This window comes from Anoplopoma fimbria, chromosome 1 (genome assembly GCF_027596085.1).
Source record: "Anoplopoma fimbria isolate UVic2021 breed Golden Eagle Sablefish chromosome 1, Afim_UVic_2022, whole genome shotgun sequence".
Lineage (NCBI taxonomy): Eukaryota > Metazoa > Chordata > Actinopteri > Perciformes > Anoplopomatidae > Anoplopoma > Anoplopoma fimbria.
The window spans coordinates 15,304,165-15,448,343 of record NC_072449.1 but is presented as its reverse complement, the minus strand read 5'-3'; the positions used below and the strand labels follow the sequence as shown (position 1 = coordinate 15,448,343).

Sequence of the window (144,179 nt, the reverse complement as noted above, 5' to 3'; positions counted from 1 at the left end):
TCATGGATTAGGTCCACTAATAAACTGGGTCAGGTTTCTAGGTATGAGATCCGCTCCATCCAAAGTGGGATGAATGCCTTAACTCCTAATCAGACCAGGTTTTCCCCAGAAAGTCTGCCAATTGTCTACAAAGCCCACATTGTTTGCTGGACACCACCTCAACAGCCAGCAGCGGAATGATGACATGCGGCTATACATTTCATCATTGATCAGGTTAGGGAGAGGGCCAGAGAAAACTACGGAGTCCGACATTGTCTTTGCGTATGAACACACCAACTCCAAATTAACTTAAGTGACCTCTGAATGGCGTAACCAGGTGTCATTACCGCCAACGTGAATTACAAAATTGCGGTATTTACGCTTAACCTTAGCCAGCAGTTTTAAATGTGATTCCATGTTGCCTGCTCTGGCCCCGGGAATGCATGTGACACCTTTCACTATAATTCCAATGCATTATATATTGCACAACAGAGCTAAATATTTGCTGATGTGATGCTTTTTGTTGGTAGTCTTGAGGTAAAGAAATGATGAAATATGTAGTATTGTGGTGGTTTCACCGTCAACATGTAAAAACATATATGTCTGTAAGTAGTGGAAGTTATTCAAAGGTCGTTGGTTTGAGTCCTGGACAGAGTGAACCTTTAATTTTGAGTCCCACCAGAATTGACATTTTAAGGTTTCCTGTACTGGGTAGGTACAAAGCCACAAAATAAAACATGGTTTCTTTCAAAAGTGACAGCTGTGGTTGCGGGTTTGAGTCCAACCAGAATCGAGCCCTATATGGTTTTAAGTCAATGTTCATATATCACTACTGGAGGTTTCAGAGGGTTTCCAGACATTTCAGTCACTCATCGGAAAATTGTCTGTGGACCCTTGAAGGGAACAATTGATGTATATGAAGATATTAATGGTTAAGTCTCCCTGTACTTTACATATTGTGGTCACTCTATTGCTAGCTGCTGTGTTTTGTAATTAATTACATTTTACTGTTATAAAGGCTAGTTGCTAATGAGCCCATGCAAACAATAAGTGGAGGAGCTCACTGTGGGTCCTCTTGAACCAAAAGGACCCAGCAGTATGTCTGCTGTCTGTTGTTGAGAAAGCCCAGCAGACAGGATTTACACAAGAAAAGGTCACAGTGTGATAACAGACCAAAACCTTTTAAACTGTCTCTGAGCCAATTTTACAATTTTAGGAAATTCAGAGAAAATAAAATGTGATTTTCTAGGGGTGTGTTAAGTAGTTTGCAATTTGCATGTTATGGTTTCTTTTCTTATATGACACTGTATGCATCGATTGCCTTTCTGCCAGTTCGTCACACTGACATTACCACAGAAAACAAATTATTGAATAGACTAGAATAGAATAGATTGGAATAGTTCTTTATTATCATTGTGCTTAGAAAATTTTAATCTATTTAGCGTTTGATTTGGCAGAAGTGTGCAAAATAAAAGTACAAGTAAATTTGTACGGTAAGCCAGTCAAAAAAGCCCCAAAAATGAAGCAGAATATATAACAGACAAGCAATACAGATATAAAGGGACCAGTGCAATGTTAGTTTAGTAGCAGCATATATTGAGGTAAGTGCACTACTGCAATATGTGCAATATGATGAAATGCGTAATGAGTGTGTTTGTGCGCGTAGTGTAGGCCAGCGGGGTATTTGCTCAGAGTTGTCAGGGAGTGAACAGAATATACAGCTCATGGACAGCAGCAGTTTTTCAGTCTGTTTGTGGTGCTTTCGATTGTCCTGTATCGTCTTCAAGAGGGGAAGGGAGCAAACAGACAGCGTCCAGGGGGAGATGGATTGATCATTGGATCAACGCAATGTCAAAGTTGTACTCTGGTTGTTGATTGGTTAGGGATTACGTCCTCCTTTGGGTGTCATTTTATGTCTTTTGGCCAATAACAGATTAGAATGAAAACAAAAACTCAAAATTGATATAAGAGGTCCTGCATCACTTCACACAGACTGCCCTTTTCCTTCTTGCATGTCCTTCAGGTGTTGCAGTTGAAGCGTCAGAATTTCAAAAATGGATATGGATGGAAGAGAAAAATATATATGAGACATTTTCTGTGATTTGTCAATGGTTAATTTCAACCAATATCTTGTTTCTCTGGTCTCTTTCTTGCCTTTCAAAAATAGAGGAGGATTAACCTCTTCATGCCTGTGTGGACCAGCCTAACCGGAATGTGCGCCACTGGTTATTGCATCATCCAGAGATGAGAACTGCAGTCATTATACAATAACACAGAGTGCTGATCAATTTTTGAGTGTTTTCTAAGTAAAATGGATAAAAATATTCAGGCCCACGTAACAAAAACCCCAAATTAGATTTTCAAATATTTTTTATTCAGTATACTTCGCACTCTAATCCTATTTTTACAAAATGCTGCAGAAAACATGTTGCCGTCCCATACCACACAATGGACTGCAGACACACACACACACACACACACACACACACACACACACACACACACACACACACACACACACACACACACACACAAACTGACCTCCTCACCTTTCCGCCTCAATGCCCAAACGGCCTTTTGTTCTGTGAACTGACCAATGACACGGCCATTGTCCGCCTGTCAGCCAATCTCAGCTCCTTTTGTGACGCAAACCAGCCAATCAAAGTGCCTTATGTACACCCAAACGGACCAATCCGCTAGCAGTACGCCTAACCATATTTACACCACACCCACTTCTTTCTTCAACACACAGAAGCACATACACACGCACACACACACACACACAACACAACCTGCATAATTGAACTCAATCTCTCCTCCCTTCACTCTTTCTTTTGTTTAAATGTACACTTGTACGTGTAAGTGTGTGTGTGTGTGTGTGTGTGTGTGTGTGTGTGTGTGTGTGTGTGTGTGTGTGTGTGTGTGTGTGTGTGTGTGTGTGTGTGTGTGTGTGTGTGTGTGTCTGCGTGTCCCTCTGCATTTCCTGACCTTTACTGCAACATCAGTTCTGACCTTTTTACAGTAATGGCAGAGAATGGGAGCATAAGACTGCTTGTATCTGACACCCTAAGGAGAGAAATTATGAAACGGGGTCAAATATTCATTTTTTTTGTTTGTTTGTCTTTGTTGATTACAGGTTACATTTTCAGATGTTTTCCTCTGTTATCTTGAACATGGAACAGGTAACCAAACCTACTGATCCTTCTCAGTTAGTGCAACAGGACAGCAAAATCACCATGGCTGACTGTGAAAGGCTGATATGCTGACAAACATATCTTGTATTATTATATCATGAATTGCTTCTTAATAAAACTATAATTTTCACGAACAACTGTCAAAAATACAGAATTCCTACAGTATTCCCAGAAAAGCTTGGAACCAGCATCTATCTAGTGGTCATAAGAGGAGCGGCATCCCCACAGCTCACTCATAAAGGCTCCCTTGTTATTGTAAACTATTTCTATTTATTTCTACGCTCAGTGTTTTCCACCAAAACACATGTTGTGAAATACTTGCTTTTTAATAGTATGTATGCGTGGACAAGTGACCACAACACAAACATTATTAGTAATGTAAAAGATGTGGCTCTCCAGCACTTTACCACCACCCAGGACGCTGCTCCTACCCTATAGCTTTTGAGCAGGCACGTGCACGGCCTTCAACCACAGGACTGTGTCTATTGAGGCAACCACACCCTGCACAGCCTTTATCCAGCACTACAAGTCTGTTTTGCATCTGGTTAGATACACAACTTGCCTGAAATGGACTAGAGGTGTATATCCAAAGCCCTGTTCAGATGGACAGAAGAGCACATCCCTAGCTGGACTTCAGCAGGGTGGATACACTTTGGTGATGGTTAGACAGATGCCCCTGCAGTCTAGTTATAGTCCAACATTGGGAAATTACTTTTGCCATCCCTGTGTTTGATCTGTGTGTTTCAAACTTTGATTTTGATATTTAAGTAAATGCAATGCTATAATTTACACAACTAAGATCAAACCTCTTATTGGTCATTTCTATATAACAAAGTATTTTATTGTAATGCACGACAGGTTTGCACAACAAAATGCAGATTTAGGTACAATTTTGCTACACAACAAAACTAAATCTTACAACAATATTATATATGGAGCAAGGAAGATGTATTTAGGAATCTCACAGCCTGAGGAAAGAAGCTGTTCTGATGTCTGGTGGTTCTGGTGGTAAAAGGTGCTTTCCGATAGTGTGAGTCAATGCAACCACGAGAGTTCCTTTTGCATGCAGATATAACTAGGCACCCAAAATATTATGCAGTTTGCTGCAGCAGAATGCAAGGTTAGCTGTGGACAGGCAGAGAGGTGCACACTCACTCACTCACTCACTCACTCACTCACTCACTAACACACACTCACGTATGCACACACACAGGCGACCATTCTACTGATTTTCCTGGTGGAGATCATAATAATGATAGTAACACCAGCCATGTACTTGGAAAATGTATAAAAGAGTGTAATAATTTAAAAAGCATTTTGCCCCACCTCTGTAAAAACCTGGGGGTGCGTTTGATTCATCAGAGGGAGGAAACGCGGAAGGATCTATCTAAGGTCTATGCAGGAGGAAAAAATCTGCAGAACTGAGTTAAATCAAGCGTGCCTGAAGAGAGATCACATTATTCAGAGAGAGACTTCTGTACCGCCTCAGGTGACGAGCAGCAAGGCAGGAGGGAGGCTGTGTGTGTGTGTGTGTGTGTGTGTGTGTGTGTGTGTGTGTGTGTGTGTGTGTGTGTGTGTGTGTGTGTGTGTGTGTGTGTGTGTGTGTGTGTGTGTGTGTGTGTGTGTGTGTGTGTGTGTGTGTGTGTGTGTGTGTCTCCTGTGGGCTATGTTGAGCAGTGAAGGTCGGACAGTTGTCTAATGACTGTCTGGAATATGAGTGTGTGACTGTCTGTGTGTGTGTGTGTGGTGTGTGTGTGTGTGTGTGTGTGTGTGTGTGTGTGTGTGTGTGTGTGTGTGTGTGTGTGTGTGTGTGTGTGTGTGTGTGTGTGCATGTGTGTCAGACAAAGAGCCAGTTGCACGTCTTTCCGTTATTTTCTAAATATATGAAATCAAAATATTAGAGAGAGGAAGGAGATGAGTTACAATGAGTTGAGAGAGACTGGAGTAAGAGAGAGGAAGGCTGAATGGAAGATAAGTCGGTGAAAATATAAAAGAGGAGCAGAGGACTGGGAGGACAGAAACATTACATAATGGTTTACCAACCGTCTGTCGGCTCTGCTGTCTGCACTGCCTCCTGCTGGTCAGACAGACCAACTGCAGCTGAACCTCACCGCTGTGAATATTCAATCAGGCTCATTATTATGTAAGTGGGCTGACATAGTGACTCTATGTCTCCTTGTCTCCTTCTGTAGGTAGAGTTTAAAGCATATTATCAGCCACTTTAAGATGAAACTGCCCCTTTATATATAAAACAATTAATTCAATGATATGACAACCATGCCAATACTGTTTAGTTTTATAATTCACTAAACAACAAAATAAGTTAAAACAATTCAGTTGTTCATCAAAATCTGAATAAACTTTACTGGTCAAGTATATCACAAGATACAAGGAATATAGCTCTCAACACAGTGAAGAAGCAAACAAACACAGAAATAAAGCAAAGATTACAATATAAACAAATATAAGCAACCTTAAACATTTAGTTGTTTTACACATGCAAAAACTACTACAGGCTACAGGCTATTTACAACAGTGGTTTCCAACCTTTTCCATCCAAGGGCATGACCCCTAACTGAGTGTCATCATTTATGGATATTTTAAATGATATTCAATGTATAAAAATAACAGTACAGAACAACTTATAAACTGTAATAAACCCATTATTGAATGCAACAACTGCAGGAAGTTTGTTTAATGCGATCGCTCTGGATAAACTTTGAGAAGATTATTTCCTGATAATATTTCTTTCTACAAAAAGGCTTATTTTTTTGACAAATTCAGTGGGATTTTTTCACCCTGACCGTTCTTCCCTAATGCAGGACGTAACTGTGTAGCGGAGAGAAGGCTCTGTGAATATAGCTTGTGCTCAAGTCTTCACCACGCCTCTATCCTTCATATCTTAAATAATAACCCCAACTTTTTTTAATCAGACATTTTTTAAATGCTAATGTTTTTTTGCTATTTTTTTTTTTTCTTTCTACAAAAAGGCTTATTTTTTTGACAAATTCAGTGGGATTTTTTCACCAATATTGATTATGATTTCTGACCGTTGCTCCATTTGGTTGTTTTAACTGCGCACTTCCCTAATGCAGGACGATAACTGTGTAGCGGAGAGAAGGCTCTGTGAATATAGCTTGTGCTCAAGTCTTCACCACGCCTCTATCCTTCATATCTTAAATAATAACCCCAACTTTTAAAAATAACATTTTTATTTGGTGCTGACTTTGTTTCAATCAGAGACAGTTTTTAATCCCCCTGGGGAGGCTGGGAGACTGCCCGAAGGTATTTTTACTATTTTTACCATTCAGTCATTATTTGTATCATTTCTATCATATAAATTGTTGTTGTAATTCTATCATGCTGTTCATTCTGTACACATGACATCTATCACACTTCTGTCCATCCTGAGAGAGAGATACCTCCTCAGTTGCTCTTCCTGAGGTTTCTTTTTTTTCCCTCTGTAAAAGTTTTTTCTTCGGGGAGTTTTTTCCTGTTCAGATGTGAGGGTCCTGAGTGTACAGATTGTAAAGCTCTCTGATAGAAAATTTGTGATTTGTGATTTCTGTTATACAAATCAAGTGAATTGAAATTGAAGAGTGACTTTATCCTCTCAAATTAGGTCAGCTCCCCAAGAGTAAATATTTCCGAAATCCTCGGTTTGTGCCTGCAGGCTTTGAGATGAGTCCTGCACCTAGCAGAAACCCAGAGAGGGTTTTCAGTTGGATCTCGTCAGTCTGAGTTGGATTCATCACAAACTAAACTCCTAATAGTTTCAGAGGGCCAGACCAGCATCATTTCTTCTTCCTCACGGAGATCTGGTTCAGCCGATCTGACTGGTCAACAGAGAGAGAGACGGAGAGAGAGAGAGAAGATGATTCTCCCTTTTTAATCGACTGAGCCACATCAATCATTATCTCTCTTCATATTATTTCCTCTCTCCACCAGTTTCCCTCTCTGTCTCTCTCTCTCTTTATCTTCAGAGAGTTCAGGTCATCGTTGGGTGACAGACATCAGTCTGAATGAGACTCAAAGCCAACTCTTTCTCCTCCCTCTTTCTGTCTTTCTCCTCCTCCTCCTCCTTCATCCTTTATACCTGATCACAACCTAGAACAGTATTGAAACCCACCCAAAAGTTACAACTCGCGCAAATACACAAATGACGCAAATTGGAGTCAATTCACGTCTTTGCATTGACTTTATTTGTAAAATAAAAAAAAGCTTTTGCGATGTGTCACACCATGACACATCATCCTCACTGGATGCGATACGAATGAGAAATCATCAAACAGATTGTTCACGTTTTTCCAAATAAGTCTCTGGTAGAGACATGTCAATCAAAGTAGCCCCGCCCTAAAGCATACTCTGCCTTATGGTCTATTTGACTCTAAATGGACCATCATTTACTAAATGAACATCATGCTGTATTGAAGAAGACTTGAAACTAGAGATTGAGACCATAAACTCATGTTTACAATGTTTACTGAGGGAATAAATCAAGAGAGAAGTAGAGTCATTTTCTCATAGACTTCTATACAACCAGAGGAGTCTCCTCCTGATGGACATTAGTGAGAATGCTGCTTTAAGACACTTTCACATTGGCTTCACTGGGCAGAACCGGAGGCTGCCTCCTAGGTGGAACTGGACGGTAGGTGCTCTTTGACGACCGTCGGTTGGGACGCCGTTATCAGCTGTAACGGCCGTATGAGAGCAGTGCATGGTGGAGGCTGTGAGCTAGATAAGATAAGATAGGATAATCCTTCATTATTCCCACAGCGGGGAAATTAGCCAGTGGGGCTCGTTCGCATGCACTTACTGCAAACATGGCCGGCCCGCATTCTCTATTCATTCATGTAGACATTACTCCACTATATATTTACATAGTAAATAGTTGTTTCAGGAGTAGGAAAAGGCGGAGATCAATGGAATATTTGCTGATATTCAACCTGCATCTACATCTGCATCGACTGCACACGCTGCAGTGAGACCATTGAACATCTTCAAAGTTTCCCTTGAATGAATATGCTCTGTTTACTACTTCAATTGAAGTAGTGTGTATTTGTTTTACCAGTGTGGCTTGTTAGTGGCCCAAATCTCATTTGATTGGATGATTTTTTTGTAAACACCCTGAGTGCAGGATGAGTCATCAAACATATGAAAAGGTTTTACAGAAGAGACAGGGGTTTGATGTCAAATTACTCATGGACACAGAATTTATAACTAATTTCATTAGTTATGAATAAAACATTTTCTCATTTCCAGAGGGAGAGATCACAACAGCGGCAAAAAAAAATCTCATACCCTCTTCATGTTGCATCATCATTGGTAGTATACCAGGGACATTTTTCGCGGTTTTACCACCAGTTTGCTCGCTCACTGTATGCTGTAAGGAAGAGATGTGAGGCCATGGTCACAAATTGTGCGAATTTAGTGGAATCGACCACACACACATCTTTTCTATTGGTTAAAGTCTGCCATTCAAAGTTCACTGAAGTTGAAATCCAAGCGGCTCAAAGATACAAATTTGCTACCTCACTGAAAATGATCTGTTTGTTAGCTCAAGGGCCTTGAGCAAGACTCCAAGGGGGCTTTACAGGAGCCCACTGCTCTGTAATGCTTAGGATGGGTTAAATGAAGAGGTCAAGGGTCATGTATGAACCTGTATGTTTGTGACGATTACCGTATTTTCCGCACTATAAGGCGCACTTAAAAGCCTTTAATTTTCTCAAAAAACGACAGTGCGCCTTATAATCCGGAGCGCCTTATATATGGATCAATTCTGGTTGTGCTTACTGACCTCGAAGCGATTTTGTGTGGTACACGGCGCTTTGTCAAAATGTTTTAGTACGACTTTGGTAAACTACAAAGCCGCACCGCTTGCAGCATTACGGCCACCGTAGTCAGGAGCGTCGCGGAGTAATACATACTGTGCTTCACCATAATATTACAGTGTGTGTGTATAAGGACCCAACATGGCACCTGTCAAGAGACACGCTTACGACGCGGACTTCAAACTCAAGGCTGTCAGTCACGCAATAGAACATGGGAATAGAGCAGCTGCGAAAGAATTCAACATTAATGAATCAATGGTACGGAAGTGGAGGAAGCAAGAAGATGACCAGCGCCAAGTAAAGAAGACCACACAGAGTTTCCGAGGGAACAAAGCGAGATGGCCACAGTTAGAGGACAAAATTGAACAGTGGGTTATTGAACATGATTTAGCGGTTTCATACTGTTTTTTTTATGTGTTACAACTGAACAGGGTTGGGAGTTATTGTGAATACGCTCATTAACGTTTGAACAATGTTGAGAGTTATTGTGAACACGTTTAATAAAGTTTGACTGACTGACTGTTTTGTTTCGCTTAATGCGCCTTATAGTCTGGTGCGCCTTATATATGAAAAAAGATCGAAAATAGACCATTCATTGACAGTGCGCCTTATAATCCAGTGCGCCCTATAGTGCGGAAAATACGGTATAATAAAGTTTATGTTCTAAAATATGAACCCAATGTGGCACCGAGGAAAACGTGCCGCATTTTTTACAAGCTTTTGTTTTTCAGGTTTTTATTTTGGAGTTACCCACCGCTAAAGACTGCCTGCTTAGGTCGGATTCCAAGAGGGGCATAAGACTTCTGCCAATACACACATCCATGCTTTGGCCCCAGTGGTGTAGCTATCAGCTAGCGGTGCATGCTCGCCGTTTCCTCAGACAAGGTCATATTGGCTATGCATGCAGGCCGGTATGAATTTTATTGTCACAAACCTCTCAAAGACCAGCAATACTCAAAGCATCAGATATCATTCTTTTTTTGAAACAACAAGCTTCACAGTCTGAAGATTATCCAAAACAGTGACTGAACAGTAATAAAACTACACCAATGAAAACAGCACTGAGGCCTCAATAAAAGGTACACTGGACAGTGTTGAAACCCAGTCCAAACATGGGTTTTACTTTAGTTCTGTTACGAAACTTACATCGGATATGCCAAAGTTAACCTACGTTGAAATTTTATTTCAAAAGATAAAGTATGTAACTCTGAAACCAGCCAACAAAGTGACTCAATAGTACTGAAACTCAATATTGTTCTCATTCCCTACTCATCAAACACCTGTGCGTGGATTGTGGCCCTCTATGTCTGATACGACGCAGAGGTACCCCTTAGCGTCTGTATGAGACGCACCGGGCTTTCAAACAACCCCAATGTAAACCTTTCAGGAGTTCCGCCCAAGAGAATGCTGTTTATGTCCGGTGAGAAACCCTGTCAACGCCTCATTTTACCTTTGGTTAAGTTACTTAAACCAGTTACATAATTAACTGACTAAGCCTAACCAAATACTTTTGTTGCCTGACACTAGAGTGGTACTTTAAGGGTCATAGTCATAGAACAAGCAGAGTGTTGAGATCAAGCCCAAAAGCCAGTGATGAAAGTATTGAGACCCAGCCAAAAGCCAGTGAAATGGCTGATACGCAATGGAGAGTAGACACAGTATCGCAACCCAGCTGACACACTGAGAGCACATGAAAGGAGACATGAACGGTCGCCAGAAGGCAGAGCAAAAGGACAACTGAAACCCATCCAAAAAGCTCTGCCAGTGAACTCCCGCATTCTTACTAATCAGCCACAGCACAGAGGCAGAGCCAGACAGACAGACAGTGAGCCAGACAGACAGTGAGCCAGACAGACAGACAGTGAGCCAGACAGACAGTGAGCCAGACAGACAGAGAGACAGACAGGGCTGGTTTTATGATGTCTGGGCCTCCAGCAGCGTGGGACCAGAAACGCAGCGAGGTGTAGCTCTGCTCCTGGCTGGAGGAGGAGCACTGCTGCTGGGTGCTGAGCTCCCTTCCTCCAGCTAGAGCTTCCGACTTCAGGTTGAAGGCTGCAGGGAAGACTGATCATGGTCTCTCCATGGTGGGCTGGCTGCTGCTGGAGGCCCCGCTGGAGTCTGAGCTGGAGGACTTTATGGTGAACCTGCATGATTTCATCTGATTTTGTTCAGAATCCGACCAGGTGGCACCGATGAAAAGCATGACCAAAAACTATAAAGAAACAGTCAATCTTCTCGCTGATTATCTCGTTTGCTCAAGTAGGTCACATAGATGTGTCAGTATTAAATTGAGACCATTTCTTAACCAGTTAAAGTCCCTCACAGTAACTTTAAGGATTACTTTTAATTTAAATTAAGACAGTGTTAAAATAATATACTTCCAATTACTTCATTTCAATGAAGTGACAAAGTATTTTAGACAGTGTAGCAGGTCAGCTGAACATGACAAAATGTGAAATCTGAGAATGGGCTTATTACCATAAGTTGCCTTAAAGTACGCAAAATATTAATTATTTGTATATGGAGATTTTAATGGAGATTTTCTTTCAAGGAAATTCCTATTTTCCCCAAAAATGAGTACTGTAGTTCTTTCCAAGAAACTTGCTAAGAACTATTAGGGCCATTTGGACCCATAAAGTATTGTTTTAAATATAATTTATAAACTGACTTCTAACCATCCATGCACAAATTTAAAAACACACAGACACATATATATTTTATTGAAACACAGTCTGACGTTTGAATTCCCACTGAACTCAAAAGGTCCCTCAACTCCTGATAAACTTTTTGATATAATAGTTAGGTGTCTTTTGTTGCTCTTAATGTTTGTATATTGTGCAGTTGAGCACATTTTGATCCTTACTGAATAACATAATTGTAATATTCAAATATCTGAACGTGCTCTTTGATCTTCGATGTGAGGATGTTTGGTAATCTGCTGTTGCTACTTTTTAGTCCTTTCATGACTATTAATGACTGATCAGATCAGAGAGAGTTCAAGGAGAGGAAACTGATTGATCTGCTATTGATCACTGAGAGATCTTCCCTCAGAAGTCAGTTAACATCCTAACACACTCACAGGAAACCAGAGAGGAATGAATATATATATATATATATGTGTGTGTGTGTAAAGAGATTTAATGCCTTCTAACTTAAGACAGTTCCATGTTTTAAATCTGTAATTTATCCCTTAAATACTAGTTGACATTTAAATAATAAAACCTGTTTAAGTTCTCATTTACAAACTGTAAATAAACTGTAACATATTAAAAGTATTAAAATTACAATATATGAGAAAGTATTTTTCTTTTCTTTTTTTACATCCGATCATCCTGATAGCAAAAATTTGTAGATGACAGAAGACTGTGATGACAGAGATTACAAGAAATAACAAGCAGAAAAGAAAGAGAAAACAACATATTTTTCATTTGGTCCAAGTGTAACCTCTACAAACAGATTCTGCACTCATATGCATTAAAAACGGGACAAATTTTAGGAATAGGAAGTGTTCTGGTTTCTGTTTGTATTCCGAGTGGTATCGACCAATCACCCTAGAGCAGACTGTGGTTGAATGCAGGTTAACAGTCTGTGTGGAGCGAAAAAGTGGCGGAAAACACCAAAATGTAGGAAGTTTTGGCCCAGATATCCACTGGGTACACCAGAGACCCTCAAATAGTTCTTGCCCCAAAAGGCTCACCATAGTCAGACCGATGGTTTCTGATATTAGGCTGAGGGTGAAGGTTTCTAACATCTGTGAAAGAAAGTCTCCATTTACACTCGATGTGTTTTATTCTGTCTGCTGTTTACATTATATTAAACCATCCTAAAACAAGTGAAACTGCAGAGGAAAACAAATAAAATCACATTTATTCAGTTATCAGTTGTAATTGTTTCATCTTTCTTAAAACAGCTTTTAAAACACAGAATACAACATATGTATGAAATGTGTGCAATATTATTATTATTATAATAATTATTATTCACTGGGTTTCATTTTCTATCTTGTCATGCACTATTTTATTTTCATATTTTGATTTGTATAATATTTGTATCATATTTTATCAAGTGTGCTGCATTTTCCACCAAACTACATTAATTATTGCATTCTATCCCTGTTTTAATGTTCATCATAAATCTATTTTCCTGTATTGTCAAGAACGTTGTGCTGCATTTCATGTATGAAATGTGCAATACAAATACAATTTAAAAAATAATAAACAGAGCAACATAGAATTAAAATCTGCAACGAAAAAGAATAAAACATTTGTAAACCCTTTTTTGGAACAAAATAAATGTATTTACAAAAAACAACATACACGTGGTGCACTTTGCCATGTTGTTCATGAATCTCGGATCATGATATCGGCAGGAAGTTGTTTGAGGTCAAGTGAAAGTTAACAGCTGATTTGGAGATGAATCGAACGATGTAACTGATTCCAGTTAAATGGACAGTTTCCATATTCAGTCCCATCATCACATCACACTTCAGTTCAAAGAATCAAAGGATTCAAGGGGTCAAATCAAAGTCCAGATTTCCTTTAATGTCTGACTGAACTTAAGCCATCAAACACTCTGATTCAAGGATGGCATTAACATATTAAAGAGCCGTCAGGTGTTTGATGGACTTTCTGTTTCTGTTTAAAACTGGACACTCGAGCCCCTCCACAGCTCAGAGGTCACAGCAGCAGCAGCAGCGACCTGGCACGTGTGATCATGGACAGAAGCAGAGTGTCGGACTTCAGCATCGAGCGCATCCTTTCCCCGCAGCTCGGACTCAAACCGCCGGGGATGGAGTTTTCACCGGACGGACGTCTCCAGGGGATCCCCGCCGGGTTCAGCCTGGACTCCGGGAACTTCAGGCCTCCTGCGCCGGTCCCGGTCCCGGTGCCGGTGCCAGGCTGTCTGCAGTACCGAGGGATGAGCTATGGAGAGGCGTTTTACCCCTACGGAACCGGTTTGCATCAGACAGACTTCACGAGCATTTATCCAAACTCCGGAGTGTATGTGCACTTCAGCAGCCAGGACTCTGCAGGTATTTCCACATGTTACTAAACTTGAAAAGCTTTACTTCAATTTAAATGTATTTATATTTTATATTTTTTTCTAAACAAGTTGTAGCCTAGTTCAGACACTTGACTGACTCATTTTAATATGTATTTTCTTTTTTTACCAGATGCTCAGCAGTGGGCTGGTTACCGTGGTTACCATCGGGTTGGGGTGTCCGCGCACCCGCAGCTGCGTCAGAAGGCCCGGATGAGGACGGTGTTCACAGACGGTCAGACCAAGCGGCTCGAGTTGCTGTTCGAGCTCACCGACTACCCGGCGATGGAAGCGCGCGCTGAGGTGGCGAGGAGCAGCGGGCTGAGCGAGGAGACAGTCAGGGTGAGTCCGATAATGATTCACTGTGAAAAGACAGACAAATGACGTAAAAACTCTCCAGGTTTGCGTCGGTTGCATTTTACGCACCGATTTACCAAGAAGTTGTTTTTTGCTATTATGTGGTAAATTGAGTCTGCATTTTAAGGGAAATTATTATAAACCTTAATAAAGTGATTTTCATTTAATTTGCTCTCCCTAAAAAAATTCAAACTTAATTTGTCAAACTTAATTTGTCTTACACAGAAAAAACGTCACTGCCAATATGAGCTGATTAGCGTTTGTAAAAAAAAAAAAAATTCATATGAGACTCAATGAAATTGTAAATACAATACAAATATATGCTCTTGTGGTTATCTTTCTACTTATGTTGAAACTTTAAATCTGCTGCCAAGAGAACATGCAGTTACAACTCTCTCTCTCTCTCTCTCTCTCTCTCTTTTGCGTTTTCAGGTGTGGTTTAAGAACCGCAGAGCCAGGAGGAAGCGGCAGCGCGGCGGGTCAAAGGTCAAATCTCCCTCTCCTTCCCCAAGCGCTGGAGCAGAGAAGAAGTTCTTCACCTCCTTCCTCTGAACCCGACAGACTTGTCCACCTGCTGCTCAGAGGTCAAACTCATCCTGTGCAGGAAATCTCCCCTTCAGAGGTCAAAGGTCAGCTGACAACATCCTGGTCAGGGGCACTTCAGCAGGGTGGATGCTCGCTATCATTTTGAGACAAAACATCTGCTCTGATAACTTCACTCTGGACTGATTATGGAGGGTTGTTTGGTCGAAGCTGTAGAGACTGTTCGTAAACAGACACTCTGAGCTGGGAGGCACATTCTGGCACAAACCGTAAAATTGGAGCGCTGTTGAAATGTTCCGTTTGGTTATTCAGAGCACCGTACTCTTCTAACTTACCTCTTTGTTAATTCATATAGAAATAGATTGCGCACACCTAGTTACTTTTCTAGTTTTAAATTATTTTGTATCTTTATGTAAATTATTAAAATGACCATGTGAAGGTTTGTAACCTTGAGCAGTTTATTTGAAAAATAAATGGAGTTGAAATTAATTCAATCTTATGTTGTTTATTGATTTTGATCTGAATAGATCAAGGCAGCAATTATGATATATATTTCTTTATCTTTTTTTCTTCACTGTAATTGCACAACTTTCAACCATTCAATATCAGTTATTCATTATAATAACTGACCTTGAGTGCACATGTAAATAAGTAATTACTTGCACACAACACATTGACTATAAATAAATGTGTGTGCTGGTCTGTAAATATTATACTGTAATATATATTTCAAGTGTAAACCATACATCTCAAAGGTGTTTTTTAATTGTTGGTCGGTTCCGATGGAAACTAACGTTCCTTTAAAGTCCACGGGTATGATGTGAACATTTAAAGAGGTTACTAACTTCACCAAACAAAAAAACCCCAAAAAGGAGTGAAGGGTAAATCATTCCTACATGTGCGTTACATGAGAAAAGTTGATCTACAGGACAATAAATATTTGAAAGCAATACAGAATGCATGAGAGCCTTACTGCATTATATTCCATTATATTTCAAAATTTTGATTTGTCACTTGCCGCACAAATTTTGTGTAAAATAAAGACATTTACAACAAAAAATTGTGCATAAAAAATCACCAGACTGCAAGAAATGAATTGTTTGATGCTCAACATTTTATGTCATTAACACCACATGTTTTGAAACATACTTCCTCTTAAATCCTCTCTAGTTCCAGATCCATTTTGATGAAAACTTATTTTTCCCACTTTTTGGGATTATCAAAACTTGATGTGTACTATCACTGCTTTTTGGAGAAGAAGGTGCACTCTGAAAACTGACCACTAATGTATTGATCAGTACAGATCAGTATATACATGTGTTAGAATTAATAATTTCCAAACACAATGTTAAAACACAGCTTATTGGGCTTGGCGCAATGGAGTAAATCAAATTTCACAATATTTCTTTTGTAAAAACCCTTAATAGTGATATTGTCATTATATGGTTGACTTGTATTGGTGCTTTCACAAAATATTTGCACAATTAGATTTTTGATAAATAATAATCAGGGATGTGGATAGAATAGAAACAAGGAAAATAAACAACATTCATTGTCCCCTCTTGCTGTAAACACATGCCATATTTTGACATCCCAAATCTAAGGCATTATCTGCTAACATATCACAGTGTAGATATAAATCAATATATATCTCCCAGCTCTGACTGCTTTGATATTACAGCATCAGTAATAATAATCAAATAATACAATAGTTAACTACTGATAATAAGCACAAAAAAACGCTCTTTCATTAATTTCATTAGTAGTTTGTTGCCCAAACCTAACTTAGTATTTCACCATCTTTTCCTAAACCTTCACTAAGTAGTTAGGTCGCCCAAACCTAAATAAGTATTTCACAATCTTTTCCTAAATGTCACTAAGTAGTTTTTTTGCCTAAACCTATCTAAGTTTTGCACGATCTTTTCCTAAACCTTACCAAGTAGTTGTGTTGCTTAACTCTAACTAAGTTGTTACCTCTGAAGTCGGAAGTATATTTTGACAAGACTGAAACTGACACATGATCTAGACTATCTTAGGAAAACACACAAAAATGTTGTCATAACTTTTTTGTAAGATATCAAACAAACCGTTGTACTAATATACGTTGTTTACTTATACTGGAGTATGTTTACATTCTGTTATTGCTATTTTTCTTATGAATCAAATACTTCCTCCGGCACTGCTTGAAACATGTAATAGGGATGACATTCAGTCTTTCCATAGTGTATTAAATTATCTGCTAATGCAATTTTTATGAAAAACAAAACATTCTTAAACATGTATACATGCCATGTTTATGGTGTACATGCTTTGCAGTATAATTTTGTCCAGGTCAAAAATTGGGATACTTCACCTCTCAAGACTTTCGGTTTTTGTTCAGGTTCACCTGGCAATCCTTACTGTTGAGCCCTGCAGTTTGATCAAATATTTCTAGGACCAGGATGATTTCACAAATAAGCACTAATGAGATCTTTAAAGAAAATATTTATTACATTATTGACTATGGCTTGCACACTCTATCAATATGTTCAGATAAGAATTATGAATTTTAAAAGGTTACTTGCAGGGCCATACCTCAGACTATTATTGTTTATTTTGTATATACAGTGGGTACGGAAAGTATTCAGACCCTTTAAATTTTTCACCCTTTGTTTCATTGCAGCCATTTACTTTCTGTACCCACTGTAAATTGTATTTGTAAGATTTCCAATTTGCAGATGATATAACATTATTTTTCTGAGTTTAGAATTTGAAACTTTGGGCCTCATGCAAGAACCACTCGTAGGAACAGATTCATTCTTAAGAGGGTTGTACCAGTAATTAAGGAGAACCTGCCGCAATCACCAATTATATCGTATTTCAATTTGTCTTTGGTAAAAACCCAATTTACAGGAGGTTGATGAGTTTTCACTAATGGATGTATATTTATTTACTTTGTAGCAATTTCGTCTCAGAAGATCCTACATATATGACACTTCATATCTATTTTGACATTATCCTGTTTCACTCTGCAATTTTAATTATAATTCAAAGTTGGCTATTGTTGCTATTGTTTAACACTATCATTACTAACATCTCAGGCTGCAAAACAACTTAAATTGTGCACTAATTGCAGGTTAATTTGTCTCTGTTTATAATAAGGTCAGTGAAAAGTGAAACCATGGCTGACTTCCTTATTTTGGATGTCTTATAGGGTGTCAGGCCCTTAGAAGAGAGCTGGTCTTTAGACAGCATCCTGATATTGGCAGAGGCAGATTGGATGGTTCTCCATATGCATTTTCACATACAGGTATATGCAAGTCGCTGTCCGGGGGAACATGTCTGACAGTGCAATGAGTGCTGATAATGTCATCATTAACAGCACTCCCATTATGTGGCTTTAGCAGGTCCCTTAATTCCACTGCTAGGAATCATATGTACAATTATGTAAAAGTAAAAACATATTTTAGTATTGTAGTATTATTGTATTGTAAAGGATAGTGCTTTAAATCAGGCTTCATTATACCTGACTGTTTGTATAATTACAGAATTGAACAAAAACAAACTGAATGAGTTTTCTGTGAGTAAAAGCAATGGACATGAGAGGTAGAAAAACAACATCAAATTCTTTATTATGTTCATAGAGTTGTCACTGTTATTATTAGAAGCATTTCCATGCTGCTGAGAATAAGATACATATATTGAAAAAACCCCAACGAGAAAATACTGAGAGAGAAAGTTACAGAGAGAGAATCAGAGAGAGAGAGCATGCAGTGAGTATCTGATAGGATGAAGACGTCCGAAGTTCATTCTCCCCTGTTTCCCGTTTAACGTCAGTAAGCCTTACTCACTTTTAAAACAGGAGTTACTCACACACGGACTGTAACCGAGCACAAAGTAACACATACACACTACAAAAAACAAGAACAAAAAGTCCACTTAGTGAAGTTATCAAAATATAGGCTATATACTGTATACTATTAAGAAGTTTTAATGTTAAAACAACCGGTGCAACATAAAAAAAAAGCACAGTCCTTTAAATGGAGCAAATCTATACAACAGCGTATTAGGGCCAGTTTAAGTGCAAAAATAATAATTACAGAGCGGGGTAATATTTAGAGTAAAAACTACAAGATTGCCGAGATTAACATCAACACTGAATACTTGAGGGGCTGTAAAATACAATGGTTATTTCAAAAACTGACTCAGTAAAACTGCTTGACTTTGTTTTTATGTTGTCACAAATGTTTTCAACTGAAATGTATAAGTCATTGTCAGCATTTTTTATCCAGCAACCCAAAAATAAAGATTAAAGATATTTTCCTAACAATTTAATGGTATTTTCTTTTATAAGGGTCACAGGTAACATGTTTTATACTTCTGATGAATGTTATCAAATTAATCTAATTTCTATTTATATGTTGTATATAACCACAAACACCTTATTTTGAAAAACAGACATAGTCACAACTGTATCCTTTCACTAAATTTTCCTTTTTCATCGCTAGCCCTCCCCGTCAGCACAATGGGCCTTTTGAATACACTTACAAAAAGTTAAACTATAACTTTAGAGTCTGCTTATGCGATGTAAGTCATGACAGGGTGACCTTGTGGTCCCTTGACAACAAAAAACCCCACAATATTACCAGGTATCTTTATCGTAACGTTTTAAGTAAGTATTTTGTAAATTTATCCCCCTCCAGCTAGGGAATTATTATCTTTTTACTTACAATTGCCATGATACACTGTACAACAAATCAAATAGAGACTATGTAATGAGGAAAGCTTGAGTAACATTTTGTAGGTCTTGAAATTATTAACCACAGACTCACAAGTGACACTTAGTGACCAAACCAGAGAAAGCTCCACAATTACAGAGCAGTAAGAACACTATGTTCAACTCAACAGAGGCTTCACTGGGACATATTGACTGTACTGTACGTTTACTGTACAAATAGGAACCTCTCAATCGCTGTGCTCCACTGACGTTTATGTTCACCTGTGATGAAAGAGTTGGCACATTGCAACTTTGTTGAGCTTTAGCATTGAACAGCGTGCTGCAGCAGCGCATTTGTAGAGAAACATTTTTCTGTGTGATATTATAGAGTGCTAAACTACAACATGTGGATTTACTTTAGTTCATCCAGCTCTTTTGTTCAGGTTTGAGTGGGATGGCAGGAAAAAGCAGCCAACAGCAGAAATGTTCGAAGGTAAAGCTGTGAGTCATCTGCATATCGTGTTAACGTGATATCAGGATTCTCATATTTTTAAGAAATTGTTTTGCAGAACATTAAGGACAGTTCCAATAACCAATTGATGCAGGATAATTTAAACAAAAGTCTCAGAAAACAGAGCTTATGTCTGACTTCAGTCAGACAGATGTGGAAAATCTGATATTTTTTCGTTTGATATCAGTTAAAATTAAGTTAATTTTGTGTTTCCAATAACACTTTAAAACAAGTTTAAAATCAGCTTTATACATAATTTCCACTTCACCTCATTCCTGAACACATTTGGAATTTCAGGGACATTGTACAGCAATACATTTTGAGCAACTGTGAAGTCCTAACTAAATTGAAATCGGTGTTTCAGGACAGATTGAAGTTTACGAAACTCCAGTTTTTCCCAAAAATGTGGGAACCCTGAATCTGCTGACTACGCTTGTTCGATTTCTGTTCTTTTCATTCAGTGCTCTTCACCTTAACAGGTTGATAAAACCAGCTGAACTGCAGAATGTCAACACCCTGATATAAGCGATAACAATAATAAAGTGTATGTTCAAAATGCTAAACTGTGCTCTGTTCACTGATCATCACGCCACATAACTCAACGTGTTCGACTCGTGACAAAGTTTAAGAGTTAAGTGAAATGTGACTTGCAACATTTGATCTTTCGCTAGGAATGACTAGGCCAGCCTGACTAGGCTCTGCAGCTTGAATGTAACTACCATCACTAGAATGTTGAAGCTGATTCTGCGGGCACAACAGGAATTTATTTTTGAAGAGCAGTGTGTAGGAGCAACCACAAAGTGTTTCTTTTAGCCGAGGCTGACTGAAAAACTCTAACCCAAACAAAGTTCAGTTTGATGGCCCGGTTTGATGGCTCCAGAGTGAAGAGTGAAGTTTTTCACAGGAGCCGAGTAAGTTTACAGACTTCAGAGGCTGGTTTAAAATTTGTGTCTGTATGAACATTTGTTGTTTGAGTGTCTCATCCCCGGCAGCCCCGGCCATCGGAGTATGTGAGCATGTTCACCTCTCTGTGTAAGGCTGTTTACAGAGTGTAAAGAGACATTAACACAAGAACCATTTCAACACAGAGATAGGTACACTGTTTACATATTGCTGTTTTCAGTAATTCACACTTTGAGAGAGATTTTAACATTAAGCCAACACAACAGTTTAGATTAACTCCTGGTTTGTCTTTTTTTTCACATATGCCCACATTCACAAAAGGAAGCAAAGTCTTATTTGAACAGAGAAAGGGATGAGAGAGGTTGGGGAGAAAAGAATAGAAGAGAACTTACAAATATCATGGCCTCTCTGGACACCTTATCCAGGGTTTGAATCTCTGTGTTAGGATACTAACAAACCTCAAGATGGAGGAGATGGATGTTTGATAAGGGGACACGAGGCTTTACAGCTGACCAAACTGGTTAAATGTTGTTTTAAATCAAGCTTATTTTCAGATGCAAGCACGGCGGCATTAACACAAAAAACATCAATATCACATGTAGCAGGGCAGAAACACTTTTTAGATTTTTAAATTGCATCAAAGAAAGTAATCGTTTTGGGATTGTTAGCACTTTTGGTTAACGACAGAGTATGATTGCGGCTCTCGACAATAATTCCATAATATACTGTATTTTAAGTCTAACTAGATGGCAATATACTGATTAATAATGACAGTTGTTCTAAAGCATTGAGTCACTATAATGTCTAACTACAGTACTTCATCTATCCATGACTACATTAACTGAATCTTTTTTCTTCTTCTAATTGATGAAGCAAAAGGTCTAATCCAGCTCTTTGTTCAGATTTGTTGTGAAAGACAAATCAACTCTGATTTGCTGTGATGAAATGTTGGCATCCACATTAACTACAGAGCAGGAGATATTTCATAGAGACCAAGAACCACGGTTAAATTATGCCTGTCACATACATTTGAAAGATAAAAAAATATGACTGTAACACTATGATAAAAATACAAAAAAGTAAGTAGTTGTATAACCCTGTTTTCGGTTTGACATCTGAGATTAAAGCATGCAGGTGATAACACACACAATCTAGAGTTATAACAGTTTCTAGGGTTGATTTCTTGGTCTCGGGTGAGTCAAGCAGCAGCCAGATCTAGATCCAACATACCAACAACTTGATCCCTGAAGCATTTTGTACACTTTGAGCTATGCAGAACCAAATTTCACTGTCATGGCAGCGAAAGGTCAATGAGTCTCAAGTCTCAGAATAATGCCAATCGTGGAATTCGTTTGGCAAACGTCATTGTTGTTACTGTACAACCACGGGTCAAAGCATCAGCATTAATTCATCATCTTAAGCTACAGCTGGTGCCAACCTCCAAATTTGGTGAGACCCAAATCGCGCAGCAGCAAAAGCAAGACATGCTGCAGCCCAAACTGATGTCATGTAGTTTTTTTCTAAATAAAGACATAACTTGGACAAAGCTGGGACAATGTGATGAGAGCGATGAAATTATTGGACGGGGCAAGAGAATATTTTAGGGTGATTGCTTTAGCTCAGTTTTATGAAAGGAGTGCAGGACATTTTGATCAGATACAAGGCACTATAGATTTGCTATAGAACGGCTAAATTAGAGGGATTCGGGCTGAGAGTAAGAGAGAAAAGGGGTTTCACTACGAGTCTGACGGACAGCGAACGTCTGAAGAGACTGAGGGAGAGGAAAGCCAAAAGGAAAGATGAAGAGAGAGAAGAGCAGAGAGATCGATCCAGTGGAGGAGCAGAGGAGATAGAAGGAGGGCGTGGTTAGGACGGTATCTCAGCACGCAGCATCCACGGAAACCAACAGCAGAACAGTAACCTGGTGGAGAAGAAAAGAAGAGAAGGGAGATAAAGAGAGAAAGAAAGAGGAGCGGGCAGAAGAACAAAGGGAAGAGAGGAGGAGGAGGAGGAGGGTACAGTGGTTTTAGTAGAACTCAAACTGATGCTCTGTTTAGCGCCTAGTCTCACATATGGGACATCAGATACTGCAAAGTCACATTTAAACAGGGAAATGCTGCATTCATGTCATATTGGAGATACAGTTATTTATTTTAAAATGTTCATGTCAACATCTTTGTTATAATAAGAACTGAAAAACAAAAACATTCTGAAAGCTCTGAAATATCTGACATTATGCTGCGTTGAAAATGGCTTTTCAGTAAAACTAAGTACTGGAGTAGAATTATAAAGTGGCATAAAATGGAAAAAAGAATCTACCTCAACTTTGTATTTAAGTAATGTACTAGAGTGAATGTACTTAGTTATTTCCCACCAATCATACAACCATCTTGAGCCGTTTAAGTTGGAGCCGTTCAAGTTGGAACCCCCCCATGATATGAATGCAGCATAAACTCATCAGGAAGATTTCAATATTTTCTGATATTTTAAGGCAAAAGGTCAGAATAGGATATGGACAGTTGTTTTGTGAACGCAGTCGGAGCCGGTGTGTCTGTGTTCTCACCTGGATATGGAGTTCTCAGACGTCAGGTCTTTAGGAGAACGCATTGTGTTGAAGTTACGCTTCGGCTGTGACACTGCAGGACACGAACAAAGAACAAGCAATAGTCCGTTAGTGACATCAATACAAGGAGGACATCACCATTAATGGTTGATTTAAGGGTTAATATAAAGGTCCTTGAGCTGTAGCCCCCATCAGAACACAAACACAACCCAGTGATGCTATCTCCAGGTTTATGAATGTATGCCTCTGGTCCTTGAAACAAAATTATTTATTATTGTTTGTGGTTTCATTGTCCTTTTACAATACAGGGTTGCACAGTGATATTTACGTTAAGTCCCCCCATAAACAAAAATTAAAAAGAAAAAACTTTATAAAAGTAGCACGGAAGAAAGAAAAAAATTGAAAAACTGAATTATACATATTTAGTCTCATTTGGGGTTTTCTTTTAGCAGTTTTGACCATAATTCATATATGGTTCACGTATGGGTCTGCCTCAAAATATATAGCAGAAATGTTGACCCCTTATGAGCCAGCTCGCAGCCTGAGATCCTCTGGCTGTTCCAAAGTCGAGGCTAAAAACTAAAGGTGACCATGCTTTTGCCATCAGGACTCTCTTTTAAATCACTTCTTAAAACCCATTTGTACAGATTGGCTTTTATGTGTTGCTTTAATGATATATTTTAAAATAAAATATATATATATATATATATATATATATATATATATTTCTACTTTATATTTATATATATTAACTTTTACCTCAGTTTATCTTGCTCTGTTGGCCTCATTGTAGAACTTTCTGTTGTTTTATTGTCTTGCTTTTGCTGCTTTGTCTATCAAAGCACTGTGAACTCTGTTTGTAAAGTGCTATATAAATAAAATGATTATTATTATAAAAATTCTCATTCTCATCAGTTATAATAATATTTTATTTTGTAGTTCATTGCAGAGAATGAAAGATTAGTAGACACAGTTTAAAAGCCAATATGCGAGTATCCGCTTACACACTTTTTCATGTTTCTGAAAATATTTGGGTCAAGATATAAGCAATGCAATAAGAGAATATTGATTCATATTTTATCAGCGCTGCCTAGTTTGTCAGTTTGAGCCTTGTGCGTTGCGATAGACGGACAACGTATATAGTTGAGGTCGTGGTTATGCCTTTTCAGATATGGCGCATGGTCAGTCAACGCGTCAAGCTGTATCCATCATGATCTCCTGCTCTTCAAAAAAATGAATAGGATCTGTCGACTTCACATGTTTATCTCCAGACACTTCACTGTCAGTCGGTGTGACGCAACAGAACAATGAAAGGTACTTACTGGTGACTTGGTGGACTTTCTTCACCATGGAGTTGTCATTCTGGGAGCCTTCTTTAGGGCCTCCGATTCTGATATAACAACAATGAACACAGCCAGGTGTTTAGAGACTCTAAGATACTGACAGAAGAAAATTTAACTAACTAACTAAATGTTTCATTATTATTAGGTTTGAAAGTGCTGCAGTATTTTGATTAGAATATATCACCCTGCACTTCTAACATCCTAACACTCTGCCCTTCATGCACCACAACGATATTAGTCATATTGTTTTGACAGAATATAATTAGCAGTGAGAGGCCTTCAGGTTTTGTGGTGACTTACCTCTGGACCCGGGAGGGCGGAGCAAACACTCCATATTTTGGCAGGCAGCTGAAGTAGCGGACTCCAAACACAGAGCCGTCGTGTTTTCCTGTGGCCTGATCCAACTCGATACCGAACCAGTAACCTGCAGGCACAGAGAGCTCAGGTCACAGCCGCTGAATTCATTACTGATGGATGAAACGGTCACCTTCTCAGGACTGAAGTAAAAGGCCCTTTTCTCCACATCCTACTCTTTGTTAGTTTTTAATGTACTTGAAGCACTTTTTTGTATCAAGATTTATTTTTGTTTTGTTCTTCTTTTTTTATCACTTATTTTTCATTGATCTATCGCAAGTGTTCTCTTTTTATTGATTTTTGTTTGTAAGTATTAAATAAATTAATAAAAAAATAGCTTTCTGCGCGGTGGCCAGTTTAGGACCAACTGGACTTTGTCAATGATTTAACTTCTCAATGACCTGTCTAACAGGTACGTGGAAACAGTTGACACAAAACACATGAAAAAAGTGACATATCATGATATGTCAGCAGGTTTTATTTAGTTTATATTGCAGAAGTGCAGCTTAGTTCACATACACAGACAGTTCAGTATTTATTAGGCCAAAGTAAGTGTTATAAAGTATCTATTTACATTCAATCAGTGAGTAAAAATATAGGAATAGTATTATGAACACGAACAAAAACAAAGGCAAAGGAGAATCAATAATCTTAACCTGTTACCTTATTATACCCATTTTTTTGTATATTTTGTCATATTTCATATTTGTATGACACATGATAATATGATGAAATACTTATTTTCTGCAAATTTCAACCAAAAATGATTCAGAACAGCCTAAAATTATTAGTAAAATATCTGGTTATGGACAGAAATAATGTAAAAAAAAAGCTCAGAAGACAGACCTGGGGCGAAGTCGGTCTTGCCGTAGAAGCGGACAATGCCATGTTTCTGTCCGGCCACTAGAACCTGGTCTCCAACTTCCACGTTCAGTCCTTCCGGATCCAGACTGGCTACTGACGCCTTCTTCTTCTGGGCTGAGAAGGCGCAGCAGAAAAACATACTGTATCACACAAATCCAAACCTGACTCGCCAAGAAATCATAGATTAAATGTTGTATTCTAAAACGCAGAAATTTTACATTTGACATTCAAAGACATTCCAAACACAGACAATATGAGAGCTATGTTACCTTTCTCTCTCTGCTTCTCCTTCTTCTCTTTCTCCTTCTTGGTCTTCCCGGTGAGGCGAGAGGCCAGGTCCATACGGGGGGTTCTGGGTGTGGAGGTGACAGATGAAGGTGCCTGATCCACGGCTTTGGAAATCTTTGAGACAGGGGCAAAAATGCCTGCAGGGCAGAAAAAAGACAAACCATCATCCTGCTGGGAGTCTTTGCAAGGGTTCAGTGACTTGCTCCCGGGCACCATGGCAGCAGATGTTACCTAGTTTAGGAGGGCAGATGAAGTAGCGGACGCCGCCAACACTGCCATCGTTCTTTCCCTCTGGCTCGTCGAGCTCCACGCCAACCCACTGGCCGCTGGCGAACTCTGTAGTGCCACAAAACCTCAGAGTGCCGGACTGAGAGAGACACACAGAGATACAGATCTGAAGTTAGAGGTGAAATATCTCCCAGGCTGGAAACAAGACAGCAGAGATCCATTAGGTTAGATTAGGTTGAATGGAGTGTCTGCTGCTGTATTTTATGAGAGGGAAATGGAGGAGACGGGACATCAAAGCTCCAGATGGAGTGACACGTGACAGGAAGAGGGCATGTTGTCAGAGTGGTGTAGTCAGTTCAGTTAGTCTAAGTTTCCGGCCGGCACCCGGTCCAACCAACCTGTCTGAGGTTTGCAGGCGGGCTGTCGTCTCTGCTCTGGTCTCTCTGGAGCTACACAGTGAGAACACACTGTTCAGAGCTCATACATTGTGAGGGTGTGAAGGACAAAAGGCAGCCATCACACAAAACAACCCTGACTTAAATCTGTCCCGAGGAAAGCATTGACTAAGCACAAAGCACAAGAAAAGTTATCTTAACTTTATGTTGAACCGTCTATGTAACTAACAGAAAGTGCTTTTAAGTTGAAATGTACAGTGCATTACAGGCATGCCAAACTAGGTTAGGGGTCATCTAGAATCAATTTGTCCACCAGAAAGCACTGACAAGTTGATTTGATTGGATGATGGGTCAAACAAACACAGGTCTCAGGAGACCGCTGTATGTGTCCTGTGTAAAACCAAGTCAACATTGACTTAATGTACCGTAGTTTTGTTTGGTAACTTTCATACTTTACTAACGCCAGTTATGTTACAAACATACTTATTCTAACCCTAACCACCATATTTTCCTGAACCTAACCAATCAGTTTTGTTGCGTAAGTTAACTTACATTGGAAGTTTATTTTGAAAAGAGACTGTATGACTGTAACGAGCAGAAACTGTAAATTTCCTGTGAACACAGATGTTTATTTTGAGAAGACACCATGCATGTAACAAATTGAGACTGACACACCACCCCTGACATGTCCAAAACTGACATTCGATTTAATTTAATTCTTGTAGGTTGGTTTAGTGATAATCAGGGTCTTGCTTACAGACATTTCAGTCTGACGGATGATCCCCTGCTCACCTCCTGCCTGCCTGCCACCTTATACAGTATAGGTGTCATTTTCTATTATCATAGGCAAATTTATAGTTATAGAACACGTGGCTGTAAAGAAAAAAATAAAATTGGGAAATGAGACAGGGGTGTATGCTCCATGTGTTCATGTCAATATGGTAAAGTGAGTGGAAAACTGAAGCTCAGGTTTAAGTTCAAGCCAACAGGAGCTTGTCCTGTACCTTTAGTGCTGCAAGTTCATTTGACATTATTATACAGACAACATTGTTGGTAGTTCTTCCTCTCTGGCTGCAACCACAACACTACATGTCATCATTTACCCATTCACACCCATTCATACACTGAGGGCAGGGGCTAGCATGCAAGGTGCCACCTGCATCAGGACTCCAACTATCATTCATACCCATTCAAACACTGCAGGCACAGCCTGCAGGAGCACTTTGGGTTAACTGCCCAAGGACACATCCACATGGACTAGTGGACATGGCCGGGGATCGGGACGACTCTGCTCTACCACTGAGCCACAGTCACCCCTAAGGAGATTCCAGTCAAGCTCTACAATCTAGGACAACCAGTAAAACCACCAGTGTAGTACTAATACACAATGGAACTGTCATTCAATATGAGCAGATGGCAAATGTGTCTCCCGTTTTGTCAATTATTACATTCAATTAGTAAACTGTGAGTCTGAAGCACTCGCTGATGGCTTCCATGGGACTGCCAGATTTAGCAGATTTTCCGAATCAAGCTTTTACATCATGTATGTAATCTACTGTTATTTCTGTTTTTCTATTCGGAAAGTAAGTCAGATTCTTATAATGCGTTTCAAACTGAATTTATGTTTCTTTCCTTTCCTCCAGAGACCAACAAAAAATGTTGCAACAAAGATGGAAGGTGACATGGATATTCAAATTTATTCCCATCTCTGAAGTTATTCATTGTCAGAGTTACGATTTTGATTCATCGACAAGCTGAAATAATTCAGACATGGTGGGATTTGTTTTTGAGCAGCTGGGGCCAAGCCCTAACTCATCATATATGTAGATTACATGTATTTAAATATAAATACATGTAATCTTTGTCAGAACAATCTTGATTGCCAATTCCAATTGGTCATACTGTATGTGACTTTGGGTTGTAACAAGGAATCACATTGCAATACAATTGAATAACAAAAAGGAAAAACATCCTTTTACCAATAAACTGCATCTGGAGGTTCTATTTCCTGAACGTTCTCATTACTAACAAACCTCACCGACACTTTCAAGTTGCTCAATGTTAACCATCAGCTGTTTTTAAATACCGGCAACACATTTCCCATTCCCTATTATTTTGAGGACGGACGAATAACATCCCTAATCCTCAGTGAGCCTCTGACCTTCATGTCGTCCAGCATCACACGCTGCCCCAGCTTGAGCCCCAGCGAGGTCAGCATCAGGTTTCCTGGGATGTTGTCGTAGTTGGGAAGCGTGGCTCTGGGAAGGTTGCAGCTCAGAGGGACGGCGTCCAGGAGCAGCTTCTTCAGCTCCTTGGCCGCCATGGCGGCCTCGGCCTTGTCCAGACTCATGTCCATGGGGTCGGGGACCACCTCCCCTGGAACCTGGCCCTTATCGTTCTGCAGAGAGGGAGGGGAGGGGGGTTGGAGTGTGCAAGGACAGAATCATGACCATGATGTGGTAGATTATCCACAGGCCACAAGAGGAGTTGTGTTTGGGGAAAAGAGTGCAAGGTATCTGGAGTATTTTAGTTTGATAGGTTTGTTGGAAATCCAGCTGAATAAACAGAAGAATATAGTGAAAACATAGGATGATCATCAAGCTACAGGTTGACTGACACCATGAATAAATAGTCAGGTGAGGTGTTTTTACCCGGACAATGGGGTTGGCTCCGTGCTCTAGGAGACATTTGACTGCACCCAGACAGAGGTTGGAGGCAGCGATGTGGAGGGCTGTGCCATAGTGGAAATCACTGCAGGTGGAGTTCAACACTGTGGAGACAACAAAAGAAGAACAAGTCTGGACTAACCGCCCCTCCTGAGCTTCGAACTTTGTGTTATGTCTGTGTGTGTGTGTGTGTGTGTGTGTGTGTGTGTGTGTGTGTGTGTGTGTGTGTGTGTGTGTGTGTGTGTGTGTGTGTGTGTGTGTGTTTTGTGGGGGTACCTCTGGGTTTAGTGGCTTTGAGCAGGACTCGGATCAGTTCTGGGACGTCGAAGTAAGCGGCATAGTGCAGAGCGTTCATGTTGGTCCAGCGGCTCCTCAGACTCGGGTCGGCTCCCAGAGCAATCAGCTGGCTGCTGAGACGCAGCGCGGCCGCCGGGTCACCTGCACACACAGTGAGGACCGAGCTAAGAGGAGAAGAAACCGCCCTGACTCCAACCCGTCTCACCACAGATCCTCCGAGATCTCTGACTGGACTGATGCTGGACTTCATCTCTGCTCATTGGAATAACTTCATTAAACCTCTTTCTACAGTACTTCTACTCCGCTACATTTGATTGACAGCTTTAGTTCATTTATTAATTCAGATCTTTGCATGCAAAACATATGAAAATCTACAGGTAGAGCTGCAAAGTATATTAATCAATTGACAGAAAATGTTTGTGAAACAATTTTTTGGGGTTTAGGTAATTTTTCATGTTAAAACAATTGATGGTTCCAGATGTTATAATGTTAATAATGTTAATGTATTAGTAATAATGTTGAGGTTTGGACTGTTGGTTGGACTAAACAAAAATTGAAAGTGTCTCTTTGGTAATGTGACGCCATATTACAAAAATAATTGATTTATGGAGGAAAAACGTTCGTGCTTTGGCTGAACACATTATATTTGTCAGCAGAATCAGTTCATTGGTCTAATTAAAAGATAAAAACAACACCAGCCCGTCCTTAAACTGATTACCTTCCTAGAAATTCTGCAGTGTAGCTGAACAGGGTCGAGTCAGACTGACTGACTGGATCAATAACAAAATAAGTATCTTACCGACTCCATGTGCTCCAGCTTTACAGCTGTAATGAAGCAGTGTCATGTCGGTCAAACCATCGCGGTCGTTCACATGGCAACCACGCTTCAGGATCTGAGACAGGAACACAGAGAGAGACACGATGGAAAATTCAAAGACAGTTCAGTGTAGATTCACACACCTTCAGAGAGGATGACTTACTGCAGGTGTTTATATGTTAGCTACCATTTCAGTCCTGCACCTGTCCCAACATTATCTCAATGGATCTTTAGTTAATTGTCTGTTCCTTGTATGAAAACATCAGTGACAGAAGAAAATGGATAACTCAACGCGGGAGCAGCGGCTTCCAAGCTGCCTGATATTGCATGCTCCTCATTTCATCAATGATTTATCTTAAAAATATAGAAGAAGAGGAAGTAGCCTCCAGGTCTGAAAGTGAAGCCAATGCAGAAGTGTATTAGAGGGACAGTTCTCTCAAAAATGTACTGTACTGTTTTTATCAATCTACATTGTTTGGAGATATCGGCCATAGAGATGTCTGCCTTTTTTCCAATATAATAAGACTTAATGGCACTTTGCTTGTGCTGCTCAAAGCGCCAAAAATACATTTGAAGCTCAACAGCGATGTCTCTTTCCAGTAATCAAGAGCTATAAGTTCTTATAAATAAAACTGCTCACAATGATGTCTGTGGATTATCTTGATTGACCAGGTCCTGATTCTGGAAAGAGACACTGATGTTGAGCTTGTCCTCTTTTTCAACAGCCTATTGTCTCTGTCTAAAGAAAAATATATTTCATTTTCTGGTTATTTTCATTATTGATTTATGTGTTATTTGGAAATCAAGCCTAAATCAGGTATTTTTTTTATTGTTAACATATTTGAATCAGTTTTTAAAAATGGAATCAATGTATAGCTCCTTTTTAATCAGCTGAATTGATTCATAAATATTGGATTTCATTTCTTTGTAACCACCAGTGATGGTGCCAGTTTGCTGACAAATAGTAATTGTTCTTATCACCAAGTCTGAGATATTGAAAATCCTCATAACTCTGTTTTTCCCCTCTGATGCTCATAATTAAAGTGTGAATGATTCAAAGCAGCATTAACCAACAGTGGTTTGGGGCTAATGTGACAAAAGCTACTAAAAAAAGGAAATATGAAATTAACAGCTTTACAGGTTTTCCAATTTTGGGTCAGAATCTGAAGCTCTTCAGCTCTCTATAATATAATTTACAAGCAACCAAACAAAAGTTTAAACAATGTTATGAGGCTTTAAACCTCTTTGTGGAGGAAGTTGTTGAACTAAACATTGTGAAAGGTTAGCGATTGTCTGAATGAGACTTCACTCTGTCATCCTGTCTGTTTCAGAGTCTTGTCATTGTTTAAGTCCTCCAGGCTGACTCAGCTTTCTGCTGAGTCATGGTAGAGCCTAAATAACATTCCCTCTAGTCTCTCTCTCCCTCTGCACCACTTTCTCTCTGCTCTCTGTCTGTTTTGCAGTCCATGCAGCCATTTTAACTGGGTCGGCATCACTCTGTTTGTGTGTGTAGGATTTAGGGTTTTTTATTATCAGTAATTGAATATATTTATAACTATGTTTCATTCATGTTTAATCACCCGAAATAATTATTTTTGTGTTTTTGTTATAGCTTAGTTTTGTTATACCCTTCATATCTACATAGGGAGCTGCTTCTCTACCGTAGCCCAGAAAGGACAAAACAAACAGTGGCTCCGGAGAGGGCCTTTTGTGTTTATACGTTGAAGTGGCAGCTTGAACTTGGAGGCATGAATGCAACTAAAGGCCACTGTGGTTCTCTGACATGCTTGTAGAGGGAGTGGTGAATAGAAGGGTATTCAGTTTTTACCCTTTATGCTATAAACAACCTGTTACATTTTGATCATATGTCATGCCTTAAACCGAATCAGATTAAGTCCAGCCTTCAAGCATTACTCCTTCATCTCTAACAGCAGCTCCACACTGCTCAGTGGGATTTTATTGTTAATTAACTGTGCATGTGTGTGTGTGTGTGTGTGTGTGTGTGTGTGTGTGTGTGTGTGTGTGTGTGTGTGTGTGTGTGTGTGTTTGTGTTTGTGTGTGTCCAGAGTGTTGAATCTGGGTCAATGTGAAAATGGGTGTGGATTTCAGGCTCCATGCCAGAACAACTATAAGGCCGTCGATGCAGACATGCAGTTAAACACAACTGGTTAAAGTTTTAGCCACATGTTTAAGCTAGCCTCTGTGGCATTAATATTAACTGCTTTAGCTTGAGCATTAGCTTCTTCCCTTCTTACCCTGAGCAAACAGGCAAGAAACCACTGTGTCATATTTGACTCAGGATTTAAATCAGCTTTTTGATCATCTAAGAACAGCCTTGAATGTGAATGGTGTGCTTGACTACAGTAATGCGCTCCTGTCTTAAATCTGTTCATATTGATACAGGATTCTGTGTGGGGTGGCTGTGGCGTAGTGGAGAGCAAGGAGAGTGGAGAGCAAGGTAGTTCTCCAATCAGAGGATTGGTGGTTCGATACCCGGCTTCGGCAGTCGATGTGTCCTTGGGCAAGACACTTAACCCCAAGTTGCTCCCGAAGGCTTGCCATCGGTGTGGACTGGATGTTGCATGAATGTTAGTTAGAGTCTGATGGTGGCACCTTGCATGGTAGCCTGTCATCAGTGTGTGAATGGGTGATGTAATATACTACTGATTGTAAGTCGCTTTGGATAAAAGCGTCTGCTAAATGACTGTAATGTAAATGTAATGTGGTTGCCCATCAGTTTTCATATTAATTTTAAAATTATTTTAAAAAAAATGCAGGCTGATGGTTAACCATCTAGTGACTAGATGGTTAAGCATCAGCCTGCTTGTTGATATGCTTTTGATTCATAAACTAGACATACCTGTGATATATTTCATTACTTAACTGTAGTTTTTCTGTTCTATTGTTTTTATCATTTCACTACTGTCATCTGTAAAACACTTTGCACGAACCTGTATTCAGAAGGTGATATACTGTACAATAAAGTTGGATTGAAGTTGGATTAATTGGGCTCAATGCTGAAGAAGCTAAACTGAAACATGTTTTTAACAGGTTAAAAAAAAAAGTTTCTATTTTATAAATAAATTATTAAATGTTTTTGTAAATTGACAAATAAAAAGAGAGATTTAAGAGCAAACTGACAGAAAGCAGGGGTGGTATTGTTTCAGTGTGCTGGTGTTTGTGTGTTCTCACCTCGTTGCCGATGATGTCGATCTTGTGCTGCACCTGGGGAACCCACTGACGCACGATAGCAAACAGCTCCGGGATGGTGGTCAGAGGATCCATGAGGATCTCTAAACAGGCCGGGTCATTGGGGTCGAAGAAGGTGAAGGCTGGAGACGGATGGAGATGAGAAAAGTTAGACATTAACCCAGTATGCTATAACCAAACAATAGAGAGCTGATGCAGCGGTAACACAAGCATAGACTGTATATGTATAAGAAGTGGACATGGTCATCATGACGTCACCCGTTGGTTTGTGGACTGACTTTATGAAGCCTAGAGATCGGGGTTTTGGCTGTCGCAATCTTGGATTACGGCCGTTGCCATCTTTGCTTTCTGTAACCAGTGAACAAAAATGACCATATTTGGACTGTGGAGGAATGACGTAATGACGCTGCATACAGCTCTGGTAGAGACCTGTCAATCACAAGGTAGCCCCGCCCTAAAGCATACTCCGCTCTATGGTCTTTTTTACTCCAAATGGACCATCATTTACTAAATGAACATCATGCTGTATTGAAGAAGAATTGAAACTAGAGATTGAGACCATAAACTCATGTTTACAATGTTTACTGAGGGAATAAATCAAGAGAGAAGTAGAGTCAGTTTCTGATAGACTTCTATACAACCAGAGGAGTCGCCCCCTGATGGTCAGTAGAGAAAATGCAGATTTAAGACACTTCGGCATTGGCTTCTAATTTAAAGGCTTCCCTTTAAAATGACAGCTCAGATGGAAGGATGCCTTATATATTAAATGCCTGTTGCCTCGACCCCTCTCTCCTTGGGTCTCCTTCTTGCCTACTTCCTTGCCTCCTCCTCCTCTAAAAGTCAAGGAGAAACTCTAGCATAGTGAAAATGGCCCCTTATGTATGAAAGATGGTCAGGGCAAGTCCAGCTAACCTGTCGAGCAAGATGGCTTGTTACACAGAACCATCTGAGAAGCTGACATGGGATCTGCACAGACCAGAAGATAACAAAAAAATATTTGGCTAACCCTTGGATCTGTCAATCAAATTCTTACCCAAGCCAGTCATGTGAAAAGCAAAAACATATTTTTCATCTTGAAAAGCCTTTAGTTCTGCTTAAACTGCTGCTATTGCAGCATCTAAGCCATCCTCTTTATTTTAGTGAATGATTGCCTGTTAGAGACAGAAAAGACTCTGGTGCTGTTGAGGAGGCCCGCTCTGTATTCACTGCTGGATAATGGAGAGGACATGCAGAGTGTATAATGGGGCTGGCCTGCTCTCATTTTATCTGATGAATACCAATGAGCCTATCGTCCACACAGAAGTCATTCCAGAGCTTTCCAAAGCTATTAATGGATCAAAACTGTCACTAATACAGACTGTGTGCACTGACACTCCACTGTGGTCTGTGATTCTGATGGTGTCTTTACCTTTTACCACTACATACTTTTACCACTACAGCCGCATGGAGATTCTGCTGAGGTTAACTTACTGTGGTTGTTTTTTCATGTTGTTGTGTTGTGGGAATTAGAGGCTGGACTCTGCATTGAACCCAGTCTGTTTGGCTGTTGACTGTTTATCCATAAAAAGCAATACAATACTCTGGACAACAGCAAAGAGGGTCAATTTGCTTCATATGATTTAAAGAGGATTATTACTGTGTGCCACTTTCTGCAATCTGAAAATGCAAATTTTATCTTTATAAAAATGTCCAGGTGACATAACAATGAAATCTTCTATATAGAGGGCTTATTACTGAATGTAAATACACAGAATGTCTGTTCCAGACAGTACGATTTTAAGGTGGTATGGTATACAGTAGACTTTGGTTAGGGGTATGAGTATGTATTTAAGGTGGTATGCTGTATTGCGGTCCTTGGGCACATAGACTGTACAAAAGAAATGGACGTAGTCAACACCTCGGCCTTTTGGCCGTACCCTGCTTTATCGTCTTACTCTTAGTGGGATCATAATCCACTAAATGAACATCACGCTGTTTTGGAGAATCCTAAAACTATCAATTGGGACCATAAACTCATGTTTACAATGTTTACTGAGGTAATAAATCAAGAGAGAAGTAGAGTCATTTTCTCATAGACTTCTATACAATCAGACTTCTATTTGAGGAGTCACCCCCTGATGGTCATTAGAAAGAATGCAAGTTCAAGGCATTTCCACATTGACTTCACTTCTCAAAACTGGAGGTTGCTGCCTGTTTGGGCAGCAGTGCCTGGGTAGAAAGGAATAAAGTTATGTATTTAAGGTGGTATAACCAACCACAGTATTTAGGTAGAGATACGTCTGCAAAGAGAAATAACAGTATGTATTTAAGGTGGTATGACATACCGTAGTTTTTGGGTAGTGGTGCCTGGATGGAGGGATAAGCCTGAGGGTATTTAAGGTGGTATAACAGTGTATATTGAAGTTGTATGACAGCGTGTATTTAAGGTTGTATGGCAGTGAGTATTCAAGGTGTTAAAACTGTTTGTTTTAAGATGGTATGCCAGTGTGCATACAAGGTGTTACAACAGTATGTATTTCAGGTGGTATGTTAGTACGCATTCAAGGTGTTACAATAGTTTGTATTTCAGCTGGTATGACAGTATCTATTCAAGGTGGTAGAATTTACCATAGTCTAGGGATAGGGATATGACAGTGTGTATTCAAGGTGTTACAACAGTATATATTTAAGGTGGTATGACAGTGTGTAGTATTTAAGCTGGTGTAAAAGTTTTTATTTACAATGTTACAACAGTATGTATTTAAGGTGGTATGACCTACCATAGTCTTTAGGTAAAGAATACCTGGGCAAAGGGATATGGCAGTGTGTAGTATGTCGTGTGGTGTAACAGAATGTGTGTATTGAGGCTGATATTACGTACTGTAGTCTTTGGGGAGCGGTGCCTGGGCGGAGGAGTGCGTCATGGCTCGGCGGCGTGGCTCGTGAACTGGACTCTGATACTCGGACACTGACAGAGGCTCGGGCTCTGGATCGGCATCACACTCCCGACCGGCCAGTGGATCCTCCTCTTCTCCCCGCTCCTCTCTCTCCTCCTGCTCCTCCTCCTCCTGCTCCTCATCCTCCTCCTCCACCTCTGCCTTCTCCTCCCCCTCCTTCTCCTCTTCTAGCTCATATTCCTCCTCTTCTTCCTCCTCCTCTTCCCCCTCCTGCTCCTCCTCAGTCAGTACCTCCTCCTCCTCTTTCTGGACCTTCCCTTCCTCCTGCTCCTCCCGGTCGTGCCTCTCCTTCTCCTGGACCTCCAGGTTCTCCTCTTTAGTCATGGTGAGGGATGCTGCAGCTGGGCCTGTCAGAGTGGAGAGAGTAAACTTTTAATTTTTTAAGCAGGAACACAACGTCCTCCACCAAATCACATCAATATGCAGGATCATGTATATGTAGATTATATGCTGCTTGCCTGTATTGCGTCACAGGTCGCACATTTTCATGAAGAATACAATACTAAGTATATCAGTTTAAACTGATTTAATGACACCTCTTTAAATTTGTTTAAAATGTTGTCCAAACTGCATCCATCATCCAAAAACATACAGAAGCTCAAACAAATATGAAGACACCCAGTACTGGAAGCTTTGAAAAAGCTGTACACTTCAGACATGGATCTAAAAATTCTGACTTGACACCTATTTAAGACCAAGTTTGATCTTGAAATTCCCAGAAAAATAAGAATCTAAAAGTCAGCCTCAGTCAGTACTTGCATGGCTACGTGGCCTAATTACTGAAATGTTAGGTCGGTGCATTGAAATGACTCGGTCTCAGCAATGGAAAAAACATCTTCTAGATGTCAAATATCAATAAAAAATGTACCAAAACATTCTAACCAAAATATTACTCTTCTCCTCTGGACTGCAGCCGCAACTTTCAGGAACGTCTTTTTCACAGGCTGCAGCATGACAGCCCCCCAAACGTGAGGCCAAAACATCTTAATTGATTTCTATGAGCGGATCCTTTTAAATGTAAATATCAGAGTTTATCAAGTTTATTTAATTGTGAGAACCAAAAATCTATATAATTATTATAATCCTCGATGATTTGGTCAGCTCTAACAAAATACTACGCAAAATACTTCAAGACACCTGTAGTACAGGGTGTATTCCTTAAAGTAGAGGTTTCTGATTTGAAACATATGGAAAATAATGAACTTATTCAAATGTAGGCTTACTGTAGCTCTAATGTGTACTGTTGTTGTTTTGTGTTGGAAAGAAAGAAAAAATTTAATATAACAAAAAGATAAAAAATCTGACTCTTTATGGGCAGATACTCAATATGAAAGTGGTAAACAGATGTGATCAGGAGGCCCTACTTGAAATGTTAATAACTGGCACTTCAATCAAAGGTACCCCTGATCCCTTGGACCCTGGGACACAATAATCGGTCCTGCCCTGAAAAGACTTAAAACACTGTCTATCTGCTCACATTTTAATTTCTGCTAACCTTCCCAAAGATTTGATTAAATCATCAAATATAGTTTGTTGTCAGTGAGCTAACAACTCACTGAGGCAGGACTGTGACTCCTTATGAGCAATCCAATCAAAAAGCAACTCAGATGGATCCGGTCTGACTCAGGTCCAGCCCCAATGAACCACCAGGTGAGGATTTATGGTGACTGGGTTCAGGTTAAACAAGACCGGTCTGCTTCGGTTTGGTCCGGTCTTTCACCCATCCTCTTTGTTTCTGTATCAACAGACGACGGCAACGTTTAGCTCTGGAGTCGTATTCATGAGTGTGACAGAGAAAACAAGGAGGAAGGAAGCTAATTGACCTGATAACGGCAGCAGCCAAAATCGCTAACGATCCCACTCCCTGTCCGTCATTGGCTGTTGACAGGCCTCACTGGATTAAATCTACTCTGCTCTCAAACAAGACGCTAAAATCCATCCAGCATCCACACCCTTCCTCATCAAACCTCCATCTTCTCCTCCATCATCACACTGTTCGAGGGAGGAAGGAAGGCAGAACATATCGTTAGACATGTTCTCAAGTGAAAGATTCCCGGCTGATGAATTCTGATGTGGGCAGTGATTCAGAAGTCTGTGAACAAGGTAATGTCCTTCCTGCATTGGCACTGAACATTAGCATTGGATGTATATGAATCTAACTCTGCAGGGGAAAAAATGTCTGCTAGTTTACACAGATCAGAGACCATTAGAGTCACAAAGAAGAAACTGTTAACTGCAGTGTGAATGACACAACAGAAAGAGCAGAAAGAAGCTTGTTAATCAAGTAACTGTCCTTTTTATCTGTCTGCCTATATCTGAGGCTTGGTGCACACACACACACACACACACACACACACACACACACACACACACACACACACAAAGATCATCTGTAGGTAAAATTAGATGTATAAAATGCTCTGCTGTTCCTGCTACTGTCTATCTGCAGCAGCTACATGCTAAGCTAACAGATACCATCAGTTAAAAGGGGTGTAGTCCCAGTTTGACACATAAGAAAATGTCCTACTGATCTCGAAACAGGTATTTTGTGGTCAGTAATGAGTCCTAAGCTTCAGAAATGAGACAGCATTTTTGTACTTCCGGTTCCCTCGTCACACAGCTGATTGTATTTTTGAATGTTTGTGGCTAGATGCCTGAAATAAGGTCTCTGGTTAACACAAGAGATTCTAACATTTTGTTCTATAATATAAAATATCTCAGTGAACATCCAACTTGTGAATATTGAAGGTTTTAAGTCCCTTAAATAAGGCGGTTGCTAACAAGTGGCTAATTAAGACTACTACATGTCATCACGCCGAACACTAGTCCGCCTTAAGCATCTCAATACCTACAACACCTACGAAAAAGGATGCGCCATAATTCGTATATATCCCATCATCTTCGTATGTCATCCCCTACAAAGTCATCACATGAAAACAACATGTCTGTTCAGCTTCCTGTAGGCCTAAGATAACAGTGCTCTGATTAAAAACGTCGTGCTGTGACGGTCAATTTCAGTTTATGTAATGTCAGCTATGTGTGTCTCAGATGGTTGATTCCTCCCTGAGCAGAACAGTGATCACTGTCTGAAACAGGACTCAGCCGAGGCAACGATAAAGGTTACACAAGCCGACCGTATGAGTCAGCACAGACACACACGACAGCGTATCCACAGAAAAGAGGAGCGTATCATTAGCATAATAGATCAACATGATAATAATGTTAATGTTTGACACTGATTTTATCTTCTTTTCACATTTTTGATAAGGTTCCCTTAGATTAGTTTTTTCAACAATTGCACATAACATAAAATATATGGCTGCATAATAAATCAATGAGCTAATATTGGCTGATATACTGATCGGGCTCTTATCGAGACGCAAGAAATTGCGTATTTTTCTTGCTGCTGCCACATGAAATTGATCCATCCATCCATCCATCCATCCATCCATTTCCTTCCGCTTATCCGGGGCAGCAAGCTAAGGAGGGTCCTCCAGACGTCCTTCTCCCCAGCAACACTTTCCAGCTCCTCCTGGGGAACCCCGAGGCGTTCCCAGGCCAGACGAGATATATAATCTCTCCAGCGTCTTCTGGGTCTACCCCGGGGCCTCTTACCAGTTGGACGTGCCTGGAAAACCTCTAAAGAGAGGCGTCCAGGAGGCATCCTGATCAGATGCCCGAACCACCTCAGCTGGCCCCTTTCGACGCGAAGGAGCAGCGGCTCTACTCCGAGCTCCCTCCGGATGTCTGAGCTCCTCACCCTATCTCTAAGGCTGAGCCCAGCCACCCTACGAAGCAAGCTCATTTCGGCTGCTTGTATTCTTTCGGTCACTACCCAAAGCTCATGACCATAGGTGAGGGTTGGAACGTAAATCGAGAGCTTTGCCTTACGGCTCAGCTCCTTCTTCACCAAAACGGTCTGGTACAACGCCCGCATCACTGCTGACGCTGCACCGAACCGCCTGTCCATCTCCCGCTCCATTTTACCCTCACTCGTGAATAAGATCCCGAGATACTTGAACTCCCTCGCTTGGGGCAGTGACTCACTCCCAACCCAGAGGGTGCAATCCACCGTTTTCCGGAAGAGAACCATGGCCTCAGACTTGGAGGTACTGACTCTCATCCCGACCGCTTCACACTCGGCTGTGAACCGCCCCAGTGCGTGCTGAAGGTCACGTTCTGAAGAAGCCAACAGAACCACATCATCTGCAAAAAGCAGGGATGTGATTCTGAGGTCCCCAAACCGGAAACTCTCCTCCCCCCGGCTGTGCCTTGAAATCCTGTCCATGAAAATCACAAACAGGATTGGTGACAATGGGCAGCCCTGGTGGAGGCCAACACGCACTGGGAACAAGCTCGACTTTGTGCCGAGTATCCGGACACAGCTCTCACTTTGGTCATACAAGGACCGAATGGCTCGTAGTAACGAACCAGGTACCCCATATTCCCGCAGTACCCCCCACAGGACACCCCGAGGGACACGGTCAAAGGCAAATGGTAAATGGTAAATGGACTGTACTTGTATAGCGCTTTTCTAGTCTTCCGACCACTCAAAGCGCTTTTACATTACTAATCATTCACCCATTCATACACTGATGACAGGAGCTACCATGCAAGGTGCCACCTGCCCATCAGGACCCTAACTAACATACATACACATACATACACCGCAGGAACAGCCTGCGGGAGCAATTTGGGGTTAAGTGTCTTGCCCAAGGACACATCGACATGGACTGCCGGAGCCAGGGATCGAACCGCCGATCCTCTGATTGGGGGACGACCCTGCTCTCCACTGAGCCACAGCCGCCTTCTCCAAGTCCACAAAACACACGTAGACTGGATGAGCAAACTCCCATGCACCCTCCAACAGACCTGCAAGGGTAAAGAGCTGGTCCGCTGTTCCACACCCAGGACGTAATCCGCATTGCTCCTCTTGAATCTGAGGTTCGACAATCGGACGGAGCCTCCTTTCCAGCACCCTGGAGTAAACTTTCCCGGGGAGGCTGAGCAGTGTGATGCCCCTATAATTGGAGCACACTCTCCGGTCCCCCTTTTTGAAAATGGGAACCACCACCCCGGTCTGCCACTCCACAGGCACTGTACCCAACTTCCACGCGACAGTGAAGAGACGTGTCAACCAAGACGGCCCAACAACGTCCAGAGCCTTTAGCATCTCCGGTCTCATCCACTCCTGGCGCTTTGCCGCTGAAGAGCTTTTTAACTACCTCAACGACCTCCGCCAGGCATATGGACGAGTCTTCCCATGAGTCTTCAGACTCTGCCTCTTCCACAGAGGACGTGTTGGTTGGGTTCAGGAGTTCCTCAAAGTGTTCTTTCCACCGCTCAACAATATCCCCAGTCCGGGTCTGCAGTTCTCCCCCCCTGCTGAGCACAGCCTGAGAAAAGCCCTGTTTCCCCTTTCTGAATCATCTCACGGTTTGCCAGAACTTCCTTGAGGCCATTCGAAAGTCCTTCTCCATGGCCTCGCCGAACTCCTCCCACACCCGGGTTTTTGCCTCAGCAACTGCCGCAGCTGCAGCCCTTCTGGCCAACCGGTATCTGCCTGCTGATTCAGGAGACCCCTGGGCCAACCAAGCCCGAAAGGCCTCCTTCTTCAGTTTGACGGCCTCCTTCACCGCTGGTGAAATTGATTCCACCTGTTCTATTGTTTTCTAATGTATTACCTATTGTGTTTTGTAGACAGTGAGAGTGAGGGACAACAGTGAAGAAGAGGGACTTTGGTAGGTGTTGGGCTGTCGCAGTTGGTTGCACGCAGAACACAGAGTACACAGTATGGAGATTGATGCAGGTGATTTGAAACCGAAGATCACAAGCGCAAGTTCTGCCTGGAAACTTTGACCCGTATACCGTTAGCAACATGTGCTAAGTTTAGCACAACAAGCCGATTGGCGTAAGGGTCAGTCACACATGGCGGAGCTGGAAGACTATCTCTGTGTTCCCGATCAGCTACAACAGCTACAACACGGAGACACAGAGACACGAGGACGGCGTGTCAGCTATGCTGCACTGTAGTAGGGGATGTGAATTGAAACACAAAGATTGAGCACAACAATTCTGCAGACAGCAAAATTAAACATTGAGTAGAAGAAAATAATAGCAAGTGATGCTTATTGAACCAACAGTCAGTCAAAACCAGAGTATAAAGGGAGAAACTACGGGATGAAGAGGGTAAACATTTCAACTAACAGATATTGCCATGAAACTTCTCCAGTTGTTTGCTTACATAGAGGCAAATATATATATTATTATTATTTTATTTTTTTAATACAAGTTTACTAAAATGGTGTGTTTAAGTATGCAAATGATCGGAATGTGAACATTGGATAAAGCCAGGTTCAAATGCTTGTTTCACTGTGTTGACTTATTAGAGTGAAAGATTTTAAAGAGAGGATTATTTGGATATCACTTTGTATGACTCTATTAATCCAAAAATACTGTCTACAACTTTAAAAAAAAAATCTATTCTTGCCATGTGTTTAAGAATAAAATGTTCTGTAAATCAAACCATGAATGATAAATGAACCAACCCCTCTGTAAAAACCTTCATAATATAGACAGGAATTAATTAGAAAGTATGTAAGTGCTACTGAAATGGAGATTTGTGGCTCAGAGTCTTTGAAGAAACTATTTTTGAGGACGGCCTTTACAAAAATATGTAAAATTCCACACATTTTGAAGACACTACTTGTGAATAGGTCAGTTTTCTGAAATGTTATGGTTTAATGTGCAAATGAGGCACTGTCTGATGCTTTTCATGAGCTCGGGTGTCTCCACTTCAAATAAGGATTAACATAATATAGTATTATTATTATTGTGATGTACTATAACAATTCTATTAAATGAATTGTTTATATAATAAATGCCTTTTACTGCATCAATGGAATTATATTGTAATGCCATTAACACAGACAGACAGACAGATAGATAGACAGATAGACAGACTGGGAGATAGATAGACAGACTGGTAGATAGATAGATAGATAGATAGATAGATAGATAGATAGATAGATAGATAGATAGATAGATAGATAGATAGATAGACAGACAGACATAAACCACCTTTATAACCAACAATAAGCTCATCTTAAACACTGAGCTCTGTTGACACACGACACAGACAGTTAAAGGGTCTATTTTTCGGGAGTTCTTCCTCATTCAATGCGAGGGTCAAAGACAGAGGATGTGGTATGCTGTACAGATTGTGAAGCCCTCTGAGGTAAATTTGTGAGAGACGACATTGATTACTCTGAATGTATTTATCCAAAGTCATATCACACTGTTTAGCAAAAGGTGGTTTCATATGAAATGTTATCAATATCGAACTATACAAACTGTGTGCTGCCAATAAGGAGCTACTGTATATTGTAATGGATATTGTAATGGCAGCATTTATATTTACATTTATGTAAAATAAGAACGTAATGTGCATGCGCAAGGCTCTGGCTGCTTTGACTACTTGTCATGTAGCACTGGTCGCATTGGGAGTGAGGTGAGCTAGCTGACACAATAAATGTAACACTTCATGCTAACTACATACTTTGTAAGTACTTGTACTACTGTTTTTCAATAAAGTAATCCAAATTGATCACCATTAGTTTTCGTCTTATGCTGCTTATGATGTGGGCTAGGCTGCTAGCTTGCAGAGTTAGCAAGTTAGCTCTTAGCGTACTGCTGCGTGGACCAACAGTGAACATAAACGTGCTGCCAGTCTGTTTTTACCGCAGGTGTGTGTGTAATGTTGGCTTGCCAATGCAACTGGGCTGTAGCTCATAACGCTTTATTTTTAGGCCATTTCACATTAAAAAAAATGCACAACAGAAACTTAGTTTGGCTGTAAACAGTTGAGATGGGGAGTGAAAACAACAAAATGCAAAAAGAAAAGGGTCAAAACATGTTGTTTGGCATACAGTAACAAACAATGTACAGTATGACATTGTGTAATATAGAGAGGCTACCCTCTTTATTATTTCTTTTTAGTAATTGTTTTTATTAAAAGGTGTCCACTTTGTCATTCCATCTGAAAAAAGCTCCTGGCTTATTTTAAAAACATTTAAAAAAGGAACAAGAGGTTTTGTTATTGTTTGCACTGTCAACAATCATGTTTTTTTTATATTTCTTTATAATTGTATTTAAGAACATTTTTAATGTTATATTCAAATTGCTGGTCAATAAATACAAATTAATTGTTGCCTGTGTCACATGGTGTTCTTTGTCTTTTAAGTGGAAACTGTGGATTTGTTAGTATGACTACGTATGTTCATTATACTACTTTTGGGTGAGCGTTTTTTTTAGGTTTAAAGGGCATTTATCACATTTAGATCATATTTCACCGGGATTTGCAATACTGGCTTTCAACGGAATATGCTATTATAAGCACAATGTCGACAATGAATAAGGCACTATGGCAAATCTACGGTTATATGGTTTATATGTGAACGTTGAATAGAAATACACGATTGAACCAATCTTGAACGTCTGTTCACCGGTTACCTATGTCGTTTTTTAGTCAACGTATTTTCAATAGAAAATCCTTTATTGTGTACCAGCAGTTTGTGAGAGACGGAGGAAGGCCATGGCAGCAGCATCCTCCTCCTCCTCCTCCTCCTCCTCCATCCAGCCTCCATTTTACAACAAACCAAACCGTAGATATTAATTTATTAAAAAACAAAAACACGGACAGGTGAAGCAGACTGCGTGCTCTGCACAACATCAAACCTACCAGCGACGTTAATGATCAGAACAAATGAAAAGCACAAGATACAAACCGATACTCCTCCGTCTTGTGCCAATGTGCGTAGTGAAGGGCGAGATGGGAAGAAAAAAACGCCCCGCTAACAGATGATGAAAACACGCACACGCTAAAAGAAACGTGGACCTTTTCAGAACTAGATATTAAAAACACACGATGCTCTTTTAATTTAAACTGCCAGTAAATATAACAATGCTGGGGTTTTTTTCAGGGCTGTTGTTTTGAACATCGCTCTGACTCAGCATCTCCATCTTCTCAGAAATAGCACGATTCACAGCAGATCTATAATAATCAACCAATCATAAACAGTAAACACGCATTAGGCTATGAAGCATGCAGCTGAAGGTGTTTTTACCTGAAAACAAGCCGCTGGTTGTTCGGTGATGATGAGCCTGTATCTGATCCACGGCTGAAACAACACTAATGCGCTGCTCTCTCTCTCTCCCGATCTGTGTCTGCCTCTCTCTCTCTCTCTCTCTCTCTCTCTCTCTCTCTCTCTTTTTTTTTTTCTCTCTCTCTCTCACTCTCATTTAATTCAGTTCATGTCACTAAAGCTTTACTCGCGTCACGTTCTGATTAAAAATACACACTGAAGCATAAACGGAGCGACAGCGCTTTCTAAAAATGAAATGAATTGATACGTAAAAACTTAATTCATTTTTTTTAAATAAGTGTCCTACTTGTCCAAGAAATTTCCTCACTTTTAAAAACATCCTCACTTTTAAGAATAGTTCTTAATTTCCCACAAAAAAATCTTAACTTTCAAGAAACGTCCTCAATGTCAAATATGTACCACACTTCCAAAATGCCTGAATTTCAAAAAAGTCCCTACTTTCCAAACATGTCCAAACTTTTCCTAAATCACAACAATTCCCAATCACTTTCCAAATCTACCTTTGCTTTCTAAAGTTTCATCATGTTTTTTTAGAGTGTCATCACGTTTCAAAAATGTTCCCAATTTCAAAATATGTCCTCATTTTCAAAAATGTCCCAAATATCCAGAAAGGTTAGCAGGCTTTAAGCATTGTATGCATGCCAATGCAACTATTTAAGGAACAGTGTTTAAGGGGGATTTATAGGAAGAAATGGAAAATCATATTTCATAAGTGTACAATCACATGAAACAGAGAATCATTATGCTTTTGTTACCAGAATTACATGTTTATAACTACATAGGGTCCTCTTCACAGAGTCTGCCATGTTGTCCCGCCATGTTTCTACAGTAGCCCAGAACGGACAAACCAAACACTGGCTCTCCAGAGAGTCTTTCATAATTTTACGTTACCTAAGGGCCACCATAGTTCTCCACTCGCTTGGAAAGGGAGGGGCGAGCGAAGGGGTATTAAGTTGCAATTAGCAAAACCACTAAATCTTACATACTGGTCCTTTAAAAGCATCAAAATGTCAGTTGTTGGATGTTCAGTTGTCAGACTCAAGTTCTAGAGAATACAGACAGGATTAACACTGTCTCACAGCAGGAACAGGTGTTTTGAAGTGAAGTTGTGATTTTCATCCGATTTCATCAGTAACTGTACACCATGGGTTTCTCCAACGAACATATGTTTGTATCTGGCCACTAAAGATTGGGCCACTTGCTAATGTATTCTACCCACTCACTAAAGTTTAGGTTGCATTTGTGATTTGGTGGTTTATGCCCTTGCATAGTTCCACAAGCTATTGCACCCCGCCGTACTTCAATAACCAAAACGAATGCACAAGGCTACGTAGGTCATCACTGTTTACAAACCATAAAAGGGTCTATACTTTATGATCAAATATCTGCAGAATGAATGACTTTCCCATTCATCAGCCTCAGCTGTACTCTGTGTTTAATGCTAACTAGGAAATGTTAGCATACCAAAAAAATAAATAAGATGGTGACGTGGTGAACTGCTAAACAGAGATTGTCCTCACAACAACAACGACAGCATCAGTGTTCTCAGTCTGACAAAGCACCGTTGTGGTCGTAGCTGTGACGAGAGCACAGGAGGAAGTCAGGTGTGTGGGTGTAGAGGGACAAAGTCCACATAGGGAGGAGGCCAGGGTGGGATGGATGGGACATACATTTTCCATTTCCAACCAATAATCAACTTTGTTGTTCAAGCATGAGACCAAAGATCCCCTAACCTTAACAAAGCAGTAATATTAACCCAAATCATGATCTTTCCCTTAATTTAACCAAGTGTGTTTGTGCCTTTACCTAATCTAACCAAACTTATCTATGATTTGTAAGACTGAGACATATGATGTCAGCATCAGTTCAGAAAATGTAGTTCTGGAGGATATGGACAGGGCAACAAAGTATTTTGGTGTTCAATTTGGTGGACTTGTTGGCTAAATATCAGGATGTTAGCAATGCCATTGTGAGCATGTTACCATTCTAAAGTAATGCTGTGCCTACAGGTAAAGCCTTCAACGGCTGCTAGCACTTCTTCTTTAACCATCAGGCTTTGGTACCCTGTTATCAAGGGCTTTATGGAACCACACTGCTTGAGATAGACCTCCTGATTTAAGAGAAACTAAGTCAGGTGTAGAATGGGTGGATCAGGATGTCTGGGGAGTATTTCCACAAAATTCATGGTGGATAGTTCAGCTTGCTGTGGGCCCCGTGAGTTTGTAAGAATCCCAGCAGTGATTGCACCATAAAGAATCACCTGTTTGGTCCGGCTGTTAACTTGAGTTTCTTTATTGATTTCATCCTTGTAAGATATGGCCTCAGCCAATATTTCCCAATCTGAGGAGCAATTTTTGTGTTCAGTCTGTCTGGATGTTTTCACTGAGCCAGTCTCTTCTCCCTGCAACCACAACTACTGCAAGGGCTGCATCACAGGATACTGGTCCTCCAGTTGATTCAGCCAGTGTCCACTGTGCAAGCACACTTTCCACAGAAAATGGTCAATGCAAAGCACGTTATGCATGTTTATGCATAGAAATTAGCCTGTAGATCAATGGTTCCTTACAGTGAATCGCATCAACTAGAGGACAAGGAATATTTCTGGTAAAGAAATGAAGGTGCTTTTGTGGGTGAGGTGGTCCCTGAACACTGGCTTTATTTCCACACTTTACTAATTTACACAATCCATAGGTGGTGAAGACCTGTAGCATACCGCACTCTGATACTTGCATCAGATAGCTATGTTCAGTTTGTCTATGTATACAGTAGGAAAGAGTAGGGTTGGTTGGGACATTTTTGCACAATATCAAATGACCTCCCATTACTCGCAGACTATTTAAAAAGTATTGAAAAATGTGTTTCCTGAACAATTCATCATGTTTTTTAGAGCCAATCCCAAACATCAAAGCCCATTTTTTGGTAAATGTACAAGTAATGCAATTCCCCCCCAAAATTCTGCCTCCTCAGGACAGTTGGGACAGAGGACAGGGTCAGTTGGTACTCCTTGCCCTGGGCCAAAGAAATATAATTCAAAATGAGAAGTAATATGAACACCTTATATTTACAATGTCACTTGTTCACAGATTTCTTTGAGAGAAAGAAGAACTTTGTAAAGTTATTGTAGTTTCATAAATTACTGAGATATGGAATTCGGCAAACAATGGATTCTGAGTGGCTATCACTTGAGTAAACATTCACCTGGTAAGTGATTCAATTAGGAAAAGTCTTTGTCTTGTTTTTGTCTGCTTTTTGTTGATCTGTAAGTAGGAACTGTAAACAACACAGTCCCAACCACACAAATGATGGCAGACATGCTTTGGACTCTTGTGCTAGCTACCAACAAAAGTTCAAGACTGATAGGCTAGAAAATAAGCTTTACAACAATATGTTATTTTTGTTTTTACCTTTATACAGTATGGTAGAAGAAAACTATCAAGAGCGCCAAAAATGTAGATTTCAAAACTGCAAATACAATCTCAGGAATAGTCAGAAGGTCTCCGCTTTAAGGTTGAAAGTGAAGAGGATTAATATGAGCATGGGGAGGGGCATAGCTGCTTTCTGACTTGCTAAAAAGTCACTGTCCAAAAATACCAATTCTGATATATTATTGAAAAGTATTGAAGTTCTGTTATGCAATTCTCTTATTTTATTTGATGTTATCTTGGATTTCTACAGCTGATGTTGTTGATTTCCACGTCTGCGGTGCTCTTCACAGCTGACCCTAGTGTCTGCAGCATAGCATACAGCCAGGCAAGAAGCTGATCAAATATTGAGGGTCATTTATTTGATATTTGAGTGAGCTTATATGACATGGAATAGTAATGGCTCACTAACACAAACAAAGATAACACTGCTGGTTTGAAAGTTTATGATAAAGTGGATTTATTAGTAACGTGTGAAATGAAGGGAAATATAACTTGTAACGATTCCTCTTACATTTCATTTCTACAATCTGGTTTCAATTTACCATCTCACCATCTGGGTCATCAATGTCCCCTATCACCATAAGGTTCTATCAAAGACAGAGGACACCTTTAGACTCTCCAGAGCCGCCCATCTATCTCCTCACCTTTAAAGTGGCCCTATTATGCTTTTCCACTTTTCCCATCTCCTTTAGTGTGTTATATATATTTTTTTACATGTAAAAGGTCCGTAGAGTGTAAAACCTGAAGTACACGCCTAAAAGGAGTTACCCTCCCCCTCAGAAACACTGCTCCTGAGCTGACCAATCAGAGCAGACTTTGCTTTCTGGAGGGAGGAGCAAGCGCTACAACGGAGCGTTTCAGAGAGAGGGTGAGAAGAGGTGCTGCAGGACAGCCAGGATGAGAACAACTAGGCGAATTATAAGCATTAACGCATGTAAACATGTTGTAACTGTAACTTGAGGAAAAAATATGCACCCGGAAAATAGCATAATAGGGCCTGTTTAAGCATATGACTCTGCTTTCCAGAGCCCTAAACTCTCATTCCAGTGGAGACAGTGAGGAGAGCGTTGGCAGGAGATGCTCATTAACAGATGGAGAACGAAGTCAATCTGTTAAAGTGTGACTCTGGACCCCAGCACAGCACAGCCCTCCCTTATCGTCGAGATGAAGGCCCAAAGAGCAGGCCACAAGGTCTCTCCATTTTGTCCTTGGGAATGAGAGGTTTTGGACTGGTAGGTTCTACTAACACTTAGAGGCCAGACAGGAGGAGTAGAAAGTGAGACCATCAGCAGGAAGGGGGTTCATTTTTCCCTCTGCCTTGAAAACGGGTGCTGGACTGTAGGGTTGTATGGGGATGCTTCCAGGCTAACACAAATCCTCCTGTCACTCTGACCTTGTTTACCAAGCTCCAGAAGGTTGGGGTGTTTGTGGATAATGAAGGAGGATTGGTGTCTTTATATGACGGAATACTAGGGCTCTTATCTATGCCTTTACAGGACATGTCTTTGCAGCTAACAATTCTGGTTAATCTCTTTAGCATTCAGGGTTTACTATGCAGCTAAAACCAGGATCTACCCGTTAATTTACGAGCACTGAGAAGGGTGTGCTCCTCAACAGTTCACTACCGTCACATGCACAAAAGCAACGTATTGATCCAGTTTGTTGAACTCAAGTCCATACTCGCACAAGTTTTAGCCGGGTGGTCCTCCTGTGATTTTTAATAGGGGCACAGGTTGTATGTGAATTTGAATCTGCCATGTCTGTAATCAGTAGGGTTAAAAAGTTACCATATTTCCAAAAAAGGACTTGTGATGTATTAGTCCTGTGTATCAGTTAGTTTGTCATGTAAAGGATTAAACAAACAAACCGAAAAACTAAAAAACTAGGTGTCCAAATTCCCTCATGGAACAGGGATAATTAGAATAAAAAGGAAAACTTCACAGATATGGCATATGTCAAAATCTTGACCGTCGTAGTCAGAGTCTGCTGCACAGTAAATAGTTGGTGGTATCCACAGCTGTTGAACAAATAGAGTACTATAATAATAGCGTACCGTAAGTGATGAAGTTAAAGAGGAAATGAAGAGCTCCAGGTCACATTTTCCTGATTGTATATTCAAGAAAATATCAGAATCGGCATCAGAATCAGTATCAGAAACAGTTTATTGCCAAGTACGTTACACATACAATGTATTTGGCTAGGTGATTGGTGCATAACAATAAACGCAGTGCAATAGTCAAAGATATCATTTTTAAATAGAAAAAATGAAAATGTACAATAAAATATGGTAAACAAACAAGCAAATAAGACAATGTATAAAACAAGTATGTTATTAAAGTCTCAAGTGGATATCAATAGAGAAGAGTTGTGCAAGGGTGTGTAAGACTAATATCACAGTCATGTTCATGTCTGCCATTGTCTTGTCTTGTTTCCTGCTTTTATTTAATTATTATAAAACATAATAGTTGCAATAGTTATTACAACTTTAAAAATGTTCACCGCACCTGTTCGTGTTCTGCTCCTATACTTTCTACAGCTGATTTCTATTTGAGTGTTTATATCCATCTAATTGACATAGGAGCCTTCAGAATAAGGCAAATCTGATCGATTAGAGTGTACAGTGCCCTCTTGTGGTCACGGCATATAACTACAATATTATAGTATGTTATTGTGTTTTGTAACACATCATTTTATTCTTACAAGAGGTTCAGGTATTTGTTAAGAAAGATAAATTAAACCTTTATTGATCTCCGGCAGAGAAATATGGTTGTTGCAGCAGTGCAAGAAAAACAATAGTATTGATTAATAGAGAAGTAAAATAAATAAATAATTAGACGCATAAAAAGATTTGTGAGCATAGAAACTAAAATGTATAGAAAACTATGCAAGAGCATCTGGAGACAAAAATGACAAGGTAAAGTGAGAGAAGTGTTATAAAAGCAGCAGAGTAAGCAAGTTAACAGGGTACACCAGATGTAATGATTTAGTGATGCTACTTTAGTGTTTGTCAGTATAAGTACATAATATAACTATAACATAGAAAATGATGCAAGAACTAGCAACATATTCACACAATATAGTATATATGGTATATAAGGTTAAAGGTAGTGTGGAACATATTATAGTATAGTACAACAATGAAACATAACATGTAACATACTGTTAAATAAAAGTTTAGTATGGGTATAATATATAGGTAAGTGTAGTATCATATAATAAAGATAAAGTATAATGTATAACAGAATTTAGCTTTAAATATAATTTATATCTCCCTTATTAAATTTGTTTTGACATTTTTGGTAAAACAGGTGAGGTGATGTAAGTGAGCAGAGTTTGGGCATTTTGCCATCAACCAACATGGCACTTCTGTGTCGCAATCGAAGGTCAGACTCATTCTTGCTCCTGATTGGGCTGTACGCTGTAGAACCCGCCCTCCACCTCTCCATGTGGCCTCTTGCAGAGACGGCTCTGCCCTCCCGCTGCTCTGAGAGCTCCTCCCGCCTGTCACTCAAACCAGCCCCAGCCAATCGAGTACTTTTGTCCTTTTCACGTTACATTCGCCGGGCAGTTAGTGCTACTATCCAACATGTCGGCTGCGCCTGTGTTCCCCATGTGTGTGCGAGCGAGCCGGGGCCTCCTGAGGCTCAGGAGCGGGGTAGTGGGTGCCTCTTCCCCGGCTATGGTGGACATGGTCCGGACTCTCTCGACTGAAAAGCCGCCGACAGGAGCTGGCAGTGCGACGGGCGGACTGGCTCAGGCTATCCTCCAGCAGAGACTCCAGCAGCAGCAGCAGCAGCAGAGTCAGGTGGGACAGTTAGCCTGCTCATGTGCGCTCGATTTGTTCAATGTGTCAGCAATGTTGGCGGGGAGAGCGAATGCACTGCAACTCCAGCACCTAAAACCCCGCCCGGACAAGTTGCCCACATAGCTCAAATCAGACCCACTTTTCTGACATTTCCAGCATAGGGTTTAAGCTAAATGCTGATTTACACCTTAACATGAAGCTGTCAAGCAGAGAGTGGCAGACCGTATGGATTATCCAATACGTGTCACATGACACGATGGATGTCAACTTCGTAAATGTTAGATTTCAGCTCCACTCTGCGTGTTTGCTGAATGAATGAACCTGACATTAGGGAAGCTAACAGGTTAGTTAGCTAATGTTAGCATGCGTTTCACTGCACCGCTCATTGGTGGGTTGATTTGTCTTTTTGCAACGCTTGGGAGGGACACATTGGTTTAACAGGTTCACGCCTGAGCCAAGTGGATACATTTACCAACAAAATAATCATTTACATTAGGTATGTTCTCTGCCTCTGGTGAGCTATGGCGGCTAGCATGTAGATAGCATCGGGCTAGCCTGTGTCTCATCTCTCTGGCTCATTGTAATGTTTAGGCTCCTGCTTTTATCAGCCCTTAACAGACACTCCTCTAAACGTCTTTGTCAAAGCTACATGTTTTATCTGTAGCAGCTGTTAGATACACTGACTGTGTTGACAAGCCAAGGTTTGTTTGGTTTGAAGGTCAGAACAGACCCTCACCCCTCCCCTGTCCTCCCGTCTCCTCCCCGCGTTCAGTTCAACCTTACCGGAAATGCAAATCTGCAGCACACACACACACACACACACACACACACACACACACACACACACACACACACACATCGTGAACATGTGTTACTGACATGTGGCAAAAACAGGGGAATGACACAGGTAAACGTATACAACTGACAGTAATACTGACTGTACACCATTGTTCAAAAGTTTTGAATCAACTGCCTTATTGATGTTTTTTTTGTCCTCCAATAATGGATATTTTAACAGCGATAATAACAAAATACCATATATTTGCAAAGTGGACTTTCTACAAGCTAAAAGCATTAAATACCATTCAGACATTTAGATCTGTCCTCTCTAGCTTTAATGGTAGTGTAGGCCTAGATTTGACAATAATGATAAAAAAGAATAACCCCAAAATGGTACCAGGTTCTGGTGACTTTTAACTTGAAGAGCTCCATTTGGAAAGAATTCTAGTTGAGCAATTAGTTGTGAGACAATTGATTAGTTGGCTGAGAGAAAACTATGAAGTCCATCAGAGTTCACTTCACACGGCCACATTGTGTTAAAGAGTTGTTTACCTTTAAATACTCAAGATGGTTAAATGAGGAATAGTGAGTCCACTGTATTATACGTGTCCACTGTACTCAACTTTATATATGTTCTCAAAGTGAGGAACAGAAAAACCATGAGGAGACATCGCTGCTTAATCATTTGATATCCAGCGACTTAAAATAACAGACATTCTCTTGATACAAGGATTTGTCTTGTATATTTTAACTTGCCTTTTATTTTGCCTGTTGGTATTACAAAAAAAGAAAAATCATACATCTGTTTTTGCTTTGGGAAATTTTGATTGTAACTATTGTGTTTTTACATTTTAAAGATTTAAAAGTTTATTTGTTCATCTCAAAATAACCGAGAGATTACTCTAATCTAATGAAACTAAAAAGAGAAGTTACAGCCCTACCAAAGTGATGATCTGATCTGTAATCAGGTAAAACTCACCCCTCAGTTCAGGCTCCAGAACATGATCTATATCTTTCTATGTCATTAATTCAATTCAGTGCCATTTTTTTGGATAGCCCAATATCACAATTTTGAAAAAACAACAACAACCCTTTAACACCTTATCCGTCTCCCAGGATGGAAAGAAGTGAAAAAGATGTTTTGTAAAGAATGAACAACGAATAGAATTACAACATAGTCAATTTATATGACATGAAGTAAACATATGAAAGAAGCAATAGTAGTAGAAGTACCAATAATAGCAGAATAATAATAGAAACATTCTGACTACTCAGAATGACAGCAGCAGTCGATATAATAGTATAATAATGATCATAAAATCAGTAATAGTAGCAGTAATAATAATGTGACAACCACGGTCCAGGTATCACCACCATCCATGATGGTTAATTATGGCCTTTTTTTCTTTTCTTTTACCAGGGGCAGCCTCCTCCTGAGGGAGGTGAGGGGGAGAAGGAGGGAGAACACACAGAGGACAAGAAGCAGAAGGAGAACACTGCCTACGCTAAGAAGATGGTGCTACGACTCGCGGGGCTCATGGGAGTTGGCGGAGCAGTCGGCATGGTCTACCTATTTGGTGAGTGCTGAAAACTTTTGAGCGTCTACTGTCCTTTTTTTAAAAACCTGCAAAAAGGGTGTGTCGTTTAAAAACAGTCAAAAAAAAGATATACTTATTCCCTCATGCCAATTTCAGGTCTACTGATTATGTCCAGAGACTAATGTGCCGCTTTACCCTAAAACATGCTGATTTTGAGACCTTAAATTCCTGCAAACAAAGGGGTCATTTCAGGTCAATTAAACACTGGACCATCAAGCTTTCAGTTTATCTGTGTGGGCATCCCTGTGAGGCTCCATGCTTTTGGCCTTTGAGTGAATCCAAAGTTTGGGATTATCATGAAGTGAAACTGGTTTTATCTCTCCGCCCACACTAAACGCTAATGTACACAAATTATGTATATTCCTGGTATAAAGAAGTTCTGAAATGATTTGTCAATTAATGCATCAGGCAGCAAACAAAAATCCCTGTCATAGATCGCAATATTTTCTACGTTTTGTTTAAATTAAATTGAGTAGCAATTAATGAAGTCATTTAATATAAATGTATTATCTCTGATAATTGTCCAGTTTTTTTTCTCATATTATTACCCCCCTCATTCGGCTCTCCAATTCATTATTTTTTTACTAACAATGGCCCTCTCAACGGAGAATTTTTTATCAACTAATGCAACTAATACTTATTTTCAGTATTGGCCAATTTGCTTCCTCAATTAGTCGACCAATAATCGGGACAATAAAAGTCACAATTTCCCAGAGCCCCAATAGACATCTCTTTGTTTTTACATCATGATAACCTAAGAATGGTTTGTGTGTTTTTGCTCAGAGGAATCTTTTTCCAATTCATTTTCTGTCAATAGACGATTCAATTCATCCAAACTCTAGGCATTTATAGACCAAAACAATATTATTTAATTGAGAATAATCTAAATAATGAGTAGCTGCAGTCCTACTTGCCAGATAAATCTATATGGCATTGTGGCAGAGCTTAGTTGATCATAAGCCCGCCCGATCCATCAGTGACAGGAAAGATGATGTTGTAAACATCGGGTGTGATTGGTTTATGGCCCTCAGCTTCCTGTTTAGAAGGACAGCCCATAGAGGGGGTGGAGCTAGCAGCTGTCAGTTAGAGGAGAGAGGCTCTTCTTCAGACAACATTCAGATGGTGAACAATAAAGAGGCTTAATTCATCAGTTGGTCAGGCAGGAAATACACAGGTGAAGTTAAGTTTTTAGTCTGCGGCATAAGAAGTGACGTAGAGTGACTCAAAGAGAAGAAGTTTTAGACGTGAACTTGCTGTGAGGCAGTGCAGCCAGTAGCTCAGAGCTTCGGAGTTTGACTTTTAATCGAAGAGGACGTTATGGATTTTTTTTTTTTTACCCAACCATAGTAAGTGACAAGCTTCTATCAAGAGCCCAGAGGGAATGTTGGTCAGCGGTGACAGTCCACCACGCCAGAGAACTGACAAACCCAACAGGGAATGAGTGGGCCAACAGTTTCATCTGGTTCCTCCTTTTCTTTTTTTAGTCTTCAGGCTTTTCGGTGCGCCTGAAGTTTACTTTTTATTCTGACACAAAGCCACGTTTGGATTTTCCGGCTGTTGTCCTCTTTTCTTTGCCGTTTCTGTGAAGTTTACGGGGGCATTATTTGAAGTTGATGTAGCACTCTGCACTCTTATGGTTTACAGCCATCTGCAGAGGAGTGGGCAATGGCATGACGGAGATGGATATACATTTTTATTTTTATAATTTTAAAACGTACTTTGGAAGCTTGGAAGTTAGGGATCCCACATCTACAAACTTCTTTCCTCATCTCATCGGTATCATGGAATAACTCTGACGCACATGTGGAATACTGAATTGGAATATGCTCTTTTTATGATTTGGAATTTCATCACGACCCTGCCATGTGGATTAGCCCTATGAGATGGTCCCAGACTCTGGATTTTAACCTGAAAAAAACAGAAAATGTGCACGTCTGCGTCTTTCTGTGTGGTTTCGCTGCCGATAGGTTTGTAACATACCTTGTTCTTCACGGGGTTTCCAACTGGCGATTCATTCATTACCAATTAATAGATTGGCCACTCTTATTCCGTGAAACTTCAAGATAAAAATGCCCATCGGAGTTACTTAAAATTCTTCAGATGTAATGTTTTATCTGGCAAACAGTCCAAAAAGAGATAAATCTTCACATATTTGACATGTCTGCTTTTTGGGATTTAATCTGGAGCTATGAGATCAAATAATTAGGTAATTTAGTCTGATCAGACATTTGATGACAGTTGTCAGTACTTCAGTTTGTGGAGACATTTTGGCATTGACCTTTATTACCCTTGAGATCTCTGCTATTCAACAAACTCAGTGAAAAATCAATGTATCACCCTCAAGGTTTAGGAGCCATATGACTCTAATAGTCATTCTACAGTTAAATATTAAAGTTTGAACTTTTGTGTAAAACCCTGAAGATCATTTTTGTATCACTCTGAAAAGGCCTTATAACTTGTTGGGTACAGATGTTGTATTTTCCAGCGAAGTACATTTCACAGATGATAATCGTTTGTGTTTCTTGTTTTTTTTAGGCACCAATTCAGTGGATGAACAAGGAAACATGGTGAGTTTCACCGTCACAGACACACACACACACACACACACACACACACTCATATTTCCTCAAAGTGTGATTCTGCACACATCACCCACAGGATCTGTCAGTGCCTGTGTTTGAAGGTAATGGGGATTTAAAGCTTGTGTCCACACAGTGAGACACATGCAGCCGTCTGTTCAGGCTCAAATGGGACATTCACATGGGTCCCGCGTTGACCAGAGCCGAGCTGATGAGGCCGGTCTCGTCGGCACACTTTCAGCACGCCGCTGTAAATTTTAGCCCTTCAGATGTGCGGTGGTGTTTAGTGCACATCACAGGTAGGAGATCCTCTTCCTGTTGTAAAGGACACACTTCACAGGTGGTCGCGACGTGTGTCCCGTCTGTCCAGAGGTGTGGATGTGGACAGGCGCTGTGGGAAAGCAAGGAGCATACTTATCTCACCTTTTGTTCCTTGTTATACTGGGATATAAAGCGCTGCAGCACACTCGACGGGTAACTGTGACATCGCGTTTGTCTGAGCTGTGAGTTTGGGAAAGTCGGGATCATCAAAGAGCCCAATTATCCCACTTCCACACACTAATGACCATTACTTCCAGTCTTCAAGTACCACTGACTATTATCCCGGTGCTACTTCAAGGAACAGTCTAGGATACAAAAGCCGATCAAAGTGTATCAACTGAATAATCATTTTAAAGATGGGAAATCCAAGTCAGAAATCGTCATCATTGTCACCTTAGCTTGCATAAGCAGTGACAGACCTAGAATTATTAAACAGTCCCACTATCATCAGAACACTGGTTGGATCCCAGTCCTCTAAACTGGCCCCTAAAAAAAAAAAAAAAAAAAAAAAAGCAAAATTGTTGAGTTATTGCTGTGGTTTCATTGTGTTATGCAATTATTAATTACTTCATAAATGAGTTAAAGTAGGTGGAACTGGTAAGATGAATATATAACTACATTCATAATGAAACAGTCTGATTTAAAAAATAATAATAATAATAATGAAGTGCGTTGTGTTTTTGAGCATGGAAATGAATTCTTGACAGTCAGTACATATAAGAAAATGATCTAATGTTAGAGGTTCCCTACAAACTTTTGAAGCTTTCATGTCTATCTCAAGGTCTTCATCTTAGTGCTTGTTGACAGATGAAGTTGCTCCAGGAAGAGTGGACCTTTTTGAGATCAGACTCTATTGGAAATATAGATGTTGTAATGTATTATCCGCAATATCTAATACTTCTGCCCCAGTTTAGTGAATATTAAAGATTCCTGTATTCAGAAAACTAGAGTAGAGCTCTCAGGTTTTTTTATGAGCAGCTCCCAGCTCTCAGACAGGATCTGCTGTTGGAGGTGTTGGCCTGGGAAGACGGGCCACTTCAAAGGGCACACTTCTCTCACATTAGGATCCTTTTGTTGGAACCAAAGAGCCAGAAAGTGACAGGATGCTTCCTGCCGAGCTCTCTTTGTCATTGAGACTTTGAAGCCGTCGGCCAGAATTTTTTTTTTTTTATTTCCTTCACTTGACCTCCTACAATCCAGAAGAATTAAACTCAATAGCCATTTTTGTTTGTAGATGAACATAAAACACTCCACCAAGATAAGATCCTTTTAGTTTTCTAATCCAGGTTAAAACAAACATCTAGACATCGGGGAATGATGTCTCTGGGAAATCAACCCTGAACATAAAGAACCAGATTTTTTACATTTAATAGACAGCAGGACAAACCATTGTCATATTCATATGCCCAAATTCATAATTTGTAAACACAAGTTTCAGGGATGGGAATCAGCTTTTGCTCTGAAAAGCATTACAAAGAGTCACCAAAACAATGTGACCCGTCTTTTAATCTTTGTTAGCCTGTTTTATGTGGCCATGTGAACCTGGCTGTGTTATGTGACGAGGTGTGGATGTGGGAAAGATGGACGGTCCTTTTGTCTCGCTTCGTCCACTTCCTTACAGCCGGGTGAGGATGGCTGCCTCTTCAAAGAACACACTTATGTCACCTGGACATCCTGTCAGGAGCATCCAGACGACACACTTCTTCATGTCACACACTTATCTCACCTCCTCATCCTGAGACTCGTTCTCGTCTCGGCTAAATGGGACCGGGACATGTGGCGTCGCTGGCGTGTGCCGGTGCTGTGTGGGAACAGTTTACTTCAAAGACGGCACTTCACAGGACACCGTCAGTGCCGTGGGAGTGGGTGGTCTGGGGACCGTTGTGCAGCATCTGCTTTGGTAATAAAGTTACTAGTGAGCCACTTCATTCTCTGCTCAGTTTACTTCACTATATCTTAACAAAGCTAATAGATGTTTGCTGCTATGCTAATGCTCTGAATGTCGTATAGAGAACCTTTTTATTTAAACAATCTGTTATCTATTAGGCCCTAAATACCAAGCATTCTCTAGTTGCAGTTTTTCAAGTCTGAGGGTTAAAAGACGTTACCTTGATGCAATTTTACTTTTAAAGATAAATTAATTGATAACCAAAATGATCAGCAGTAAGCTTTAACACCTTCTTTTGTGCTCCTTTCATATTTTACTCACCGTGGCCTTGTTTTTCACTGCATATATAAGTCTTATATGTAAACATCAGACTCCTGTCTACTGCACTTGTTACATATTATTCGTTAAAGGATCATCTGAACGTGTAAAATCCAACAATATGTTCTGTTTTTACAGTTTTTGGCTATGATAAATGGTGTGTCTTTGGTGATTTGGTAAAAGATAACCTGCTTTTCAAACCCGCCAGTGAGTTTTTTAACGGAGCAGTAAAAATGTAGTTTTGATTAATACTACTGAGCGCTGATCTTCACAGTATTGTTAATGTTGTTGCCAGATGTTGTGAGAACATATTATTTGCTGTGTTTTTTTAGGGACAGTTGAGTTATAATCCTAGCTTTGGGTCACTGAATGGAAGATTTGCTTAAATCATTACTCGTCTTTGATGAATAATTAATCATTATTACACATGAGAACTTCACTTTCTCATCACAGGACAGACAGAATGAGGAATGTGAAGACATTTTCTTTTAGAACAAATTTAAATTTAGTTAACCCCCCCCCAAAAAAAACTCAGCAAGAGGTGAATCAGTCATGAAAGTTATCTTACATTTCAACTCGACCTACAGGGAGGGTGTCTGCTCACTCAAACCTACTGTGTTACCTAGAGGTCAGAGGTCACCTGCATAACATTAAATCCATTCAGGCCAGGATGAAATGCCTGTCATAAGTTTGCTTTAGAGTTTTGTGAGGATGTGGGAACCAGGACCAGTCCTCTCTTCCATGCTGTATTGTAACGGTCTTGAATTCCCGGCCTCACACATTATAAACCTATCTGGCTGTATCCTGTCTAACCAACAGGCAGACTGGATCACTTCAAAGCCAAGGAGCCCCCCCCGCCCTCTTTATGTGCACATGTCCCAGCTGTCAGAACGGACACTATGAGACGTTCTTCAAAAGAACAGTTCTCATCAGCTTTACATCTTACTGTGTTCAGACGGGGACGTAGGACACACTTCTCTCCTCTCGGCTTCAACTCCATTCTTTCATCATACATTTGACAACTTAAAATTCTTTCTCCAAAAGCCTTCGTTCCTACATGGGAATTAGGGCGATTTCTGGTTTATCTGCCTAGTACATTTTCTGGAAACTGATTTGTAGTTTCTAGTTAGAATAAGCAGTTTGGGTTCTCTTGCTCTGGATTCATCCTTTTTAAAGTAAATATGTGACCAATTCTCGTGCTTCATCACATTAATACCAAAAACTATATCACCGCAAATCAGTTGTAATCATTTAATACGAACATTGTTCAAAATAGTATAATACAACCAGAGATATTAAAGGCACTGATATGTTGTCCATCGGAGTAAACTTTGTCTTCTTTGGTTTTTGATGAAAACCACCCACTACCCGATACGTACATCATGCCTGATCGCACCTCACATGTGCAGCTCGAAACAGAGATGAGTCATTCTTAAACTACTTTCATCATCAGCAGCAGATGGAGGCAGCTAACGAGTGAGACATTTGTCTTTCGCATCTCTGTTGAGGGTTTAGCACATGCACAGTTCCGATGATTGCAGCTGCTAGCGGATAGTGTAACGACTGTGGGGTGACTGCGGATCGGTTGTAGAGCAGGTCTTCCTTCAGTCACGTCGGCGGTTTGATCCCGGCTCTGCTAGTCCATGTCGACGTTTCCTTGGGCAAGACTCCTGCATACAAAATCCCTCCCGTAGGCGGTGCCTTCAGTGTGTGAATGGGTATGCTATGAATGGTTAGCTAGTCCTGATGGGCAGGTGGCACCTTGCATGGTGGCATGTAGTGTTAAAGAGCTTTGAGTGGTGGGTAGACTAGAAAAGAGCTACACAAGTAGCAATTTAGAAATAGTTAACACAGGAATCCATAAATCCATAAAATGTGAATAACTTCACATTGTAAGTAGTTTAGTTTAGTTTTATTTGTCCTCGTCACACTGTGTTGGCTGTGTGAGAACCTGTCGTCCCCCCCCCCCCCCATCTTCCAGGCTGCTGCAGCTCTGCATTGGTACCAAGGTGTCGATGAGGTTTAACGGCCTGTTTCACACCTCCGTCCACGTGGCAGCTGGGCTCTGCCCCTGACATCAATTCACCCCCGTATGTTAGCATCTGGTTCTCTTCTAACCACTTCTGTTCACCGCCAGTTTTCGCGAGAGGACGTTCATACAGCGCTCTCACAGCCTCATCCTGCCCTGTTTTTCACTCCTGATACTTTTACATTTTAAAGTCAAATCAGTGTCATCGGTTCTTTAGAGTTTTTCTTTTATGAGGTACATATCTATACCTACAGCAGATGGAAGTAATCATGCCCCCGGTTTTGAGAAGTAGACAGAGGTTCCAGCACAGAAACAAAGCAATGTACTGCTGTTGGATGGGGGGGCAGCAGCTAAACATATTTTAGACACCTAAAAAAAGTATAATAAGTATGTTTCATTTAGAATATTTCACCCATTCTACCTTGGCATCAGACAGCCCCTTCTTTCTTCAAAGCCATAAGACTCTTTTGAAAAAAAAAAACCCAGTATTTTTTACCTCACAGGACACAGTGGTTGCACAGTATGCCTGTCCACTGCAGGTAATACAGATTAAGGATACATTCCTCATTCAACCCCCACTTCAGAACATCCACTTTTTTTTTTATTTGTGCACATGTTTCACTCAGACAGCAGGAAAGTAGATTGTTGCTTGTATCAGTATATTGAACCTGAGAATTGAAGTTCAGTCAAGTTTACTGACAAAAACATGTAAAATACAGAGTTACAAAAAATAAACTGTGCCGCTTGCCTCTCCATTTTTATAAAGGAGAGCCCAACAGGTGAAAGGATGGAAAGCCAAAGTGTTACCAAGGTGTCAACAGTTTGAGTTTAATGAGTCCACCCATCAAGGACAGAAATTTCTACTAATGAAAATAAAAATGACTGAAAATACAGTCTAGTCTAGTGTCAGTCTGTTGTTTTGATCATTCATCAGGTTTCATGTCAGTCTGTGTAAATATATACATATAAATGCATTTTCTGTCATGGCCACCAGGTGGAGCCGTACACCCTGGCTGTGAGTTTTGTCCCAGGGTCTCCTTCTTTTTCCTCACCTTCCTGCCTTGACTGCTTCTCTTACCTGCTCCTTGTCCTCCTGCTCCTTCTTTTCTACCTTTCGCCTCCTGCTCTTGCTTCTTCTTCTTTTTCTCTTCTTCTTTTTGTCCTTGTCTTCTTCCTCTGTGTCATTCTTGTTCTTTTTCTCCTCCTACTTCTCCCCCATCTTCTCTTTGTCAACTTCCTCCTCGTTCTCTAAATTCTTTTTCCTTCCTGTAAAAATTATTTTGATTATTATAGCCGGGACTAATGATTATTTTCAATTTCCCTTAGTCATAAAATCATTGTCCCAACATTATCTTTCAATTTTGTTGATCAAATATCAGCATACGTGTGTCATTCTAACACACCAGAGAGCCTTGTGTTTTTTTTGTCATCACCACAAACATAAATCCTGAGTCGTCACATCACACACACTGAAGGGATCCAACATGTTTATGTCAAGACAAACATGTTTACTGATTGAGACCAAACATTGATTGATTGATTGATTGATTGATTGATTGATTGATTGATTGATGTGATTATCAGCCAGCTGTTGTGTGTGCATATTTTTAATAACTTTTCTCATCTTTCTGCCTCCCTGACAGATTCCAGATGAGTTTGACAGAGGTGAGTGAGAAAACATTGATATTACTCATGAATGGGATTATTTGGATGTGTTGGTTGACATCATACCTATTTTAGGTTTTATGTTGTCTCTTTCGTTGTCTTTAAGGGTCCACTATAGGCTTCTCCTGTCATCCCATGATTCTTATTGACAAGTTTATCTCTGATTTTATCATTTTTTAAGGTTATTTCTTTTATCTGTATCAAGGTCCGTAAAATGCTGTCTGTCAGTATTGGCCAGGGAGATCTATAAAATATATTTTCTGTCTCAATAACGCCTTTTCTGCCCTAATAAAGTAAATATGTTGGACTTGTATTCTGCTGAAAGAGAAACTATTTTTCTTTTTCCTGTATATTGCTCAAGAAACAGGGCTAAAACTACAAGATAAGGAACTTGTTATCTGTATTTTCTGACATTCCATTGGCTAAATAAGGAATCATGTTTAGAGGAGCCTCTGAAGCACTGCCAACTCTCTCTCTCTCTCTCTGTGTGTGTGTGTGTGTGTGTGTGTGTGTGTGTGTGTGTGTGTGTGTGTGTGTGTGTGTGTGTGTGTGTGTGTCTTGTGGGGAAATAAATCAGTTTACACAGTCAGACTGTGGGGAATGGAATTGCTTTTCTTATGGTGGAAAAATGCACATCCCAATAATGTAAATCAATACATTTTGGTTTGAAGACTTGATGTAGGGTTAGGTTTAGTCTTAGGTTTAGGTTAAGGGTTAGGGTTAGGCTGTTATCAGTGAGGGTAAATTCCCAGGAAATGAATGTTTATTCAGTCCATGTAATCCATCCATCCATCCATTTTCCGTAACCTGCTTATCCAGTTAAGGGTCGCAGGGGTGCTGGAGCCTATCTCAGCTGTCAAAAAACATGAATGTTTGTGTGTGGACGTGTGTGTGCACAAACCATCCATATGCCCCTCTCCCATCTTTTTTTTTTTTTTGCTGGAAAATGGACTGGATGTATTTTGACCAGAAAGCAGTTTTCTAAAGTTCTACTAAAATGCTCATTCTTGGTCTTAACTCAAACAAGGCCATTATGTTAAGAGTTCATGTCAGTTAAAGATTACATTTAAAAGGATAAAGCTGTCTACATCTACACTTTTTTTATTTATCAAGCCTAATATCACAAATCAAAAATTGTATTTACAGCATAGGAAGACATCAATTTAGATAAATCTTTAAAAAGGGGAAAAAAGAAACCGAAGGATGAGCATCTCAGTTGAGCAGAACAGAAAAACGATGCCTTATGTACACACGTCTAAGACTAAAAAAGGCTGACAAAACAAATGCCAGTTTTCTCTGACATTACTCAGAAAAAAAAGTCTTTAATCTTTCTGGGATTTTTGGATGGACATGAGCGCGATTTTCAACAGGAATTCTTGTGATGACAATGAATTCTGATGACGTTAAACTAAACTAAACGCTTTTGATCGATCCGCTGCATTAGGACTCCCCCTCTAAACGAGTTCTGATCATCTGCTGCTACTAATAATCACTTCATCAATAACTCTCGCTCCCAGAGGTCCAGTCTGTGTTTCCTGCCTGCATATATCACTCCTCCTGAATCCTTCCCTCTATCCATCATAAAATACCCCCAGAGGTCCACTTTGTCCTCCTCTCAATACAAAACTCCATTTATTCCTCCCTCCCACTGTGTCTGTAACTTTGACTGTCTCTGCTCTCTCTCCCTGTGTTTTCTTCTTTCTATCTGTCTGTCCATCTGTTTCCATCTCTGTCCTTGTTTCTGGCTCCCTCGAGGTCCTCGGCTCATAAAGCTAATGTGTTGATTGCAGCCGGCGGCTTGTTTGTTGTCACCGAAAATTAAAACAGCTGGAAAAGTGATTGAAGTCTGGACAGGACAGACAGATATACAAGGGATGATGGAATGATGTGTAGATGAATGGATGCACAGAAGGATGAATGGATTGATTCATGAACAGAAGGAGGGATGTGGGCCCCGGTTGGACTGGGCCTCCGGGAACACCAAGGTATTGACGAAGGGATAATTGGTATCGGCAGGCGATCAGAACTCGTTTAACAGCAGAGTTCTGTCTGGGCAGATCCATCCGATTTAAACTCCACAGCTGTTGTTCACGCACAGTATGGATGGTTTAAGGAACCAGTATTCTCAGAATTAAAGTTGCCTCCCGCACTGTTTATTCTGACTCGGACCCACATACACCGCCCTGCTGCCCCAAATACTCACTGGAGCACCAAATGTGGATTAATCCCCCGCTGAAGATAGTCCCCAACAACTTCACTTTTCCCCTTGTTTGTTTGATTTAAAAACTACGCTAACCAGCTGTTTTAGGAAATTACTGATAAAAAATATGTTTTTAAAGATTTACGTCTTCAGTGTTGAGAGACTGACTAACACATTGTTGGTTTTGGTCTTTTCTAGAGCTGAAACAATCGGTCATGTTGATGTACAGAACATTGAACTGGCCAGCTAATTTGCTAATCGATTATGAGTTAAAGTAACAAACGTTTCTTAGTTTCAGCTTGTCAGTTTCGGTTTGCTGCATTTCTTTTGTTTTATGTGACAAAAAAGTGAATGTATTTGGGTAATGGCCAGTTGTTTCAACAAACCAAGACGTGTGCAGATGGCACTTTCAATTAGCTTGTGAATGGCTTATGCTAATCGTAATTACGGGTGTCACGATTATCCAAATCCACAATTCGATTGGATTTTCCATTTTAATGTCCCAGTTCGATTTGATTTTCGATTTAAAACTTTTTTTTTCAGCACTGATGGCTTTGTCATTGTTAGACTATGACATAGCCATATGGTTAAATTAAGTAATTTATTGTCATATGTTATAAAGATATATTTGACCAGCCAATTGGGAAAAAACTTGATGGCAGGAGGGCATTTCCCAACAACATGTTGAAATTCTCAGCGATTACAAGGAACACCTGAATGTACCTTAAAATCCCCGTCGGTCACATAGACAATCTAATTTAAGTGGCGATAGCCGACCACGTATTTTCGAATGTGGGGGTGAAGAGAAAAAAAAGTACTGGGAGAACCCCCCCGATACTGCTTGAAATCAAAAGCTTAGTTCCATAGATTTGTTTATTAAGAATCAAAATCGTGAAACCGCTAATAGCTAGTGCTAATGTTAATCGCTAGCATACATATGTATGCACAGTGTTGCATGTATACTCAAATTCAAAAATGTTTGTAAGAGTTTGTAACGTTACTGTATTATGTCACTAAAACAGACCATTTATAGCACTTACCAAACCATAACCGTGACAATAGTCAGTAAGGTATCTATTAGCATTATCAATTTGCGTTAGCGATTAGCTAATTCAAGGATAACATAGACAAGGGTCAGCAGTTCATGGGGTGCTTTTTATGTTTTGTAACTGTAGCATAAAATCAGCTAGCAAACTAGGAGCTAACTAGTCAGCTCCTAAATGAGTCAAATTTAACAACTTAATGCTTCATCCACACACACTTCGTCAGTCTTGTTACAGCAGAGGAAAGCACATTGCTATTGTTTTATGCATTTTTTGAAAGTGCTGATGGCTTTGATTCAACGCCACAGAAAAGGGAAAAGGCTCGTGCTGTGCGGGGATTATAATGCTACACTGGCTACGCTGATAGATGCCACTGGGCGTGTCTTCGTCCATTTGTACCTCAGGGCCTAATATTCCCTGATGAGTTTAGGGACCAGGGTAAAAGTTCATGATCCCTCAGGGAGCCAAGATGAATAATCTCTGCTCCTTCATCTCCCTCATATTAACCCTCCTCTTCTATCCCTCTCAATCCTCTCCTTTTTTCATCTTCACCTGTGAACTCTCTTCTCCTCCATCCTGTCTCCCTCCTCTCTCATATTCCTCCTCCAGTATCCTCTATGGCATCCTTCCTCCTCTGTCATTCTTTGCTTTCTCCTTCACCCTCCTCTTCCTGTTCCCTCCATCCCTTTCCGTCCTCTCTTCCTTTTCATCTTCACCTATTCATTTTCTTCTCCTCCATCCGGTGTTCCTCCTATCTCAGTCTCCAGTATCCTCTCCGCCCGCCTGTCTTCCCCCCTCTGCTATCCCTTGCTTTCCTCCTCCTCCTCCTCCTCTGGGAGCAGCAGACGGTGGGCAGAGGGATGGATGATGGAGGGATTGATGAATGAATGGGTCTAATGGGACATGTTTGACTACAGACTCTGTTTGCGTGCCAAGTGGCGGCATTCCGCGTGCGTGATGCAAAGGAGCGTCGGATACCATAGCAACCAGGAAAGATAACAGGCAAACAATTATCACAGGAAAATACTGTGTTTTTAAGCATGCTCTATGCATTTACATTACAGTAAACTGTTTACAGTATAACACACAAACAAAAGAAGAAAAAGAAACAAAACAATCAACGTATTTCACACAGAACATGAATATTACGCAAGAAAAAACAAACCACTGGATTGATTTCAGCAATGTGTTTATTCATGTATGTATCAACTTGGCTGCCAGGTGGACGGTGTTCATCTCTTATGAAGAATGTGTTTAGTTTTTTCTTCTACGGTTCTGGGAAGTGCGTGCCTCTGACCACAACTTCCCCTAGCTCGTCTGAAGTGAATCATTTCTTTGAAAGATAAACGATGAAAAGAAAGACGATCTAACTTTTTAGTTTTTTCCTGTTATGCGTAAATCACAGCACACGCTCAGAAATCCAATACTAGAACTACATGATTAAGGTCCATAATTTCATCATTTATTGTCAAGCTCAGTCCTTAATATCTAAATATTTATTATTCATTAAAAAACAAGAATCAATTTATTGAGCCTGTCCTTAAAGTATTTTTGGACATAGTGTGCAACACTGAACAGAAATATAGACCCTAGCTTTGAAAGAAGTGAACTCTTGTGTATGATCGTGAACTGTATGAGTCCAAGTGAGTGTTGATCATAATATAAATGTGGAAACCTGCTCACTGCTGCCGCTCTAACATAAACACACTCATTCCTTCCCTAGAGGCCCGTCTCTCACACACACACACACACACACACACACACACACACACACACAAGCTGGCCCACACATTAAAGAAGCCGGGCCACGCTGCCGTTCCTCACCGGAGAGAAAACAAGCAATTGACGATGGGTGGGGGGAGGGGGGGGGGGGGGGTGTTGTGAAGCAGATGCTGAGCCTGACCACAGCTTTTGTTTGGGAGGGAGGCCCCTCCGTCCGTCTCTCCACACCTCCATCTTTACCTATTCATTTCATCCCTTGTTTCCTCTCTTCTCTTTACCTTTTTTTCTTTCTCCTTTCCTTTTGTCCTGTTATTCCTTCTCTTTCTTTTAATCTTCTGTTTTCTCCTCCCTCTCCTTGTTATAGTTTCTTCTCTCCTTGCACACTTTCATTTAACTTCCTCTTATTGTTTCTCTCTTTTCAATCTACCATTTTCTTCTCCTCTCCATCCTTTACTCCCACATCCTCCTTGCTCGTCCCCTCCTATCCTTCCTTTTCTTTCTCCTCCATTTTTTCCTTCCTTCCTTTTCTACTTTTTTCCTCCTCCTTACTCTTCTGTCATCCATCCGTTTTATCCTGCATTCTCTCTTCTTCTCCTATTTTCTTTTATCACACCTCTCCCTCCTTCTTCTATGCTGCGTTCAGAACAGTTTCTTTCTGTTTATCCTTCCACCCTTTTCTTCTCTTCTGTTATTATGTTGCTCAACCCCTCTCTCCTTCATTCTTTCTCCCTCCCTCCCTAACCGGCCTTTGTCGGCCTTTGTTTATATCCACTCTCTTTTTTCTTCCCTTCTTTACAGCTTTATTTATGCTTTAAAAGGGAATATTTTCCAAGCTGCAACATGTGTAAAAACACCAACTTGAAATAGTTTTTTTCACTTTACAAAAAAGTTCTTCCAAAAAGCTAAAAAATGTGTGTAGCCACTTCCTGTGAAGTTCACCATCTGCTTCTACTTCATTTAGCAATTTTATTTATTCCCCCCGAAAAATGTAAGTCGCTTATTTAAATTCCTTTTAGGTCTCCGGGCTTCGTCTCTCCCAAATCATTTCCGTTTTGTATGATTGTTGATCGAATGAATTGCAGCTGTAAAAGCTCCAACTCTTTGATTCTGTCAAACTCCACCTGTAAGCTGTAAAGATTATTTGTAACCAACAACGTCAGTAAACATGTGGTAGAAATTGTCAAACTTGGAAAAAGCAAAAATAGGCAGAAATAGGACACCATTTAGTTTTAGAGTTTTTTCGGAACATTGTTAGGCATCTATCAGAGCTTTTTAACTCCATTTAGTTGTAATTTATGGTTTAATGGCACATTTTCTGTCTGAATCCGCCTCAGTGCTTCCAGCAGCTGTTACCTGCTCAGCAGCAGATAGCAAACTCAGGTAGGAGACTTGCTTATGAAGAAATAGAAACATCTGGTGTGATATTCACACCCGGTCATAGTTGAAGTCCAGTATTTAACATCCTCTGGGTTAAATCTTCCCCTGCACTGCCATACATAGAAGCTGAATCTGTATGTTAACCTGTGGCAGGATAAATCTAGCTCGACTGGTCTGATCATCACCCAGAGGGATCAGTTTAAGGCCAGGAGGGAAGTTGTTTTGGCCCAGATTAGCCCACCCAGGCCGGCTTTGGAGGAAAACACAAACAGCCCTGATCTTACAGCTCGACGGAGCGAGGCCTCTCGCACAAAGAGCCGACATTGACTATGAAAGGAAGACCGTTAGAGAGGGAGAGAAGATGAAAGGAGAGAAACAAGAGGGGAGACGAGAAAGGAGGTGGTGGCCTCTCCTCAAAACTCCCAGAATATCATCAGGGTGAAACACACCGACTCAGGAATCACACTCATTTTACATCCAACACTGCAGTTCATAAAGGGAATATTTAAAATATGAAACTAAAAATAGAGGTAATTTAATGCATCTCAAAAGTTCTACCGTAGTTTAACCCTGTAGGAGTGTCCATAGGTAGCGACCATAATGGACACAGACTTCATTATTGTAAAAAATGTTCTAATACTTTGGACAACATCGATACAGAAATTGCAGAGTAATGTGATATGAGTTTTCAACAAATCATTCAAGTAGAACATGTTCTTTTTTACATTTCAACCATAAAAGTTAATAAAATATTGTTTCTCTCAGGCCCAAAGACATCAGGAAACTAAAACCATCAAGGTGACATTTTATAGTTGCTTTTTTTGTTCAACCAGCAGTCCAAAAACGAATAATAAGAACGCATACAAAATGCTCATGGTTGTGATGCTTTAAAAACTAATCTGCTGATGATCTAATAAATTAACTTTTTCAGGTCTATATACAAGGCAGCTATGGTACAAGAACCCCTATGTACAGTTACAAATCATTGACAATGTTTCACAAAAATACCTTATTTGAGTCTAAAATCACTGTACCATAATGAGGACACAAGAACCACGAATACCTCTCTCTGAAATCTTGGTTTGGTAATGAGAGTGGCCTCTGAATTTCAATCATCTCCATCTCCCCACCTCTTCCTCTCCATCCTCTTCCTGTCATTTTCTGTTTATCCATCCATCGGCCATCCTGATACATCACTTCCACTCCTCCTTCCTCGCCCGTCACCCCCCCTTCAATTAACAAAATAAAAGCCTGCCTCCCGACACACACACACATACTGACATGGCTGACATCACTCGATCTCCAGGGAGCAGCATGCATCTCCAGCGGCATGGCTCAGCGTCTGATGCAGCTTTTTAATAATACAACCTCCACAGTCCTAATCAGCTGGGGACATTTGAATCTAATGGAAATACATTGGGCCTCATGCAAGAACCACTCGTACGAACAAGATTAGTGGCTTTTAACAGTGGTTTAGGAAAACTTGCTGCTGCATTTATAAAAAAAAAAAAAAAAAAAAAAAAAAAACCTTCTTGTATTTAGAATCTTGTCTTAGGTGTACAATTTACATGTGGTCCAGACCTTTAATATGAGGCATATGCAGTTAGTTTGCTGTTATCCAAGCCTACATTTTTTACCAATGGATTGTATTTTTCATAAACATTTTGCATTAGAAAATCCTATATAAATAATACTTCATCGTTTTGTGGACATAATCCATTTTGACTGCAATAGGAATTATAATATAACTAAAATTAGCTCTTGTTGCTATTTTATAACATAACACTTTATATGAATAAACAACTTAAAGTATGCGCTAATTGCAGGTTAATTTGTCTCTGTTTAGAATAAGGTCAGTGAGAAGTGTAACCATGGCTTGGAAGAGAGCTGGTCTTTAGACATCTTCCTGATATTGGCAGAGGCAGATGGATGGTGCCACATTTACAGACAATGAAATATTTTTTTTTCATTAATTTATTTTCTTGGCCAAGGTGCAATCTAAATAATCAATCTGAAGATATGTAGGTTTTGCTGTCCTGATGTCAATGTTCCACCATTGTGCATCAAGGAAAGCAAACAGTCCTGACTTCGTACAGCGGTAGCCCCCCCCCACCCCTTCATAGTGAGGGAGTATCAGTGTGACTGACGGTAGCAGACCATAGTGGACGGGTGAGATTTAGTGTCTTGAACCGAATTCAATCAGCCGCTAGGAGCCAGTCATTATACACTAATCCACTAACTCTGAAGAGTCTCTTTCAGTTTCAGCTTGGAAAGGATGACTGTGCGACTTGTTAGAAAATATATTGATTACTGCTTTTATTATGTTGTCAAGCAAAGTACCTTATCAACAGCATATAGAAGTTTCTCATTTTCAAACTGAGAAAGTATTTCAATACAGAATAACTGGTTGATTATTCCATGAGCCATTTAGAGTTCAACTCTGTTTTGGTACATTTTCATGTAGGGCTGCACAATTACGGCCAAAATGATAATCACCATTACTTTTTTACTGCTTTCACTACCATGTTGTGCGATATTCCTGCTGATGTACAAATATTTCCTTCAAAATAAGATTGGTTGATATTCACAGTACATCTTCCAGAAGCAAAGTGAAATTGCACTAAAACGTTCTACATTACATTCCTGATGATTAACAAGTCTTTGCATCAAAATAAGACTTAAGCTGAGGTCCTTCTTCATGTGGCTTCAGTGCATTTTTGTTTTGCTGGTAAAATATACAGAATATGACCTGCTTTGCCTAGCTGGTAAACCAGTCTTGCCAGTGTCAGAAAATTTTCAGCTCGCTTGATTCTCCACTTTCTCTTGTCTCTGTTAGCTCATACAATGGAGTCGTACAGTTTCAGAATGAGATCAACTTCTTCCCTCATAATGAACTCTTCCTCATATGTTTGGTTGTGTTTTTGCCTTTGATTTGGGTCGGTTGCTTAAATCACATTCACTTCCTCGTCAGCACAAATTTGAAGTTTATCTCCCTCAGAGCTGCATCGTAATAGTAAATCACTGTGGTCGTATTTCAAATGTATCTTAATTTAAACATTTCCAGCAGAGCACCAGTTTGCTGTAAAAACTAATCAAACTCACTCAGCTATATCTGATTTGAGTTTCACTACATCCGTCTTCTCTGACCTTTGCTCCACCCCTGATCTTTATTTACCTTCCCCATCTGCTAACACACACACACATTCACACAAACACATATTCACACACCCACGCGTGTGAACGCGTCAGCGCGTCATCACAGCAGGACCATGGCAGATGGCTTCTGCTTCATGCTTCAGTACGCTGCTATGAACTCTAGGGTATTGAGTCTCCTGGGACCAGAGTGTGCTGGCTTCAGCATGTGTGTTAAGAGAGAGATGGAAGGCTAGGGTGAAGCGTGCGTGTGTGTATCTTGCTATTGAAGTCCTATTTGCAGTAATGAGCCCCATGGGAAACAAATCTTAATCATTATTAGCCATTAGCTCGTTGACAGCTAAAAATGTAAACGATGTCATGGTCTGTGTTGAGATGTTTTAGGACATCTTTGGAGTAAGAAATCTAATTATGCTTGACATGAAATTGAAGTATTGAAGATGAACTGTACATTTCCAGTGTTATGGAAATGTACAGTGAGCAGTCAAATGAAGTATCATCTGTCAGTCTCATGAACATTGGTATTCAGTATTTTCACCCTCAGCTTGGCTTGGTAGCTTGTCCGGGTCCAGACAGATGTTATCAGCTGTTAGTGATGATGTCTCCTGAGGGAGTTGTAGTTTTTAGGACCCCATTAAGACTACAGCTGTGCTCTCTCTGATTTACCTCCATTCGTAGTAAAGGTTTTAACCCCTTTAGTTTTATTGGTTAACTAATCTTTGTTTATATTTTCTTTCATTTCTCTTTAATCAAACCTGAAAATGCAGAGGGATTATTTAACTTTTAGTATCAGCCACGCTTGGAGAGGATTCTCCAATTCCTGCACTCTCTTGTTTGGATGTGAATGAATGAATGAAATTGAATTATCCATTGTATATTCCAGAGAGCTTTCTAGACATATGTTGACCAGATTTCCCCCTCTGTGTTGTTTCCATTCTTTCTCTCAGATCCTCCCGTCGTCCAACAGTTGAAAAGAACCTTCAAATACTTCCAGGACTACAGACAGGTGAGTCTGACATCCTGTCCTCCAAGTAAGCAGGGGGACAGTCAATTCAATTGAAATGTTGTATAAAGATATTATGAAATATGAGAACTGTAATGAGCACTTCTTTCAACTGGAAATTTTCGGATTAGCCAAGCGCCAACCTCAGGGTCTGAGAAGGGAAGCCAATGCAGAAGTGCCTTAAACTTGCATTCTATCTAGTGGCCAGAGGGGGTGACTCCTCTGCTGGCAAAAATAAGTCTGATTGTAAGAAGGGTCATTTTTTCTATGAGAAAATGACTCTACTTCTCACTTGATTTATTACCTCAGTTAACATTGTAAACATGAGTTTATGGTCTCAAATGCTAATTCAAAGTCTTCCAAAACAACATGATGTTTATTTAGAAAAATGATGGTCTATTTAGAGTCAAATAGACCATAAAGCAGGGTATGCTTTAATGTAAAAAAGATGACATTTTGAAATTTTGGCTGTTTACATTGACTTTTGGATGGTTGAAACTATGCCATGCAGTTGTCATTCCAGTGTTCTACCCCTTCTAAAGCGTTTATATTAACATTTTTAGGAAAAACGAATATACATTGATAAATACAATTACGGTCCATGTTTCAAAGCTATGCAGTGATATAAACTTTATGTCCACTTCTGATATACAGTCAATGGGATTGGACTGTAAAGGCTGAGACAAGTATTCTTAGACTTTCAAATGTGCCCACAATACATTAACAAATACACATTTTCCTCACCAGAATTGATTTTGTTGTGGAAATAACACTTTTTCATTAATTTGCCCATTATTTATTGTATTATAAGATATATGCTTTGTTACAAACACATGGTTTTATATACTCCTATAAACATGATTAACAAATGAACAAAAGCTTGTGTAGTAGAAAGCTTCAAGTTTATACAAGATAAGCAGGATCACGTTTATTATAAATAATGAGGGAAGAAAAAGGCGGAAATCTTTTACAGCATCAACTTTCACCAGAATGAATCGTGATATTTTGAGCAGGACATTACTGTGGAAACTACACACATTAGTCTGAAGGGGATTCATATTGTAGTTTTGGGTTTTCCTGCAGCACCCTCAGAGAAGTTGTGTTGTTAAAAACCTTCATGAATGTAAATTCTCTAGACATATCTTGATATCAGCATGTTTCAGCTTCCTGTTTGGGTTTTTCATAGTGACAATATGAGTTGATTGATGAACAGAAAATATATACGTTCTCTAAGATGGATTTCCTCAGACATGCCCACTTCCTCATCGTACTCTACTCAACTATTGTTGAAATGTTTGTAACCCCCTGCCACCAAAGCTAGATTGTGTCCACTCAGATGTCTGAGAGGACTACTCTGTGTGTTTGAATTGTTTTTCATGATTTTAGATTGTAGGAACTCCTCTTTACAAATAGCCGTTATTTAGTTTTGGTCACAGAGAACAAAATGCTGTACAATAGTTAACTACCAAACAACCATCCAAATCATTAATGTGGAGTCTGAATAATACCGTTTTTATGTCTGTTGAAATAGTTATTATCTAAAGAAGAAGAACATCGATATCAACAGCAGATTACAAACTTTTTAAGCGGTCCTTTATGTTCATGGCTTATGTCTTATTATGAAGTCACAGTGTGACCTGCTGTTTCTGTGTGTGTTGACGTTGTCACGGTCAGATGATCATCGAGCCCACGAGCCCAAAGCTGCTGCCCGACCCTCTCAAGGAACCGTACTACCAGCCTCCCTACACGCTGGTGCTGGAGCTCACCGATGTCCTGCTGCACCCGGAGTGGTCGGTACGTCCCCTCACACACTTTACCTAATGGATATGCAAACTGTTGGACACAAGATGTCTCCTTCTGGAGGCAGCGTTTGTGACCTGGAGGCATCGAGTTTCCACATCACACTTAAGTGTTAGTTTCATATTGGTCTGTGATTGGCCGCAAACTAGCTGTGATGTCATGAATCCTGCAGGTTTAGATTTAAGTTGAGCGCGGAAAAACGGATGAAACTGTGGATACATCATTCTGTACAGTGAAGCGCAAACATCACAGTGACGGAACACGAGTCCAAAAAATGTTTATTGTCAAAATATAAAAGCAATCAATAGAGGAAGTTAAATCATGCACTAGACCAGACCATCAAGGGAGCCATCCCAGAGAACGGGATAGCAGCAGCGTGAGTGTGGAGCCGGAATCCTCCACCTTAGGTGTACAGTAGAGTGTAGTTTTTCCCTTTGCAGTCCGGTAGGGTTACATGTAGGCTGACCCTCAGGAGTCAGCGGTGTTTCCCTTTGTTATGTTTTAGTTGTTCAGGGTTTGGAAAGTTCCAGCTCCTGACACCCCGGGGGTTAATGGTTTTATGGGACAGGTGGAAGATATGAAGTGGCTGTCGGAGGTGTGTCCCACCACCTGTCGACCTGTCTTGTTGTCTGTTGAGACACACACTGTTCTCCTACCTGACAGGTGTGCAGCACCCGTAACTCGACACCTGCCGCCTGTTAAACAGACAAACACTCAAGTAGCTTCACCTGCCCCACCACTTCCACTTTCCTTCTTGTTGTAGAAACACTCACGTTTCCACATTTCTTCCCTCTTTCTTACAGCCCTGCTTATGCAAACGCACTTCATGTCCTCATTCAGGTCTGGTCTCATCCAGCTTTTGTAGCTAAAACTACAAAAAAGAATGTGCCCTAATTCATAGATAAAATGCACAAAATGATTTTGTATGTTATGCTCATAATCATGAAGTATGAAGACCGCAAAAGCACACACAGTGCAGGCAGGGGGTGAAAGGGTCCATCAACCAGCCATCGTTGGCTCACCATGGAGACCGTTGATAGTTCTCCATGTGAAACGAATAAACGTTGATTTATTTGTCATGTAGCTTCCGCAAAATGGTCACGACACAGCCGTGGTTATTTTAACCCAAACGACAATCTTTTCCTGAAATAACTAAGGAGTTTTGTTGCCTAAATATAAATCAGTTGTTTCTTGTAGAGAGGGAAGTTTACTTGACACGTGTTTCTGGCTTTGGGAGGCAAACGCACAAAAAATTACGAGAAACTTTGTGTAAGATGAGAATACAGTGTTTATTTCACCCTTAACCCACATGCACAAAAGCACGCCCACACAGAAACTGCTTCAACTGTCACCCGCACTTTATAGCTCTAATCTCAGCTTCCAGATGATCAGCCAGTACACAGAGTCTGAGCAGAAACGAAAGTAAATGCTTCATGGTAAAAAATGTTGTCCGTTCGCTATCCATTTACTGACATGCACTCGTTGTGTTGATGATGTGTGTGCAGCAAACAGGATGCGTCCTGAGTGGAAAAGGTTACGACCTGTGAATGACTGGCCAGAACTAAACAACAACTGTCCTGCTGCTACAGGCGGACAGTTGTTGATTCCGATCATAAATACAGAGTTAACCCTGTGACTGTTTCTGTGATAACCCTTCAGAATTATAAGATCTAATCTGAGAGTTTTATAAACCTCTATGCTGCATCTTTGCATATTATAAACCTTTACAATCTGTTACAACCCAGTCAGAACGGCTGCTGAAGGAGAAACTGCACTACATGGGTGAAATCACTGATTGATTAGTTATCATTCACAGCCAATCTGAGATCTATCTCTCTGACTCCTTCATCAATCCAACATGCTGAATCACTGGAGTGTAAAACCGCAGCAATTGACTGACTAAGCCTGTTTGATTGGTCACTTCCATCTGCTGTGTCTAAAGCGTCACTCCTTAAACACGTCAGCTCTTTTCCCTCTAGGTTTATATTCTCTCTTTTTTTTCCCAACATCATTTCTGTACTGACCTATCAGGACTATAATTTGCTGGAAAACGAGTATTACACCATAGCTCATAAATAATAGGTTTCTCCATGCTTCACTCCCATTATTTGTGATTTAGTTTTTTTGTGAATTAATACTCAGGGCCTCAGTTACTGCATCAGGTTAAGAAGAAACAGCTTGACGCCTCAAAAAGAATGGATTGTTCCTGCTGTTTGTGTTTCCTCTGAGTCATTGATTGTGTTATTTGTTCCAGTTGTCGACAGGTTGGCGGTTTAAGAAACGTCCGGGCATCGACTACCTGTTCCAGCAGCTCGCACCGCTCTACGAGATTGTCATCTTCACTGCAGAGACTGGCATGGTGAGGCGTGTTAAAACCGATCACAGTCCCACAAACTTTGCTGGTCCAGTTTGATGTTCTCTAACAATAACAAGGAACAGTTTTTTTAAGGAACCTCTCGACCTTTAGGGCCATGCTGATATGATTTCTTGCTTGCGGTTAGATGAGAAGAACAATACCATTCTTGACCAGTTAGCGTAGCTTAGCTTAGCACAAAGACTGGAAACAGGTAGACTCGGCTAGCCTGACTCTGTTCAGTGGTTATAAACTCCACCTACCAGCACCTCTAAAGCACTAAAGATTTTAATTTGTTTAAACCCTTTAAAAAACGAGGAGTAAAAATGTCACATTGAGGTTTTACATGGCATTATGGGTAAGTGTCTCTTACGCAATCCTGCTGCCTGGTTCTTCTGTGTGTCGACTAGTTCACAGTCGTCTGAGGAAACAAACAAATAGACACAGTCTTCTCCTGCACTCCAATTTGAGTGACTTATTTTTTCATTAGTTATTATGAGGGCTGCAGATAATTCTATCTTCAATATCAAATTGACTTCAAAACTTAATTTGTCTAATGACAGTCAGTCAATGATTACAGGTCAGCTAGTTCAATTGAATTGAAGACACAGTTTTCAACGATGATGTTTTGTGTTTGTGTGTCCAGACGGCGTATCCTCTGATCGACAGCATTGATCCTCAGGGTTTCGTTATGTATCGCCTCTTCAGAGATGCAACACACTACATGGAGGGGCATCATGTTAAGGTACTCTATGTGTGTGTGTGTGTGTGTGTGTGTGTGCGTGTGTGTGTGTGCGTGAAGGGAACTCAAAGACTGCCATCCTTTCTCTGCTACATCATCTGCTGTTTAATAGGAACATCGTTTAAATGTCATCATTATTTATAAATGTTGTAAGACATGTCAATATTAACATCAGCATTGATGTGTTTAATCCCAGTAAAGACTATCATTTATATCACTTCTCAAGTGTGTGCATTCCCTCTTTTATGATAATATATAAGATCAACTCATTGCATTAAAACCTGATGATAATAAATACTTTGATAAACTCAACCTGACCTCCACTCCCCTTTCTAACCAACAGTTTATCACTAAAACTTCTTCACCACAAAATCCAGTTTTCTGACTAAAGATTCATTTTCATGTAGCAGTGAAACATGATAAAACACCTGTAAACACCAACATGCTGCATTAACCCCCGTGTCTGCTCTACAAGGCGGCCTTCTGCTGCCGCCATTGATTCTCCTCCTCCTCCTCCTCCTCCTCCTCCTCCTCCTCCTCCTCCTCCCCCGCCTCCTCACCACAATAGACCTCCCTGCTCCCCTCTGTCTCCCTCTAAGGCCTCATTAACCCTTCTGCCTCCTGCCTTCTTTCCCCTCTTCCTCTTATCTCACCTCCCTTTCACCCCTGCCCTCCTTCCTTTCCTTCCATCCACTCTCATCTCCTTTGCTCCATTTATTTTACTCCCCCTTCAGGTCTCCTCCCCCCCCCCAACTGTCATCTCTGGCTTTTTATTGACGAACAGTCTGGAGGCTGCCTTAACCTACTTCCCAGAGGAAGAAGACACACTTATCATCTCATCTCCATAACGCCAAGACAGACCTGAATGCAACAGATGCTAAGAGAGAGTTATTAAGGCTCCATATGCTGAGGGAGAATTAGAGATGCTACATATGTCAACACAAAATTATTAGATATTGTTTTATGGATGTGCATTTTCTGCCATCTACAATTTTAATCCAGAGACTGTCAAATGCCCATCAGTGCTCAGAAAAACTACAACCCATTAAAGCACGCAGACACAAAAACACAATCTGTGTACAAATACATGGTGAGCAGTTTTGTCTTTTGTAAGACTTCAACCCCCAATTGTTGCTAAACCACAATCAGTGCGCTGCTATCTGTGATTCAGAAGAATTATTTTATAGAACAGTCTATCCTGTTGCTAAACCACAATCAGTGCGCTGCTATCTGAGATCTGATCCCAGACGGTATAATGTGATAATTGGTGTGTTCAACCCAAATTGATGCAGAAGAGAACCACAGATGTCATTTACTTGTATTCCACACGTTCTTTTTCCTGGTCCAAACCTGGTGCCAATTGCCCACAATGCAACTCTCCCTCTGGCATGTTGGTGCAGAGATTGTAGAGTGTTATGCTCGTAGCAGCTTATGTATCCTAGAACCTATATCCTGCAGCAGAGGTGAGCAGTGAGCTACTGAGGTCTCACTTCTTTCTAACCCCTAGATTTCTCTTACTCGGGCTCGGGTTAGAGGGATTTTTTTACTTGAGGACCTTTATTCTTCACCGACGCTGACTCAAGTGACTTCCCTTGAGAACATTTATCAGACTTCACACAGCTCCTCCTGAAACTTAAAGTTTCCTACAAATTTGGGAACATGTGGGGCATATGGAGTAGTTTTATTCTCTGCTGTGTTTCTGTGTTCCAGAAATGTTGTAATAACCATGAACAGCTACATAATTCCTCCTGAGCCCCAGTGTTCCGACCCTTCCTCTGCCTCCTATAAACATGCAGCTATTGTTTGCTGCCCTGCATCTGAGGGTCAGACGTCTTATTGTTTGTCGGCTGTTGCCGGGACAGGAAACGCAACACAACAGTTGGATTAACTGTCTTACTGCAAACTTTGTTGTTTGTGTCACTGCGGCCTGCTGTCCATGCGGAGTTCTCTATCAGAGGGTTTAATGCAGACAAAGTGGGTTTCCCCTGTCATCATGTTTACTTTATGAATCTAAAGCTGTACAGTTCAGGAGACAATGACTAAATGATCCTCCTGTTTTTTTTATTCATTAAATTATTGAATTCAATGCTCAACCTACAAAACTGGATAATACTTTATTTTAATAAACAAATACATGTCAAAACACATATTAACATAATTACAACGTTAAAATTAATAATATATTCCCAACCCATCTTAGAAAAGTCAGCAGTTTTAGGTTGCATTGTAGATATGCAGATAAATTGAACTAAAAATAAACCATGAATATAATGAAATACACCAGATGTTAAAAGTGAAATTGTCTTGTACTGTATTTACCCCAAACGCAAGCAAAGTTTCGCCTTACGTATTGCTCAACTCTGTATTTGGGATAATGTGTTTATATTTATATACTTATATGAAATTAGGTTTGTTCATGTTTTGTTCTCCTGTCAAAAACAGATTTGATGAGTAGCATTTTCATTCAAATTCATTCATTCACAAAGACAATTTGTTGTGTGGTGTGTTTTTGTGTGTGTGTTTTTATGTATTTATGTGTAAATGACCAGGCCAACAGGATGAGAGAGTGAACCTCTATCCTGCAATGAAACTTCTGTCAATTTCTAAACATTTATTTTATTCATTTATTTATAACGGAATAAACAAAAGTATCTGAAAAACATTTTAATTGTAAAAGTGAGAATCAACACACTCAACATAAGTGTCCCCAGCAGGCTAACTTGTGGTGTGTTAGTATATTGCATCAGTTCATGGTCATAGCACTGATAGCTGCTCTTCTGGAGCTCTTCTGATGCTTCCTTGTTACTGGAAACGAGGAGTGTTGTAACTAAAGGAACGTCTTCATGGGCTTTATTGAAGAGCACTGCTGATTGTTGTGATCGGCTGAATCTTATCCAAGGATAGTGATGGGTGAGATTGGACCTCGGAGGGAATAAAATGACACCTTGTGAGTGTATTGTTACATTCCATAACGTGTTTTTCATTGGCATGCAAATGAATGGCCTTTGAACGTTGCTTTAAAAAGGGCCTCAACTCTGTTTAGCTCTCTTGAGAATGAAGTGTTGACCTCTTCTAATTCTAATTTAGCACAAAAGAGACAAAACATCCACTGATTTTATAAATATGCAAATACAGTATCTTGTGTATTTGTGTTTGGCCCAGAACCTCTGGACCTTATCTGCCCCAAAAAATGAAATGAAAGGAAAAAAAAAAAGATTTGTGTATCATAATTACTGGACGCCCTCCCCACTCTGATTTGAGATGAAATGGGAGTGACCATCCTTAAATGTTCAACTGTGTACAGCAGACACATCAGTTTAGCTTGACCCAACACACACACACACACACACACACACACACACACACACACACACACACACACACACACACACACACACACACACACACACACACACACTCTGAAGGAAGACGGATGTCTTTCATTCATTGGTTGTGAGGAGGATGGATGAATGTGTCTGCTGGGGTTTACACACACACACACACACACACACACACACACACACACACACACACACACACACACAGTATTTTGTGGGGGCTGGGCACCAGATGAGCGTTGTGATGGAGAGCAACGTCCTCTCCATCTGTCTCTCACACACACACACACACACACACACACACACACACTATTAGTCACCAGCTGGAGCTACCAGAGAAAGTTTTGTAGGCTTTAATTTGAATATTAAGGATCATTAAGGTAATAAAGTTGCGTACTTGATTAGTCCTTAAAAAGCTCAACATGGTCCCACCGGCTTACATTGGTGTGTGTGTGTGGGGGGGGGAACTAAAGACAAAACCTCCATCACCAGTGGTTTTGGAGTCATTTCCATGGTTTTCTGAACATCTGGACCCGTCTCTCTGCGTCTGTTGTCTCTGTAGGACGTGTCCTGTCTGAACCGGGACACCAGTAAGGTGATCGTGGTGGACTGTAAGAGGGAGGCCTTCAGCCTGCAGCCCTTTAACGGCATGGCTCTGAAGAAATGGGACGGAAACTCTGAGGACCGAACGCTCTACGACCTCGCCAACTTCCTCAAGAGTAAGACACCATATGTTCTCTTCTCTCCTTTGCTCTTAGTAGTTATTGCATTGTATGTCTTATTTCTGTACAGATTCAACAAACAACATATGTGTTATTGTTTTGTGAGCTTCAAACATCTCATCTCCCCTCAGAAAGAAGGCACATGCATGTATTTTCCAAATGTTTGAACTATTCTTTTAAGTGAAAGGAGTCTGAGCCTCATCAATGATTAAGAACTGTATCAGCAGTGGTAGAGGAAGTACTTAGATCTTGTACTTATATGACTGGATTCTAATTAATAATGCATTATTTTGATTATTTGATATACTGCTGGTTAGCTTCATCTAAAGTAATACATCATCAGTTATTAGTTGGTCATATTTTGTATAAGTAATCTGAATCTGCATAAGTAACTAAAGTTATCAGATAAATGTAGCCGAGTAAAATGGACAATATTTAGTAGTATTGTCGTGAAGTAGAAAGTATCAGAGAATGGAAATACTCAGGGATACTACTAGTATCAAATTTGTACGTAAAGCAAAATGATTCATGAATTTATATATTTTTGCGATTTGACGTCCCTACAGTTGTATAACGGCTGTACAGTGTAGAGTTATATTTTGACACAAATATGCATAGTTTTATTTTCTGTAACACTGGGGATGAACATTAATATAACAAAAAAAGAATAACGGAAAGCTAAAGTTTTCCTGAAATACAGCCTTTTCAGAACATATACATAGTTTGCTAAGCGTTAGCGACACATCAGTTCTGCACACATCGCATGAATCAAATGTGAAATTATGTAAAATTATCTTTCCGTCACTGACACATTTAAGATTTAAAAAAAAAAAAAAAAAAAAAAAAAAAATGTGAATGAGAGCCTGCTGAGTGTTCTTGTAGTGATCCATATAAATCAAATTGCCTTGTTGGAAATGAAAAAAGTATATTCTGCTGTTTCTCCTCCTCCTCCTCCATGGCAGCTATCGCTCTGAGCGGAGTGGACGACGTACGTTCCGTGTTGGAGAACTACGCTTTGGAGGAAGACCCCATCGAGGCGTTCAAACGCAGACAGGCTCAGCTGGCACAGGTATGAGGAGGAGTCAGGTGACCCGTGGGTTTGATTTCTCTGGGTGTTGTCTGATTTGATCCCGTTGTCTGTCTGTCAGGAGGAGGAGCAGCGTCTGGCCGAGCTCGCCCAGCAGAAGAAGCAGGGACTCTCTCTCGGCTCCATTGCTTCGCGGTTCTGGCGCTCCAAACAGCAGTGAGCCCCGCCCCCTCTCACTTTCCACCAATCGCAGCCCGGCTCGCCATCTGTATCGAGAGGAGGGGCCAGAGGATAAACGGGAAGGGGAGTGGGAGGACCTGCGTACTGTCACTGAGCGGCCCCTACAACCAATCATGTCTCAGTGGGCGGGTCTGCGGAGCTTGAACATTTGCCGTCCTCTGCACCAATGAGAAAGGCACTTCCTGTTTTTATGGAGGCGGGGCGTCGACGGCCCCCTCCCTTTGGTCATCTTGATGTCAAGTGATGCATATCAAGTTGTTGATTGGTTAAAAAAGAAAAAAACAGAGGATCCAGGTCAGGATAAACTCTTGTTGTTGGCGGTTTGGAGGCTGGTCTGAGATCAGCGCTGCTATCACTACTTCAGCTCTGGTCAGCCCCGCCGTCCACAGGATCTGACCTGAGATCAGCAGTGCTCTGTCCCGTACCACACCTTCAGATTGTGTATTTAATTTTATTTTCTATTTCTGTGTGTGTGTTTGTGTCAGATTGTGCTGATGGGCTGCTGGAGACAATGTTAAAATAATGAATATTGTTTATAAGAAATAAAGATAAACAGTAAATGGTGTTCTTTAGAGTTTATTCAATAATTGTATTCAATATATGTTAGACTGTGGTGGGGGCATGGATGGGAAATCAGCTCTGCTTGTGACACAATGAAGACTGGAACAGCAGCTGAGCTTGTGTTGGAGAAAAAAAAAGAATAAAAGCTACAGTAACGTTCCTCCTAATCTTTCATTTGCAAATTAGTTAAAACATCATTCATCCATAATCCAAAACCATTTATTTTTCATGGTCGTGGGAGGAGGGGCTAGTGTCGATCCCAGCTGACATTGGGCAGGGGACACCCTGGACAGGTCTCCAGACTATCACAGAGCGGACACATAGAGACACACACCGTACGGGCATGTAGAGTCCTAAATGAACGTGATCCTCTTTGTGCTTTGGGAGGAACCCGGAGAAAACCCACGCTGAGACCTGCTCAGAAAACATGCTAACTAAACATAGAAAGGAGTCTGCATGTCCAGCCTGGGATCGAACCCCGGCCCCTCTCCATGTGAGGCCATATTTTTCCTTATCGTCTACAAACTGTAATAAAGACAGAAACCAACATTGTTAGTCTGTCGCCCAATACTGTCTGACTTTTTATCTATGGCTGTCAGCTCCAAGATCATTGGTTCCCACTGAAGTCAAAAATCTTTAAACACACAAATGTAAATTTTTGTCATTTTTCTAAAACCGCTGGTCACTGCGGTTTTTAATCAAATAAAAAGGAGGAAAAAGTAAAGGTTGTTTGGGACTATTTTCAGGGGCGGATTTAACCACATTTGGTGCTCTACTTAGTATTTGTGACAGTAGGACGGCGTATGTGGGATTGAGTCAAAGTATACTACAGTATGTGTGTTCATGGTAGGACCTTGTCAGCTAAACTAGAAACCCTTTATAAAGTTCAGCAAACATACAATATTTATGATTCATACATGCTAATTTGATCATGGATCTGCTTGAATGAGCCGAGGAGGCCCCTGCTTTTTTAGGATTTTGGTGTTAAATTTGAAATGAATCCGTTCCTCTCTTCCTCCTCGGAGAGAGAACCAGCGTCCACAGAGAGGTGGTGCTCAGCTGACGTTCTCCTTCATGTGCATGTTGAAACATTCTGTGTCGCTGTGAACTCAAACAAATCCTACTTATTTAATGTCTTTGAACACATTCTGATAAATTCAGCATTCTTGGAGTTTGTTCTTTCTATCAAATTATTAAACAGTGGAATCTTTGCTCAACAGGATTGATCCCAGTTATACAAACATTTTGAATTGTTTTTCTTGCTGTGCCGTTAATTTCCCTCACCATTTACGACCTGTGGATTTCTCTCCAGTTCCCCCGTAAAACGGGATTTCCACTCATTAGGATTGTTTCAAAATATTGTTTCCCTCAAACCATCCAGTTCTCTATGGGACACACCAATGTCAAATAACGCTCAATAAATTAATAATTGACTCTTCTTTCTCTGCGTAATTGAGCACTTGAACTTGCTCGACCAGTAAGATTTAACTACATGCTTTGTAATATGTTACAGTGTAAGTTTAAGCATTATATTATTTCTTGTGTACGGAGCACAAAAGAAGACAAAAGTAAAGACGGTTTAAGTTGTTACGTTTTTCTCCTCATCTTTATTTCTCCAAACCACATACGTTAAAGAATCCGTTTGTGATGAGGTTTGAAGGGTCCACGTGTAGTTATTCTGTATATTTGAAGAAGTTGAATCCCACCAAACCTCAGGAATCCGTCACATTCTTGGGTTTAAAGTAGAAACCCTGTGGTGCCTTGAAACCTGTAAATCTGTTTTCCCTGTCCCCTCTCTGTTGGACTCCTGCTTCATCCATCCATCTGTGAAGGTGTCAGCACAGTTCACACCTCTCTGAAAAGCAGTGAAAGCCCTGCATGGCCTAACCAGTGGTTTGGTATGGAAACCAGTCTGTGTCCAAAGGGAAAGAAGGGAATCCATGTTGGCTCAACATGAGTTTCCCTCATCTCTAGTTCTGCATAAAACATGACTGAAGTTTGCCGAACAAGTTTAAATAATGTCAAAATGATTATAATATACTTGTATGTGAAATTTGGTTGCTTTTTCAAATGACCACTTAATTAAAATATTTAAAAGAAAAAAAATATTGCACATTATATATGATCACATACGAAGATACAACTTTGACTCATTGATTTTTTACTTTGTCAGAGTTTTAACTTTGTCAGAAAGTCAACATTTTTACTTTGCGTCCCATAATTTAGATTTCTTTAAACATATTCTAAGGTGCCCTAGTTTGTACTCTATATCCCGTATGTTTGAGTTATTACAGTGTTTACAAAGTCTGAATTTGTACTTTGTATTTAATCATTTTGACCCAGTCCAGAGTTTTACTTCTTTTGTAACTCGTGTTTTTTATTCAAGATGGGAAGTTTTACATTTTACCTCACAACTTTGATATATTTAGTTCAACTTTCTGCTTTTTATCTCCATAGTTTTGATTTTGGGGATGTGGATTTAGGACCTTGAGGGTCATAATTTGGTGCTTTAAAGGAAAGAGTCTCCAAATTTTGACTCACTTTGAGGAACCTTCTTTTTTTATTTGAATCATTTCCACCTTCATTTTTCCCCCTGTAGTATCAGTGAAGAGAGGGAACATCTCCTTCCGTCCTGACACTGAGGATGTTGAAGGGTATAAGTGCAGTCGTTGAACTTGTGTCCTGCCGGCCTCTGAAGGTCTCATCTACATTCTGTGCAGTGATCAGTGATGTCCACAGGCTGCAGGGGCTCATGAAGAGCATTTTTGCCCCCAGGTCACACCCTGAGGGGCAGTTGACTCATTCAAATGCCCCTCTGGTGTTTAATTAAGGCAAAAGAGTCCCATGAGGACATCCTAAATAAATAATGCATTATAAATATTCACCACCTCCAACTTCAGTAAAAACGGGCAGAATTCATGCTCAACTCTTAATTGGAAATGAAATGACTGATTAGTAAAAAACAACAACATACAACCTCTTAAACTGTATTTTGAAAAGAAAACAGAGAATTGAATGAACTGAACCAGTGACTTAGTGGTTTCTTGACAGAGCTGTGGACTGATGGAGGATCAGTCTGATCCGGTTTGAAGCAAACAGCTTAAAGGCTTCTCACACAGTGAATCTTTTCTGCTTATTTATCCAACGTGTCTGAAAGCCTGCAGGGACGGAGGAGAAGCAGCTCAGAGAGGTTTCCAACTGTGTTCAGAGGAGTTAATGGAGGCTAATCCATTAAGAATAAAATGCTGCTGTTTGCAGAAGTTTCAGTGTTTTCACAGATTAGAAGTCAGAAGACCGCAATCTCACACTCTGGATCAAAGGACTGGGAAGAAGCAGTTCAAAATGTGTTTGGTTAAAGTTGATAAAGTCATGCCAAAGAGTTGAGGTGCACACTACTGGTCGGTGACATGGATGTGTTCAATATTGTGCTTATATTAATATATGTTTTGATCACCACAGCGTTATCTCAGTATACTCATTGTAGTACCTGGAATCTCACGATCAAAATAAATCATGTTCTATTCATTGAACTGCTTTATTAGGTTTACTGTAAAACACCAAATATGTGTAACATTTATTTATGATCTCACATTTAATGTTTGTGAAACTGATTTGTGATGAGATAAATAGTGAGGGTATATCTTCGGTGTGTGATTGTACAACTTTTTGATAAATGCAATAACAGCAAAACATTAGATTTGATTTATCTACAGGTAGAAGAACAACTGGACAACATCTCTGATGAGGGCTGAACCCAGAGAGAAGGATTCACGTTCTTTACTTCAGTAAAAGCAGCTCTACAAAACGACATATTAAAATATTGTTCCAAGTTAAAATCATGCCAACATTTTTGAATATTTTATTATTTTAGTTTTTTGAAGGTGAAGCTTATTTTAAATACTAAATATATACTGGCACCTATCTGATATATTACTACGCCACATTTTATGAACTGGTCCCAGGTTTTCTATGTAAAATCTTAATCTGTCAGATAAATGTGGTGGACTTAAAAGAACAACATTTCCCTCTGAGATGTAGTGGAGTAGAAGTATATAGTATCATTAAATGAGAAAAATCAAGTAAAGAACAAGCATGGTATTATTATAAATCTATTGTATTAATAGATTTGACAAGCAGAATACATGTAGGCATTGTTCAGGGGCTGCCAGTACGGTCCAGATTAGATGTTAAGGTTCTCCTGTTTGTCTATAAATCCCTTAATGGGCTGACACCTTCCTTTACACCAGACCTCCTTACTCCATATTCATCCTCCAGGGGCCTCAGGTCAGCTGACTCAGGGCTCCTGAACCTTTGATCTAAACTCAAGCCTCCAGTACCAGATCTGACCCCCTACATTGACTCTTTTAAGTCTAGGATCCAAACATTCTGTTACTGTGAAGTGTTTGACTTTCCCTAATGTAGCTGTTTTTTTTTTTTACTTGTGCCGATGTGTTGTTGCCTTTTTAGGAGCTCTGTGGATTGATGTTTATGTCAGTGTTTCTTTCATGTGTGGTTTTAGCTACCTGCTCTGGTCTGTTCAGCACTTTACTCAACTCACTCATGGGTGGTGTTTAAATGTGCTGCATTAATGCATTTGATTGATTGTTACTTTTAATAAAGTGTGACTGATGCAGTGTACATAGGACTTCTAGCTATAGCTCATTTGCAGAGCTTGACCCTGCTGCAGGGATGATGTACAATAAGCGTTTCTGATATTACATGTTTGGTTCAGATAAATAATCTTTGCATATGAACACCACTTTTATGATATTTGAAATTACAATCTGCAGATTTCAAAACTAATATTAGGATTATAAACAAACTAAACAGCCCCACACCACACACACACACACACACACACACACACACACACACACACACACACACACACACACACATACATATATTATAATATATATATATAATATATATATAATAATATATATATATGCACTTTTCCATATTATTTAGGCCCTGCTTTCCAGTGTTTCTAAATATGCTGTTTTTCAGAGGACTCCTTCAATGTCATGTTAATGACAGAGTTTGACAGCAGCGCGTGAAATGAACAAGAGGCGGGAGGAGGGGGCGTGGCCTCACACCTACCTGCCAACTGTCCCCCGTCACCCCTCCGCAGGACAGACGTCCACGTGCCAAAATCCTTAATAAAGCCTACGGCAATGTTTGCGTTGCGTGCGTGCGTGCGTGCGTGCGTGTGTGTGTGTGTGTGTGTGTGTGTGTGTCTGTGTGTGTGTGTGTGTGTGTGTAAATGTCAGTTTGGGAATTAACCAGATTTATAAACATTATTATTTTACATCCAAAACGGTTTATTTAATCTGTGTTGGTGTTGAACTGCACATTAACGGTTTCCTCCTCAGAGCACGTGCTCCGGTCCAGCTAGGAGAGGGAGTCAATATGTGCTGAATATTGATATCTACTAATAACACTCCAAAGGTCCAATTCAAGATATCAATAACCAGACAATCAGTGCTGGCATTAATCATAATACTATTAAATGATACACTTTTCAAAAACGCCAGTTTTTTATCATTTAGAGTAAAACACAAACCAACATTTTTTTCTATGTACTGGTAAATTTTTAAAAAAAATGGTTGAAACAAATAATTTGGGTTAAGATTGATTTTTACAATGAACTCATACAAACAAGTTTTGTTTGATTATTAATTGAATGTATTACAAATGGCATATTGGTGGATTTCTTTGGCAGTTTTCAGGTCACAGTTAAATGTCAGTCCCACATCTAATTGCTGCTTCCATTCTGGTCCCACTGAAGGTGTAAACCTGGGAACAGTGATTCGGGTGGAGGTTTATGAGTCAGACCATTTGCCCTCAAGCAGCTAAGGGTTGTTAGCTGTCGGATGCTAACAGACTGCAGGGACTGAAAACTAGCACCTTGTGGATGATGCTGGAGATGAACTGAATCCTTGTCAACAACACATATGTTAGCAGTGATGATATTCATAATAATTCATAATTCAGCCATTGCACGTGTTTCAATCAGAAATATCTATACTCTTAAGGTTTGTTAAGTTGTTTAATAAAGTCTTGGCCTGTTTTAATGTACAACTTTGTCTGTTAAATATGTTTATATTCAATACATGCTTTTTTTATTCAGAAAAAAACGTTGCAAATGTAAAAACTGTCTTTTTAAGAACAGGTTGAAACTTTGTGAAATCAGTATTCATCTTTAAAAAAATAAATTAGGTTTATCTGTCTTTCTGTTAATAAAAGCAGAAAATCATCTTTCACCCTCTCTGTCCTCTCAGGTCGGAGGGGGCGGGACTAACACGGGCTATGATTGACAGGTGAACGGTAGGTTTGTCATATTGCGTGATGTTTATATTTATATATTGGTTACAGTCTGACCGTCATCACCTCCTCCGGCTCGTGACGACCCGTTTGTTTCGACCCGGTCTGCGCATGTCTGCGCAGGTGTCAGACTTGACACCTCGCGCGGAGCTCACTCGCGCACATTTTGCTCACACCTCCGGAAACTTTCCCACGGCTCCGTCTCTCTCACCTCCCTCCTCCTCCCCGGGCACGCGCTGTGGGTTCTCTCACCTCAACAAAAGCTCGTGCCTCCTTTTGGACCATTTGGACACGTGCGGGAGGACAAAGGGTGTTTAGGGTAACGATAGATACCTAAACATTATTTGTTCTTGTGTTTTTTTTCATTTATTATTTTATTCTATGATGACTGATTCTGCATACACTTGTTTTACTTAAAATAAACGTTTACTTCTAACAGACTGGTTCTACTTTGTTGAGTTGCTCATTTACTTCTTCCACCTCTGCCTACAGTTAATCAATGTAGAGGAAATCTATATTATCAGGTATATAATACAAACAATATGAAACACTTACAGTTGTGGATCTGATTATTAACAAAATAAAAAAAATAAAAGTGAATAAGCACATCATGACCTCAGATTCAAATACATCTTGGTCGGTTTTAGTTCATCGTGCACGCGGTTTGACGCCGACGTGCGCGTGACGGAACAAAGTGACAGTTCTTTGTGTAGTAGATAGAAATCTCGGTAATGGGGCACGCCGTGAGGGGGGGGGGGGGCTGCAGCCAGAGAGCAGATCAATAAGCAGATGGCGCGCGATCGAATATGTGCATATTGTCGGCTGATGGCGACGATGCTTCCTGGTGTTGTGTGCACGCGCCCCCCCTTGCTCTCCAGGGAGCGGACGCTGCACGTGCTGAGGTAGATAGCTTCTGTGTGATGGATGGGCGCGTGCGTCACATTAATGCTCATTATTATGAATCAGTGAAAACATTTTCTAGAACACTAAAGGACATTGAATAAAACACAACTTATAGAGCAAAGTGAGGGAATCATATCTGGGATCAGCTGATGGCTGAATGAACAAATGTTGTCGGATACTGCAGGCTAGCCAAGAGCGTTTTCTGACCTCTTTAAATACAACAAATATAATAATCTTTACTAGAATATTGTGGTAGAAGATGCCTTTATTGATCTCCACAGAACTCTAAATTACAATTCAAACAGCACACAGTACAGAACTATTATTGGAAAAAACAATTATAGTGATGAGAAATATAGTATATGTAGAGTTATATGATAACCATAACAGTGTACACCGGAATAATATAAAGTTAAATATAATATAAGGTGAAAGGTACGGATATATCCTCTGTGCCTTTATACATCAACTATATAGTCAGAAGCTTCCATGTGCTTGAATGTAAAATCACATATTATATTACAGCTCACGTGACCTACATCTGTTATTTTATATTGGTGGGAACCCGGTTTATTGAATCTGTTGCGTCCCATCTTCCCCATCACTGTGAAGTCCCATGCGGCAGAGAGGGCAGTGTTGTTGTTTGACACGCGGATGGATGGGCTCCACTACAGCTTTCATTGACTGTGTGAGTCATTGTTTACAGTCCGCGTGCGGGCTTATATCATATTATTCATCAATGCGCTGCTTTTGTTTCAAGCCGCCAGAGACACACACAACACGCGTCTGGATACAAACACGGTGACAATAGAAGGCTTGGTGTGTGTGTGTGTGTGTGTGTGTGTGTGTGTGTGTGTGTGTGTGTGTGTGTGTGAAGCGTGCCTCGTGCCATGGGTGGGGTTAGAATGAGGAGGAGGGGGGGGAGGGTGGACAATGGAGGCACGCGCTGTCCTCATTAGAATCACAATAGAGGGCGAGGTGGGTCGCGAGCGCCAAAAAAGAAAAGAAGAAAGCAACAGTTTGTTAGCACACATAAACACACACACACACACACACACACACACACACACACACACACACACACACACACACACACACACACACACACACACACACACACACCTGTCCCCCTTATCTTACCTGTGTACAGAGAATAGGCAGACATCACAGGATGAAACCATTTTTTTTATTAATAAAGCAACTTCTTTATATATATATTGTTTATTTATTAATAATGGAGAGCTTGGCATATCCAGGGCTCTGTCTCAGAAAGCAGGTTTAACTAACTCTGAGTCTAACCCTGGACTTTTCAGTTTTTCAGTTCCAGATCAGCTGATCAGAGTGTGTTCCATCAACTCTGAGTTTGTTCACTTTGAGTTGAGCTTGTGAGTGGTGAATGAAAAAAGTCTCCATGTTAATCCAGTGGACGTAGAGATATTAATGCATGTGTATTGTATCTTTTTTAGGGGAGTTTTTCCTGTGCCGATGTGAGGGTTCCGGGACAGAGAATGTTGCATGTGCACAGATTGTAAAGCCCTCTGAGGCAAAATTGTAATTTGTGATTCTGGGCTATACAAAATAAACTGAATTGAAATTGAATTGAATTATTGACCGTGCACTTTTATCTTTAGATAAAGAGCCTGGGGAAAGTGCCAATAAATTAACACAATAAGTTAGATTCTGTGTTATCCATGAATCCATTTTCCTTAATGGATGATAAAGAGGTGATATCTGACGGTGTACTAGGCTGTAGCTCACATTACATTACATTTAAGTAGACTGGTTCAGCTTTAATCTGGCTGGGACAAACACAGGGGCCAGCAACTGAAGATGATTTAAAATATATAAATAGATCAAAGACATGACTGTAAACTCACTATGTGATCCAGTAGTAATATGTTTGGTGACATAAAGGTTAAAATACAGTGGATTTTTAATTGTTATGGTATGTAATGGTTAAAGAGCCAGAGTTTAAGTTACCTCTCTTTCTGGAACTGAATATTCAGAGTTTCCCTCATCTCAAGGTTAATGAACTTAAAGTTTTCACTAGACCTAAAAACAGGGATTGGATTAAGTGTTTTTGTTTTGTTCTCACCCATCCCACCCAAGTTGTTTACTCTGATCTAAGAGATCATATCATGGATGGACGGGTCAAACCAACACATAACTTTCAGCCAGAGGGCCAATCTTAATGTCTCTAAAGGCTATGTTGACTGTTTACTTTGACTACTTACCTTACGTATATACCTTAATCCACGTATCATAAGTCCTGATTTTAACCCAGATCACGACCTTTTCCTGAACATAACCAAGTAGTTTTGTTTGAAATCACAGCGTTAACCACGTGTTTAAAACAGCAACCATGCGCCATATGTGGCTTAAAGTACAGTTTCTCTTTGGAATGTAGTGTAAAATAGCTAAATATGGAACTTAAGTAAAGTTAAAGTGCCTCAAAATTGTACATAAATACAGAAGATTTAAATTCCTGTAAAGTTCAGTCACAATAACTTAATAAATGTGTTCACACAAAACAGACACAGTTTGGAAATTAGCTTTATGTTGATGACATCAGAGCAGCGAACACCCAACACGCACACACACACACACACACACACAGAGAAAACACAGTTATACATGTACCTGACGTCTCTAAATGCTCCTGTTAACTGTTTGTTTACGCCTTAACAAAAGCCAGTGTGTTTGTGTGTGTGTGTGTGTGTGTGTGTGTGTGTGTGTGTGTGTGTAGTGTAGGCTTTACACTACAACATTTCACCGATGTTTATAAACAGTAAAGTTACAGTAACATGTCTGCACCGTGTTATTATTTTTATTCATTCTTAATGATTTTAACTGTATAGTTGTATTATTTTCGGACAATGATATGATATCGGTTTTATTATTTGGATAGCATCATGACATAGATTTGGTAAATGGATGTAGATTACAACAGGTTATATTGGGCCAACATCCCCCCCCCTGAAATATTTGCTAAGCCTTAATTAAGCCATCATTTTCTTATTTTTGAGTCAAAAGGTCTAGTAAACCATACTGCTGTGATCTTCTAAAGTGTGTGTGTGTGTGTGTGTGTGTGTGTGTGTGTGTGTGTGTGTGTGTGTGTGTGTGTGTGTGTGTGTGTGTGAACGCTCTCCGGTTGACCGAGGGGAGGCAGTAAAAGGAACATTTGGCCGCTCCGGCTGCTGCAGCTGCCGCCTGACAGTTTGTTCTACTGAATCAAAGCGGGGGCCCCTATAAAACCCCCCCCCCCACCCCCCCCCCATCACCCCCCACCCCACTACCACTCAAGAGTCCTTAGCACTCAACACTGAAAGAAACAGCCCTGCCTCCTGACTTTATTTTTACATCGTTCGCCGTTAAAGGATGAGACGCATTTATATCTTTTTTTTTTTTTTTTTTTTTTTTAAATGCAAAACTCAAAAAATAAAAAAAATGCAGAAACGTTTGAGCAGTTCATGTCTGTGCAGGTCGAAGCCAGGACAGATTCCAGGTCAGACCTGTAGAGTAACATCATGCACGCGTGGCGGGCTTCCCAGTGATGGGAGTCGGTTACACCAACAGGTGTAGCTCTGCCGGTAAACTGCAGTCACTCCGCCCGTTGGACCGGAAGTGTCACTGTTGATTGATTGACGGAGGGACTGAGGGAAAGTTTCGCTTTAATTCAACCGAGTTCAGCCACCTCACCGCGCGCGTGTCAGCAGTGGATGACGACTTGTTCTTCAGGTGGATATTTCTTGCAGTGTGGCCCCCTCCTCCTCCTCCTCCTCCTCCTCCCCCCCCCCCCCTCCTGTTGCTCCTCAGTATAAAGCGGAGGTGCATACCGCAGTTGGCACAGTCCAGAGTTCAGCAGCACAGCGGGTCTTCCTTTTCCATATCTTGGGGTTTTTTTCCCCCCATCAAGTCCGCTGCCACACACTCCCTCATTTTTGTATTTCCTCCCGGAGTGTTTTTTTTTTAAAAACTTGATATTCCTCCCGCTCTGTTCCCTGGACCCGTGTGGATTTAAGGCTTTTATTCTTACCTTGGACCCTCCGGAGCCTTCTACCTGGACGCTCCGTGCCTACACGCCATGGCGCGTTCGTTCCTGCCGTGTCTCCTGCTGTTAGTATCGGTGCAGACGGTGAGTAGCAGTGACAGCACACTCACAGGAATTCAGACTGTGTTTTCCACTTTTAAGAGCCGCTGTGGGTTTTTACAGTTTAACTTCATTTGTGTCGGACCTTAATTACTTACATTTTAATACCACATATTCGTGAATATGCAGCTTGTAAATTGTGCAGTACAGACAGTTTGGAGTCACAAATATAATAGATATCTGCGGAAATAAAACAAGAAGAAAACGACTTTTGCTCATTTGTTTGGAACATGTACATATCATTATTTTTTTTTATTTTTTTTATCATAATTGTCATGTTTTATTTATATCTGTATCTGAACCTTCTCTCCCCCCTCTGTCCCCCCCCTCAGGCCATCTCCTCCGGGGTCTTCGAGCTGAAGATCGACTCCTTCACCAGCGAACGCAGCGTCTGTCGCCTCCAGTCCCAGGACTGCCAGATCTTTTTCCGCGTGTGCCTCAAGCACTCGCAGGATGTTATCAACACGGAGCCGCCGTGCACGTACGGCTCCGCGAACACAGAGATCTTCGGCGCAGACTCCAAATCCATCTCCGAGAGCGCGCCCATCAGGGTGCCTTTTGAGTTCACGTGGCCGGTAGGTGACAAAAATCACACGGGTTTGTCTGAAAAATCCAGAATGTTAACACCTTAAGTTCTCCAGTGATCTACGTGTTTTACAACATCCTTTTTTTTTAGCCACATCTATATTTAGATATCTAACTTTTTACATTCAGAGCCTTGTGTCCACCGTATAAGTAACGTGTCCAGCTTCTTGTGTATTTCAAAATGAAAATTTAGAAGAAAGAAATGAAATATTTGCAATCATTGATTACACCATGGAACTCGCCATTAACCGATCCTCTCTAACTCATTCAGGGGACCTTCTCTCTGATCATTGAAGCCTGGAACGCGGAGTCTTCAGGCCTGGGGTCTACAGGTAACTACTGCTCCTGCTGCTTCCCCACAGGGCGGCGCTGTTTCCCACTAACATAGAAGACGTTAAACATCTGTAAATAGTGTAGACTTGCCATAACATATTTGTAACACTTGAAGTTCGTGTTGCCTGCTGTAAAGTCAATATTAAACTAAAGTTTGGTCACCATTGGAGTAGCCCATGTAAACTCAAGGAAGATTATAGAAAAGGAGAGAGATTTTGTAATATTTAAACTGTCTTAACTTGTGTTCAGGTTGTTATTTATTTTAGAATAAGTCCTCAGTTATCCGACACAGACCATAACATTCTCTCCATCTCTTCCCTCGCTCATCTAGAAAACCAGAACAACCTCATCAGCCGGCTAGCGACCCGCCGCAGGCTGACAGTCGGGGAGGAATGGTCCCGCGACGTGCACTTTGGCAACCAGAGCGAGCTAGGCTACTCCTACCATGTGTTGTGCAACGAGCACTACCACGGCGAGGCCTGCTCCTCCCTCTGCCGGCCCCGCAATGACACCTTCGGCCACTGGACCTGCGACGACCAAGGCAACCGCCGCTGCCTGGAGGGCTGGACTAGCGAGTACTGCTCTGATCGTAAGTGTTCATAATGACCTTTCACTGCTCAATGTAACCAAACTACAAGGTCTCAAATCTCCTGCACTTAAACACATGAGAGAAAAGAAATACACTCAAAGTAAATGGGATTAAACTTGCCACAGAAAGACCAGAATGGTCCTTAAAGGCATCATCACCATGTTGATGTAAAATTGCATTAAGGGTTAAATTTGTGTCTTTGCTACCTAATAGTGAACTCAAAGTGACTTTATGATAAGGAAAGTATTTTATTGGCTATAGTATATATTTGAGACTTCTAAACAGTCCTGTAATATTCCTGTAGGGAAGTTTTTTCAGTAGAGCTCAGCAATGAGTTTAAGAATTTTACTTCTAATTGCAACATTTTTAGAAGGGTTTCAGCTGTGAAGCTTATTTTAAATTTGTTGGAACCAGCGTTGGTTTAATAGAGCACCAAAATTGACCAAAAGTGTTTCTTTAACAGCATTGTGACCGCTCTTCCTACTCTCCTCCCCCTCCTTTTTTTTATCCTAACGTTTCTTCAGATTGGGATAGAGGGGGGTAAAGAATGGGGCCCTTGGCGCTTAATTTTTTTGTCCAATGGCCTTGAAATTGTTAAGTCAAGCAGTTGTCAATGCCATTGCTTCTCCTGGTGGCTGTGGGGGACAAAAAAAGATCCTAGAGATTCTGTTGTTTCCAGTGTGTGTGTGTTGGCTCTGGGGTCTGCTCCTTTTGTTTTTAGCTCAACAGTCGGGCCCCGTTCGGCCCCCGGTCTGCACGTTTTAACAGGGACACGCGCTGGAGCTTAATGTGCGCTGCCTTGCGTGAAAAGAGACGGCATGTGTTGCTTTTGTTGTGTGGGCCAGCTGCTTCGTTCAGTACTTAACAAGCACTTGAAGGGGTGTGTGTGTGTGTGTATGAGGCCCTGAGAGGTGAGGGGGGGTTGTTTTGTGATTTGAACGAAGAACATGAGACACACATGCACTCATAGTAATATTCTCTCCTCTTCCCTCCCCCTTTCTCCCTTTCCCTCTCTTCCTTTGACTTCCCTCCCTCCCTGCGTTCCCTCTCCTTCTCCCATCAGCCATCTGTGCAGCAGGGTGCAGCGAGGAGCACGGCTTCTGCGAGTCTCCCGGGGAGTGTGTGTGCCGGCAGGGCTGGCAGGGCGAGCGCTGCGAGGAGTGCGCCCGACACCCCGGCTGCCTCCACGGGACCTGCCAGCAGCCGTGGCAGTGCAACTGCCAGGAGGGATGGGGAGGCCTGTACTGTGACCAAGGTGAGTGTCTGGTGGCTCACCCCAAAAGCAAACACATGCTTTTGTCAGTTATTGACCAGTTTTAGGACGTATTTTAGCATTCAAGTGTCAAGCGAGAAGTTTGAGGCCCACACATAACCACTGACCAATAAATGATGCCAGTTCACCTGTTAACTAGCCAGCCTTCAACTATCAATATACATCAGACTCCAGATGTTTGCTCATGTTTATGTAGCTGACTCTGCTTATGTTGGTTAATTAACCAAAACTTTCTGTTACTCTAGACCTGAACTACTGCACCAACCACAAGCCTTGCCAGAACGATGCTTCATGCACCAACACCGGCCAGGGCAGCTATACCTGCACCTGCCGCCCCGGGTTCACTGGCAAGAACTGCGAGATTGAGACCAACGAGTGCGACAGCAACCCCTGCAAGAATGGCGGCAGCTGCAAAGTAAGTCAACGCACTGGATCTGATGAAGCTGTAGTTATACACTCATCTTCACTGAGCTCAAGAAGGTTTTGTTCAAACAGTTGACAAAACTTCTAGATTGTCTTTCTTTAAATTTTAGTCATTCAGCATTGAACAACTGCCTAACAATTACAGAAACACTGGGACCATAAATAAAAGCACAATACAAGATAGCAGAGAAGTCCTCACCTCCTCACCCTGTTTTCTCCTCATCTTTCCACCAGGATTTTGAGAATGATTATTCGTGCGAGTGCCCTCAGGGCTTCTATGGGAAGAACTGCGAGATCAGTGCCATGACATGCGCAGACGGGCCGTGTTTTAATGAAGGAACCTGCGTCGAGAACGTGGCTGGCGGGTACAGCTGCCGCTGCCCGACCGGGTATACAGGCTCCAACTGCGAGAAGAGGATCGACAGATGCAGCAGCAACCCCTGTGCCAATGGTATGAACCTTTCCTTCAGAGTTTATTAAACTGTAAAGATAAGTGAACACTCAAAAAACCTTTATAAGCTATAGCAGAAACTAACGTGGGAAACGGCTACTCAACTTGGTCAGGCATACAGAAGTGTACACCACCATGAGTGTACATACTTGGCTTTCCTTGAACCATTCTGTTTTTGTGAAACCACCTGCTGCTTCAACAACCACTCAGTGTGTTGCCTTTTATTGTGTATCATCAGTTGTTATTGTTATATATTTTAACTTAATTTGATTGTTTCTGTTATTTTATAATTACCTCAGACTTCATAACTTATTAATCATAAATTATCAAAATTGCTTACTGAAGCAAGTTTCTTTTTGTGTGAAGTGCACTTACTGTACAAATATTTTACTGTAAGTGGCTATCACAGCTAACAGGCACATCTGTTGTAGCTATATGACATTTAATAACAGTAATGATCATAATAATATAAAAGGGATATTGATTGCTTTGGTTTAAAGGCCACTGGTAATAACAAGGACCAATAAGTTGAACTTGTTGGAGTCAATAACCTTTGAGTCAGTGTGAAAACTCGGCTGTGGCACACAAGGTAGAGCTGCTCGTCCCGTAACCACAAGGTTGGTGGTTTGAACCCCTCTACAGTCAACATGCCGAGGTGTCCTTGAGCGAGACACCTAACCCCCAGTTGCTCCCCGGGCACTTCTTAGCAGCCCACTGCTCCTCCGGGATGGGTTAAATGCATTAATGGCTTCCAATGGCTTCCATTAATTATTTATGTACATAAACTCCACAGTTTTCTAAGTTAGATCTATTGTTGTCTAAACAGGATTTTTAGTAGATTTTCATTGCAGGTTTAACTAGAAACTAGCAACTTTGCAGTATGTTTGTGTTAAACAGATCTGCAAGAATGATTGCACATCTAAAATGATCCAAAACTAAAATCACAATCATTTCATTTCAGAGGGCAGATTAAACTCCCTAGATTGTCACGTAGGAGCCTCTTGTCTATGTCTTATCTTCTTCTGTCTGACAGCTCCAACATGTTCATCCTCATTGTTGCCGTCGTAAACAAGCTTGTTTTTAGCAGTAGTCCTGGAGACTCTCAGAACTCTCAAGTCTCTCTCTACCTGGTTGCACTCAGCTCTGGCAGGAATCCAGCGCTGATACAGCCGTCAGCGCCAGGCTGACTTGAATTTTTTAAATGCTCGCTCCTCTTGTGTGCCAAAAGAGTTTTACAAGATCACTTGGCACTTTGCACCTCACTGTGGCATGCAAACTGTATGCTTACCCTGTGTATGTATTCTTCTTTCGGCATGACGGCTTTAGTTTTCTGACAACAAACCTGATTAATGCTCCTAGTAGTTTAGGATGTTGTTATGTTAAAAACATTTTAAAAATGTTAAAAAACAAAACAACTACATGGAGTTTTAGTAAAGAAAGAAGGATGCAGATGGATTCTCAGACTTTGTTCAGCGACAAACTGACAGATAATCAAGATCAGACGGCTCCACAGACAAAACTGGCACCACAAAATAAAACATTATCACTGAATATTACAATTAACACACAGTTGTAATCTCTGAAGGTCCCAGTTCAGCATTCAGCTGTCCCTCAGGTCCTCATTAGAGTGTAGAAACCGCCGCCTGCTTATCTTAGATCTGTGATCATTCCTGGCTCTCAGTGAGCCTGACAGCGAGAGAAAAAAAGACCATCATAACTGAGTGGTTGTTTATTTGCAGGGTTGCAACACATCAGCTACACAGAGCAACCAAATATGGAGCTGGATTTGTTTTAACGGTGTTTAGTCGCAGTTTGAGCTCACTGTGTGGCCCAAAGTCAACCCAACAGGTCCCATTTAAATGTCTCCAGAAGTTCAGCCGCTGCAAGAGGAGTGTCCTCAGGTCCTTTCCTTTCCTTTTCTCCTTCACTACATGCTAAACAGATGGTGTTGGTTTGCAAGATTTAACAGATTAGTTGCAACAATGAAGAAAGAGTCAGCAAGTCCTAAACATAATTCACAAATCTCTTATAGTAAACCCTACTGACGGTGGAAAACATCTCCTCAGGATGTTTCTAATCACCCCCACATTTCTCTCTTGATGAGCGTCATATGTTGAGATGAAATGTTGTAATACATGTAGTCTCTTCCCGCTCTTCTGTCCAGATGGTCTTTTCCTATGAAATCCTCCTGTTTTGAAGATTGCGAATAATTCAACGTGTTTGCAATCAAGAACCTCTCAACAAACCCTTTTTGTTTGTTTAATATCACGTTTTATTTCTTTTTTTTTAAAAGAAGTATGCTCTACTCCCTAACATGTCAGCAGCACCTTTCTTTAAGCCTTTTCTGTTTTTCATTTGGGTTTTAACGACAACCTTCCTGTGTCTTTCTCTTCCAGGAGCTCAGTGTTTGGACTTCGGTAAGAGCCTCATGTGTCGCTGTCGGGCTGGCTTCACCGGCTCTCGCTGCGAGACCAACATTGACGACTGCGCCAGCAACCCCTGCCGCAACGCAGGCACGTGCGTTGACGGCATCAACGACTTCACATGCACATGCACACTCGGCTTCACCGGTAAGGCCTGCTCCACGCGGACCAGCCCCTGCGACCAGTTCCCCTGCGACAACGGTGGCACCTGTTACACCCACTTCACTGGGCCCGTGTGCCAGTGTCCAACGGGCTTCATGGGCGCACGCTGCGAGTACTCACTCAGCAAGCCAACAACCAAACCGACGGGGAATAGTGATGTTCCTTCTGCTCTGATTGCTGCCGTTGCCCTCGGCCTGGTGACGCTGACCCTGCTGGTTTTTGCCGCCATCCACATTCTGCGTAAGCTCCGCTGGGGCAGAGAGCTAACGGGCATTACTACATCGGTGAAGAACGACCTGGAGACGGTGAACAACCGCAACACAGTGATCTGTGGGGGTGGACCTTATAATGGGGGCTTACCAGGAGCGCCACTGTGTAGCCTGAGAGAAAAGGAGGCCTTCCTCATCCCGGGGGGGCAACTTAAAGTGTCCAATAAGGATGCAGCACTGCTGGAGAACGGCGACAACATGGCCATCTTTAAAAACAAAATGGCAGACTGTAACCTGGTGAAAGACGAGCAGCGCCTGGCAAGGAACAAGTTTGACCTGTAAGAACCCTATGATTCTCTCAGTGTGTCTGTTCATGTTGTTGTCCTTTTTTAAATATTTCCTTCTCAGAAATCTTGACTGTTCTGTAAAGACAAGTCACAGCATGTTTGTCTTTTATCTGATCACTCCAGTATTCATACTCCTTAACAAAGTATTTCTGTGTAAGTCTTTGTTATTGCCGCTGTACCAACCCCTCTCTCTCTTGCTCTCCAACAGTAAGAAGTGTGACTCGTCCATCATCGTTCCTCCTCTGAGTTTTTCAAAGGACAGCCTGTATCACTCAGTGTTCATCATCCCAGAGCAGAGGGAGCAGTGTGTGTTTGCTACTGAGGTGAGGACACATTTACCAACACAACTTCCAACTGCATTTATGTATCTCATATTTGATCAATAAGAGACTCCTGGTTTGACACTTTGAATGGATAAAAAGGATATACAGAATTCACTTGTAGTTTTAATGATCAGCACACTAGGTCAAAAGTTTCATTTTAAATTGAATACATTTATATCTATACAAACTTAGACGATGGTCAAATCAGACAACAGAAATAGTTGTCTTAATGTGCACTGCAAATCAGCATTTAAGAATAAATAAACAATTAGTTTGAAAAGTGATCAGTTTGTAAATCTTATTCCAAATGCATCATCCCGTTTTATAAATGTTAGCATTTATTTATTTTTTTGAACCAGAAGAAGCCTTGCCATAAACTGCTTACTAACTGCTGTAAATCTCTCTCGTTCTCAGGTATAATCTACAGTTTACAGACCGCCGGGGAACGATCACGCTGAAGGCTTGAAAAGTTTTCACCCTGAGGATCTATTCAACACACTTTATTTTATTTAATATTTATTTCTGCTGCTCAACAGAAAGAAACTACAAGAAAGGGCTTGTTTTGTCATTATATATTGACAATGTTCGAATGAAAATGAATCTGTTAAGAAAGAAAGAAAAAGGAGAGAAGAGAGGAAGAGTGAATATCCGGCGTCATTTGCACTATTTATCTTTTTTTATACTTTAAATCTTAATATAATATTTCTGTCCTTATATCTGACTCTTCTTTGGATCAAAAGCTATTGAGAGGACTAAAAGAATCAATCAGAAGACCGGTGCCTTAGCTATGCTCTCTTATCACCATGGCAACCGTTTCCCGTATAATCTCACAGTATCATGTGTCAATCAAATCGTCAGAGGAAACTGCTGACAGGAACGGGAGACGGATCATTTATTTTGCGTCAAACAACCTGAACATTTTCTGTCTAAAAGCTGAACTGGACAATTTGTCGCTCCGTCCTTTTTATTTAATTTTTTGTTGAAGAATCACATGGTGGCCTGTAAGAAGAAACAAACTCTGAAGTGCCTCTTCTTATGGAAAACAACAGGACCCAAGACGCAGAGGGGATTTTTATCTCATGTTCAAATTGTGTCTTTATGATCCCAGAAAACCTTATTGGAGTCCTGTATTTTTAGACCCATCATATCCCTGATTCTAAACCCAGTCTAAATTATTTTTCGGTTTAATCAAGGATACTTTGAACCTCTATCTAGCAACAGCTGTTTCCTACATGCTCACCTCATGATAATCCTAAAAGTGATAATCTACCTTTGACAAGGTATAAAAGATAAGTCAAACATGTTTCAGGCTGGATGAAGGTCCAGCCAAGCTGGATTCATCTTACAAATCAAAACTATTTTACCATTGTCTTCCTGTGATAAATATTTGTTTTTTCCATTATTGTTTAAGTTTATTTTTCTATGGAGCAAAAAGCAAAAAAAAAAAACTAAACTTGCTGCCTTGTCTCTCTCATGCTGCCTTCATCAACCACTGCTGTCACAACAAGTAAACAGGAAAACAATCAAAACACCAGCTGCTGTTGGGCAACATTCCTAAGGCTCAACATGTCAGTCACAGATCAGGGTTTTTGTATTTATATTTGCAGAAAAAATTGAAACTTTTACAACAGTGAAGGACTCCAAAGAGAGTTATTTTTTAATCACTTGTTTTTTTAATCCTTATGATACCAAAAATATGTGTAGTTGTGTCTGTCTACTATCTTCGTTAATTTAAGAAAACAATGCAATGTGTATATATCCTCCAGAAGATAGTTTCCCTATTTAATTGTCTTTTGTAAATAATTTTGTATTTATGAAAGAGAATTGTATATATGTCTATGTTATTACGCCTATTGTCTCAGTCAGAATGAAGAAATATATTTTTTCCTAAATAAATTTGAAAAATAACATTGTGTTTACATTATTACTTGTGTCCTTTGTGTTTAGTGTCTTTCAGCTTTCATAACACCAATGATCTTTTAACACACCACATATGTGACCTGTCCTGATGTAAGAAAGTAATGAATGGGAGGATGAGCACCGCAATGCTTTTATTTTTTATATCAGGACACGTGGAAATCCATTATTTATTTTTTCCTGGAAAAAAATGTGGGCACTGCTTAGGAAATACAACACAAGATGTGATATCACAAGAACAACCACAAACAGCCGGTAGCATTCGACAGTTTAATAGAGCAGAAATAAAACAATGAGAAAAGAGGGTGGAACTAAGTACAACCGAACACTCAACAAGATATTTTTAGACTGCCAAAACTTTACAATAGCTTTCATGAATTGTAAACACACTGCAAAAGGGTTAAAGCTGTAAGACAAAAATGCTGTGAGGTAATAAGTCAAGTTAGAGGAAGAGTCATTTTCTCATAGACTTCTATACAAATGGACTTTTTTTTTCAAACCAGGGGACTTACACGCTGACGGTCTTTAGATTGAATGCAAGGCCCTTAGGCATTGGCTTCTATTTTCAGACCTGGAGGTTGCCAACTGTTCTGTTATCAGTGACATTGGCTCTGTTTTCTTTTACTTTTACTTTCGCCATTCGGAGTTTCAGGGTTTTGTAATTGATACAGAGTCTCCTGGTTAATAAGTAGCTGCTGCCACATGTCACACAGTTAAACAAACACACACACTGACAGCAGTAAAGTGGAGAGAACTTCAGACTCTGACTCACCTGCTGTTCACCTCTACGGCTTTGTCTTTGAAACACACACACACACACGCCTATCCTCAGGTTGAACTGTTTCACCTGGTGGAAATGGAAACCAACGGACTCCCAGCAAGCTGAGTAAAAGCTCAAAGATCACACTCTGCTAACAGGCAGCCTGATATTGAAGCCCTGCTGCTGAACAGGCTGAGCAGTGCACCGACATTGCCGGGGTTGGGGTTTAAATCGCTGCAGTAGTGCACATAATAATAAGAATACAATTAAACCTCATGTTTCAGACTCAGATGTCCAACCCGTGTGTAAAGTCTCTTCCTAGTGCGATACGTTGCGGATCATAGTTTGTCTCGTGTAGGGCCACTGACCAAGCTGTCTGATGAGTTGGGAGTGACAACTGGGTGTTTGCCACTGACCAGGCTGTCTTATTTGACCCATTGGGTGAGAATGTGTTGCTTCTCACATCGCTTCCTCACCTCCTCCATTCCTATCTATCTTTAGAGGGACTTAAATGCAAGGAGAGGAATCGAGGTTGTACTACCTGGGAAATGGGAAAGGCCCACAGACCATGGTGTCCTCATTCAAAGGTTTGTATGATATCTTATGAGAAAGTTACTCCTCAATGTTCCTAAAAAAGTCCAGCAACATGTGTCAATTTACACTTTTCAAAATAAACATCCGTCTCTACAGGAAACATTTTAATTAGGTTTAGGCAACAAAATAACATAGTACGGTTTAGGAAAAGTAACTTAAAGTAAGTAAAATAACTACGGAAGAGGAGTTACTTCAGAACGGAAGTTACATAATAATTTAATTATCGTCGACTTCTGGTTTATCATAGGGCACTATCAGCAAACTTTTTGCGGAACTTCCTGGTTCATACTTACGTGGATTACATTCAATTTGATTGCTAGGAATCTTTGAATTATATTGCATTCAATTTAGTAGGTATAGCTTCAACGCTATATGAGCACAGCCTGAACACACCCACGGAGTGAAAATTTGTCCTGAAGTGTTTGTCTCAAAATCACACTACTCTGTGTACACATGCCTTTTTCTGTTTTTGCACATCAGCACAAGTCACACAGAATTAGATCATTTTCCTTATTGAATAATTAGTCGGCTGTTATTATTGCAGCTTTAGTTATGAGTGATGAGTATCAGTGGAGGTTCAGTGCAGTTTGAGATGTTGTGGATTGTTCTGGATCGACGTCCCCACATTCATGATCTTTGAGTTTTAAATAGTCACTTTCTTTAAACACTCTTATGTTTTGGTTTTACTTCCTGCCTTTCTACTTGGATGCAAAAAACCAAGATGGCGACAGCAATAATCCAAGCTGGCGATGGCCAAGTCGCCTAACTCAAATCTCTGTCAGTGCCTGGACCGGATTCAAGCTGCTCGATCTGTTCTGTGCATGTGCGGGACCGCCTACCCAGGATGCCTGCAGGAAGACCTGCCTGTACTCAGCCTCTGATTGGCTACTTGCTGCTAATGGCTTACGTTGGCCTAGCTACGACCCTAAGCGGCACTTCAAACTAGATAAGCCAAGTAAGAGCGACTCAGCCACGGCAGCTCAAGTTATTGTTCCCGTAGTCCGTAGAGAGGCTCCCTGGTCTGCAGATCAGTAGTTTTTATTTTTACAAATTTGTATGCCCTTTTATCATTAAACTCACTTCAGTTACATTTTGAAGCGAGGTGTGCGGGGTCTATGCACGCTATCGGCCGGCCTCCAATGTCCATTCACCTCTCGCACAAGGTTCTCCCACACATGCACAGAACGAATCAGGCAGCTGGAACGGATCGGGCTGTCAGGCTTCATAACAGTCCACAAACCAATGGGTGACGTCTCCATGACTATGTCCACTTCTTATATACAGTCTATGGATTTATCCATCCCTTGTTTTCACCCTCCTTCCCTGGTGTATTTAGTCTGTGTGTTTTTCTTGTTTCTTTTTTCCAGGTGTCTACGTTCCTGCGTTCGTTGCTTGTGTTCCGTGCCTGTCTTAGTGGTTTGTCACCACCATGTTGGTTTTTAAATGTGACGAAAAGGAGATCTAAATGGTGTGAGTCTTGATTTATGGGTCTCAGTATAATGTGTGATGCTGATCAGACATCACAGAAGTTAAGGTGGAGGTACTTTTACTGCTAAGAAGTGGTTTCCTAAGTCCAGGTCTTGAGATTTAAGCCTTCACTCCAATACAACCACAAACCTCTCTCAGAGGGACTATTTATTCAATGTTACTTATTTATTTAAAGCAAGACACTACTTTGTATATTTTAGTCTGTATATTTCTTCAAAAATCACCAAAAGATACCATTAGATAATGCCTTAGTTGCATATTTAAATAGCATTTCATAAACCTTATAATACAAAAAAGAATCGTCTTAATGCAAGTAATCAACTGGGGAAGTCTCGTGGTGATATCGATCAGTTGTTTCTTTCCCCTATTCACCTGTAATGTCTTCCAGTCGAGCTGGGTAAGACACAAAAGCTGTGCCATTAGTGGACAATCTCTACCTCCTGAGCCACAGATAAGTTTATATAATATAATGTAGTACTAAACCAGTAATCTACCCCAGTTGGATAAAAAGTATCTTAAAGTGGTTCAACATTGACAAACTCTAATAGTGATAAAAACAGGAAAACATAATATATTCTAATAATACACTGTGAAAATAGCATGAGTATTTTTACTTTTGATACACTAACCTTAAGAATCTTTAGGAGGAGATAGCAGGTCATCAGTATACGGCACATAGAAGTTGTGTACATCATCTGACAGCTGGTAATGTGAACATTAGTTTAGGATGCAGCTCAGCACTGTGTCTGAGCTGTGTTTTTCTCGTCATAAATCAGTGTTAAATACTTACTTCCATCATTATGTTCTTAGCACTTACACACAATTGTGAAATGTATAAGGGCTTAGAACGTTATGACGGAGGTATATGATGTCAAATACTATGCTCTATTACATCTCATAGATTGTGATAGCAATGTTTGGGTTGATACCATTTGTAACACATATTTGGTGCTAAATATAACCATTGTTTTACTGGAGAATTGATAAAAAAGAAATCCATCCAAAATACCTCATTAAAACGCCAAGACTTTTGGGAACAACATCGGAAAATCCCAAAACTGCACATTTTTTTTACCAAAACTGCCTGGGATTAGCATAATAAGGGCATGTCTGCAAAGGGGTGACTTGTGGGTAGCCATAGATCCCATATTCTTACACTTATCTTGAGGTGGGAGGTCACGCACCTCTTTCGAAAATTAGCCATTGTCCTGGCTAAAATTTTCCCTGACGTTAGAGTATTCTTTAGCCCCCGTCAGGACAACCTGACATGACATCGTTGGAACCAGAGGGATACGTTTTGCTTCTGTGATGTTTTCTGCTGTAACATACTATGGACACCAGCTTTAGTGTGAGAGTGTGGAGCAACCTGAAAGTGGCAAGAAGTCCAAGTAAAAAGAGCGAATAACAGAGAGATAGACACAGAGAGAGAGAGGTTTAACTGAGGGACAGATGAAAGAAGAAAGAGAGAGTGAAGAACATACACCTGTCATCACTCCATCACCGTCCTCAACCTCTGACCTCTGCTCCTCCCTCTCTCTTTCCCAGCTTGTTTTGGATACACACTATCTGTCTGCCCTCAATCCTGCATGACATGTAGTCTCCATGTGTGAGTGTGTGTGTGTGTGTGTGTGTGTGTGTGTGTGTGTGTGTGTGTGTGTGTGTGTGTGTGTGTGTGAGAGACATTTGTGAGGAGGAAAGAGAACATGAATCAAGTCTTTTTCTGTTAACTTCCTGCTTTCAGACACACAACCACACACACACTCCATGGGAACCACATGGTGGACATATTAATGGGAACACATAACAGCACATGAACATAAGGTTTCTCGCTTAAAGATATTTCCTGGTCCAAGCAGGAAGCAGGACTGTAAAACTACCAAAATAAATTCAAAGTTGTGATACCCACGACATAAAGAGAAAACTCCAAATCAGCTGCTGTGACTGTGAAAGGTCATAGGTCGTTCAGGGAGGAAGTGGCAGAGCAGCAAAAATAGATAGGCAGGCAGGCAGACTGGGAGGTGAGTGTGTTAGAGGTCAGAAAGGTGAGAAGGAATGTGAGGTTCACCACGGTTGTGCTCAATACTGATGCTCTGTCTGATAAAAATGTGTATCCTTAATTTTAAATTCCAAAAATAAATTTTTACTCTGATATTCAAGTAGATAAAGAACTTAGTGCAGTTGTGCACAAACGTTTTCCAGCGCAATGAGGGCTTGTGAACTACTTTTCAGTTTGACCTTTATAAAGAAATGTGATGATCTATTTAAATAAGTAATTAATAGTATTTAAATGACAGGAGAACCTTCAGCCCCAGTACCAAGCTTTGTGAGTGTGAAGTCTTTCTCTGTCTTTCTCTCCTCTCCTCCTTCTCCCTCTACTTTTTCTTCCTCCTTCACTTCCTCCTCATCTTTCTAACTTCCTGCTGCATGGACAGTTATCAGACTTCTCTAACCTGCAGCTCTGAAAAAACCTATTAACTTGTTCTTCACAGGATGGAAAGTGATTTTAGCTTCAGCGTGGAACAGGAACTGCTGCTGAGAGCAGACGCCAACTGTGGTCTCACACACAAAGACACACACACACACACACACACACACACACACACACACACACACACACACACACACAAACACCCCAACTTCCCATAGGAACCTGGTTTGTCTCAGCTGGACCTCGACGTTTTAAGTGGCATAAATCTCTGAAGGCCACCCATGTCCCTGCAGGTCACTGCCCGGGAAGCAGAGGCCAGAGGAGAGTAAAAACACAGTTTATTAGTGTTTGGAGTGTGTGTGTGTGTGTGTGTGTGTGTGTGTGTGTGTGTGTGTGTGTGTGTGTGTGTGTGTGTGTGTGTGTGGTTGGCTAATCCAGGGTCCTGATGTAAGTGTATGAATGAGTCCACTGTATCTCCATGAAGACTTTGACCTTTATTTTGTTTGTATGTAGACGGTTACTTGTAACAATATACCTACAGTATATATCTTATAGTAAGTATTATATATATATATGCACAAGTCAATGATTTGCAAAATGATTGAGAATTCAGAATCTGCCCTCAAGTAACAAGAAAATAAACAATTGATCAACAAAAACCTTAAAGAAATAAAAATATATCCAATCTGGATCCAATGCTTAATAAAGATTTTTAAAGGTACTAGATTGGAACATCATTGCATATCTATTGCCTCCACATGGCTTTGGTGCTGTATTAATGCTCTTAATATCATATACAGAACCTTTAAATACTCATCTAGTAAAAGAACCATGTGCAACCTTAATAGTAGAAGTTTGCCTTAAGGTAAGATAAGATCAACTTTATTCAGCCAGAGTGAAATTGTTTTGCAGCAGCTGCAGTACAATGTGGAAAAGGTTGCAAATATATAGAGTGCAAATAAAGTAAATAAAATATATTTTTAGATAGAGGTAGATTTACAGCATTTGTTTGATCTGATAACTTTTAGACATGACAAAGAAAGGAAAAAAAGCCCAAAGAAATACATTAAAACCCCTCACATCCACAAAATCACCGACAGATCAGTGACATTATTCGTCCATCTCTCACCCCTGTATTTCCCACCATCCTCCTCCTCCTCTTCCCTCTTACATCCGCCTAGGTGCCGACCCCTGACCTCGCCCATCGTGGGAACTATTTCAGGAGGATGAGTTGGCGTGACGACTGGGAGGACATTACCACGGGGATGATGAGTCTAACAGAACCACAGCACCTGTCTGAACCCCCCCCCCCCACACACACACACACACACCCACCAACACACTGGAATGTTGCTTCCTGAGCTTTTTAGAATGAAAGCCTACAGATCCAGTACACAGGGCCTCATTTATCCAACATGGAGATAACAAGTTAGGAAAAGTCTGAAAGAAACAAACAAGACACATGTTTATCAACCATGTGAACTCACACCTTCACATAATAAACAATGATAAATCTCACCATCTGCTCTTATTCGAGCAGGCACATTTTATGTCACCCATACCATCTTTCTAACTTCCTGCCTTCTTTTAATGTGAGATATTGTTTGTTTTTGTTCTACTTGAGGTCACCAAACCAACTTTCAGTCAACTCTGCTAAAAAGTGCAAAACCAAAGGAATCTTTGATATTGAGAAATTCCCTCAGAACATGGTCAACAACAACCCTTTAGAGTCCCACCAGACTTAATGTAAAGGTTCAAAGAATATAAAAAATGAAAAAGTAAGGTATAAACACAATTAACTAACATGAACACATTAGATCAGGGGTGTCAAACTAATTTTAGTTAAGGGGCCACATACTGCCCACTTTGATCTCAAGTGGGCCAGACCAGTAAAATCATAGCATAATAACGCATACATAACGACAATATTTCTCTATGTTTAAATCATTGGTGAAGGTTTTTGGATGATAAACCCTATTTTAAGGTCTTTCTACAATAAACTAGAAACATAAAGACCAAAAACTCAGACATCAGCCAAATAAACTTCTCAAGATCTAAAAAATATTTTAAATGTACTAACTAACATTTCTACATCTGTGTAGTTATCTGTACACCTGAACTGACTCACCACAAAATACAAACAAACGTGGGAGCTATTAAGTAAGGAGGTTAAGTTACCCCTCTTGCCTTGAAAATATAGAATTTATTTATTGCATGAGCCACAGTGTTCCATCAAACCAAACTCTTTTGTACTGAAGCTGCTGATTGACATTATATTGCACAATGTTCAGTGTCAAATATTTCAACAGTACGTTTTCATTTTCACAGAACTGTGTTCTTCAGGATGCAAAAGTGTCTGAAGCCTTGTCTTACATGAAGTAGGTCAACTCACCGATTAATTTTCTCCTGAAACTTGGCATCTTTTAGCCCTCACAAGTGCATCAATATCAGGCTTAAAATCCTGAGTAGCAGCCAATTTAAGAATATCATTCAAGTGCTTGTGTGTGAGTCTTGAGCGAAGCTTTGTTTTTGTGATGTTCATTACAGAGAACACTTGTTCACACAGGTAGGTGGTCCCAAACATGCTCAAAACTTTTGCTGCCAGGGCTGTCAATTTGGGGTATCCTGGCAAAAGATACCGATAAAATGTGTCCAAGTCCAACGAGGCAAATAAGTCCTTTAGATCACATTGTAAGTCAATTATCTCAAGCTGCATGTCGACGGGCAGATCCGCAGCCTTAACTGTAAATGGCGAGCGAAAAACTGCAAACTCGGTCTCAAGCTCACCAAAGACCTGAAACCGCTGCTCAAACTCCCGCAGCAATTCCGTAATTTTGTCTTTGTAGCGACTCATGTCAGCAGTAACTCCGGTCATTTGCACATTTCTTAGATGAGGGAAATGAGCAGCGGCACCACTTGACAGCTGTGTCTCCCACAAAGTCAGCTTCAACTTAAATGCGCGTATGCTGTCATAATATTGTGTGACAACTTTCTTACGGCCTTGCAGCATCTTGTTCAGGTTATTCAAGTGCTCTGTAATATCCACCATAAATGCAAGGTCCTGCAGCCATTCTGGGTTTTTTAATTCATGCACTGGTTTGCCCTTTTTCTCCATGAACTGTCCAATTTCCTCTCGTAGATCAAAAAAACGCTTCAGCATGGCACCTCGGCTTAACCACCTTACTTCAGTGTGGTATGGTAGGCCACAGGTGATGTCTTTATCACTGAGGAGGCTGTCAAACTGACGGTGATTCAGCCCTCTGGCTCGGATGAAGTTAACAGTTTGGACAACCACTTTCATGACGTGATCCATTTTTAACGACTTGCAACACAATGCCTCCTGGTGCAAAATACAGTGAAATGTCCAAAAACTTTGTCCTCCATTTGCAGCTTGTACTTTCTCCCTGAATTTCGTCACAACGCCTGTTTTTCTCCTGATCATTGATGGTGCGCCGTCTGTAGCCACACTGACAGCACGGGTCCAGTCCACTCCGACCCGGTCCAGCGCTTCAACGAGAGCGCTAAAAATGTCATTCGCTGTAGTGGTGTCTGTCATAGGTACCAACTCAAGGAACTCCTCGGTGACCGCCAAAGTCTCATCAACACCACGAATGAATATGGCCAGTTGAGCAACATCTGTAATGTCAGTGCTCTCATCGATTGCAACTGAAAATGCTACAAATGACTTGACTTTATGCTTCTTTTGGCTATCCCAATCTGCTGAAAGATCAGCAATCCTATCCGTCACAGTATTCCTCGTTAGGCTAATGTTGGCAAAAGCCTGTCGCTTCTCGGGGCACACGATTTCTGCAGCCTTCAGCATGCATGTTTTCACGAACTCACCCTCACAGTATGGCTTTGAGGCTGATGCTATTTCGTTAGCAATAAGGTAGCTAGCTTTCACTGCTGCATCACTTATCTCTCAGCTCCGGGTAAAAACGGACTGTTGTTTCTTTAGACTTGCTAGCAGGTCATTTATCTTCTCTTTTCTCAGTTGTCCTTGCAAGCGGTCGTATTTTTCGCCATGGTGAGTCTCATAGTGGCGCCGAATATTATATTCTTTGAGCACAGAAACTTGCTGCGAACACAACAAACACACAGGTTTTCCAGTTAACTTTGTAAAAAAATAGGATGTGGTCCATTTTTCTTGGAAAACTCTGCACTCTGTGTCCACTTTTCTCTTTTTTGACAGAGACATTTGGGGGTGAGAGTGTCACGCTTTTGACAGCAAAAGACCGGACGCATTAAAAAAGGTGGGTTGATGCCATCTGCTGTTTAGTTCTGGTTCTCAGTGTAAATCGCTACTCTTACTCTTTACTTGTTTTGCCATAGATTCTATGGCATGCTCTTACTGATACAGTGCAAACAAATTCAAAGCTGAAGCTCAGGATGGATCTGCAACGGATGTCTGTGACCCAACTCTAATCTTTGAAGCTGTAAGTTTTGCCATTTTTGATATTTTAGTTACTTTTTATGTAGCAGACTGTTTGCCTGTTAACGTTAGCATGCTGTGCTGCTATTGCGGCTAGCTTCAATTGTAGGTCCACAGGCTGGAGTAATGAAGTAACGTTAGGTAATCAAGAGAGACTGTGTGGACATTAAGCCTCATATGAAGCATGTTAAATAATGACAGTAGCAGATGTGTCCTTGTTTCCTTTTTGTGAAACTGCGTACTGTGCAATGCAGCTAAGCTGGCTTTGTTACCATGAAGGCCCGTCTGCAACGTGCTGTACCTGGTGTGTCCATGTTGCTGCTCCGTTGAGTATCTAGATTTGACAGACTGTAAAAACAATGGTCAGTTTTTATAGAATAAAAAAAAAAACAGTTATTCCTTTGCTGGCTTGTGTAACGTTAGCTCTTATTAGTTAGCACCAGTCACTTACTTGCTCAGGCCGCTGGTATGGGGAAGCTCGGCTCCCCTGAAAGAGACACAAGCTAAAAGAACAAAATGTATATAATGTCATTAGACTTCTGCACTGTGATTAATGTTATGCATCAATTCACAAGGACAAATCCCTTGTATGTGTAAACGTATATTGACTTTAAAACCATTAACGTAGCAAGTGAGTGGGCGAGCAGAGTGAGAGAGTGCCATGGTTGAGGAAAGTATTTAAAGGTCTTATATGTACCACGGAGAGCCGATTGAATTACTTTGAAACGTGTTTCTGTATCAATGTTGTCTCAGGCTAAATAATACGTAAAAATAAAATAACACTGGTTGTAGCCACCAGCTGAACAGTGTGTAAAGTTACTAGGATCATTATGATTCACACATACTGTAATATTAATGACACACTGTAGCAGCACCATAGCTTGTGTTCCAATGTAACATACATATTGAAATACTGTCAATAATACGTTTTTGATTTAAACAATAAGAGGTACACTCCTCATCAAATGCTTAATGTTATTCATTTCTCAATACACAATAGACATCTCATTTAAGTAGACAGGTGACGAAATTATACAATATTTTCCTCAGTATCGTGCAATTGTTTAAAACATAATGTATATCTTTGACAAACATTTTACAGCATAACTATAGCAATAACTGTGTGACAGGTTAAACCATTTCACTTTTATATAAGATCAGTAATTCTACCTTCAGTTCTTCTGACCTGCTGCCTCACTTCGGTAACTGTACCTGGTCTAACATAGTGTGTAGTCATGAAAACATAGGAACAGCTCCTACACTAATTAAATATACCAATTAATATGGTCACTTTTGTTAAATGTCTTTTTACCAGAAATGATTACCAAATCTGTTTTCCACTGTCACACTGATAGTCACTCTGTTGACAATGTAGTTAGCTAAATGCTAACATGTTACCTCTGTATCTCACATGGAGGTATGAAGATAATTTGTAAAGCAGAGAGCATGTTTGCGCTTTCTGAGTTTATGCATAAGGTAATTACTGAGCTAACATGACAGAGAGCTGAAAATAGCATTATTTACTGTGGCAAAAGCGTCAGGGAAAGCTGTAATCAAAGCTCAGATGTCTCTACGATTACAAATCCGAAATCTAGCTTGGATCTTACTGGAACTGGATCTAACCCTAACCCTAACCCTTGTAATGTGTTTTTTTATCAATACACTTTTAATTAAGTTTATTCATGGTCAAAAAATGTGTTGTGACACTGCAGAGGCCAGCCTGCCGCTAGTAGAGCTGTTCAGAGATGGATCGAATGGCAGGCAGAAGTGCTGACCAATCAGAGAAGTCTTGGCTCTTTCGAGAGGCGGGCTACAGGCACTGAGGCAGAACTTTTCAGACCGAGGGTAAATAAGGTCATATGCAGGCAGACAGTATGAGAATAATTAAGTGTTTTTGAACATTACAGCATGCGAACATGTCGTAGTAGAAAATGAAAATACAACTATGAACCTGAAAGTTTGTATAATAGGTGCCCTTTCACAAAGACCTGGTTATCCAGGAGACGCTCCAGGACCTGACCAACATGCTGAAAATGGTCTTCCTCATCCGGGGAAAAGATGAGGATGGCATTCAAAAAATCAAAGACGGACTGTCATGTCTCTTCTTGTCTCCTAAGTTGTGTTTTTCTTATTTTCTTATTTGTCAGTGTTTCCTGTTTTATTTTATGTTACTCACTCTCCTCATGTTTCAGGCCACTTCCCTTCCAGCCTTTGTGTGTTTTCCTGCCACTGATTGATCCAACCTGTGTCTAACCACCTACAGCTCCCCAGTGTATTTAAACTCTGTGTTGCCCTGTCTCTGGTCCAGTTCGTCTTTGTTCTCTGTGTAAAGCGATCCAACGATTTTCCTAATTTCTGCCTGTTTTTTTCAAACTTGTTGTTGTTGGTTGTAACCAATGCAGGGTCGGAGCGACTTATCTTTCTTCTCCACGAAGATAAAACAGCCCCTGCCGGAGAAGTGAAAGGGCAAGTGATACCAGCAACAAGAGAGGAATCAAGACAATCTCTCCCGAGCCAACGGCGGTTAAAGTCCCTGAAAGGAGGTCGACCATATGAGGATAGTGTCTCTTGAGCCAGGGGAACCCCAGAATTAACAGATGAAGTGGGGAGGAGAAGACGGGAAAACTCAGGACTTTGGTGGGCCGTTTGGCAGTGATGAGTCGGTCAGGTGGGTTTGGTGGGTGACTCTAAAGAGCAACGCCCATCCAGAGCGTTAGCCTCCAGCGGCTTGGGCAGAGGGATCAGCTGTAGTCCAAGTCTCTTAGCCAAACCCAAATCCCTAAAACTCTAGTCAGCCCCAGAATCCACCAAAGGTGGATGAGAAAGAGTCTGTGAAGGGGAGACAAGTTGAACAGGAGTGAGGGCGATAGGAGAAGGGGAAGACCTTTTTCTGTGGACCCACTGGATCTCTCCTCTTCTCTTTCTAGCAGACAAATGTCAATTTTAATTGCAAGAGCATTTAAGAAGTCGAGGTTCAAGGGAAGCTCTAAGGGGGCCATTTGATCCTTGATTGAACCACTCAGTCCACTCTGAAAAGCCGCCACCAAGGATGGGGGGTGCCAGTTCGTCCTGTAATGACCGGTAAACACAGAGGAAAAACAGCAGTAAGCACGACTCAGAGAGCAAGACTAGGTGCATGTCAACAGTCTTTACTTGCCAAAACCGGTAAAGACTGTCGACCTGACAAACAGATCCGTCAGGTAATAAGGGAACCAAAGCAGGCAAGGATGAGACTAAGACAATGTCTGAAATAACAGATCAGACAAAAACATGAGAAATAACACTAGGAATTGCTGAAACGCTTGACTCAGGGGACAAGCATTAACTGGCACAGAGACAGGTAAACAAAGCTAAAGTTAAAGGCCTGCTTTGACTGCACTAATAGGAGTTTGTTTTTAGGCAGCTAAAAACCTGGATGAACTCTCCTACATTGTCAAGGCTTACATCAGTTTTTGTAAGGACGAGTTTGCCAACTTAAACCTAAAACTTTTTGTGGGTGTAAACAGAATGTTCATAAAAAAAATGTGCCTCCTGAGATCTAACAACCATCAGAAGATGGAAAACAAGAGTTAATACACTTTAAATAAATCTCTACAGCACATCTGGCTGGTAAATGGATTTATAGAAATTCATATAAACAACACACTTACACCCATACTGTTCCCTCCCTTAATAAATCTACGTTAACTGTGTTTACCTCTGTTACCAGCTGAAAACGTCCATGATGTCTTCTCTCATATGTACCCTGAAAACACAGATGAGTTTGATTAAGAAACAGGTAAGGAAAACAGCAGCACACCTAGGGGAACACTGAAATACACCTAATAAAAAAGTTGAACACAAATGCTATCCTAGATCTGGAGTCCCTTTTACAGGACAAAATACCTCCTAACAGGTCGACTAGACCAAAAGAGAGAAACCAAACCAAAGAATTTCAGCCCTGTTGATCAGAGTTCAATAACACAGCAGCTAACCCTTATCAGCTAAAAGTGTTATTGTCAGTCAACAGCATAAATAACAGACTTCCAGAAGGTTTACTCTTACTTTATGCCACAATGTGCTGATTAGAATTACTTGCCTTATTGATTAATCTGTTAATTATTGTTTTGAATATTAGTTTGGTCTAAAAAATGACAGAAAAAGCATGCCCATCACAATTTCATTGAACTGTAGGTGAAGTATTCATGCTGGTTGTATTGTCAGACAAACAGTCCAAAACACAAAGAAATTAAATTTACAGTGATATATAACTGAGAAAAGCAATGTGTGATGCTGGAATCTGTTGATGTTTGGTATGTTTACTTGATTGATGGTCTGTCAATACTAATTAGTTGCCTTGTTGTTTTAGCTGTAGTTCAGTTCAGTAAATAACTTAACCTATATGAGCCTTCCCATGATACTAAACTGCATTAACGATTACATTTCAGGGAAATATATTTTTTTCCAGAGATAATGGTCGCAATTTTAAACACGTGATTGACGTTGTATTGGAAAAGAAACAAAACCTCAACTAAACTACTTGGTTGGTTTAAGCAAAAACATAATTCAGGCTACTGATGTGAAATATAATCAGATCAGCATCACAGAACGCCGCAGGAGGTCTCTTTTACCAGAGGCCATCAAACTGTATAACTCTTCTACCTTCTGCTGGACGGACAGCTGAAACATCAGCCACTGTGAACAATAAAATATATATTATCAATATGACTTTTTCAACATCATGTGGCATTACATTTCAATATCATGTACAATACAACTCTTTATTACTTTGGCAATATCATTGTCAATAATTCTTTCATATCATGCAGAATATTACTTTTTTATTTTATTTTACTTATTTTACCAATTGTATCTTTCTTTTATGCTGGTGTCAGTATTACTTCTTATATACTTTATTTTAACTCTTGTTTTTAGGATTATTTTGTGGTAATTTAGAATATGTATTCTATTTAAGTTTACTTATTTTACTAAATTCGTCTTATTGCCATTTTATTTTGCAGTGGTGTTAGTATACCATCTTTACTCTACGTATATGTATCACTATTTTGATTCTATCTTGTCTATATTTTGTCTTTTATTCTTTTTTTTCCTTATTCTTCTGTTGTAGTTTTGAATCAATCTCTTGCACAAGAATTTCCTTCAATCAATTTAATCTTATTTTATCTTTTGGTTTCACATGGGATAGGGGTCTGAAAGTCCTGTGTTTGAGCCATCCATCCACAATGACCTACATGGACTGTGTTTAAAAACGTATTTGTGACATGGCAAAAAAAACGTAATCCAAGAGAAAATATTTTTCCCTCAAATTGTTGGACTAATAAAGGATTATTTTATCTTATTCTGAATGTAATAATTGGTGCAGGTTTGATGGTCTGATGGACAACAGTAAATTAATAACACAATTTAATGTGCCCCCTTTTTATAGGGAAGGTCATGTGACCGAATGATGATGTAGTTTAATCTGTTCAGCCTAAAGATTCAGAGTGAAAGATTAGCACAAAGGGATTGTTCACAAACCTTAAAAAACTAAAGAGAGCTGGATGTTGGGAGGCCCTAACTGGTCACCATGGTGATGGTTTAAAAAGTTTACTGAACTAGTATTATATCTCTTTCTCTTATGTCAAAGAAAACAGACAATCATTAAAAATTAATATTCACTAGAGGTTCTCTTTTTAGGTTTTTGTATGTTGTCCGTCAATAAAATGAGTGCAGATATCTTACTGAACATTCTATTCTATACAATTAGAAATAGAATAGAAGTAAACAACATGAACTAAGTAAAACTAAAGGAGCACTTAAAGAAAAAGGATATACACATAAGAGGTATTAAAAGGCGTTGTTGGACCATAGGAACTTTTTCATAGTTCTAAAATCCCCCCTGCTTATTGTGTCCGCATCACAAGAACACATGAGCCAATTCAGCACAGCCAACCGACATTTAAAAAAACCAAAAACCTGTTAGTAGTGTTAACCTCAGACATCACAAAACACAAACACCAGCTGGTAGCACACAGTCCAATGGAGCGCCACTGAAGTTCAGAAGTTAACTTGTTCTTGAGCACTTTCCCACTGAGACAAAGAACAAGTCAGAGCTTCTCACCGAGGTAACCCAAAGGCTAAGCAGCACAGCAACCGACACCCACAACAGAACGATAGCCGATTGGAACTGAAATCACAAAGGTTATTTTAGTGATGGCTATTTTGCTTGGGTTTATATGATGGTGAAATGTAACAAAGATGTTTATTGCTTTGGGATTTTATTGAACTAGCTGCTGATATATATATTTTTTTGTCACATCATTGTTCCTATTCGCAGTGCGAATGCAAATATAAAAAAATAATTTGAAGTTATGTTGTTCTTAAGGAGTCCCCAGAACAGTTTGATTAAAAGACACCTGTTGGAAAGCCTGTGCAGCCTGTGCAGCCAACAATAAAGCATGTGACTCCGCAGTAACGATATCCCTTGAATGCAGCAGGAACAGTTTGAGAGCATTTACATTATGCAGCTCTGTGTGAAGCAGCAGAAAAACATGTTAGACCTCTGAGGAAGAGAAAGTAAGAGGAGTCTGTAGGCTGCGGGACAAAAGCTGTTGTCTGGCAGGAAACCAAGCAACACAGAGCAATCTGTCATCCAGATACATACAGAATGCAGTGAGGTCAGCCAAACTGGAACACACTCAATCTTTATTAATTGTACTTCCTGTTACACGTGTGCAGTATTCAAACACAAATGTAAAACTAACTGAGAAAGATAAGAAAACTCTTAATGCCAGCGTCGGATTCAGACTAACTAGCTCAAAGTTTTTTCAACCACATCTTCAGGTTTTAGAAAACCATAACTTCAGGTTTTAGAAAATGAAAACTCAAAAAGGTCCAGTTAGAAAAGTGTCCTCATTCAAAGGTCCAGAACATCACAAAATGTTTTACTTGCTCTATGATTTAGTGGCGTATTTATTGAAGTAGCCTTGTACTTGTTGCAATTTCTATATGCCGTCAAGAACTGTCAAATCAAATAAAGACATTGAATAATATCTCAGCAATATTTATTGTGGTTTTCAATTGAACTGGATGAATTGTATATAATATATACTCACTTAATTTCAAGTAAAATAGGAGCTGGATTTAAAAACACAATACATAACAGGAAGCTTTTGAAAAATGTGCATTTTAAAATAAACTATTTCATTTTACAAAAATGTAACTGCCCTGTCCATGCCCTGCAGCTTTAAATTGTTTCATTCAGGTGTGAAGTGATGCCAACCAAAAAAAACCAATATATACACACTCTTCTCATCTTCTAAAAAGAGAGAAAATTGTGTGCATTTTACTTCATTGTTAGGCATTGATAGATTGTGACTGGATGCTGGTGGAACAATCATAATGGGCTCTCAGATTGTTTCTTTTCTGTGCCTTTATTCGTATTTGAGTATAGTGACTTAAAGATTTTTGCTTTGTCTCATAGTGGCGCTTCACATTGCTGCTTTTAATAATTGCCCCGGTCTCTGAACATATGAGACACCCTGGTTTTGAAATGACCATGGGCAGAATGAATATATAAGAGTCTGTCCATTTTTGGTGGTTGGATCTGGTTCAGCTGTCCACTTTTGGTTTTTTTTAGAACACAATGTGGAAAAACTTATCCGACTCAAGTAGACCGACTATTTGTTATCTGGCCTCGTTGCTCTCCGTGTGTGTGTTTATTGAACTCCAGTCGCAATGCTTACTGGAATACACATATTTCATTGGCTGAGTATCGTGCGTGGGATAATTTACAACGCATGCAGTTGGTCTGGGTGTTTCCTGGACCGCTGAACAAGTGCTGTAATGGCAAGAAAAGCTGCACAGGTTAAAATAGAGGTGCACCGTCTAAATTTAATAATTCTCAATCAACCTCAGTTATAGGTCCGGGTCCGGACCGCCTATTAGTGACCCATAACATATGGGCTGCATTGAGAAACATTAACCAACTTGACAAACATACATTTTAAGAAACACGCGCAGCATTTAAACAAAATCTTCAACAACTAGACGACACACTTGAACATTGAATTGACAACACACAAAAAAGATTAATTTGACGACACACACACAACATGAAAACAACATCTTAAGCAATTTGACAACACGCAAAAACATCTATTTTGAGGACTCTGGAAAACATCAATTTGGCGACACATGCTCAGCATTTGTAAAAGCGCTGCAAGAAGCTCTCAACACAAGGGAAACTTTTTGCAGACACTAAAAAGGGATGCAAACGGCTGGGACACGCTTGTTTTGTTGACTTTTGGGGATTGTGAAGTTGGCTATTCTTCAGGATTGTTGGAAAATTTCCTCAAAGGTAGGTTTAGTTTAAAATTGTGGTCCCATATTTTCAGATATCTGTTAACCTGACACTAGACTTTTGCTTGTATTAGCCTGTCAATTCAAATAATCATATGAAATACACGCAATCAAAATTTGAAACAGGTTTACAGTTAATGTTATATTAACTAGCTATAACTTTAATAGTAACTCTCAGAATTTTCCCAAAGTAATGTTTAAGGACTAAGATAAATAACACATTGTTTAATAAATGGTAAAAGTTAACATAAATTACAGTTTGACAGCATGAATAATATTTAAAAATATGCACAATCCTCTCTGTGATGACAGACCACCCAGTGGGCAGCAGAAAACAACATAACATGCAGTCATCATGTATTTTTGGATCAAATTGCATTGTCCTTTCTTTGGCTTCAAATTGCAGCACTTTTGCAGTTCCTGCTTAGAGTTAAAAGCTTTATCACAGAGATAATTTCTGTAGTGTCAAGAGGTTTAGAAAAACCATAGGTTATCTCAGGTTATGTCCATCAACCTTTTCTTACTGAGCTTCCTGTATATTAAATACTGAATCACAATGTATTCTTTTTTATTATTTTTTATTTTTTTTAGGATCTTGTGTATTCTTCCAAACCTTGTGACCGATCACTCAATGACCTAGCTGACTACATACTTTATAATAGTGACCAGGCATAAAATGTGAAGAAACCCTACGTTTTACGTTTTAAAGAGTGTATTATGTGTCCAAGCACAGGACAAGATAAGATGGCCTTAATTGTTCTGCAAGATGCTGTCTTTGCACCAGTTCAGATGATGTGTATCTCATCGTCTCTCTTAAAGTGCATAAAATCCTTTGTTCATTTGCAAATCTCTTTCATTTGAAAGACAGAAAGACAAAAATTGACTTTATTCAACAGAAATTACAGTTAACAGTTAACTTGTAAACTGATAAATACATTCATACATTCTTACTCTTGACCGTGATATAGCAACTATGATGTATATAATGAGTGAGGTATAAAGGAATAAAAAACTATTTACAGGAAAAAGGTCCCATTAAAGTTTATTCAGTTAAATATTTTAAATAATTATGTAAAGCATTATGTTACTGTATGTTAAGTTTCAATGTGCAAAACTCTATTACTCTACTCTTTTTACCATTAAACACAAAATCATGCACTTACTGTATATACAAATGCAAATAATTATATCAAATTCCTCTCAAAGCCCAATGCATTGCATTCTGCCAATGATTAGAATGGGATTAGTTATTTTTACCTGCCTGAACATTGCTGAATCATGTATGCTCTCATGAAGGTCTGTTGGACCAAAAGCTCAAAATAAACTGAAACATTGCATTGATCTAAGTGTGCGGCTATCTCTTCTAAGTTCTGGTGCACTTTTATATGTAGTTGGATTTTCAACATTACAGTATTACTGTAGCATGATTGAAATGGTTTGGTGTCTGAAATACCAACACACTTTTTGGAGAGTTGAGCCAAAGCCGTCCTCCGGTAGTATTTCTTAGTTGTTGTCACCCAGTGCAACAGTGTGGCTCATCGATGTGTTTTTAATGGAGCTCTATGGCACAGACAAAGATGAAAAATACAAAGCTTTGAAACATACCCAATACTATATTTGTAGTTCTCTCCCACCAATTGAGGAAAAGAAAGAAGGATTTCCTTTTGTCCAAATAAAACCTTAATTATGCTTTTTCTGTCTTTATCTCTTTATACCCCCAAAACCAGTCCAGACATGTGCCCAAAGGCATTCTGGGAAATGTATGTCAAGTGTATTGTAACTTAAATTAATTTATGAACCGTCATTAACCATCAGGTGTGTTACATTCATATTTGTTTCTGATGAAAGTTAAGGAAAGTTTCTAACATAACTGATCTTCAGTTTTCATTTAGCAGATTCACCAATAAGGGATGCTTTTCAGTGGACGATGGTCAAGTCCCTTAAATGCACCTTGAGGAGCAAGGAGAGAGGTGCTGTTTGGAGGGGCTCAGAGCAAGGTAACACCAATGTATCCTTTGTAGGAGACTTTTCGGCACTGGTGACATAAAAGAGGTGTGACACACAGCTGGAATAATCTCAAACCATGTCAGGACTCTACACATGTATATGATCCTTTTTTATTTATAAACTATAGTTCATGATCAAATGCACAATCAAAATGTCTGCACTCATAGGCCTACAATACATCATTTCAGAAGTAACATAGCCTCCAGGCACTGGAAGAGGGGAAGTGAAACTGTCAGGATATTGGTTTTGGTTCAGTTTGTTTCCTGTTTTCTTTTGACAGGAAACAAATAGTTTGCCTGAGGTTTCCTGTGTTTGTTTGACTTCCTGTCTTTGTAGTTTTCCCTCCTTTTTTCTGTGGATCACCTGTGTTGGATTTGTCTCTTTAGCCTTGCTCTGTTATTGTGTTTATTCCACCTCAGCTTTCAAGCCTGCCCTAATGTCTGCCCACCTGGGTCTTGTTGTCTGTAAATTTATAGCCCAGTCTTTTGTCTGTTGGTTGTCATTCGTTTTCTGTGTTTCCTGTATGTATTCCTCATACAGTTGTTTGATTCACTTGATTCTGTTTCGCATTTAATTTTGGCGATTTCTGTTTTTTGGAGTACTCAGTATTCACTTTTGAACTCACCTGCCTTGTAAGATTTATAAAAAAAAAATCTTTATTATCCCTCCGTTCCCTTTTTTTTGCATTTGGGTCCATCCTCTGTTGTCTGTGACAGAAACATCCATGATGCGTATCTCTAAATCAAAGGAAATAGTAATTTGGGTATGTGGCAGATGGATGATGCCTCAACTCCTCTCTCCTTCTTGCTGAAAGACAGCTGTTTGTTGGCTGAAAGATTGCTGTTGGTTTGACCCATCCACCTCCCCTCCCACCCTGTGTGGGCTTTTGTGGTCTTTATACTTCCTCTTTAATGATTATGTGGATAACACACCAAATCATTTCATGGCATACTGTATCTACAAATTAAGGCTTTTTTTCATAGCAATATCTATGAATGCTGGATGACACCAGCCTATTGACACTGTTATCCTGATATTAGGAAAACTCCTGTTAATGTGGCGTTAGCTATATGTGAGCCATCAAGTTAGGTGGCATTTTGCTTACATTAGCGAACTTAATATGTGACTATATGCAATGTATTGTGTTGGTAAAGATTGTGACACTAATGTAATGTTACTGACTTAATAACAAAAAGGCGGGACTTAGGTGGGGCTTTTTTTGGGGGCACATTGATATTTCTTGTGCTGTTGTTTTTGTCATGAATCCCTTCAAATAGATTGCAAAAAAGTGGTAAAAACATTTTTGCAGAACAAGGTCCATTTTTCTTAGCATACGCATTGTGAAAAAAGGCATCAACCAATTCCGTTGCGGAACTTGTTGAGTTGCAACTTAATTTATAAGGATTTTAAAACAACAATGTGAAGGCTCTGTACCTGTACAAATACAGCAAACTACCTTCACAAAGAAAGTACAAACCAGATCCACTCCCTCCATTCTTACCTTTCCCAATAAAAGCCCTAGACATATAATATCCAGGGGAAAATACTTCACATTTTCATATTGTTTATTAGTCACACCCCTGGGTGTAAATGCTTTTAGGAAGGGTCAATCATAAGAAAATAAGAATAGAAATTTGATAATATAAGAGAATCTGAAAAATACACAATGATATATCAAAACTATAAATACACAATAGGATATTGAGGATATCATAAAATAAACCTTCCTGTCTGCTTTCAAAGAGCAAATGAAGGATCAATAATTGCAGTAGCAATTAATTAAAGGATTATCTACTACATGCAGATATTTCATACAGTCGTGTCACAATGTCTCCCTTTAAAAGAGCACTTCACCGATTTATCATTAAACTCCTTTAATGGATAAGCAGAGAGTGAGACAGGGTGTGAGTGAATGAAAGACAAACAGAGAGTGAGACAATGTGAGAGAAACAATTTGGAAACAATGAGAATCAGAATAGAGGCGGACACACAGCTGGAATAATCTGAAACCATGGCAGGATTCCACAAACGTAAGTGTTCCTTTGTTTTCATAAATTGTAACAATTTAAGTGGATCAAGCTTCCTGCACTTCACCGTTTATGTAGCGCTTTGTGACTGTTTGTCAAACCACATTCCTTAATGATATTTCAACTAATTATTTAATTGTCTATATCACTGAATGTAGCCTACAACCAATTCAACTGCTTTAAAAGGGACATGATGTTTACAAGTGCAAACAGCTGCTGACGTCAAATTATTACATCAGTAACAAGATTTTCGTGAATTTAGCACTTGCTGCTGCTACCTCTATTCTTAATTTTACTGTTGATACTTCTACTGCTACTACTGCTGCTATCACTGATGTGCGTGTATTGCCACTGCTATTGCAACAACTATTTATGCGGGCACAAACACAGACAGGACTGTGTTTGTGTGTATACAATATATACCACTCAATCATATATACAGTCGAAGATGACACGCTTTATTAGATACAGCTGTATAACCAAACAGTGGACCGCTGATGGAGCTGTGCCACTCATCATATTTATTTGATGTTGCTTTAAAATGATGGTTCCGAGGTAAGTATGTCACATTTGTTAACTGCCTGCTGCCTTGAATCCTCTCATGTCTCTTTCTCACTTCCTCTGAGCCAATTTCCCCGGGTGGGACTAAGATGCAAGGACAGGAGGAAAATAAATAGCAGATGAACAAATCTGGGAAATGAGAAGGGCGAAGTAGAGCACACCTCACCTGCTGCCCATCTGAGCACGAAAGAGACACAATACACTAAAATATAAACGTAAAGTTACTCCAAAATGTTCATGGATCCCCGCAACATAGTTAAGAAACAGTGATGTAGACAATGATGCCTCAATTTATTTATCTTTGCTACTTTATCATGAACTACTGCACCTGCATGCTATGAATATTCGTTTTCATACACGGAGGCACCTACAAAATTAGATTCTCTATTATTATTGTAGTACCTTCAGGAATGGCAGAGGAAAAATGTTTGCTTTTGGTTTGGGTTTATTCGAAATGGTTACCTTTAAAGTCCGACTCCTCATCTGTGACGTACAAAAATCACAACAATACAGCAATACTGTGTCAACACACACACACACACACACATACACAAACACACTCATCCTGGGAAAAGCCCGATTGAAGGCAGCAGATTGTTATCAGCCCTTGACACAACAACACCCTACTTCCTCTTCCTGTTTTCTCACAGCCATTTGTGCTCGCAGCTCGCCTGTAAACTGAAAATGACGTCCTATTTGATTAATTGATCGCTGCTTGATTTATGATGCTGCTTTGTGCTACAAGAATATTTAATAACTATCTTATCATACCAGTCGTCTTCCTGAAAGGAGCTTAAATGTCTGAGCTGATAGAGCAACTTTTACTGAGGAAATGAGAGAACTTTTGGGATAAAAGAAGAATGACATCACGATGACATCATGTGTTATGACTGAACTTAGTCAGTATGTCTACAGTGATTGGCTGAGAGGTGACCCAGTTTGTGTCTAACGTAGAAAACTTTTTTGAGAAGCTGGAAATGTTTAGTTTCTTGGTTTCATTTTTCAAAACTATTGCAGATGGATTCATTGCTTTTCAAAAGTGTTGATTATATTGATTTCTGTTGAATGGATTTCTGGAGGATACTGCTCTTAACGGGGAACTCCACCAATTGACCACAACAGTGATTGTCTGCAGGTGTTGGGGAGTTTTACTACTTTTAAAAGTAGCAGAAAGCCTTTATTGTCCCAAGGGGAACTATCTGAAGTCTGATAAATGTCCTCAAGCGTGGTTGGGTCTGAAGGCTACGAGTTTGAAAAACAAACAAAAAATTTGTTGTTAGAAAGAATTGATGGCTCTGTAGCCCGCTGGTAGTCTCTACTGCAGGCTAGAGGCTCCAGGCTGCTAGCTGCTACTAGAAAAACAAACCTTAATCTACCATACAAAGAGGTGTGTAGTGGTAACTGTAGGTACAAGGAAGAAGAATGTGTGTAAGAATAAAGACCATATCTCTGATTATGCTGCATTGATTTAACCAAACCTCTCTCTTAAAACAAGTTGTTGAATTGTACAGAACATGCATTCCCTACCATGCTAAATTGCATTATGAAAGTTCAAATTATACAACACGTCAGCAAAGGATATTTTCTACAATAATAAAAACTATTTTAATCAGTACTTTTTCAGACAGTCTCTTCACTCCATCACCCTCAGTTTGATGCTTTTTCTCTCTCTTATCTAATTCCATCCAAACCAACTTCCTTTGGATTCTCTCCAAGACACCTTTGCCATTTTCCCCAATTCATCGTCTGCATGTGTCAGCTTCTGGCTGATGACTGTCGGTGGAGTGCAGGTGAGAGGTCATCTGTGGAGTAGAAGGAAGAGCAGCTTCCTCCAGCAGCCGTTCTGCTGAGCTCACATTCCTGGAAATGTTTGGTTCATGGCTAAATTTACAAAATAAAAAAGACAGTAAGACAGGATGTGAGTGAATAGAAGACAGAGACTGAGACCTTGTGTGAGTGTCACTCTTTTAACCATACCCTCGACCTTGTTCTGGTTTATGGTATTGAAGTAGAAAATGTAATTGTCTCTCAACAGAACTCTCTTTTATCGGACCATTTTCTAATAACCTTTGAATTTGTTCTACCAGAGTGTACGCCATTAGGCAAAAGTTTCTACACTAGATGTCTATCTGATAATGCTGTAGCTAAATTTAAAGAAGCGATTTCTTCAGGGTTTTATTCAGTACCATTGCTCAATATAACAGAGGACTCCTACGCTAGCTTTAATCCGTCTCAGATTGACCATCTTGTTGATAGTGCTGCATGCTCACTGCGAATGACACTGGACTCTATAGCTCCTCTAAAAAAGAAGCTAATAAAAGAAAGGAGGTTTGCTTCATGGTATAATCTTCAAACCCGCGATTTAAAGCAAATATCGCGAAAACTTGAAAGGATATGGCGTTCCACCAATGTGGATGAAGCGCGGTTAGTCTGGCGAGACAGTCTTAAAATATATAAGAAGGCACTCCATAATGCTAGAGCAGCCTATTATTCAGCATTAATAGAGAAAAATAAGAACAACCCTAGGGTTCTCTTCAGCACTGTAGCCAGGCTGACAGAGAGTCACAGCTCTGTTGAGCCGTGTATTCCTATAAACCTCAGTAGTAGTGACTTCATGAACTTCTTTAATGATAAGATTCTAACTATTAGAGAAAAAATGTATAATCTACTGCCCTCAACCAGTACCGATCGATCCATAGCTGTAGAACCTGAAATATATTTAGATGGCTTTTCTCCCATCGACCTTCAACAATTGACTTTAACTATTTCTAAGTCTAAACCTTCCACCTGTCTCTTAGACCCGATTCCGACTAGGCTGCTTAAGGAAGTTTTACCTTTAATTAGCAACTCCTTATTAGAAATTATCAATCTGTCTTTACTGACGGGCCATGTACCACAGGCCTTCAAACTAGCTGTAATTAAACCTCTTCTTAAGAAACCTACTCTAGATCCAGAGGTGTTGGCTAACTATAGACCTATATCTAACCTTCCGTTCCTCTCTAAGATCCTTGAGAAAGCAGTAGCAAATCAGCTCTGTGACTTTATGCATAACAATAGTTTATTTGAGGATTTTCAGTCAGGATTTAGAGTGAATCATAGCACAGAGACGGCACTGGTGAAAATTACCAATGACCTTCTAATAGCTTCAGACAAAGGACTTGTCTCTGTACTTGTATTGCTAGACCTTAGTGCTGCATTTGATACCATTGATCACCAAATCCTATTACAGAGATTGGAGCATCTTATAGGCATTAAAGGAATCGCACTTAGCTGGTTTAAGTCATATTTATCAGACCGATCTCAGTTTGTATATGTAAACAATGAAAGCTCGATGAAAACCAGGGTTAGTCACGGAGTTCCACAGGGGTCTGTTCTTGGACCTATTTTATTTACCTTATATATGCTTCCCTTGGGGAATATTATCAGAAAACACTCAGTAAACTTTCATTGTTATGCAGATGATACCCAGTTATATCTATCAATTAAGCCAGACGAAACTAACCAGTTCTCTAAACTTCAAGCATGTCTTACGGACATAAAAACCTGGATGACCTGTAACTTTTTAATGTTAAACTCTGAAAAAACAGAAGTTATCCTACTAGGCCCAGATCACCTTCGAATTCAATTATCTAATGATATAGTTTCTCTAGATGGCATTGCTCTAGCATCCAGCACTACCGTTAAGAACCTTGGAGTTATCTTTGACCAGGATCTGTCTTTTAACTCTTATATAAAACAGATCTCAAGGACAGCCTTTTTTCATTTACGTAACATTGCGAAAATCAGGCAAATCCTGTCTCAAAGTGATGCAGAAAAACTAGTTCATGCATTTGTTACCTCTAGACTAGATTACTGTAACTCCTTATTATCAGGCTGCTCTAATAGGTCTCTTAGATCTTTACAGTTGATCCAGAATGCTGCAGCACGTGTTCTAACAAAAACTAAGAAAAGAGATCATATTACTCCAGTATTAGCTTCTCTGCACTGGCTCCCTGTTAAATCAAGAATAGAATTTAAAATTCTTTTACTTACCTACAAAGCTCTAACTGGTCAGGCACCGTCTTATCTTAAGGAACTTATAGTTCCATATTACCCAACTAGAGAGCTGCGCTCAATCAATGCAGGGTTACTTGTGGTTCCTAGAGTATATAAAAGTAGGATGGGAGCCAGAGCCTTCAGTTATCAGGCTCCTCTTCTGTGGAACCAGGTTCCAGTTTCAGTCCGGGGGCAGACACACTCACCACTTTCAAGAGCAGGCTTAAGACCTTCCTTTTTGATAGCGCTTATAGTTAGGGCTGGTTCAGGTTCGCCTTGGTCCAGCCCCTAGATATGCTGCTATATGCCTAGACAGCCGGGGGACTACCTAGGATACGCTGAGCTCCTCTCTCCTCTTCTCTCCCTCCTTCTTTATGTATTAATCTCCTATTTATGCACATTACTGATTTTGCTTCTTCCCCGGAGTTCTTGTGCTTTCTCGCCTCGCAGGTTCCCAGGAATCGGGGTTATATTTGGACTGTCATCGTGCCACCTACTGAGGCCCTGCTGACACCCACTACTACTACCACTATCATTATTAGTCACATTACTATTATTATTGCCTGTACTATTACGCTTATTGACTTGCTTCTACCCTGGAGTCTTTGTGCTTTCTCGCTTCGCAGGCTTCTATAAATCGTGGCTGTACCTGGACCGTGGATGTGCATCCTGCTACGGCCCTGCTGACACCGACTGCTACCACCATTATTATTATTACTAGTCACATTACTATTAGTATTACCTGTACCATTAAGCATTTTAGCTTTACTTCCACCCTGAAGGCCTTTTGCTTTCTCGTTCTGCAGGTTTCCATGAATCGTTGTGGTACCTGGACCGTAGTCGTGCCTCCTGCTGTGAGCCGACTGACACCCACTGCTACTTCGATTATTATTATTAGTCACATTACTATCCCTATTTTCATGGCTATAATTCTACTGTAATAATTGCTGCTGTTATTATAAGTAGTCTTATTATATGAATCATTTATGTCATATACATTGAATGTGTTGTATCTAAGAACTGTTATGCTGCTCATTCTGTACACATGACATCTATTGCATTCTGTCCGTCCTGGGAGAAGGATCCCTCCTCTGTCGTTCTCCCATAGGTTTCTTCCTTTTTTCTCCCTGTTAAAGGGGTTTTTTAGGGGAGTTTTTCCTGTGCCGATGTGAGGGAAGGACAGAGGATGTCGCATGTGCACAGATTGTAAAGCCCTCTGAGGCAAATTTGTAATTTGTGATTCTGGGCTATACAAAATAAACTGAATTGAATTGAATTGAATTGAGTAAATTAAACAAAGAGTGAAAGTGTGGGAGTGATTGAGCGTTAGAGGCAGGGAGTGAGACAGAGTGTGAATGAAAGAAAGAAAGACAAAAATGAGACAAGCAGGTAGCATGAAACAGCAGTGTCCTGCTTCATAAACCAATATGTTCCCCTGGCACTCCTCACCATACACAAAAAAACCAATCTATGAACTAGAAAAGCAATTTCTGAAGAAATTGTGGTGTGAAAGCTGGCACTATGTTTAATGTCTTAAACGTATAATAAGGAGGTGAAGTAGTAGGAATAATATTGATAACATGAATGTCATTAAAATAGTAATACCATTAGTGTATAACATTTGTGGAATATTACTTTTTTTTGTACTGCTTATGTTTCACCTCATTGGAGGTTTAAAAATTGAAAAATATCAATAAAGTATGAATGTGATTTTTGAATATTTTTAGTTTGATTAAAATGCTGATGCTATGCTGATTTGCTGGCTTTGTAGTTCATTATTCGGAATAATGCCTACCATATGTGGGATTTTGTAAGTTTTATTGAAAATCTGCTGTTACACTGCATTGCTTGCTCTAATCTGTATGAAGAAGGTGAAATCGCAGGAAAGAGTGGATGAGTGGTAAGGGCTAAATTTGCATGACCGTTATTGGAAATTTAAATATTACCTATAGTCAGTGGTTAAATTGGGATTTTCTATGTGGGGGGGCTCTGATCCGGAGGGGCCGCCGCTCCCCATACGCAGAGTACGCAGAGCCAAAATTAAGGTTGCAAAAAAAAAAATCCATGATAGTCGTTATATTAGTACATTAAAGAAATTAGCATTTTTTATATGTTGCTTAATATGTACACTGTAGATTTTGAGTGTGTTTGATGAGGTCACATTAAGAGCTGATTTTATTTTCACAAAAACAAACAACAAAAACAATATGTCTTTAAGGTACATTGACATGGATGAACACAAACATTTGAACAAATAATGGGCAATGGTAATCCCTTTGTTACTACATTTTCTAGTTACACTGCATCATGTACATCTAATTCATCACCTCCCATATGGTCTGATATGGAGATACCACATCATTACTTTCCCTTTTCCTACAGGCCAAGTGATCAGCTGACCTGACATGCAGGGATAGCCTGCTACTGTAGCAGGCTATCCCTGCATGTCTAAGGTTAATTTTTCCTGCTTAATGAAAATGCAAGCCCATATCTAATGATATTAGCCTATTGGTGATGATCGACCTCTTTCAAAATACCGTGCACCTTTAATTTAGTTTCTCTTACCTCGCCATTCACCTGTCTACTACGATAATTATGTCTGATGATGACCGTTAGAATGATTTGACGTTGTGTTGTCTGATCTGGGGGGAGGAGGAGCTGCTGCGCAAGTTTCGTGCGCGATATGCCTACTTCTCAAACTTGCTCCAGATGTCTAGGCCAGCCTATCCCTACTCCATTATTTAGAATTGTGTTTTAAAACAACATAGATTTGCAATGGAAAAGTTGTAAATGAGTAGGACAACATTGCTCGTGATGGACTAGGCAGACTGCCAAAATCGGCTGGAGCTGATCTGCTGCGCAGAACTCCAGACCCGGCCGCTTATGTGCCGGGGCTCCGCCCCGGACAGCCCCGGCCCAATTTAACCTCTGCCTATAGTACCTTATTCCCTGTTAAGATACAGCTACCTTCTGTATGCTTTTATTTTGAAAAGCTACTTATGTTCTTGGCTGTTATTTTGAGACAAGCCTTAATCTGAGTTTAATGTTTACACTCTGTTCCCCTGTGGGTCATTTAATTTGGGAGAGAGGGGGATACAGACCAATTCACGAAGTCTGCTGCCAACAGCAAAGGGTTCCCGTAAGAACGGTGTATGTAAAGCCTCGACTTTAGCCTCCTGTTAACATACAGTTACTCTACGGCGCTCTTATTTTGAAGGGTTGGGGATTGGACAGGAAGAGAAGGGAAGAGGGACAGAACCACACCGTCTGGTGTACAAAGGTATTCCATAAGAAAGGGGATGTCTGTCTGATATCATAACGTTGTTATTCAATGGTAGGCCTCATAGCGAGCCTTCTGTTAACATAGTTATCAATAAGGCTTTTATTTTGAAGGGTGAACGATGACATGTAGTGTTAAAGTGCTTTATAGTGGTTTTAGGACTCTACAAGTACAGTCCATTTACCATTCATTTGTGAGGATAAAGTTAACCATGACTGAAAAGTCATAGTTTTTATAGGTCCCTCGTTTGTGTTTTTGCTCAAAACCTGATGAAGTGAACATATAACATAACATTACTGTCAATGACAGAGCTGAAGGGCTGTATTGGTACTTTGATTTAGAAAATGAGGGATGAACGATGGATCTAGGTCTCTGTAAAGATGTGGGCTCAATAGTCACCAACCTCCTGTTTGCCTGAAGTCTTATTCATTCCATTTTTTCCCCTTGCCCAAATATCAGACTGCCAGTAGTAGGATGGGTAGCGCAGGTTCATCACGGTTCTCCTCCTTCTCCTCCCTGCGGCAGTTAGTGGCGTTTGGTCCGGCAGGTCTGGCTAGGTGGCCTAGATGATTGTCTCAAGGGCCGCTACAACTTTTCTGATGTTGGGTGTATTCTGTTATATGTCACAAGTGCTCTAGTAATAAACATGGAAAAACATCAAACTAAGACAAAAAAATGTAACCAAATTCAGGGGAGATACCCGCCACTTAAGGGTTGTAGCGTAATTTTCTTTTTTTTGTGTTAAACAAGAGCTGACATCTACAGTGGATGATGTGACTTTGTCGAATATACATCCATTATAATGTCAGAAAAGGTCTTAAAAATGTCATGAAACTCAAACTGTGATAATTCAGTGTAAAAGATGTATCATACTTTAATAGTCTAATGTTTTGTAACCTGAATAAAGTCTATTGAACAAAGTATGCAGAAGCAGTAGTATTATAATTTTCTTTATAAAAGCTTAATATTTTAGTACATGAGGTAGAAACGAGAACAGTTATGGCACCAACATCAACAGAGCCGAACATTTTGATTGTGGAACGGTTTCTGTAGCTGAAAGTATGTAGAAGTAGTTGGAGTCCAAAAAACCTACCAAAGAAATAGTAGAAAAGTAAGCACAAGTATAGTATTTCTGGTAGTAGCAGGAACAGCGGTAGTACTGCTAGCAGTATTAACAGCTGCAGCAGTAGTAACAGATGCAGTATTAGTAGTAGCAGTATAAACAGTATTAGTAGGAGTATTAGTAGTATGAACAATAAAAGTAGCAGTAGTAGTAATAGTATTACTAGTAGTAGTGGTGACGCCATTAAAAATAGTATTAGTAGTTGTAACAACACAATAAGTAGAAGTAGTTGTAGTATAAGTAACAGTAGTACTAGGAGTAGTAGTAGTATCACCAGCAGCAGGGGATATGGTAGTAGTAGCAGTAGTACTGCAGTAGTATCAACAGTAATAGTAGTAATAGTATCAACAGTAATAGTAGTAATAGTATCAACAGTAATAGTAGTAGGATTAGCAGCAACAATAGTGGCAGCCGTAGTAGTATCAGTAGAAGTAGTAGTAGTAGTAGTTATAGTAGTAGAAGCACCAGTGCCCGCAGAAATAGTTGTTGCAATAGCAGTGGTAATACAAGCACATCAGTGATAGCAGCAGTAGTAGCAGTAGAAGTAACAACAGTAAAATTAAGAATAGAGGTAGCAGCAGCACTTTTGGTAGAAACAGTAGAAGTTGAAGGGGTAATGGTGTCAGTAGCAGTAGTAGTAGTGGTAGTAGTAGTAGTAGTAGTAGTAGTAGTAGTAGTAGTAGTAGTAGTAGTAGTAGAAGCAACAGCAGAAGCAATTGTAGTAGTAGTTGTAATAGTAGCAGGAGCAGTGATATTATTAATAGCAGTAACAGCTGTTGTAATAATAGTAATGATAGCATTAGTGGTACCAGAATTTGCAGTAGTAGCAGTACTAGTGGTAGTAGGCACTAATGAAAGTAGGAGTAGAAGTGGCAGCAGCAGCAGAAATGGTAGAAATGGTATTAACAGCAGCAGTAGTTGAAATCAAGTTGAAATCAGAGAGAGGGGTCCTGACTGATTTAATAACAGCCTCAAGGTCATATGTTATGAGAAAAACACTTTTTCATGGCTTTTACACATAACATGTGTCCCCAAAGTGTCAGATGGATCAGGAGAAAACAAGAGAGTCTGTTGTTTTCTATCCGAAAACCTGTGTAAAAAGGAGCTGATCAAAATAGGGTCCGGTTTCTACGTGATTAGAAGACATATATGTGTTTCCAGGAGGTACTGCAGAAACCACCTTCAACTAGGTGACCCCACCAACGGAGCTCTGCAGAATCCACTGCTGTCCACCATTGTGTTTTTCTGTTTTCACCAGCTTGCTCAAACAAAGAACGCCATTACTTCTGTTGATGGCTGCGTGAACCAACAGTCAAGTCTTCACTGAGGTGTTTTAGGATGTTTTACTGAAATGTCCTCATAACAGCAGTAAAACTCTTTCTCAAGGGTCAGTAACATCTTCAAAACCCGAGCGCTAGATGGATCTGTAACGGCTGTGTGTGACCCAACTTCAAATTGTGAAGTGAAGAACGCGAAATGGAATTAGAGGAAAGTGAATACATTAAAGGGTTTGTGGAACCTGCACACACCAGGTATTGCCAGAAAAAATTGAAACACATATTGGATGTGACCCCTACAAAATGAAAACAACTTGACATAACAAATTACCTCGTCCTCCAGACCTCCTACTACACGGCTAGCCAGATGAAGACGTACAAGATTCTAGAGGCTTACAACTATGGTATTTTTTGCCGGGGTGAGTAAATTTGCTTTTAGAATTATTGCATATTTAGTGTTTACGTAGATGTAACATTGGTGATAGGCCAGCCAGCTTAGCTAACTTCAGCTACTATTTTCTACTGTACATACTAGGTCAACCATTCCCAGAGGTCTGGTGAGATGCGGTTAACAGCGTGGGCCATGGCTAAACAACATGGAGAAGTTGTCTTAGCACATTGTAAATGTACGGCTGGGTAAGTCATTCTAAATGAATATCAACTCAAGGCATGTTTAACAGCGTTTTAGTTCAGACAAAATTATGCTTGCTAGCTAGCTTAAAGTTGTCTGTCTGTCTGTCTGTCTTTCTGCCTGTGTCGTCTGTCTGTCCGTCTATATATCTGTCTGTGTAACTGTCAGTCTGTCTAACTGCCAGTTTGAAGGTGGTGTTAAAATGAGGGAGACTGCATCCTGCACTTTGGAAAAAGTAGTTAATGATGCAATGATGGTAATTGCATGTCAAAAGGTATTCAAATTCACGTAATTTACTTTCGTTTTAGTAAGAGCTGTATGTAGGCCTACATATAAAGCGCTGCTGTTCTCTGTGATTCTTGCACTTTCAGATTCCTGCCGCTCCAGTTGCATTGATGGCACAGGTTAGCAACACACACTTGAGAGTCCCACAGACCAATGTCCAAGAGTGAAGCAAGGATCAGAGACATATACTGAGGCTTTTCACAGAAACTCCCCAAGAAGTGCTTCCTTGATGTCCAAGGCAGAATATTACAGAGGATTTGTCCCAAAGTCTGCGTCCAAGTTACCTAAAACACTAACCGTGTATAGGTCACCATAGACACTGCAGCTACCTCCAACAGAGTTGCAGAAAGCATGCAAGGATTTCAGACAGGAAGATCAAACACAGTTGCAGGTCGAGGCAGAAGGGGAGGAGACCAGGAACCAGAGCTCATCAACAGTATGGTTTAGCCAAAAAGCATGAAGGATAACAGCCTCTAGACTGAAGCAGGCTCTACATACTAGTCCTTCACAGCCATCAAAGTCCTTGATCAAGTCCATATGCTACCCAGAGGCACACAAGTTCTCAACAGCTGCAACAAGGTATTTATTAGGGAAAAGTAAGGGCTAGGTAAGGACAAACCAAGTGTGAACCTCTGCAATTGACCTATAATGACACACAGGTAAGGGCTGGCTAGGAGTATGTTAAAGCTTTGAGGTTAGGATGATGTGAACTTGTGCATTAGAATTATCCCTATAAATGCTGAACCATATCACAGTTTGGAAATCACTTACTAATTATTATTGCACAACATTCTTTTTTTCTATTGCTTCTTGTATGAAATACAGGTCTGTATGCAAATATGAGGCAACTGCCAGAAAACAGTATGGATGACTGCTGAGTGTGGACCTTGATGGTTTCTCCGGTATGGACAGTGGACTTTGGCTGAATCCAAAGTGGCCATACATGGGACCCTCCTCTGATGGGGTTGTCTAATGCGCCTGTCATGGAAGTGGGATTTGGGAGATAAAGTGATTTTTAGTATGTATTTGTTGTACTCATTTACTATTCATGTTGTGACCATTCATAAATAACACATATAAATACACATCAGGTATTGTGAAATGTGACTAATGAACAAACTAGGATTTGTGAGAAAAGTAATTTAGTAATTATATAGGTTCAATGTAATGATGTTCCATTAATGTTATAAAGACATACAAACAGCATGTGGTGTACATAAGAGGAATGAACAGGTATTAGAGCTAAAAATTTGAACAAAAGAAGCCTTGGAGAAGTGACTTTCTTTTCATTGTAAACTTTAATGCCCACATTGCAAACCAGCTGAGGTGTATCTATGCCTGGGTGCTGGAGACCAGAGCTTCTGTATCATCAATGATGGGGACATGTGAAACTGGACAGGAGTCATGCCTACCACTACCAAGTACAGGCTCAGCTCCAACTTGTCGGTGACAAGAATTCGTAGTGTTGGACAAAAATTACATCTTTATTGAGAGAATTTTGCCTGAAATTAAACTGTGTTATGGTGTTTATAATTAGACCACGTTTCTGCTCTAGCAAGCAAATTAGAAGACATTTCAATGAAAACTTCAAAACTGTCCATCACTGCATCCAAATGCTTTCCTGAATGACACTGGCATCGCAACTTGCAGTACTTGCCACTCTGGCAACTTATAAATTCCAGTGTTGGATGAAGGATGACAATTAACTTGAAAGACAAATTTTGGAGTGAAAGATTTAGTCTAAACTGAAGTAAAACCAAAATGAAATGTTCAAATTTGGAGAGCCAGTCCTGTCTAAAACCTCAGTCTTGTCATCAATGTTCTGAAAAGCTGTGTGTTCTTTGTTGTGTAAAACTGACTTGGATTATTTATAACCCATCACTAACTTGCTTAGGCCGGTGGTAAGAGGAAGCTCAGCTCCCCTGAAAGAGAAACAAGCTAAAATAACTTTTAAATTATGTCTTCAGACTTTTGCACTCTGTTTATAGTTATGCAGCAATTCACCAAGACAAATAATTGGTATATGCTAATGTTACGGGTCCCAGGATTGGGTGCCACGGCAACAATAAAGAAATCTGTAATGTACAGAAAATGGTGAGAAACAATGAAGACACGACTGCTCAGTTCGTCATCCAAGTTGCGTCTCTATTCAAATTCACAAATAAAATACAAACATTTCTCTGAGTGTCTCTTGTTCAGTCTTCAACTGTTTAAGTACATCAAATATTAACTACATCGTACATCCTATTCTAATTCACATTCATGTTATAGCTCGTTCACATTCAATATTCTCCATTAGTCCACTTGACTCTACTTGAGCAACGTACTCATTTACATTCACCTGTTTAAGTGAGTTAAAGCATTAATAATAATATAGTGCAATAAACAGCATTAATCCACTGTACTTGAATGCAACATGTTGTTGGCAATTATTCTCGATTCACACACACTTAAATAAAACATAAGTATTACTCAGAGAAAGCTAAACGTTTTCAATACAAAGTTAACTAAGTTGTGACTGGATGTAACAGTAACATTTTTATCTTTAACCAGTATGCATTAATATAAACATTCTTTCAAACTTGTATATCTGTAACCACGAATCTTTAACATTTATTCATATTCCCATTTGAACTGTAGTGTAAAGGAGACCACAAATAAAACTAACACTGTGCAAAGTGCTGACAAAAACCCTTACATTTCGCGGAATGCCCGCAAGGCAATACACAGGGTGAACAATAAACCCATAATCGGCGGGAACTGCCGTTTCGCGCCTTCCGGTATTTACCCCTGCCATTGTACTCAACGGCGGTATTTTAAAGTCTCTTAAGTTCGCTAAAAACACAACAAAACATGACCCGAACTTCTTTAACAGTTATACATATAAAGCAAGGCTTTAGAAGGTTGACATTTTATAGTTTGAACCAACTACTGACCTGTAATGTACAGAAAATGGTGAGAAACAATGAAGACACGACTGCTCAGTTCGTCATCCAAGTTGCGTCTGAGGACGCGGGAGGAAGTGCTCCGTCTGACGACAACCCGGAACGCAACTACTTCAGTGTCAACAGTTCCACCTGGGTGCTGCTTAGATTTTAAGTTCCTCTCAACACTAATTATGAGGAATAAATGAATGTACTGGTCTCATACATTTATAAAAATCGTTTCAAGCCCTTAAATTCAGAGAAAATTACCTTCTGCTAATATAAATCAAATAATCAGTTTTGAGAGTACCACATACTCCCCCACAAACAAAAGTGGCTCCCGACACTTGCTTCTAACAGCTCAACTTAAAATGTTCACCCTTGTTTTCTCTCTTTTTGTTATTAAAGCTTAATAAACTCAACAGTGTACAAAAAAAACAAGCACAAAAATATATTGTACACCCAAAATCTGAAGTGGTGTAAGTAATGTTGTAAGTGTGCAATGTTTACTCATCAATAGCAGTGTATAGGGTAATAAACTGGCATGTATGGAGGAAGGATAATGGGTAGGGGTTGGAATGGATGGAAGTATGGCTGTGGGTACTGATGAGTGTAAACTGTGGGCTGTGTCTGTATTGCACTCACGATGAGACGTGGCTGGTATGTCGGTTGACCAAGGGCTGTATAGGTGAGCATCTGGCCAGGGTGTCTTTCTCTGGTAGACCTCCTTAGTGCAGGCTGAGCGTCAAGCTGAATGTCTTGAATATCTCTGTCTGGACTGTGAACCTGAGCCAGCTCCTGTTCCTGGTAAGGCTGGGGTTCCTCAGCACAAGGCACACTTTCATTTTGTCTTTCATGTTCTTCCTCACTGTTACTTTCTCTTTCAGGTGCAGGCTCAACATGAACTGTTTCCTCGAGGTAAGTTCCAATCTGTTCGGTATTGTGTTGTGTTTCACAGGTAACAGTTTGATGAGGTAATGGATTTGCGATCCTTGGCACTTCCCTTGCTATCCGCAGCCAATATCTTGGTTGATCGTCTTCGTCGTCTGATCCACTTGAGTCATCATTCTGTGTCTGTTCGATTTTTCTTGTGGGTTTGGTTGACTTTCCATTTCCCCTTTGTGACTTGGCAGGTGCATTTGTGACTGGTGGCTCTACAGGTAAGTCATTCACTTGGAGCAACAAGTTTCGGTGGAGAGTGCGAGTGGGACGGTTTCCTGTCTCAGGACTCACCTTATAGACTGGGTTTTCACCGAGCTGTTCTTGTACAATATAGATTGTCTTTTCCCAGTAGGGTGTCAGTTTGCATGGACCTCCTCTTATAGAAACGTTGCGAACGAGAACCCTGTCTCCTGGCTGTAGAGTGACGCCTCTGTTTTTCCTGTCATAATATTGTTTGCCTTTTGCACTTGATTGTTGGCTATTGGTGCTGGCTATTTTGTATGCTTCGATCATTTTCTCTGCCCACTTTTCCGCATAGCTACTTGCGGTGTTTTCTTCTTTCTCTGTTACCAAACCGAACAGAAGGTCAACAGGAAGACGTGGATGATGACCATATAACAGGTAGTATGGGGAATAGCCTGTTGCCTCATGCTTGGTACAATTGTATGCATGGATGATATGAGGCAGGTGGTCCTTCCAGCTTTCTCTCTCTTTCTCGCCCAAAGTTCGGAGCATTTGTAACAGAGTCCGGTTGAACCTCTC

At 40.2% G+C, this 144,179-nt stretch overlaps 4 protein-coding genes across 4 annotated transcripts; 3 read left to right on the top strand and 1 right to left on the bottom strand.

The window, feature by feature from the left end:
* Positions 1–11,085: 11,085 nt before the first annotated feature.
* Positions 11,086–14,953, top strand: dharma. The gene is made up of 4 exons (XM_054605535.1): positions 11,086–11,142; positions 13,673–14,036; positions 14,178–14,386; positions 14,834–14,953. Exons 1-4 carry the CDS (start codon positions 11,086–11,088, stop codon positions 14,951–14,953), a joined length of 750 nt encoding a protein of 249 aa, XP_054461510.1.
* A 7,967-nt stretch (positions 14,954–22,920) lies between these two features.
* clip3 (CAP-GLY domain containing linker protein 3) lies at positions 22,921–37,339 on the bottom strand. Its single transcript, XM_054603907.1, has 14 exons — positions 36,940–37,339; positions 34,062–34,201; positions 30,852–30,945; positions 30,032–30,193; positions 29,741–29,859; positions 29,251–29,487; positions 27,093–27,143; positions 26,698–26,833; positions 26,448–26,603; positions 26,161–26,292; positions 25,261–25,384; positions 24,940–25,007; positions 23,618–23,690; positions 22,921–22,975 (listed from the first exon to the last, which is right to left on the bottom strand). The coding sequence occupies exons 1-14, from the start codon at positions 37,337–37,339 to the stop codon at positions 22,921–22,923; spliced, it is 1,947 nt and encodes a 648-aa protein (XP_054459882.1).
* Positions 37,340–53,105: 15,766 nt separating this feature from the next.
* On the top strand, positions 53,106–87,250 carry timm50 (translocase of inner mitochondrial membrane 50 homolog (S. cerevisiae)). The gene is made up of 11 exons (XM_054596799.1): positions 53,106–53,409; positions 55,610–55,766; positions 58,323–58,354; positions 64,566–64,587; positions 75,030–75,088; positions 76,760–76,879; positions 79,140–79,244; positions 79,885–79,983; positions 83,881–84,037; positions 85,003–85,109; positions 85,189–87,250. The coding sequence occupies exons 1-11, from the start codon at positions 53,191–53,193 to the stop codon at positions 85,285–85,287; spliced, it is 1,176 nt and encodes a 391-aa protein (XP_054452774.1). The 5' UTR covers positions 53,106–53,190; the 3' UTR covers positions 85,288–87,250.
* A 9,707-nt stretch (positions 87,251–96,957) lies between these two features.
* On the top strand, positions 96,958–106,247 carry LOC129116719 (delta-like protein C). Its single transcript, XM_054627486.1, has 10 exons — positions 96,958–97,233; positions 97,581–97,823; positions 98,105–98,165; positions 98,498–98,755; positions 99,819–100,010; positions 100,274–100,443; positions 100,686–100,902; positions 103,299–104,034; positions 104,252–104,366; positions 104,781–106,247. Exons 1-10 carry the CDS (start codon positions 97,183–97,185, stop codon positions 104,784–104,786), a joined length of 2,049 nt encoding a protein of 682 aa, XP_054483461.1. The 5' UTR covers positions 96,958–97,182; the 3' UTR covers positions 104,787–106,247.
* The last annotated feature ends 37,932 nt before the right edge of the window (positions 106,248–144,179 follow it).

What these genes read in the sequence shown, in the direction of transcription:
- LOC129116719 (XM_054627486.1), top strand. Translation starts at nt 97,183, where the DNA reads ATGGCGCGTTCGTTCCTGCCGTGTCTCCTGCTGTTAGTATCGGTGCAG. An exon ending in AGGCCTGTACTGTGACCAAG is followed by an intron (nt 100,011 to 100,273) that starts GTGAGTGTCTGG and finishes CTGTTACTCTAG; the next exon opens with ACCTGAACTACTGCACCAAC. An exon ending in AGAATGGCGGCAGCTGCAAA is followed by an intron (nt 100,444 to 100,685) that starts GTAAGTCAACGC and finishes TCTTTCCACCAG; the next exon opens with GATTTTGAGAATGATTATTC.
- timm50 (XM_054596799.1), top strand. Translation starts at nt 53,191, where the DNA reads ATGTCGGCTGCGCCTGTGTTCCCCATGTGTGTGCGAGCGAGCCGGGGC. An exon ending in AGCAGCAGCAGCAGAGTCAG is followed by an intron (nt 53,410 to 55,609) that starts GTGGGACAGTTA and finishes TTCTTTTACCAG; the next exon opens with GGGCAGCCTCCTCCTGAGGG. An exon ending in TCCAGATGAGTTTGACAGAG is followed by an intron (nt 64,588 to 75,029) that starts GTGAGTGAGAAA and finishes TCTTTCTCTCAG; the next exon opens with ATCCTCCCGTCGTCCAACAG.
- clip3 (XM_054603907.1), bottom strand. Translation starts at nt 37,339, where the DNA reads ATGACTAAAGAGGAGAACCTGGAGGTCCAGGAGAAGGAGAGGCACGAC. An exon ending in CATCTGCCCTCCTAAACTAG is followed by an intron (nt 26,604 to 26,697) that starts GTAACATCTGCT and finishes TCTGCCCTGCAG; the next exon opens with GCATTTTTGCCCCTGTCTCA. An exon ending in GGAGAAGCAGAGAGAGAAAG is followed by an intron (nt 26,293 to 26,447) that starts GTAACATAGCTC and finishes GCGCCTTCTCAG; the next exon opens with CCCAGAAGAAGAAGGCGTCA.
- dharma (XM_054605535.1), top strand. Translation starts at nt 11,086, where the DNA reads ATGGTGGGCTGGCTGCTGCTGGAGGCCCCGCTGGAGTCTGAGCTGGAG. An exon ending in CTGAGCTGGAGGACTTTATG is followed by an intron (nt 11,143 to 13,672) that starts GTGAACCTGCAT and finishes GCCCCTCCACAG; the next exon opens with CTCAGAGGTCACAGCAGCAG. An exon ending in TGAGCGAGGAGACAGTCAGG is followed by an intron (nt 14,387 to 14,833) that starts GTGAGTCCGATA and finishes TTGCGTTTTCAG; the next exon opens with GTGTGGTTTAAGAACCGCAG.